Source organism: Mirounga angustirostris, unplaced genomic scaffold (genome assembly GCF_029215605.1).
Source record: "Mirounga angustirostris isolate CCGP_5_RB_7025 unplaced genomic scaffold, mMirAng1.0.hap1 SCAF_5, whole genome shotgun sequence".
Classification (NCBI taxonomy): Eukaryota; Metazoa; Chordata; class Mammalia; order Carnivora; family Phocidae; genus Mirounga; species Mirounga angustirostris.
In genome coordinates, this window is record NW_026991713.1 from 6,872,083 (window position 1) to 7,011,462 (window position 139,380).

The following is a 139,380-nucleotide window of genomic DNA, read 5'->3' on the forward strand; positions in this document are numbered from 1 at the left end:
GTTTTCAAGTTATGGTTAAAAACATAAAATTTACTGTCTTAACCAGTAAGTGCAGTTTAGTAGTGTTAAGTATATTCACGTTGTCGTGCGACGGATCTCCAGAACTTTTCGTCTGCCGATTGGACACCCTGTACCCTTAAAACACCGCCCCCACCTGCCTGCTGCCCCTGGCAAGCTGGATGCGGGGGTCCGCTTTTCCTTTCTGCCCGCAGGAAGGAGTGGGAACTGGGGGGGCTTCCTCCGTGGGCGGGCCCGTGCCTCGGGGAGGGGGCGGGGGCAAGGCAAGGCGAGCGAAATGCCACCCTCGCTGGGTGCCCAGGCCCCCTACCCACTTTCTAGAGCCCCCGCCCAGGACTGCGCTCTGCATCGCGTGGGGGGCCCCGGGCCAGCACTTCCCAGTCCCCGTGTGGCTGGCGTCCCTTCCCGACAGAAAACCCTCCCCTGCGCTGAACACCCCTGACCCGGAGGGCCCCTGGGAGCGCTCACACTTACCCCAGCTTCACCAGAGCAGCTTCACCACCGTAGGGGTGGGGGGAGCAGAGTGTTTCTAAATCAATCTCAGTAACGTGCTGGCCCTTGGAAAAGTTCACTTTCAGTGTAGACGTAACTCCGAGCGTGCGTTTGGAATGGGCCCTGGTGCCGCTCTAGGACTTTGACCTCCTGACGTGACCTGAGATTCCTTCTCCTCGGTGCTTGGGGACCACGAAGCTGCAATTGCCCAGTGATGGCAAAAGGCCACAGGCCTCACGACGGCCGGTTTCCTCACGGCCACCCGGTCCTGGACAGCAGGCCCCTAGGACGGGGAGGCCACTGCCCTTCATGACGCCATTAAGGCGACCACTTGGGGAAGGCGACCAAAATGACCGGCAGATAAAGGCAGTGCTTCCAGGGCCAGCGGGTGACAGCACGCTTGGGCCGTCCTGCCCACTTTGTGCTGCTCTCCGGGACGCTCAGCCGAGGCAGATGAGAGGCCCCAGCGTGCCCTTGGGTCTCGCCCTCCTGGTCTGTTGAGTGGCCTCCAAAGTGGGCTCCCGGCCTCCCGGAAGCCCCGAGACCCCGGTTTCCCACAGTCTAGTCCTCAGCCCGACCTGCAAAGCCCCCCGCACTGCCCCCACACCCACCGTGTACGAGGCCTTGCAGCGGGGCTTTGGCCCTGCCGCCAGGTCACCTTGGCTTGTGGTTCAAGCCAGCCAAGGTCCTCCAAGAAGTGTTCCCGGCACGTCCTGTCCCAGCCTGGGGGCAATGTCCCCATGACCCTGAAGGCGGTCCCCACACTGCTGACCGGGCCTGGCCGCTCTCTGGCTCCCCACGCCTCCTCTGGGCCATGAGCACGTTGGAGCAGGACTCACCATGGTCCTCCCACTGGGTTGCCGTACTTAGCCCAGCACCCAGCACAGGGCACCTCCAGCGTCCGAGTGTGTGTGTGTGTAAGTGGTGTGTGCATGGTCTTGTGGGTGTGTAAATGCCTGTGGTTGTCAGTATGTGAGCACGTAGGTAGTGTCTGTGAATGTGTGAGCGGTTGGTGATTGTGGGGTTCTGTGTGTGGAGTGAACTGGGGTGAAGGGAGGGGACGCTGAGAGCTTCATTTCCACGCTGCCCCCTCCCCCTGCACATGGTCCCTCTGATCACTGCGACCTCCCTACAGCGCTGGGCAAGTGCCAGTAACAAACTCGGGAGGCGAAAACCACTTGGGAGGAGGCAGGTAACGTGATCAGGCACAGATGTGTTCTGGGGCCAAGGCTGTGACCACACTACAGGGTGTGACCCAATATGACGGGTGGGTGGCAGGACCAAGTCCAGTGACCCCTGGCTTTTCCTCGGAGCCTGTAGCAGAGCTGGAGAGTCCGGCTGAAGGGGGGGCTTCATCATCTCTCCCCTACCCCGACCCCACTACCCTGGGTAGGCACCCGGAGAGACCAGGAGGGACAGGACTCTTGGGGTCATCCCTGCACCTGACCTTGCCCGGCCCCTCCCTGCACCTCGGGCAGCACAGTCGCCCTGACATGTTGACTCGGGGCAGAGGGCAAGGGCCGGTCTCGGCTCCCTTTAGAAAGCGGGGCCAGGCTGGATGAGCTCCCCGAGTGTGGTGAGAGCACCCTTTCTGGCTGGTCCTAGGGCCCTGGTGTGGTGAGGGACACCCATGTGCCAGAGGAGGCCAGGGGGCACGGAGGCAGCCATGGGGCTGCTGACTGGGGATACGCTGGGGTGCCTGGCCGGGGCCGTGGCCATCTTCCTGCTCCTGGTGGACCTGATGCACAGGCGCAGATGCTGGGCTGCCCCTGCGGGGCAACCTGCTGCAGATGGACTTCCAGAACACACTCTGCTACTTTGGCCAGGTAACGAAGGTAGGGGGGTGGCAGCAGAGATCCTGGGGACCCCACCTGGCAGCAGACAGCGGCTGGTGGGTGAAGCCACAAGGTTGCGCAAGGAGATGGGCTGAGAAGAGGCAGGTTTGCAGGGCTAACTGCGGGAGGGCCTTTGTGCAGGGCCTGAAGGACACGTTGGGTTTTCCAAACAAAGGTCAGCGAGAGCGAAGGCCCGGAGTGGAGTGCGGACTTGGCAGTGGATTTGAGATCCAGTTGCATAGCACTTAAATTACATGACCTGGGTCCCTTCTGATGACATCAGGAGGAAAGGTCTTGAGAATGGGGGAGGAATCTGGACATGAGCCCCATTTAAATCAGGAAACCGAGGCTGAGATCGGTAGAGTGACAGGTTCAACTCTTTTGCTGCTGTGGGTCTTTGGGCCTCAGTGCTCACCTCTGTGAACTTGAGTTTCTATCACCTGTGGGCTAGGATCCTAACTTGGCCTAGTGACAATTTTGGTGACCTTTGCAAAGTCATAGCTGAGAGGTGTGATCCAGCGCCAGCCCCTCCTCCAGAGAGAATGTGACCCCCACGGTCACGAGGCCGATCTCGCCCTTGCACCCCAGTGCTGCTGGTGGCCCAGGGGTGCCCCAAGCCTAGCGCCAGGAGACTGAGGCCTGCAGCCTGGTGGGCACCCGGCTTGACGAACGCCCTCGACCCTTGGCCTGCAGCTGCGGCGCGGCTTCGGGAACGTGTTCAGCCTGCAGCTGGTCTGGACGCCCGTGGTCGTGCTCAGTGGCCTGGACGCCGTGCGCGAGGCACTGGTGTACCACAGCGAGGACACAGCCCACCGGCCGCCTATGCGGGTCTGTGAGCCCCCGGGTTTCCGGCCGCCCTCCCAAGGCAAGCGGAGGATGGGGGCAGACCGAGGCCTGGCCGGGACTGGGCCAGCAGTGACTCAAGCTCCGGCAGGCCCACGCGGGGGCAGGATCGGGGACGTGCAGTGCAGGGAAGAGGTAGCAAGTTTGGAGGGGCTCCAGGCGGAGGAAGGAGTTGGTGCCAAGTGCCTGAGTGGGACGCGGGAGGATGCGGGCGGGGCCTGCCCAAGACGGGGTGGGCCCAGGGCTCGCGGAGCAGGGACAGGATGTCCAGGGTGGGCGGGAATGAGGAGGACGGAATCCGTGTGGGCGAGGCAGGGGGCGGGCCAGGACTTTCCCTGACTGAGAAGGAGTCAAGGTGGGCAGAGCGGAGTGGGGCCAGCACCTGCCTCCGGCTGGCGAGCCAAGCGGGCAGGCAGAGCGACGTGTGCCCGGCGGGAAGTGGGTGTCACAGTGGGCGCGCTTTACTGGGGGTCGGGAGCAAGGTTGGTATGGGCGGGCAGGGGGCCGGGCCTGTATCGCAGGGGGCGGGACTGTGAACGGGGCAGGGGCGGGGCGGACACGCCAGAGCCCCGCCCCCACGTGTGATTCTGGCGCGCTGCCCGCGCGAGTGGCGCGAGCCGCGGCGCTTCTCCGTGTCCACCCTGCGCAACTTCGGCCCGGGCAAGAAGTCACTGGAGCAGTGGGCGACCGAGGAGGCCTCGGGCCTCTGTGAAGCCTTCGCCGACCATGCTGGTGGGAGTTGCGGCTGAGGGACCCCGGGGACAGGGATGGATGGAGGGGCCCGGGAAGAGGTGATGGAGGCGAGCCTTCAGCCCCGGCGCCCGCGTGGATAAAGCGGTGAGCAACGTGATCTCCGCCCTCACCTACGGGCGCCGCTTCGAGTACGACGACCGGCCCCTTCCTCCAGCTGCTGGAACGACTGCAGGCGGGAGTGGAGGAGGACCAGGGCTTCCTGCGCGAGGTGCGGGGCCGAGGCGCCAAGGAGCCCTGCGAGGCGAGCTCGCCCTAAAATGGGCCTCCCGGAGGAGGGGGTGGGCGGAGGCGCGGGGGAGAAAAGGCCTTCCGAGACGGGAGGCGTGGAGGTGGGGAAATCCCAAACGAGGGAGATGGCAGAGGCGGGCCCGGGGAGCCGGCTAAGGAATCTTAGCACCTCCTTCACTGGAAGCCACCAGAGTCCATGAGATCTAGATTTTAGATTTATCCTTCTGGTCCCCGGGCCAGGAAGGAGGATCAAGGACGAACTTAGGGAGGAACCATGTCAATGGTGGGGACACTCTGGAGGCCGCGGGACCTGACTGATCAAGAGGAACACGCGAGCACAGGAAGGTCCCCCATCTGTGGTCCACGCACATCCTGAACGCCATCCCCATGCTCTTGCGCATCCCGGGACTGGCCAACAAGGTCTTCTCAGCACAGAAGACCCTCATGATCCTAATAGATGAGCTAATACAGGAACACAGGATGACCCGGGACCCAACCCAGCCACCCTGAGACCTGACTGATGCCTTCCTGGATGAGGTGGAAAAGGTGAGGTGTCAGGGACAATGGTTGTGGGTTGAAGGCCCCATGAATCAAGGCCCAGGATGGTGGGGCCCGTATATCAGCCAGTGGTCAGTGATTACTGATGGATGCGGGGGTGGGAGGCCATTTGGGGGCTCCTTCCCTCTGCCCCAGAACTCACCCTCTCTCTCGGCGTGGCCCAGGCCAAGGGGAGCCCCGAGAGCAGCTTCAATGATGAGAACCCGGGCATGGTGACATCTGACCTTTTCGCTGCTGGGATGGTGTCCACCTCAGTCACGCTGACCTGGGCCCTCCTGCTCATGATCCTGCACCCGGACGTGCAGTGTGAGCCCACCCTTGGGGGCCGGGTGGGATGGATGAGGGAGGAGAGGGACAGGCTGGGGCCCCTTGAGCTTGATTTGGCCCCCAGAAGGTCTGAGCAGAGGCTGGGCCCTAACTCGGAGGTAAGAGCTGCCTCCACGTGGGCAAAGCCCCCCACAGGAGTCAGGCAGAGGTCGGAGCCCAGACTCCTGGGTTCTGACCACTGTGGGGATGCCTGTCTGTCCAGGATGTGTCCAACAGGAGATAGATGAGGTGATAGGGCGGGTGCAGGGACCAGAGATGGGGGACCAGACCCACATGCCCTTCACCATGGCCGTGGTCCATGAGGTGCAGCGTTTTGGGGACATCATCCCACTGGGCTTGCTTCATATGACGTCCCGAGACCCTGAAGTGCAGGGCTTCCCCGTCCCCAAGGTAGGTCTGCGGGCCTCCCTCACCCGTGTGCAGCGCCACCTCCGGCCTGGCAGCCCCGGCACGGCTAATGCCCGGGAGGGCCCGGGCCCCCAGTCCGCGTTTCTGCAGGCGCCGGCTACCCCGGGGGCCGCGGGGGGGGCGAGCATCAGCAGGGCCAGCCCTGTCCCTTCAGAGCCCCAGTCCCTGGGGAGGACAAACTGAAATCTGCCACAAGGTGTTGAAGGAGCCCGTGCGCAGGGGTGGGTGGCAGCGTGGGTGCCCATGGGTGGTGAGGCACTCGGCCCCGCCGTGCGGACAGAGGGTGCCGAGAAGCTTCTCGGGCTGAGGTGTCACTTGAATGAGGCCGGGTGTGTGCCAGGCAGAGTGTGCGCCCGTAGACGTTCGGCGGCGGGGGTCTGGGCGTCCTGTAGCCTGGACCCCACTCATGCCAGGCATCTCCTGCCAGGGGACAAGACTTATCACCCACCTATCGTCAGTGCTGAAGGACGAGAAGGTCTGGAAGAAGGCCTTCCGTTTCCACCCCGAGCACTTCCTGGATGCCCAGGGCCGATTCGTCAAGCAGGAGGCCTTCGTGCCCTTCTCCGCAGGTGCCTGGGGTGCCCAACTCACTGGCCCCTCCTGAGGCGCACCCCCGGACCCCCCCACAGGCCGCCGCATCTGCCTCGGGGAGCCCCTGGCCCGCATGGAGCTCTTCCTCTTCTTCACCTGCCTCCTGCAGCGCTTAGCTTCTCCGTGCCTACCGGACAGCCCCGGCCCAGCGACCACAGGGTCTTCTCCTTCCTGGTGACCCGAGCCCCCTCCCAGCTCCGTGCTGTGCCTCGCTAGAGGGAGGAAGCATCCCCCTGCCCCACCAGCTCCTCAGCAGGGGCCTGATGGGCCAGTAAACCAGTTGGGTGGCTCCATCCTGGCTTCTGAGTCCCCTCAGGGCCCCCTGAGCAGCCCCTGCCGTGATGGGGCCTTAGCAGCCTCCCCAGGGCCAGCCCCTACCCCTGCCTGAGCCATCCTTACTTTGCATTTGATCCCATTTGAGAGATGGGGAGACAGCTTACCCCTAGTCACCCACAGGGACCCAGTACTGGCAACTTGGGTTAGTTACAATGTCTGTACTTAGGTCCTGGCTCATGGCAGGAAGAGCTAGAACAAGCTGCTGAGAGCTCTCAGCCGGACCCTGGTGAGGGGGGCAGGCCCCACTCAGCCTGGACACCCACATCTCAGGTCCAACGCCACCCACCCCACCCCACCCCACCCCACGGGCCAGCAGCTCCGCCAGCACCACCAGCTCTTCTGTCCCACTGCATCTACGACTCCCCCAAAGGTGGGGACTTCAGGGATGGCCATGAGGGGATGTGCCAGGTTAACACCCAGGGCTCAGTCCACAGGTGCCAGAACTTTCCCTGGGAAGCCTTTGGCAGTCCAGGAGTGAGCCACCTCCCTAAGTCAGTCACCCCAAGCTAGGTGGGACCCCTTTCCCAGCCCCTCAGGGATGCCTGTGTCCAGGCGCCTGCCTAGAAGTTGCCACTCACAGCCAGGCTAGAGTAGGAGGAGGCCACTCATCAGGGCTCCAACCTAGGGCACAGTCCTCTGAGTGGCTGGGTCAAGCTGGGCTCTAGGAGACTTGACCAGGGGAAGGCAGTGAGACCTGTGGGCCCCAGGTTACCCTCGGGACAGGGGCCAGCCTTGGACCCATGTGACAGTGGAATGGCCAGAGGAGGCGGCGGCCACGTGGAGACTTTGGAGGAGGACACCCTGGCTTTCACCCTTGCTCTGCCGGGATACTGTGTGACCCTGGGCCGGTTCCTCCCTGCCCTGGGCTTCTGTTTCCCCCTCAGCCAGTGAGATGGTTGCACCAGATGGCTGCTGGGGCCGGCGGTCCTGCTCTGACTTCTGGGGCCGTGACCCTGTTAGCCTGGAGCCCTGGCCGAGAGCAGGACCGCTGTCCTCCCCTGTGCCCACGCCCACAATTGGCTGGTTCTGGACTGAGCAGCTGGGCAGCACCCCCTTAGCCAGGTCTTGGACAGACCCCCTGGTGCATTTAAGGAACAGTATGGGGACCAGAGACAGGTCAGAGGCGCCTCACTCCCCCAGGTCTCTTTTGCCAGAGGACACCCCTCCAGCCCAGACCCAAGAGCATCCCTGACAGAGGTCCCACCAGCACCTTCTAAATGCGCTCACAACATGGAGCTCCCCAGCTCTCCGCATTCGGGGAACTCGCTCTGCCCCTCAGCATGGGGTGGGGGGGCCTCTCCAGAGTACCAGCTGCTGTGGCGGGGCTCAGGCGCAGCTTGTCAGGGCAGGGAGTGTGGACGGGGCCCCCCTGAGTTTCGACGAAGCCCCTGAAAGGAAGCAGCTGGGTCTGCAGAAGCAGCAAGTCTCTGGGTTTATTGGCTCTTCGGTCATTCGTGCTTCTGCGTCTTTGGGATGTCAGCGGCTGGGACCCAGTGCAGCCAGAGCTTCCTCAGGAGCCGGGGGACCCAGCCCCCAGGCCTCTCGTCCTTGCTCCCCACCGCAGAGGCCTCTGCAAAGCACAGACAGGCAAGCCCTGCGGGTCCCTTGCAGGGAGGACCCTTCCCCAGGGCGGGGGGGAACAGGCCGGCGCTGACCAAACGCTCGCCTCAAGGGTCTGCCGACCAGGAAGGAAGCAGGAGGCGGCGGAGACATTCGGGGAGGACGGGGCGCCTGGCTACCTGGGCTCCTTCCCCCCGCCCCCCGGCCCAGGGCCCGCGAGAGGCTGCGCCATCCGTAAGCCCCCCAGGGGCGGGCTGTGCTGTCTTACCAGAAGGGTGTACCGCCACCTCCTTTTGGACCTTCGTGTTCTCCTGGGAAGAAAGACGGGGCACGGTGGTGACACACGACAGTCACATTACCCAGACGGGCAGGCGGCGGTGGCGGGCGGGGGAGGCAGGGTCCGGCCCACTCTCCACCCCACAGGGCTCCTTGCGCCACCGGGACAGCAGTTTGGCCCAGTGTCCTTGCGGGTGCCCCATGCCCCCCAACACTGCCCTCCTCCCCCCGCAGTGCTCTGGGGCTTCCCAGTAGCACTGGGAACCCTAGAGGTGCTGGGGATGATCCTCACCTCCCAGCCTGGGGTCCCTGCCGCCTCTTCCTCAGCCACCTCCTTCACAGCGGGGCCGGCGGCTTCCGCCCCTGGGGGCCTCACCTCCCCCTCCTGCTGAGACTGGAGCTCAGTCTCCTCCTTGGGGGCAACACCGCTCAGTCCTCCCGTTGCCTTGGGGGCCATGGCCTGCAGGGAGGGGCGGGAGGGCGGACGTGGGCAGAAAGGCCCGCAGAGCCCTCATCCTCCTGGCCCGTCTCCACACCTGCACTGTGTATCGTTCTTCATTTTCCCAAGGAAGGCCTTCCCTTCTCAGCGAGTTGCAAGTTTCCCGGGGGAGGGAGGGGAAGGGGGGGGCCCTGCCACCATCCCTGGGACTCCCCTGCCACGAGCTGGGCTGTCTCTGCGTCACATGGAGCTCTGACAGAAGCGAGCCTCACTTACCTTGGCTTGCTTCTTCTCGATCTTGACTCTGCGTCTCTACAGAGGGAAATAGAAGTGACTTCCAGCTGGGAGGGGCCGTCCTCTGTACCTGCCCAGGGTGCCCACTCCAGGGGAAGTGGGGTCCCCAGCCCTTACCTACCTGAGTGGTCACAGGGTAGCACTTATCCATTGGCCCCCACACCGGCCTCAAGGTCTCCCCTATGAGCTGCACGACAAGGAGAGAGCGGAGGGAGGGAAGGCTGAGGTGACACACTAATTCACTAATTCACTGTCAGGGCCTGCATACACAGACACCTAAGAACTACCTGTCTTGAGAAAGCTAAAACCTGGCATTTGTGAAACAAGAATAAAACAGAATATGTTGAGAAAACCTCTTAATTCTTGAAAACAAAAATATGATAGAATAATGGGAATGAGAAATCCAATCGAAGTGTAGGAGGTAAAGTTAAAAAAAATTTTTCCCAGAAAGAACAGAGAGAAGAGATCAGGAGCTCCCACAGATAACTCATAGATCTTTCTGAGACAGGGAACAGACAACAGACTGAGGTGGCAGGGAGAGATACCAGATAAATACGGCCCTGTTTTATCAAGACATGATAAGGGACATGAGTTTGCAGAAGAGAAGGAGTCACCAAGTGTCCAGGACAATGGATGATAGAGATTCACCCCAGATTTTGTCATCAGTAAATCTCAAAACACTGAGGACAAGGAACCCAAAAACTTCCAGAAATACAAAGAAAAAATTCTGTTCTAGGAATTCAACTTTCCTCCGACTTTTCTTTGAAAGTCTTTGAAGCCAGAAGACAATGAGGATCTTCAAAATCTATGAGAAAAATATTTCTAGTCTAGAATTCTATACCTACCCAAACTCTTAGTCGAATATGAATTAAGACTGTTTCAGACATGGAATATCTCAAGACTACCCTCGGGAAGCAGAGGTTCCCCTAGAGGTTGTGTTCCATCAAAATAAAGGAGTGACAGGGGCTCCCCAGAGCGACGAGAAAGGGAGGTCCCAGGACAGCTGAGCAGCGAACCTCGAGGACATCCTGTCCATGTGGGGACAGCAGGAGGGAGGGCTCCCTGAGACATGGCTCTGCAAAAACCATCAGATAAAGCACCTAATTTGTCTAAATGTACTGCAAGGAGATTGGTATTTTTTGGCAGAGAGCCTGGGTAAATTAATTGTAGGTAAAGAGAAAGCTAAGAGAAAAGAGGCAAAACCAAAATCACATGCCAATAGTAACCAGGTACACGAGGTGACTCAGCTAAGAATACTGTTCTCAGTTTCCAAATGTAAGCCCTCCACACTGGTCTAACAGAAACTATGACAGACATGCCCCGCATGGCCAAAACCAATGGCCAGCGCAGGAGCCGATGTGGAACCACTGGAAGCTCGCCTTCGCCACTCGGAAAGTCACAGTCTCCGACCAAACTACATGGACGCCGACCACATGACCCACCAGCCCTGCTGCCGGTGGTGACCAAAGGGAAAGGAAAACCTATGTTGACACAAAACTTATACATGAATATTTATAGTGGGATTTTTTTTTTTTAAAGATTTATTTATTTATTTGAGAAAGCGAGAATGAGAGAGAGTAGATGAGAGGGGGGAGGGTTAGAGGGAGAAGCAGCCTCCTTGCCGAGCAGGGAGCCCGACGCGGGACTCGATCCCGGGACTCCAGGATCATGACCTGAGCCGAAGGCCGTCACTTAACCAACTGAGCCACCCAGGCGCCCCTATAGTGGGATTTTTAAAAAAGATTTTATTTATTTATTTTAGAGAGAGAAAAAGCACGAATGGGGGAGGGGCAGAGGGAGAGAGAATCTCAAGCAGACTGCCCACCGATTGCGGAGCCCAGATGCGGGGGCTCCATCCCAGGACCCCGAGATCATGACCTGAGCGGGAACCGAGAGTCAGACGCTTAACCGACTGAGCCATCCAGGCGCCCCACAGCGGCTTTATTTGTAATTGTCCCCCAACCAGAAACACCCAAATATCTCTTAGGTGCTGAGCAGACGAACTGCAGTGCATCCCCACGAAGGACACCTGCTCAGCAAGAAGGAATGAGCTGCTGCTGCGCATGCGCCCAGAGGGGCCTCGGGCGCACCAGACTTGGTGAGAAACCAGACGACAGGCAGGATGTCTCCGCTTACAGGGCAATCTCACAAAGGCCAGACTGTAGGAACAGAAAACTCTTCACTGGATGCCGGGGGTGGGGGAAGGGCTGACTGCACGTGAGTCTGGAGCAATTTTTTGAAGGGATGGAGCTGCTCTGCTTTTGTGGTGGGGGTTACCCGGCTGCCGAAAATGAGCCCACTGCAGTGGAGGGGGACTTAAAGGCCAAAATGATAGAAAAATCAGCAACAATGTTATTTAAAAGATTTTAACGATTGAAAATGTCATTACTCAGAAAACACGGCTGTAACTATACTGGAAGCTGGAGGGAGGTGAAGTGTGTGTCGGAGGGCAGTAAATGGACAGTTGTTCCGAGAGCTAAAACCTCAGCTTCCACCGTAGGAATTCACTGGCTAATGTTTAAATCTGAAAAATCAAGACAAAGCAGGATAAGCTTACTATTTAGAAACATGGAAAAATCAAAGGTTCCAGCTGGAAGGGTCAGAGGCTGGGAAGATTCCCATCCTGGGGTGCGGGGATCGTGGGTGGGGCACAAGGAAGCCATTTGTTGGTTTCAGGTCTTAAAACTTCGAAGCATCAAACTGCGTACATGCCTATCTTTGATGACGATAAAACTTTTTTTTTTTAAGTGGAAATGTGATCAGTTACTTTAAACCACAACAACAGCAACAAAGAAAGGAAGCAAAGTTGGACTCCGTGGTCTCCAAGGCATCTGCCAACATGGGCCCTCTTGGGGGCTTAATGGTCAGCCCCAAAAGGTGTAGCGCATCCTTCTCAGTGCTTCTGGGCTGCAGACAGCCTTGTCTCTATGGGAATCCCCTCTTCCCAACGGCACTGTTCAGAGAGCGGGAGGCCTCCGGAGATCAGGGATGTGGTTCTGTCCTGTCAACGTGGGCAGCCTGGATCCAGTCGCTGTCCGCCTAGGGGCCTGTTTCCCATCTACATAAAGTGCGAGCGGCTGGGCGGCTGTGAGGTTTACTATGACCGAGCAGATAGCACGTAGTCTAGCATGGGGCCCTTGGTGGGGGTCCAGCAGCCACCCAGGGCTGGGAGCAGGGGCTTCTGCCCTAGGCTCTTGGATCTGGGACATCGAGGAGAGTATGCAACCCCAGGCAGGCGTCCTGCTCACCACCGCCTCATCCACATGTGAGCGCTGAACCACATTCCAGAGCTACTCACATGAATGAGGGATCATCTGTTCCTTTTGGTTTGTGGACGCCGTGGCCACAGAGCCCCGAGGTGCTTATACAGCCAGCCCCGGAGGGGTGGAGCCTCTGTTTGGACACTTTGCCAGAAGCACAGCGAACTTCTGCAGAGTCCTCACGTTCGCACACACGCACGCACACACACAGCTGGGTAACAACTGAGGCCGAGGAGCATGACCTCTACTCAGGCTACAGCGAGACCACCCCGGCCTCGAGGCCTGCACAGTGCCTACCTGTGAGGGTCCCTCAGCAATCTCATCGTCAGGGGCTGGCTTCCCCACAGAGCCCTGAAAATAGTAGTACACCACGCCTGCAGGGGGGTGAAGAAAGACTAATTAAAACATTTAAAAACGATACAATTACTTTACAATGTCAGTATTTGCAATGCACCAGAAATCATATCCTTAAACTAAACTGGTAATGAAAGACGTCAGGTATTAAAATTATGAGAGGATACGTAATTTTTCAATTACAGGTGTGCAGGCCAACGTTGAAGATCACTGCTATAGGACATGAGGTTGTGTGGGTTTTGGTTCGTGGGTTTTCGGTGGGGGGGGGGAGGATGGGTTTTCGAATCAAACATGGGTTCAAATCCAGTTCACTAGGAAGGTACCGAGGAAGGAAAGGGACAGAAGGGCAGCCTTGCCTCTGAGCAGCATGGCCAGGCCCTGGGAGCCGGGGGGCAGGCAGCCGGAGAGCGGGGGCCGGGGGGCAGGCAGCCGGAGAGCGGGGCAGCCCCGAAATGAGAACCAGCCCCCCGGCTCCTGCCATGGCCCCAGCGCCCAGGCCCTTACCTGCAAGAATGAAGAGGTGTGCTACATACAGGGGCTTGTAGAGCCTGGAAGGAAAGCGGAGTTGAGGGTAAGGCTGGGGCGTCTCGTGTCCTCACTGCGGGTGGGGACCAGGTTCCTCCCACTCCAAGCCCCAGGACCAACTCTGCCAGCGTGTGTCCCACACTGTGAGTGAATAAATCCCTCAGCTGTACCGGGCTCGCAGGGGCTCCCCACTGTCCGGCGGGCCAGGCTTGGGGCCTCCGCCTACACTGAGCGCCAGACTCGGAGCCTAGAACACACTCCCTTCTCCTTTCCTTTTGCACTTATCTCCCTGGGTCCACCCTGCCTTCCCAGCTGGAAAGCAAGGACCCGGCCGTGGTTGGGCACTCAACGCTGGATCTGCTCTTCCCGCGGGGGTCCTCCAAGGCCCCCCTACTCTGGACTGACAGATCGCACAATCCCGATCAGAAATTGCATCCCCGTGACTCATCCACCTCCTCTGGGACCCCTCCCTTGCCACAAGCAGAGCATCTTGACGCTGCAGGGACGGGGGCTCCCAGGGTGTGCGGGCACGTGCACACACACACGCACTCACACACATGCACGCGCACACACACACAGGCAGTTCCCGCCTGCCAGGACCAGGCCTTGCACCCCAACCCTGAGTCCCAGAGATACTGGAACAGTCAAGGAAAGGGCAGCAGAGAACCCTATTTTCCCTTCCTCTTAGACCCAAGTGGGGGTTCCCCGTCCTGGTCACTCGAGGCACTGTGGCAGGGCCCACCTAAACTTTACCTCTCTCTCTGGCCGCCCAGTCCAAACACCATTTTCAGTCTAAGAAGAAAAGATGGTCAACAGTCAATGCATCAGGCAGGCCCCGGATCCCGTGTTCCTTTACCAGGTGGCTTATGGGGAGTGTGAGGGGCCAGAGGCGGTCGGGGAAAGGCCAGGACCTCCACCCGCAGGGCTCAGCCGGGGCCAAATTTAGGAGGGACTGGGCTACCACTGGGAGCTTGGGAAATGCTCAGGAATTTCTCCCAAGACCTCAGAGTCCCAAACAAAAGCTGGTTTCAATGCCCTCAGAGCTGGAAAGGTAGTTCTCAGAGAATCAGGATGGGGAAAGGGGTTGGGATAGGATTAAGGAAAAAAGTATCACTCTATTGAACGTTTGGTGTAAAATGACCCCAGACGTAGGTGGCTAGTTATTTCAGAAACGCTGTGTAACAGGAAATATTTGAAAGTGTTGGTAGTTTTTAATCATTATTATTATCTCTTGTAATTTAGGGAGTCCTAGGGGAGATCCTTGGCCTCCTCAAAAAGATCCTCTCTATCTGAAATCCCACCAGCATGGTTGAACTCCATACAAACCAAGGCCATGGTAAAGTCAAGGTCTCTGATGTGAGCTGGACCCGGCGTGGCCTGGGGAGCCTCTGCTTCCCAAGGGAGCTCCCTAGTCTCCCCAGGGACAAGTTCAGAATCTCCCTTTAACCCTGCACCCCCACTTTGCCTGCCCCACTCTCAGCAGAGAACTCAGGCGCCCCCAGACGGGAGTTCCTCGACTCTCTGCCGCCAAACCCACCCATTTTCTGCTCCCTCCTCAGGGATGCGGCTGCCCTGCTCTGTGCTCCCTTCCATCTGGTCTCCCCGCCTGGGTGTTTGGGGGCCCCTCACTCACTGGTATATTTAGCCTTTCCTTCCCTTCTGGCTCCTAATCAGCATTTCACACGCACTCATCTCTTCCATTAAAAGAAGGCCTTCTCCCTTGAACCAGACCCCTTCCCCAGTGACCGTTGTAATGGCCCCCTATCCTCCACCCCAGCCCACCAGCTGTCTGCCCTGGGTGTCTTCCCTCCTCTCGGCCTCCGCTCACCCCTCAGCTGCCTCCATCTGTTCCCAGCCCTGCAAACCTCCAACACCTCTCCCACCCAGGTCACCAGTGCGCTCTGAGCCCCCAAACCCCATGGGCCGTTTCCAGGCTTGGCTCACTTCACCTCTCCGCAGGGCCCTGCGTGCCTCCCTTCTCCAGAGCACCTTCTCTGAGAAACCCGCCCGCAATGTATTCACCAGGAAGCTTTTTGGTCTTTTATAACTTGGTGTGAGCAAAGTTATCAGGCTTTTTCTGAGAGGCGGTCTGGAGGAGGAGAGGAGAGTAAATCGTTGTGAGGGCGAGAAGAAGCGGGGGAGAAGGGGAATGCCAGGCAGGAAGGGATGAGGCAAGGGGAAGCGAAGAGCTGTAGAGACAATTTTCACCTGCTTGGGTGCTTTACTGGGGACAGCCTTCGAGCCTGGCTTGCCAAAGCTGCCAACCTCGATGGTGTCAGCGATTTGCAGAGCTCCCTCTGACCGTATCAGAGTCCAGGCAGCGTCCTCCTCGCCCCCCGTCCGGCTCTAGGACCGAGCCTAGAAGGGCACCGGAGCCCAGCTAAGTCTGGGAGCCCAGGGCCCAGCCCCTCCCTTTTTCAAGGAGAGTGGTGTCTGTGTGTGACATCATGTCTCAGGGGGCTTTGTGACAGGACAGCCCCTCCAGCTGTGGCCAGAGCAGTTCGCCAGGTGCCTCAGCAAGGCCTCCCGGCCCCACCAGCCGAGGCAGCGCCTCTGCAGCCATCTCTCTCGTTCCATTCTGTGTCCCCAGTGCTGCTCGAGCACCTTCGGTGTGCTCAGCGACGTGCAAAGTCCTGCAGGGATGCAAAGACATAAAGGTGTGTGAGAATCCGTCTTGTCACATAGCACAATGGGGATATTTTCTGAGACAAAAACAAGAACACAGCTTAACCACTTTTGAGTGTCATCCATCCATTCAACCAGGGTCTGCTGAGCTTCCATTTGGGGCCAGGAGAAATGTTAAAGGGATAGAAAGGCAAACAGGACACAGAGCCTGCCTTTGAGCAGCTTGAAGACATCAAATAGGGGCGCCTGGGTGGCTCAGTTGGTTAAGCGACTGCCTTCAGCTTGGGTCATGGTCCTGGAGTCCCGGGATCGAGTCCCACATCTGGCTCCCGGCTCAGCGGGGGGTCTGCTTCTCTCTCTGACCCTCCCCCCTCTCATGCTCTCTATCTCATTCTCTCTCTCAAATAAATAAATAAAATTTAAAAAAAAAGACATTAAATAGGCATCTTCCGATTCAAGACGATAACCTGCACCCTCCCCAAATTACTATGAATGTAACTAAATAATAATTACAAAACTATGGGGGCATCTGGGTAGCTCAGTCAGTTAGGTGTCTGACTCTTGGTTTCGGCTCAGCTCATAATCTCAGGGTCTTGAGATCAAGCCCTGTGTTGGGCTCTGTGCTCAGCACGGAGTCTGCTCGAAATTCTCCCTCTCCCTCCCCTTCTGCCCTTCTCCAAGGTCGCACACGTACTCTCTCAAAAAAGAAAATCTAAAGAAAAAAAAAATTACAAAAGTATGGATGTTTAAAACTGAGGAATGCTTAGTTTCATATATACATGAAGTATTTACCAAGACAGACCATATTCTCAACCATAAAACAAGCCTCAAAAATTTTTAAATATTACAGTCGTTTCTAGGGGACGCCTGCCTGACTTGGTCAGTAGAGCATTTGAGTCTTGATATCAGGGTTGTGAGTTTGAGCCCCACATTGGGTGAGGAGCCTCCTTAAAAAAAAGTCATTTCAAGTATGTTCTTTGACCACATGGAATTAAATTAGAAATGAGTAACAGAAAGACCCCTGGAAAATCTCCAAATATTTAGAAACTAAACAACATACATTTAAATAACATATGAGTGAAATAAAAAATCTAAAAGAAAGTTAGAAAGTATTTTGAACTGAATGAAAATGAAAAAATATCAAAATGTGTGGGATGCAGTTAAAGCAGTACATAGAGGAAAAAATCACAGCACTAAAAATATCTGTATTAGAAAATAACAAATGTGTCAAATGAATTACCTCACTTTCTACTTTAAGGAACTGGAAATGGAAGAGCAAACAAAGCCCAAAGTAAGCACAAGAATTGAAATAAAAAAGATTAAAGTGAAAATAATCGGGGCGCCTGGGAAGCTCAGTCGTTAAGCGTCTGCCTTCGGCTCAGGTCATGGTCCCAGGGTCTTGGGATTGAGCCCTGAGTCAGCAGGGAGCCTGCTTCTCCCTCTCCCACTTCCCCTGCTTATTTTCCCTCTCTCCCTGTGTCTCTCTCTGTCAAATAAATAAATAAAATCTTTTTAAAAAGAAATCTTAACTTGGGGGCGCCTGGGTGGCTCAGGCGGTTGAGTGTCTGCCTTTGGCTCAGGTCATGATCTCTGGGTCCTGGGATTGAGCCCCATGTCAGGCTCTCTGCTCAGCGGGGAGTCTGCTTCTCCCTCTCCCTCTGTGCTTTCTCGCTCTTGCTCTCTCTCAAGTAAATAAATAAAATCTTAATATATTTAAAGAGAAAATCTTAACTTGAAACTAACAACTTACAAAAAAGATAATACACTGGGGTGCCTGGGTGGCTCAGTCATTAAACATCTGCCTTCGGCTCAGGTCATGATCCCAGGGTCCTGGGATCGAGCCCCGCATGGGGCTCCCTGCTCAGCGGGAAGCCTGCTTCTCCCTCTCCCACTCCCCCTGCTTGTTCCCTCTCTCGCTGTCTCTCTCTCTGTCAAATAAATAAATAAAAATCTTAAAAAAAAAAAAAAGGATAATACACTATACCAAAGGAGTTTATCCTCAGGAATGCAAGGTTTTTTCAACATTCAAAATCAATCAACATAATTCATCATATTAACAAACTAAAAAAGAAAAAGCATATGATTGTCTCAATAGATGCATAAAAAAACATTTGACAAAATCAACATCTGTTCTGAAAAAAAAAAAAAAAAAAAAAAAAAACCTCCCAGCAAACTAGGAGGAGTTTGGAACATCCTCAACCTGACGAAAGACAGCAATGAAAAACTTAGTGCTAACAATACACCCAGTAGTAAAATACTGAACACTTTCCCCCTAAGTTCAGGAATAGGGCAAGGATGTCTGCCTTCGTCCTTTCTACATGGTATACTAGAGGTTTTAGACAATGAACTCAGTCAAAAGACAGAAATAATTGCGCCTTTCACCATTAGTAAACCTGCCATACTCCTGAAAAGGGCAATGATGTCAATAATAAAGCGTAACATCAAACTTCCCCACCCTGACTAATCTAGTCCAACAATCAACCAAACATTTGAAAATCTGATGTCAAACTCTATACTTTGAGTAGCAGATCTCCAGAGTCAGAGCCTTATTACTGCATGATTCAGCATTATATATATATAATATACCAAAAATACATATTTATATGTATATACCAAAAATATATATCTTATAATACTACTTGTGTCCATTTCATAAAAGAGCTATAACATTTTTCTCCATCAATTTCTGTGGCAAATTGCAAATGAGACAAAAGCCTTTCACTTGAAAATATATCATAATGTTGCTCATGGATTAAATAATGTTTTTCAAATTTTGTAATCATAATCAGCCATTATAAAAGATGACCACTCCTTTCAATGAGCTACAAAGCTTAACATACAAAGAAAGAGAATAGGAGAGACAGAGAAAGAGAAGTAAAATCAGCTGGATTGGAAAGGAAGAAGTAAAACTGTCTTTATTTTGCAGAAAACATGATTGTGTATAAAATCCTATGGAATCATACAAAAAGCTACTATAGTTTAGCAAGGATGAAGGATACAAGATCAATATATAAAAATAAATTATATCTGCTGTGAACATAAAACTACCCTAAAAAATAAAGTATATTTAAAAATTTTTAGGGGCGCCTGGGTGGCTCAGTCGTTAAGCGTCTGCCTTCGGCTCAGGTCATGATCCCAGGGTCCTGGGATCGAGCCCCGCATCGGGCTCCCTGCTCAGCGGGAAGCCTGCTTCTCCCTCTCCCACTCCCCCTGCTTGTGTTCCCGCTCTCGCTGTGTCTCTCTCTGTCAAATAAATAAATAAAATCTTAAAAAAAAAATTTTTTTTAAAGTCAGGGACACCTGGGTAGCTCAGTCGGTTAAACGTCTGCCTCTGGCTCAGGTCATGATCCCAGGATCCTGGGATCGAGTCCTGCATCGGGCTCCTTGCTCAGCGGGGAGTCTGATTCTCCCTCTGCCTGCCGCTCCCCCTGCTTGTGCTCTCTCCCTCTCTCTCTGGCAAATAAATAAATAAAATCTTTAAAAATTTAGAAAGTCAATTATATTTCTATATAATAGCAATGAACAATTGGGAATTGAAATATTTTAATACACCATTTTTAATAGCATCAAAAATATGAAATGTGTGGAAAAAAATCTGACAAAAGATGTGTGCAAGATCTGTACGCTAAACACGGCAAAACACTTCTGAGAGAAATTAAAGAAGACCTACATAAGTGAAGAGATATACCACGGTCATGGATCAGAGGATTCAACATTGTTAAAATGTCAACTCCACCCTCAAATTGATCTATAAATTCAGTGTAATTGTAGTAAAAATTCCAGCAAACTTTTTTAGTTGTTAAAACCAATATGCTGGGGGCGCCTGGGTGGCTCAGTTGGTTAAGCAACTGCCTTCGGCTCAGGTCATGATCCTGGAGTCCCGGGATCGAGTCCCGCATCGGGCTCCCTGCTCAGCGGGGGGTCTGCTTCTCCCTCTGACCCTCCTCCCTCTCATGCTCTCTGTCTCTAATTCTCTCTCTCTCAAATAAATAAAATCTTAAAAACAAAACAAAACAAAACAATATGCTGTATCTAAGGTTCATATGGAAATGTGAAGGACCCAAAATAGCCAAACAATTTTGAAAAAAAACTAAGTTGGTCAGCAATCAAGATAATATGAAATTGTTGATGTCAAGAGAGATGGAACAGAAGAGTCCAGAGGCAGAGCCTTATACTGTCAATCGATTTTAGACAAAGGTGTAAATGTAATTCTCTGGAGGAAAGTCTTTTCAGTAAATGGTCCTGGAGAAACTTCATATTCATATGGAGAAAAGTGGACTTTGATTCATATCTCATGCCCAGTACAAAAAATAACTCAAAATTAATCATAGACCTAAATCTAAAACCTGAAACCATAAAATTTCTAGAAGAAAACATAGGAGAAAATCTTTGTGACCACGGATTAAGCAAAGATTTCTCAATATAACACAAAAATCATGATCCATTATAGAAAAAAACTGATATATATATTGGACTTCATCAAAATTTGAATCTTCTAAAGATACTATTGAGAGAGTAGAAAGATAAGCCACAGACTAGGAGAACATATTTGCAAATTCTATATCTAATTAAGAGATCTGTCTAGAATATACAAAGAACTCTCAAACTCAATAATAAGAAAACAAATGATTTTTAAAATGGGCAAAAGATAGGGCACCTGGGTGGCTCAGTCAGTTGGGCGTCTGACTTCGGCTTAGGTCATGATCTTGGGGTCCTGGGATCGAGGCCCCTATTGGGCTTCTGCTTCTCCCTCTGCCCCTCCCCCCTGTTCGTACTCTCTCTCTCACTCTGTCTCTCTCAAATAAATAAATAGAATCTTAAATAAAAAACTAAAATAAAATGGGTAAAAGATTTAAACAGATATTTCACCAAAGAAGATAAACAGATGGTAAATAAGCACATGGAAAGACTCTCAATATCGCTGGTCAGTAGGGAAAGAAAATGCAAATTAAAACCATAAGATATCACTGCATACCTACTAAAGACTGTCTCAAATTAGAAAGACTGACCGTTGATGAGAAATGGAATAACTGAAACTCTCAACCACTGCTGATAAGAATATAAAATGATATGACTAGTTCTGGGAGTTTGGCAGTGTCTTTAAAAATAAAAACATACACCTGCTGTGTTACCTGCCATTCCATTCTAGGTATTTACCTGAGAAAGGAAACGTATTCCACACAATGACATGTACACAAATACTCATAACAACTTTATTTGTAATAGCTCCAAAGTGGAAACAAACCAAATATCCATGAACAGGTGATTAAGTAAACAAAATGCAGCCTATCCATATAATGGAATGTGCTCAGCAATAAAAGGAATGGACCACTGATCCCCATAACAATAAGGATGAATCTCAAGATAGTTTTGCTGAGTGAAAGAAGCCCCAAAAGAAGGATACTTATGGGGCACCTGGGTGGCTCAGTCGTTAAGCGTCTGCCTTCGGCTCAGGTCATGATCCCAGGGTCCTGGGGTCGAGCCCCACATTGGACTCCCTGCTCGGCGGGAAGCCAGCTTCTCCCTCTCCCACTCCCCCTACTTGTGTTCCCTCTCTCACTGTCTCTGTCAAATAAATAAATAAAATCTTTAAAAAAAAACAAAAGAAGGATACATACTGTATGATTCCATTTATAAAAAATTTTACAAAATGCAAATACATTTTCATGACAGAAAGCAGATCAATGGTTGTCTGAGATGGAACTCCAAAGCGGGAGAGATGGGGTGCAGGGATTACAAAGGCACACGAGGAAGCTTTTACGGGTGATAGATATGCTCACTCTCTTAATTGTGATGATGGTTTCACAAGTATATGTTATCAAATACCAATATCAACAGTTTGCTGTATGCCAATTATACATCAATAAAGTTGGTTTTAAAAAGAGTAAAGTGGGACGCCTGGGTGGCTCAGTCGTTAAGCGTCTGCCTTCGGCTCAGGTCATGACCCCAGGGTCCTGGGATCGAGTCCCATGTCGGGCTCCCTGCTCAGTGGGAGGCCTGCTTCTCCCTCTCTCATTCCCCCTGCTTGTGTTCCCTCTCTTGCTGTGTCTCTCTCTGTCAAATAAATAAAGAAAATCTTAATAAATAAATAAATAAATAAATAAATAAATAAATAAATAAAATCTTAAAAAAAAAAAAAGGAAAGAAAGAAAGAAAAGAAAACATTAAGGCAGAGGGGAAAACCAGATTACCTAAAAAGAACAAAGACTCAGAATGGTATCAGAATTGCCACATGCAATACTAACTGCCAGCGGAGAGTGGAGTACCGTTCTACAGAGTTCTGAGGGGAAATGACTGTGACTCAAGAATTCTGTGTGAGCCGAGTCAGCTTTCAGTGTCAGGACAATAGGAAGGTTCTCAGTGGTCCCTGGGCCCAGACACCAGCCTGCCACCTGCACACTGCCTCTCTCTCCTACCTCACACCACAGAGGTAAAAGAATGTAGATCTGAAAATAAATCCATAATAGCACCGGACAACAAAAGGTGATGCCTGGTACACTAGAAGCTATAAGGAATCCCTCAATAATGGAAGGCGGAAGGAGGAGGTTGGCAGAGGACACGAAAGCACTAAATACAGGCAGAGAGCATCGTCGTGAAAGGTGGAAGGTCCCTGGGGGTCTCTGACTGTCCATCAAAGTGATAGGTCTGGGGAGCAGGACAGAACCCAATCAGGAAAACTGGCTGGGGGACTCGTGAAGCAGAAAGGTGACAGACTTCCTCTCTCCCCACCTGTGGCAAGCAGACAAAAACAGAGGTATCAACCACCAGCTGAGAGCAACACATTCGAGGATTCTTGGCCAGAGAAGTGCTGGGTGGCTGGTAACGAACATCCAGCAGGAATGGGGAGCCCCAGCGCCCTAAAGTCTAACCACAAGTAGAGCCTGACGGGCAATGTGCTTTCATGACCCCACATAGACGAATAAATAAAAGCATTCAAGGGCGCCTGGGTGGCTCAGTTGGTTGGGCGACTGCCTTTGGCTCAGGTCATGATCCTGGAGTCCCTGGATCGAGTCCCACATTGGGCTCCCTGCTAACCAGGGAGTCTGCGTCTCCCTCTGACCCTCCCCCCTCTCATGTGGTCTCTCTCTCTCTCTCTCATTCTCTCTCTCAAGTAAATTAAAAAAAAAAGCATTCAAAAAGTCTATCAAAGTATTTTTTTAAAGATTTTATTTATTTGTCAGAGAGAGCAAGTGCACAAGCAGGGGGAGCGGCATGCAGAAAGGGGGAGAGGGAGAAGCAGGCTCCCCGTGGAGCACGGAGCCCAATGCAGGGCTCGATCCCAGGACCCCGAGATCATTACCTAAGCCAAAGGCAGATGCTTAACTAACTGAACCACCCAGGCATCCCTCTCAAAATACTTTTATAAAGAATATGTTTGTGGGGCGCCCGGGTGGCTCAGTCATTAAGCGTCTGCCTTCGGCTCAGGTCATGATCCCAGGGTCCTGGGATCGAACCCCGCATCGGGCTCCCTGCTCAGTTGGAAGCCTGCTTCTCCCTCTTCCACTCCCCCTGTTTGTGTTCCCTCTCTCACTGTGTCTCTCTCTGTCAAATAAATAAATAAAATCTTTAAAAAAAAAAAAAAAGAATATGTTTGCAACCTTGGAGTAGAAGAGATCTTCTTACAAATAAGACACAGGGGGCGGGTGGGGGGGTGCCTGGGTGGCTCATTCGGTTAAATGTCTGCCTTTGGCCCAGGTTATGATCCTGGGGTCCTGGGGTCCAGCCCTACATTGGGCTCCCCTGCTCAGCAGGGAGTCTGCTTCTCTCTCTCTCTCTCCCTCTCAAATAAAATCTTAAAAAAAAAATTAGACACAGGGATGCCTGCGTGGCTCCTCTAACTCTTGATTTCACCTCAGGTCATGATCTCAGGGTCGTGAGATCGAGCCCCGCATTGGGGTCCGAGCTCAGCACGAGTCTGCTTGAGATTCTCTCACTGCCTCTCCATCTGCCCCTCCCCGCCCTCTCAAATAAATAAATAAAATCTTTAAAAAAAATAAATAAGACACAAAATACTTAGACTATATAAATATTTAAACTTCTATATGACAAAGCCATCAACAAAGTTGAAAACAAGAAATGGGGTATTTGCAGTATATGTGGCAAAAATTAATACAGAGACCACAAAAAATACTCCTGCAAATCAACTGGACAATGAAATAGAAAAATGGGCAAAGGATACAAAGAAATAAAAGTGGCCACATGACAAGCAGCTCAATTTCATTAATAATCATGAAAATTTTAAAAAAAGAGAGAGCTATTTTTTCTCCCCTCAAGTTGGCAAAACTGTAAAACTGATAATATTAAATGTTGAAGTGGGTGCAAGGAACCAGTACTTTCAATCACTGAGGAGAGGGCACTTGGCAACACCTATGTAAAATGCACATACCTTTTGCCTCGGCAATTCTACTTCTAGTTATCTGTTCCAGAGAAAACCCTACTCAGGTAGGCTTACATGAGGCATGAATGAAGATGTCCCTTGGTTTTAATAGCACAGAGTTGGAAACCACTAGATCTATGAATAAGGGAACAGCTGAAATATGAAATATGATATATCCACATTACAAATTCTTTCCAGAACTGACATGAATCAGATCTAGAGAAACTGAGAGAATGATCTTGGAGACATTTAGTGAAAAAAGTAAGATGGGTATGGTAGGAGCCATGAATACACAACCTCTCCAAAATTTCAGCCCACAAATTCAAATGTGCAAGAAGTAGTGAAATTGCACACTTCTTTGTTGTTATATATCGTTATATCATTTTAATCTCCGAGCCCTCAACTCAGGTTGGCGGGAAATGAATCCTAAGTCATTCCTGAGGCATCGTTACCACTCACCCCCACCCAGAATTTTACCAGATCCCAGGAGTTTGTGCAGTGCCAAGGCTTACGAGGGCAAGGACTATGTCTCCATCTCCTCTATGTCCTCTGTATTTGGCTCAATGGCTGGCCGCAAACGCCACTCAGGAAATGTCTGGGGAAATGCAGGCCATGGTCACACAGAGGGTAAGGGCCCGAAATCCAGATTCCTGCCCCCTATTCTCCGCTCCTGAGGACTCTGATTTTGGCCCATGCTTTGTGAGATCTCCCTCTCTAGGTGGCAGCCTAAAGTGATAAGGTTATTTTCAGAGCCAGCTTCATAGGCACATAACCTATGCAGTCACATGGGGCCCTGGGCTCAGATGTACCACACCTGGTGTATCTCCCCCTTCCTACTGAGTACTGTCAGAGGAGACCTAGCAGAGAGGCGGGACTTTCACCTTTGACCATGGGTAAAAAGCAACCTCCCTCGCATGGTGTCTGTGGAAGCCACAGGGGAGGAGCAGTAATGAGCACTCGACCCTTACCGACCCGAGAGGTGTAAGAGGAAGATCTGTAGGCAGCCAGAACTACCTCTCCTGCTAATTACTGTGAGGCCCTCCTTAGTGCCAACTAAGGCCGAGTGGGGAACCTGGACTTCTTCCCCAACTTGTAGTAACAAGGAAGCTTCTCCATTTCCCCTGCTGGAGTGGTGTCAAAGGAAGCTACCATTAAAAAAAAAAAAATTAAATAAGCTCCAGGATCTCATAACATAATACCCAAAATGTCCAGGTTTCAATTAAAATATCCCTCATCATATCCAAAACAAGAAACAGCTTAAACTGAACAACAACAAAAAACCCAATCACTAGATGCCAACAGCAAGATGACAAAGGCAGAATTATTTGCAAAGATTTTAAAGCAGCCATCATAAACATGCTTCAACAAGCATTTATGAACATGCCTGAAACAAAATAAAAAAGTCTCAGCAAAGAAACATTAGATAAGGAAGTGTGCCTGGGTGTCTGAGTCGGTTGAGAGCGTCTGCCTTCAGCTCAGGTCAGGATCCCAGGGTCCTGGGATCAAACCCCATGTCAGGGTCCCTGTTCAGCGGGGAGCCTGCTTCTCCCTCTCCCTCTGCCTGCCCCTCCCCCTGCTTGTGCTCTCTCTCTCTCTGTCAAATAAATAAATAAAATCTTAAAAATCTTTTTATTTTGGGGTGCCTGGGTGGCTCAGTCGGTTAAGCGACTGCCTTCGGCTCAGATCATGATCCTGGAGTCCCTGGATCGAGTCCCACATCGGGCTCCCTGCTCGGCAGGGAGTCTGCTTCTCCCTCTGACCTTCCCCCCTCTCGTGTGCTCTCTCTCATTCTCTCTCTCTCAAATAAATAAATAAAATCTTAAAAAAAAATCTTTTTATTTTATTTATTTGAGACAGAGAGAGAACATGAGTGGGGGTAGAGGGGCAGAGGGAGAGGATGAGCGAGAAGCAGACTCCCCACTGAGCATGGAGCCCAAAGTGGGGCTCGATTCCAGGACCCTGGGATCCTGACTTGAGCTGAAGGCGGATGTTTAACTGACAGCCACCTGGGCGCCCCTCAACTGAGTTTTGATAAAGGTGCAAAAGCAATTCAGTGGAGAAAAACTGGCTTTTCAACAAATGGTTCTGGAGTAACTGGACATCCACAGGCAAAAAAAAAAAAAAAAAGAATCTTTATCTAAATCTAACACCTTATACAAAAATTAATTCAAAATGCATCATGTACTTAAATGTAAAACATAAAGCTTTGGGGGAAAAAAATCATAGAAAATCTTCTGAACCTAGGGCTTGGAGAAGTGTTCTTTGATTTGACACCAAAAGCACAATCCGTAAGAGGGAAAAAGTTGATAAGTTGGCTTTCATCAAAATTAAACATCTTTGCTCTGGGAAAGACCCTGTTGAAAAGATGAAAAGACAAGCTACAGAGTGGGAGGAAATATTGGCAAACCACATATCTGACAAAGGACTACTATCTAGACTATATAAAGAACACTTAGAATTCACCAGGTAAACAAACAATCTAATTAGAAAATGAACAAAAGACGTGAAAAAAACATTTCAGTAGAGAGAATATAAGATGGGAAATAAGCATTTAAAAGGATGTTCAACATCACTACCCATAAGGAGAATGCAAATTAAAACAATGAGGTATCCCTACACACATCTGTCAGAGTGGCTAAAATACAAAAGTTACTGCAGCAACGCAGAACAGGATACGGAGGATTGGACCACTTGTACATTGCTAATGGGAGTGTAAAATAGTTCAGTCACTCTGGAAGATAATTCAGTAGTTTCTTTCTTTCTTTTTTTTTTTTTTAAGATTTTATTTATTTATTTGACAGAGAGAGACACAACACAGTGAGAGAGGGAACACATGCAGTGGGAGGGGGAGAGGGAGAAGCAGGCTTCCCGCTGAGCAGGGAGCCTGATGCGGGGCTCGATCCCAGGACCCTGAGATCATGACCCGAGCCGAAGGCGGACGCTTAACGACTGAGCTACCCAGGCACTCCAAAAGTATAACACTCTTGAAATGACAAAATGGAGTCCCTTTATCAGGGACCAAGAAGGGGTTGGGGGAAGGGAAACGTGAGGGATCCTTGTAATGGGAATGTTCTGTATCTTGATTGTATCAATGTCAATATTCTGGTGGTTCTATTGTTACTATTATTTTACAAAATGCTACCATTGGGAAAAGCTGAGTAAAGGGCACACCTGACCTTTCTGTTTTATTTCTTATACATATGAATCTACAATTTACTTTAAAATTTAAGATTTTTTATTTATTTTTGACAGAGAGAGACATAGTGAGAGAGGGAACAAAGCAGGGGGTAGTGGGAGAGGGAGAAGCAGGCTCCCCGCGGAGCAGGGAGCAAGGCAGACGCTTAACGACTGAGCCACCCAGGTGCCCCTCTTGTTATGGTTTTGATTTGCATTTACCTAATGACTAACCATGTTGAGTGTCTTTTCATGTATTTATTGGTCACTGTATATCTTCTTTGGAGAAATAGCTATTCAAATCCTTTGCCCATTAAAAAAAATAGACTTTATTTTTTTGAACAGTTTTAGGTTCACGGCATAATTGAGTGGAATGTACAATGATTTCCCATATACCCTTACCCCTCAACCCCAGACTCCCCTGTTATCAACATCCCCCCCTACCAGAGTAGTGCCTTTGTTACAACTAATGAACCTCCATTGACACACCACTGTCATCCAAAGCCCACAGTTCACATCCGGGTTCACTCTATGGGTTTAACAGATATCAACCATTACAGTATCACAGAGTCTATTCATTCCTTGCTCCCTCCCCCCAGCCCCTAGCAACCAATGATCTTTTTATTGTCTCCACAGTTTTGTCTTTTTCTGTTATGCCATAGAACTAGAAGTATACTGCATACAGCCTTGTCAGATCGGCTTTTTTCACTTAGTAATATCCATTTAACTTTCCTCCATGTCTTTTTTTTTTTTTTTTAAGATGTATTGATTGATTTTAGTGGGGGAGGAGAGGGGAAGAGAGAGGGAGAGTCTTAAACAGACTCCACACTGAGCATAGAGCCCAACTTGGGGCTCCATCCCAGAACCCTGAGATCAAGATTGGAGCCGAAACCAAGAGTGGGCTGCTCAGCCCACTGCACCACCCAGGCTCCCCCCTCCACGTCTTTTCATGGCTTGATAGCTCATATCTTTATTTTTTTTTAAAGATTTTATTTATTTAGGGGCGCCTGGGTGGCTCAGTCGGTTAAGCGACTGCCTTCGGCTCAGGTCATGATCCAGGAGTCCCAGGATCGAGTCCCATGTCGGGCTCCCCACTCGGCGGGGAGTCTGCTTCTCCCTCTGACCCTCTCCCCTCTCATGTGCTCTCTCTCTCTCTCAAATAAATAAATAAAATCTTTAAAAAAAAAAGATTTTTTTTTTTTTAAAGAGCGGGGAGCCCGACATGGGACTCGACCCTGGGACTCCAGGATCATGACCTGAGCCAAAGACAGTCGCTTAACCGACTGAGCCACCCAGGCGCCCGATAGCTCATATCTTTCTAATGCTAAAGAATATTCCATTGTGTGGATATACAAAAGTTTATTTATCCATTCACCTCCTGAAGGACATCTTGGTTGCTTCCAAGTTTTGGCAAATATGAATAAAGCTGTTATAAATATCCGTGTGCAGGTTTTTGGGTGAATAAAAGTTTTCAACTCCTTTGGGTGAAGACTGAGGAAAGTGATTGCTGGATCATATGGGAAGAGCATGTTTAGTTCTGTTAAGAAATTGCCAAACTGACTTCCAAAGTGGCTGATTCTTCATTCTCGCCAGCAATGACAGAGTTCCTGCCACTGAGTTTGTCACCTTTGCTTTTTTTTTTTTTTTTAAACTAGGCTCCATGCCCAACATGGGACTTGGACTCATGACCCTGAGATCAAGAGTCCGATGCTCTACCTACTGAGCCAGCCAGGTGCCCCATCTTTGCTTGTTTTTAAATCGGGCTATTTGTCCTTTTATTACTGAGTTGTAAGAGTCTTTGATGTATTCTAGATACAAATACTTTATGGAATATATGATTTGCAAATATTTTCCCCCAGTTTGTGGGTTGTTTTGGAGGCCATTTTTTTTTTCAATGAAAAGGAACGTTAAGCACTAAATTCATGATAGTGGTTACTCCTGGAGGAGGCAGGAGCGTGTATGGGGTTAGAATTAGACAGATATGATGACGTAGGTGCTGTGAGAGGTAGAGCACAGACTCCAGGGCCAGCTGAGTCTCAAGCCAACCCTGTCAAGTAACTTCGTCTGTGTCTCCGTTTTCTCATCTGTAAAATGGGTCTAACAGTGCTTATCCCACAGGTGTGTTGTGATGCATGTGTTCATATGCCTGGACCCTACACCACCTGTCTCCTGGGGTGCCAACAGAACCTCTCTGATCCATGAGATTAAAGACCAGATAAAATGGCCTAGTGCGCCTAGTGCGCGGCCTGCCCTGCGGTAGCTGTTCTTTCTGCCTTAGCAGCTCGGGGCCGCCCGGGATGGTCAGAGGCAACCTCAGTAGAAAAATGCCAGCAACGGAGGGGATACCCGGGATGGCCGAAGCAAGGCTCCTTGCAGCTCCACATTTCTGGGCTGCTTTTCACAGAGGTCCACAGGTTAGGATGAAACGTTCTTGTCTAAAACGGGGCTGATGATAGAACCTACCTCCCCGGGATGTGGAGAAGCGCCAGGAAGCCAACGGCCAGGAAAGCGCTTTGGCAGCTACACAGCGTTTCCCAAGAGTTGGTGTATTGGGGAAATAAAGAAAAACATGTTGCAGCAGAAAAACCACACAGGGGCCAGGCCAGCGCCAAGGAAGCCCAGGCGCCATGCGGGGCTTCCGCCGCTCCTGGGGACCCGCGGCCCCCGCCCGGGGAAAGCGACCCGCGAAGCTCTGCGAGGCCCGCGCGCCCACGGGCGCAACCAAAGGAGCGCGGCGAGCAGGTGGCCGGCGGGACGCTGGGGGACTCCAGGCAGCTGCTCCGCGGCCAGTCTGGCGCTCGAGCGTCCCCTGGCGGCACGGTTGGGCCACGGTTAGGACCGCCAACGGCTGAGCCGGGGGTTTCCGCACCTGGGCATGCGCAGCTCCCAGCGGCGAGAGGGAGGCCTCCCAGCCATTCAGAGAGCCCCACAGCTATCCTCCCGCCTACCCGTGGCGCTTAGGGGCGTGGCTTTCCGTTTTAGCCAATGACCAAAGACTTTCGTCCTTCGGCCGCCCTAGCGGAAGCTGGTTTGTTTAGCAAGATGGCGGCCAGCGGCCTCCGGCGGGCTGCCGCTGCGGCTCCCACTTCAGTGAAGCCCATTTTTAGTCGGGACATGAACGAAGCCAAGCGGAGGGTGCGCGAGTTGTACCGCGCCTGGTATCGAGAGGTGCCGAACACTGGTGAGAGGCCGCGACGGCCGCGGGGTTCCGGGTGCAGCCGCCCAAGGTCGCAGCCGTCCTGGCCTCCCATTTGTCCCGGGACGAGCTGAGGTCACCGACTTGGGCACAGGCGACTCCGGGTGCTTCAGGGGAGGAGGGTCACCCGAGCACTGGTGGACCCGCCCGGCGGCGGCGCCCGACTCAAACAAGCCGTGCCCTGCAGCCGAACCAAGCTCCTAGGAGCCCTGGGCGCGTTGGCCCTTTTGTCCCCCGCAATTCTTAACGAACCCGTGGGAGGGAGAGTGGGGGCTGTGGGTGACGTGCTCATTTTACAGGTGAGGCATGTGAGGCACCTAGAGGCGAGGTGATACCCCCGAGGCCCGGAGCCAGCCGTAGAGTTCTGAATGTATTTACAGGTGCCCATTAGGTTATATAAACAAAGTGGCTGTAGGACTTGAGCGGTCATCTGTTTCCCACGTCTCCCACAGAAAAACAGACCACCGGAGAAGGGAAGTGACTTCCCCAAGGTCATCCAGTTAAGTCAGTGGTGCCTTTTTCCAGTCCAGGTGAGATGGCCTCCTCCCACGTCCAGTTTCCCAAGCTTGCTGCCTAGCTCTACCTGTCTCTCCTGTTTCTTAGGAACTCATCCCCTCCCCCCAGTGGCCTGCCCCCTACTGACTCACTGTCCGCTGCCTTCACTTAGATGTGCGAGAACCAATCTGTTCACTGGAAGGATTGAAATACAAGGTCCCTGGATGCGGAGATTCTGTTTTCTTATCTTGGCATCCCCCCTCAGCACTGCCCAACGTCTCTGATGAGAGGAAGATTGGGGGGAAATCCCACCTAAACTGCCAAGGACCGTACAGATGTCAGGGGCTGTCGATATTTTGTTGTTTTGTTGACTGATTGTGTTTTAATGTGGACTGTCACTGCGCGTCTCAGAGGGAAGGTGTTTTTATTTTTATTTATTTTTTTAAAGATTTTATTTATTTATTTGACAGACAGCGAGAGAGGGAACACAAGCAGGGGGAGTGGGAGAGGGAGAAGCAGGCTTCCCGCGGAGCAGGGAGCCCGGTGCGATGCGGGGCTCGATCCCAGGACGCTGGGATCATGACCTGAGCCGAAGGCAGACGCTTAACGACTGAGCCACCCGGGCGCCCAGAGGGAAGGTGTTTTTAAAAGTGAGCTAGAGCACCATAGCTGTGGGCTGTCACTTCCCTGCCTGTGTGTGAGAAGCAATAGAATGTGGTAGTTACAGAGACTTGCCTCCAGACCTTGCCCCCTTACTAGCTGTGTGACCTTGAGCAAATTATTTTATCTTGCTATGCCTCCGTTTCCTCATCTGTAAAACGAGCATCATGATAGTATCTTCTTCAGAGAGTAGCCCTTATTAAATAGGTAATATTTCTAAAGTGCTGAGGGTAAGCCCTGGCACTTAATTAGGTACTCATTGAATGTTGGCTGCTACTGTTGTTTTTTTTATTATGATTATTATTAATTATTACTGTTACTTTATTTTTTTTAAGATTTTATATATTTGACAGAGAGAGAGAGAGATAGCAAGAGCAGGAACACAAGCAGGGGGAGCAGGAGAGGGAGAAGCAGGCTCCCCACGGAGCAGGGAGCCCGATGCGGGGCTTGATCCTAGGACCCCGGGATCATGACCTGAGCTGAAGGCAGATGCTTAACGACTGAGCCACCCAGGCGCCCCTAATTATTACTGTTATTTATAGCAGGAGCATCTGTGCAGAATCCAGTTTTTTTGATGTGTGAGAACTGTCTGCTCCACAGTGTCCCTATCCTGAACCTGACTTGTTGAGCGGTTGCTCATGACCAGAACTTAGACCCCGGGATACAAGGGAGGGGGAAACTTAAGTGAACTGCTGGTTCAGGGACTGCAAACTTTCATGCCTTTAGGGGACAAGTGGATAATAGGCATAGGGAAGTGACAGTAGCAAGTGTCTGCATTTGTGTGTTTGGGGCAGGGGAGGGGTGTGTATTCAATTGGAGATGTTTAAAAACAGAACGTTTGCCTAGCAGAATACTGCGATGAGTGCCCAGAACCCTTTCTTGTTGCAGAGAGGAGTAGAAGGTAGGGAACAAGACCCAGATGCAGGAAGAATGGTTTGCGAAGGGTTAAAAAAAAAATCAGTGGCTGAGTTGAGGATAGACCCAGTTATCCACAGTCAGGACCCAGAAGTTTTTAAACTATCCCCTCTCAGGAATTCCCCTCAAATACTGTTTGAGAAGATTATTCCAGAGACAGAAGGGTCCTGAAAGGGGTGGGGGAGAGGAGGTGGGGAGGGTCAAAGGGGTGGCACCTCCCTTATGGGGAGGATTGGTGGTCTGTAGCTGGTTGTCTGTAGGTGGTCAGTTGCTCAGGCCTCTGTCTACACTGGTGTCATGCTGTCTGGCATTGGGACTCCAGCTGAGGAACCAAACCAAGAATTGGGAATAGTAATAGTATTTCTAATAACTAACATTTATTTATTTATTTATTTTTAAAGATTTTATTTATTTGACAGAGAGAGAGAGACAGTGTGAGAGGGAACACAAGCAGGGGGAGTGAGAGAGGGAGAAGCAGGCTTCCCGCGGAGCAGGGAGCCCGATGCGGGGCTCGATCCCAGGACCCTGGGGTCATGACCTGAGCTGAAGGCAGATGCCCAACGACTGAGCCACCCAGGTGCCCCTAATAACTAACATTTATTGAATTGCATACATACGGCCCAGCACTATGCTAAATGCTTCACATTGCCTTATTTGAGGGTGGGTTCTAATTGTGTCCTTGTCTTACAGATAAGAAAACTGAGGCATATAAATGTGTCTCCACACACCATTAGTAAGGAGAGGAGCCAGACTTCAGACCCTGACTATCCGACTGTCATACCTGGCCCTTTGCTCCTGCTCTAGTTTTCCCTGAATCTCCTGGGGCCCAGTTACGCTGCACGTGTATGGCAGCCATTTGCCGGGATGGTGGCTGCCTTGCGTGGGGGCACGGAGACAGAACTGCCTTCCTTCGAATCCCTCCGCTGAAAAAGTATTACATGAGGCTTGCTGGTTACAAAACGGGATTTTCCGTTGAAACTATTCCTTTAATTTCCATTTCACTGGGTATATCTCTTGTACAACAGGGCCGATACGAGATGCCCAGAGATACAAAAGTGAATAAAACAACCCTGCCCTCGGGCTCTATGGTCTAGTCAGGAAGACAGGCATATATCCAGATGGGGAGTAAGGGTTGAGATGTTTAACGTTTATAGTAGCTTTACTGTTTACGAGATGTTGTCACTCGATTTTTGCCATGTTCCTGTAAAGGAATTAGGTCTGAGGTTCTCTTCTTTCCTATTTTTTAGCTGAGGAGGCTATACCCTAGTCAGGGTCATAGTTCATAACGGTGAGGGGACCTTACAGCTGGTTTGACCCCTGACCCCATGCTCTTCTCCAGTACACCGCGCCGCCTTCCCATCTCAGGATCTCCCAGTGCCTGGTACGGATGCTCCCAAAGTGAATGGGAGCAAACAGCTGAGAATATCAGTGTCATCCCTCTTATTGTGTCAGAGCCTTCCTGACTCAGGAAAACCTTGACAGTAATTTTGGAAAAACACACAGAGCCTGTGGGAAAGGCACCTTCATCCAAGAGGGGCACTTTGATACCTTCCTTTTGAGCCTCTTAGATTTTTTCAAAATTGCAATTTAAATATTCAGAATTCAAAGAATAAGCCAAGAAACGGAGTTGAGAAAAAGCAGTTGGAATTAATTTATACCAGGGTTTCTCAACCCATTTGTGCTGGATGATTGTGGGGGCGGTCCTGTGCATTGTAAGATGTTTAACAACATCCCTGGCCTCTATCCACTAGATGCCAGCAGCACTCTCTCCCTAGTTGTGACAACCCCAGATGCCTGCAGACACTGCCAGATGTTCTGGTGGGCAAAGTCCTAGCTGGCTTAAGAACCACTGAGTTAAACCAAAGCAGGTGGTAGCTTAGGCTGTTGCTGTTTCCTTTCCCACAGCCCTTCTCACTGGAGGAGGGGCATGTTCAGAGGGTTGGGGTGGGGGGAGGGAGATGAGGACAAAGCTATGGAATTTGTCTCTCGAGAGACAAGAAGGGCTCCTAACCTGGGAGGATGGGCACTCAGGAATCTGTGAACTGACATTGTAAGCGGAACTTGGCATTTGCGCCTGTGAACATGTTCCTGAGGAGGAGACTCGCACACCCAGCGCCCTGTTGTACAGTTCTGGAAATCGTGAGGAATGGGAGCAAATGGACACCAGCTCCGCTAGTAGATAGAGGGACCTTGCTTTTTTTAAACTCCCAAGGTTGGGCAGGGATCTAATACAAAAATGCAGGAAAGGTAAGCACTGATAGCAGGAGAAGAGTCCTTATATTCATTTCCTTTAAAAAGCACCAGATTGGAAATGAAAAATAACCAACCTGAATTCCAGGCCCACACTTGCCAGGGAGCAATAGTATGACCTCAGGCAAGTACCCACAGCGTGGGAGGCCTCACTCTCCCCAAATGGGAGGATTCTAAATTCCAGGATCCTTGTTAGTTTGCACTTGTTTTTGTGTCTCTTTGTCTTATGGTCCCTTTATTTGCTCTTTTCTAAAATTCCTACTATGAGGGGCACCTGGCGTCTGACTCTTGGTTTCGGCTCAGGTCAAGATCTCGGGGTTGTGGGATCAAGCCCTGGTATAAGGTTTCCCACTCAGTGGGGAGTCTGCTTCCCCTCTCCCTCTGCGCCTCCCCCTGCTCTCTCTCTTTCTAAAATAAAAAATAAAATCCCTACTAGGATACGGACTGTGGTGGGAACCCAGATTTACAGCTTTGACCAATTTTCCGGGGTCTGGTACTCCCACCATGGTTGATTTTAAGCTACCAAAGTGAAGTGAGTGAAGGCAGATTTGGGAAGAGAGGCTCCATGAGAGCCTGCTCCAGCATTCCACTGGATCCTGAGTTCTTTCCAGTGTGAGTGAGTTTCTGTCCTCTGTTAACACTTACCTGTAAAGCTGGGCTGTGGTTTCTCCTGTTAGATTTCTGCTATTGCTTATTCCCTGCTGGGATCAGCACAGCATGGTATTTCCCTCAGCAGAAGCTTTATTTTTCTTTCTTTCTTTTTTTTTTTTAGATGTGATTTTTTTTTTTTTTAAGATTTTATTTATTTATTTGACAGAGAGAGACAGAGCGAGAGAGGGAATACAAGCAGGGGGAGTGGGAGAGGGAGAAGCAGGCTTCCCGCCGAGCAGGGAGCCAGATGCGGGGCTCGATCCCAGGACCTGGAATCATGACCTGAGCCGAAGGCAGATGCTTAACGACTGAGCCACCCAGGCGCCCCAGAAGCTTTATTTTTCTATTGGTCACTAAATGGAGTATAGATAAAGATTCAAACTTTATTGTCGATTCATTCAGTCACTCCATAGCTCTCATGGTGTTCAGACTGGTTCTGATAATTCTGTAGATGAGAATGGACATGTCACAAGAATGGCCAAAACACAGGGCGTCCTCACCAAATGATCACACAGGTCTCCCCAGCCACATGCTCGTTCTAGCCTATGAGCCTTATTTATGCTGTCCCCTCAACCTAATGTGCCCCGTCTTCCTAATCCCGCCTACCACACAAGGCCCTATTCATGCCCTCGTTGTCATCAGCAAGTCCACTGAAGGCTGACTGCCAGAGGATAGGAATGCAAATGACTAAAACCTAATTTACAAAGGACATATATGTGCCTCATCTGAAGTCCTGGGTCCCTAAGGCTGTGCCACTCTTTTAGGCATCTGCTTAGCCAGGGATTGCTGAATATTGTGATTTTATGTTTGCATTTGTGGATGGTTGCCCCTCGGATCGGAATTTGAGAGACTAGGAGTTACATCGTAGACTGCTCCCTCCTTCCCCCGAGTAACCGGACGTGGTCGGAATCGCTGGCTGGACTGAAGCCTGCCTTCCCTGCACACTCCGCAGTCTCCCTCAGCCCTAAGTTTGTGTGCCGCACACGCCTACACCACGTCATTGCTTGTTAACTTCAATCCTGTCATCTTTTGCCAGTTGTTCTACATGATAATAATGCTCACATTTTTGAGAGCTTTTTCCATGCTGGCACTGTTCTAAGCATCTTGTCTCATCTCATGGAATCCTCCCAACAACTCTGGAGTTATGTGCTGTTATCATCCTCCTTTCCCTCAGAAACAAATACAGCCCAGCACAGAGAAGTCCGCAGGATCACATGGGTGATGTGACAGCTGGGATTTAAAGCCAGGTTGTTCCTACTCTTAAACTGTGCTATACTCTTCTTCGAATACGGCGGTCTTGCCTCTTCAAACAAACTGTAAGCTCCTTGAGAGCAGGCGCCACGTCTCACTCCTCCACAGCCTCGAGCACCTAGCTTAGGGTCAGGCTAGTAATATTTGCTGAATGAAATGAATGGGCAACCTGTATGTGTTCAATGACTATCAGTTGACTCAATTTTTGTAAAACAGGTTTTAACCATGTAATTTCTACCCTGAATCATGTCTTTAGTGAACTTGTTCCAGCTAGACATCACCGTGCAGCAAGGACGGGATAAAGTCCGAGAAATGTTTATGAAGAATGCCCACGTCACAGACCCCAGGGTGGTGGATCTTTTGGTCATTAAGGTAACTGACCCTCCCTGACTGACTTAAGAGCAGCCAACTTGTCCAGAGCTTCTCAATTTTGTCTCCCAAGTTTAAAAAGCAACTACTAGGTCAGTAACTTTTGCTTAGTGTTTCAAAGAACCCGTGAACTTAGAGGTTATCACCTGATTAAATATAAGATTGTTAAAAAAAAAAAAAAACCCACCGGGGCTTGCATTTTTATTTTTATTTATTTTTTAAAGATTTTATTATTTGAGAGCGAGTGCGCATGCATGAGCGGGCAGAGGGGCCAACAGAGAGGGAGAAGCAGACTCCCTATGAGCACAGAGCCCAACACGGGGTTCGATTCCAGGATCCTGAGATCATGACCTGAGCCAAAGGCAGACACTTAACTGACTGAGCCACTGCAGTGCCCCAGGGCTTGTATTTTGAAAAAAGACATAAGGAGGAAAGTTTGAAATTCTTCTTGAACCTCATTCCTAGAAGTTACTGCTTCACCAGGTTGCAGCTGGAAGAGGCAGGCTAGTTAGCTGAGTCCTGTGTAAATGGGGTCAAATCCCAGGCCTGACTGTGTTATCTCTGGTCAGTCACATTAGCATCAGTGCGAACTTTAGCTTGGACTAGTACTTACCACAGGAGGAATGTTTAGCAGAAACCAAGTTAAGCCAGTTAGGTTAGGCAGTCATGGGGCAGGGGCCTATTGACCTGGAAATCTCTCCTCTTGGGCTCAGTTAGCTACAGAGTTAAAGAGTATTTGAAAGGCTGCAGAGATTAGTTAGCCCAACCACCTCATTTTCCAGATGCAGAAACTGTGGTACTGACGGAGGATGTTACTTGCCCCAGGTGACTCAATAAGTTGGTGCCAGAGCAGAGAACAGAATCCTGGCCTTCAGTGTCGTGTTCCTTCCCCTCGGCCACTCTGACTGAACACCTCTCTCCTCACTTGTGCAGGGAAAGATGGAACTGGAGGAAACGATTAATGTATGGAAGCAGCGGACACACGTCATGCGGTTCTTCCATGAAACAGAAGCACCGAGGCCAAAGGATTTCCTGTCCAAGTTCTATGTTGGCCATGACCCGTGAATTCACTCAGGGAAAAGGTGCATGTTGATATTTAAATATTTTAGAGCACAAATAAACTCAGTATGTGATGGTCACTTCCTAATAGAATTCCATTGGTGAGCCAATGGGAAGTTCCTCTTCTGCAGTCTGTCTCACTTTTTGCCTGAACAAGTGGGGTCTTTAGTATACACACCACCTGTTCTTTCCCTTTCCTGAAGTGTGGTGTTTCCCGTAAATTAGATTCTCTTTTCTCAGAGCCTTGCATGTCAGTAAACAGGAAGGATGAGGCCATCTGCTCAGAAACTATCGTTCTGGCTATCGGGCTGGATGACTTTGTTGAGAGAGAGAGGGTGGGGAGAGGGTCAGAGGGAGAGAGAGAATCTTAAGCAGGCTGCACGCCCAGCGCAGAGCCCCCCTTGGGGCTCGATCTCCCGACTCTGAGATCACAACCTGAGCCGAAATCAAGAGTTGGATGCTTCACCGACTGAGCCACCCAGGCACCCCAATTTAGCCGTGTTTCTACAGCCCCCAGGATTTGCTTGGTGTCACAGCACAGATTATCCAGAATTAGCCAGGGCTTGCTGTCAGAGATCAGAGCAACACTAGGATGCACAGAAGTACAGCTGCCAAGCTGGGCCGTTCCTCCTGGGTTCTGAAGAGGCCTAGCCTGTCTACCTGCAACAGGCACGTCCTGAATGAAATTAACTTCCTACCCAGTTAGGTACTCTGCTAGGAACACTGTTGTTTAGTGCACACAGAACAGAAATATTTCTACTGTTTGTGCAAACCGGGCTATAGCTCCAGTGACAGGAGAATAAATGTCGACACAGGTTAAAGAACTCATCTCTGCTCTCGATGGTTCTTTCCCCAGACAGTCTAAATGCTGGAGAGAGGGGTTCAGGATCTGTAGGTAGTCACCCTGAGCATTCCCAGATTTTTCTGCACCACCAACCCCTTTACTATCTTTTCATCTAAGGAACCCAAGTGTTGACAGATTCATTCTAATAACGATGTTTCTCCTGGAGTTTTAAACAGTCACAGCTTATGACTGGTAATATGATAACTCGCCAGTGTTCCTCAACACAAAAAAAGCTTGAGGCTTTAGTTATCCTATGCATCTTTACTGAGGGGAAAGTTTCTGTTGGGCTTTTGTAAATAATGGAAATAGGTCCCAGGTGCCTGTAACTGCCTTTGTGGATCCAGGGGGGCCTGGAAATCTTCGGCTGTAAGTCAAAGGCCTGTCCATTCAGCTGCTAGAGAAAGGACTGCAGGGACAAGAAACTGCAGCTGGGGTCACTCCTATTGAGACACTTCAGCCACCACGCAGTCATACAGAGCTGATGTTTATCATGTTTATTCATAAGCTGATTGTGCTCAGTGGACAGCACATTTCTGGGAACCTCCCAGAGCCTGGGGATCCGGGCTATGGTCGCAGATGGTGCAGGAGGCTTCACTGGTGTTGGGAGGCTGAGGGCTTTCCCTGGGCCCTTCTGACAGGGAAGCAGGAGAGGCTGTGAGCATCACCATCATAATTAAGTTAGGGCTGTCTCCTTTCTGTACCTCCTCCGTGTCCTGTAAGAAAGGAAAGCAGCAATGAACTGGGCTCAGAGCAGCCCTTTATCCAAATACCAGAAAGAGCATTCCAGAGAGGTTCTACCAAACAAGGCAGGAGCAAAGCAGTTTGTTTATTCATTCACACATTTAATGAAGAGTCATCGGAGACCAGGCACTGGGGGCCCAAAGGTATAAAAAACATGTTGCTGGGGGGCGCTTGGCTGGCTCAGTTGGTGAACATGCGACTCTTGGTCTTGGGATCGTGATTTCAAGCCCCACGTTGGGTGTAGAGCTTACTTAAAAACAAACAACCATGGGGGCGTCTGGGTGACTCAGTCGTTGAGCGCCTGCCTTCAGCTCAGGTCATGATCCCAGGGTCCTGGGATCAAGCCCCGCATCGCATCGGGCTCCCTGCTCGGCGGGAAGCCTGCTTCTCCCTCTCCCACTCCCTCTGCTTGTGTTCCCTCTCTAGCTCTCTCTCTGTCAAATAAATAAATAAAATCTTTAAAAAAAAAAAACAACCATGTTCCTTGCCAGCAAGAAACTCCTAGTCTAGTAGAATTTGGGGGTGTGCCTGTGTGCTGAAGCACATAATACTGTCACAAGAGGTACTGGTCAGTCAGAGGGCACAGCAGCCACTTTCAAATGGAGGAATGAGGGAAGACTTCATCAAAGACAATGAAGAATTGGTGGAAGTAAGAGTAGTGGGAAACAGGGGCACCTGGGTGGCTCAGATGGTTAAGCGCCTGCCTTCGGCTCAGGTCATGATCTCCAGGTCCTGGGATCAAGCCCTGCATAGGGCTCCCTGCTTGTGCTGTCTGTCTGTCTGTCTCTCAAATGAATAAAAAAAAAAGAGTAGTGAGAAATAATAGCCTTCCAATTGGAAGGAAGAGCCACTGCTTGGGAGTGGTAAGCATGTGGGTAATTCAAGAAATAGTGAATATTGGGGATAGGTGTGCTGTTGGGAATATGGAAGATGAGGCTGGAATAACCGGTGTGACCAGGTCATGGCAAGCCTGAATGTCAGACTCCGGAGCCAGAACTGTCCTTAACCACAACAGAAAGGCAGCCAAGCAGCACGTATTAGAACACCAGAAGCCAACACCAGAAAGCTGAATGGAACAGGCACAGAGTTTGATGACCTTGCTGACCATGGTGAAGACCTGCAGTTTCTAAATTTCAATGTGGAGAATGAAGCTGTTTGGGACGGGTGTGTAAGGCATTAAATTGTTAAGAAAACTTGTGGGTTGAGAGAATAAGGGTACATAAAAGACAAAAAGTCTGGTTAGGATCAACCCAGTTGGAAGAGATCCCATTGAATTTTTTTTTTTAAGATTTTATTTATTTGAGAGAAAGAGCAAGAGCAGGGGGGAAGGGGCAGAGGGAGAGGAAGAAGCAGACTCCCTGTTGAGCAGGGAGCCCGACATGGGGCTCCGGGGCTCCACCTCGACCCTGAGATCCTGACCTGAGCTGAAGGCAGATGCTTAACCGACTGAGCCACCCAGGCGCCCCATCCCAGTGAATTTTTTTTTTTTTTTTAAGGTTTTTAAAAATTTGACAGCACAAGCAGGCAGAGCGGCAGGCAGAGGGAAAGGGAGAAGCAGGCTCTTTGCTGACCAGGGAGCCCGATGCGGGGCTCGATTCCAGGACCCTGGGATCATGACCCGAGCCGAAGGCAGCCGCTTAACCAACTAAGCCACCCAGGTGCCCCATCCCAGTGAATTTTTAAGGCAGTAAGATAGTTTTTCTCATCAACATAGAGCAAAGGCAAAATAAAAACAGCCAAGTGAGTCAACTTATTAAAGGTCTGCACTTCCGTTTCAAGGGACCAGAAACTGCTACCAGGGCAAACTGCATCAGAGTTTATTTTTTTAAAGATTTTATTTATTTATTTGAGAGAGAGAGAATTAAGAGACAGAGAGCATGAGAGGGGGGAGGGTCAGAGGGAGAAGCAGGCTCCCCGCCGAGCAGGGAGCCCGATGCGGGACTCGATCCCGGGACTCCAGGATCACGACCTGAGCCGAAGGCAGTCGCTCAACCAACTGAGCCACCCAGGCGCCCCTGCATCAGAATTTAGATGCCCCACCCCCTTCCTGTTCCTGGTCCACGTAGGAGAAAGGGAAGTCTTACCTGTTAGTCATCGTCGTCGTCATCCTCTGGAACAAAAATGTCATGCTCCTCAAGCAGAGCGGCAAAGTTCTTGCTAATGAGCGTCCCGACATAGAGAAAGGGGATCACAATGGAGAACACACGAAGAAGGCCGAAGGACATCTGCAGAGGGTCAGAGCGGTGGCTGTGAGCTCCAGAGCCAACTCTGGACCACAGAAGGCTTGGCCCCTCAGGGGCACTCCGGTGGACCCCAGACCCGTAATACGCAACTACTTGATTTTGGAAACATTCAGAGCAAGAAAAAAGAAGAGATAAGGTTATTTTATGGTCATCAATGTGGCTACCAGAAAGAAAAGTATAATGCATTCATTCTAGACATCTAAAAATTAGATGTGCATGTACAGTGGAAGCATACTCCATACAGTTCTTTAACAGATTCCCCAGTGCCTGAGAAGTTTAATTTCACCACGTTAAATCTTAAAAACAACCATGTTTTGGAAAAGTGAGCATGTCTTGGGTGCCTGGGTGGCTCAGTTGGTTGGGCGACTGCCTTCGGCTCAGGTCATGATCCTGGAGTCCCGGGATCAAGTCCCGCATCGGGCTCCCTGCTCAGCGGGGAGTCTGCTTCTCCCTCTGACCCTCCCCCCCCATGTGCTCGCTCTCTCTCATTCTCGCTCTCTCAAATAAATAAATAAATCTTCAAAAAAAAAAAGCATGTCTTGGGCACCTGGGTGGCTCAGTTGGTTAAGCGACTGCCTTTGGCTCAGGTCATGATCCTGGAGTCCCGGGATCGAGTCCCACATCGGGCTCCCTCCTCGGCAAGGAGCCTGCTTCTCCCTCTGACCCTCCCCCCTCTCATGTACTCTCTCTCATTCTCGCTCTCTCAAATAAATAAATAAATCTTCAAAAAAAAAAAGCATGTCTTGGGCACCTGGGTGGCTCAGTTGGTTAAGCGACTGCCTTTGGCTCAGGTCATGATCCTGGAGTCCCGGGATCAAGTCCCGCATCGGGCTCCCTGCTCGGCAGGGAGTCTGCTTCTCCCTCTGACCCTCCTCCCTCTCATGCTCTCTGTCTCTCATTCTCTCTGTCTCAAATATATAAAAATTAAAAAAAAATCTTAAAAAAAAAAAAAAAGCATGTCTTTACCATAAAAGATGGCAGATGGACTGGGGCAGTTTCAGTAGAATTTCAACATACCCTCATATTTTCCTACGGAGTTTCAAAAAACTTTTTTCCAGCTATGCCTTTTTATAAGGCAGCTCTTCCCCAGTATGGACCTTGCTGCTTGCCACACAACAATCCTGAACTCACTTGTCTGTGCGAGCCAGCACTGGCCATACTAGCTTTAAGGGAATTTTTGTTTTGTAACTCCCACACAACCCTGGAGTCAAAGAGCAAACTTGTTTGGTGTAAGGGGCTGTTTCCATTTTACTTAGAAAAACCCAAGAGTACTCAGGGCATGCGATGGCATTCAGTGGTGGAAAAAAATAGGACCTGGTTGGGGGTGGGGATGTACCAGCCAGAAACCTGGATTCCAGACCCTAACTCGCTGCTAGCTTCGGAGCCTCACGGCTTCACTGCTTTGGCCCGACTCTTCATTGTAGAAACAGTGATTGTAGTAATTCCCCGCCCACCTCTCAGGACTGCAGATCACGTGAATTACGTACTAGGTCAAAACTCATAAAAATATAAGGTCTGTCCCACGTACCCTTTATTTACAAAGCCCTTTCACAACTCATTATTCCATCCCATCAACTGTGAGGTAGACAAGAACGGAGTGGTTACGGGATCTGTCTACACTGGACGCATAAAGCCGTCTTGTGGCCTGGAGAACTAGGGCACCACGCTCCCCACGATGAACTAGTGCAAAGTGCAGTCCTTCTCGGCTCTCAGCCCCATCCTCTGTCTCCGTGCGCCCAACTCAATACCGGGATCTGACCCATTTCCTCCCACCTGTCAAAATAAGCAGCGCATCACTGCTTAACTTTGTCCTTGATCCGTCTTCCGGTCTAAGGCGGTCGTATGATTGGCCTTTGCTCCTATCAGTCAGCGTCGACCCGCACACACGCCCCATAATGATTGGCCGCGGCCCCTTCGCCCCGCCTCCAGGCAGACACTCACTTTCACCGGTTTGGGCAAAATGGCGCCGCTGCGAGTAACGATGACTGACCTCGACGGTACCAGGCTCCGACCTGAGCCACCCCCTCCGGCGGAGACCTCGCCACCCTTCCTCAAGCTCGGTCCGTTCCGGAAAGCCCCGGATCGGACGGATGCCAAAGCCAGCCGGCGAGCCGCTCCGGACGCCATCTCCCAGCTCCGCCCCTAGCCCGGCACCCGGCCCCTGGGACGCCCTCAGGAAGCGCACCGCCCCAACCCTCGCGAGGCTTTTGGGATCAGACGCGAGGCCCAGCCCGCACACTTGCGCAGTGCGCCTAGTTCCTGTGGCGGTGCGAAAGGGGCGTTTGTCACCCGCATGACGTGCTGACGTCACGAGGGGGGGCCGACGCCGCAGTAGCCGCCTCGTTCAGGGCCTGGCGGGCGGGTCGTCAGGCGGGCGGGTCGTCAGGCGGGCGGGTCGTCAGGCGGGCGGTCCCGGTGGAGCCTTCTTACTTCCGCCATTGTTCCCTCACCGTGGAGCGCCCGGGCTGGGCAGAGCCGGTGATTGTTGAAAAGAGAAGTCACTTTCATCGGCCCTCAAACAGTTGCATTTTTCTTCTTTTATTTTCAGAGCTATTAGTTGTACTACCTGGATGATTTTGTAATTTTTTTTTTAATTTATTTGACAGAGAGAGACACAGCGAGAGAGGGAACACAAGCAGGGGGAGCGGGAGAGGGAGAAGCAGGCTTCCCGCGGAGCAGGGAGCCCGATGCGGGGCTCGATCCCAGGACCCTGGGACCATGACCCGAGCCGAAGGCAGACGCTTAACGACTGAGCCACCCAGGCGCCCCATGATTTTGTGATTTTATTTCTTGCCAAGGTATGCGTTATATATAGGCAAATGAAGGGGGGAGGTGGGGGCTTTCGCCAAAATCGGCCAAGTGATTGTTGAAATAAACGAGGAACCAAAGTGAGTAATAAAAACGTAGTGTTTTAATCATATAAAAAAAAAAACATTGTAACCGTAAAAAAACGATAACAAAAGCCTGTAGTATCTGTGTATAAAACAAGGCGCAGTGGGCTGTGGGCTCGTGCATGGGGCTGGGAAACAAGCCCGCCGGAATGGGCGCCGGACCCTGGTGGCCTCTCGGCGTCCTGGACTTAGGAGGCTGAGTCGAAGCTTCTAGACCTAGTGGGGCCCTGGGCAGTGTACCCAAGGTCCTAATAAGGGCTGGAGAGGCTAAGAAGGGGCAGATTGTGTGCAGGCAGAGGGGGGATGTCTGGACCAGGCTCTGCATCTTCCATCCAGCCGCTGCTGCCACACCCCCAGGGCTCAGGCTAGTCTGGCTGCTGGCTCTCTCCATCCAGCCACTTTGCCTCCCTAAACGATCAATAAAGAAAACACTTGGCACCACTGCTGCTGAGAGTAGCAATGAGAGGGTCTTGGCAGATAAGCACTGACTGACAAGCAGGACGGTGAATGAGTTCCCAGGCCAGGTTCAGGATCAGGAACGGCTCGTTGGGAGTACAGTTAGGAGAGAAGAGTTTATCACACGGTGCTGGGAATCCCGTGTCCAAGCTCCTAGAATGACCGTGACTGAGAACCAAAACAACAACCTGGCTTCCCCAAAGAGCCCCATTGCCTCCCAACTCCTTTAGCTTCCCAAGTGGCAGCTCCAGGAGCTAGCTTCTAAGGACAGAATACAGGAAGGATTTCTGCCACCAGCCCCTCCTGGGGCAATGACCAGCACCATCTATAGACAGGGCAGCGAAGGAGAGAAGCTGGAGGCCCCAACACTTTCTGAGCAGAATCAATCCCTCTGCTGGCTGAAGGCCCTCTCCCTCCAAGGGCCCCACCCAAACTGCAGAGTGGAGTCCTATGCCCCACCACGCAGGAAGAGCTGGGCCCCGGAAACCCCCGGGACAATAAATCTACTTTCTCGGATGATGTCAGTCCCTCGAGCCAACACTTCAGCCAACTGGTATTTAAATGTACACAAGACTCCCGGTGTAGGAAGTTGTGCTTGTAGTCTGGTGTGTAGGTAAAAACGCACGGCAGTCTGTGGCCACGTAATAGTCCCCACTTCCTCCCGTTCCTTAATATCCCCTGAGCGAGGGGCAGTCCAGCACAGCGGTGGGAGACTTGGGTCTGGCTCTGGGGCTGCTAAGCAAGCCCCCTCTCCTCTCTGGGCCTCTGGAAATAAAGGGGCTGGAAGGAATGATTCCTCAGTCCCCTCCAGGCACGGGGGTGGATCTGGAACCTGGAGAAGGTCTAAAAAGCAGGAAGGAAAGAACCCTCTCAAAAAAAGCAACTTTAAACCGAATAAACCTGAAATTCCTGAAAAAGCACTGGCCCTGGAGTCCTGACCAGCAAGATAAGGGCGGAACCCGAAAGGCTGAGGCTCAGGGCCCATCCTGCTTCTCACGTTCTGGCTGGCTCCCCCAGACCCTCTGCCGCCACCTCTGCCTCAGCTCCATGATCTCCTCGCCATACCAGTAGTGCAGGGTAGAGAAGTAGGAGGTCTCAGGGCACGAGGGGCTCTGCCTGCTGCCCAGGAAGTGGCTGGCAGGGCCCTGCCACTCGGCCAAGCCCCGCCCTGCTGGCCTGCTGCACCTTTCTTCAACCAAGTCCATGGGGCTGCAATCCTTGGAGGGGGAGTGACCGTTTTCCAGGCCCGGAGACCGGCGGTCAGGAGCCTGGGGCTTACAGTGGCCACCAGTGGCCTTCCAAGATGAGTGGCGCTGCAAGGCCAGGCTGTGGCGGGCATCACGCAGTTGGCTCTCCAACTCGCGCACCACCAGGCGCATGTAGCCAAAGCTCGCCCTGGACAGGGCCTTCACCCAGGCCTCCTGCGCCGCGGGCCCATCGGCCGCGAGCAGGTGTGGGCGCACACCAGGGGCGTCGAAGCGGATGGCGAAGGCGAACTCCTCAGACACGGGAGCCTCGGCCAGCTCCACTGTGCAGCCCTCCAGCACCACCAGGCTCAGCGGGGCCCGGCTCTCACGACTCTCAAAGGAGAAGAGCAGGTTGCCTTTGAGGACAAACCAGCACCTTCGGCCAGTGCCACTGGGGGTCGGTGGAGCCCCTGGCCCGCCCCAAGTGCGCAGAAAGCCCGTATGGTCGGCCGGGGAGTCGCTTAGTGCATAGTGGGCCACACTCCTCTCGTTCAGCTTCATGGCTCCCATAAGAACTGTGAGGGGAGACGGGTGGCCACAGGTCAGAGAAGAAAGCAGCCTTTCTGCCCCTGTTGGGAAAAGAATGCTGGCTCTGGAGGAGACCTGGGCCCCTGCCCTGAGGCCTCTACTCACTTGCTTTGTGCCCTGAGCTCTCAGTGTCCTCATCTGTGAAATGGGTTGGTGTCCCTGCCTTTCCTCTCAAAGGGTGAGGGGCATGCAAAAAACTGGACAGCAGAGGACTCAGAGAGAAGGATAATGTGACTGTCCCAGACCAGAAGGAAGGGAGGGAGGGGTTTGATACAGCTTTTTAACATCCAAAGAAAAAAGCATCATCTGAGCCAAAATGGACCCCGAACCCATAGAAATCATTGTGCTTAAACCATCCCTTAATCCAGGGGACCCTTAGCTCCAACCCTGAGGCCAAACCTCCAAGGTTTCTGTGACCGTCCTGGGCCCCTGCCAGCCTCTCTCTTCTTCGTTAATGGCACAGTTATCCTTTAGTTAAAAATCTGTAGCCTTCGGGGCCAGATGAAGGCAGGGTGGGGCAGGCCGGCCCCATTCCTCCACTAAGGGCGCTTAGATGGGGATCGCTAAACAAACAAGAGTGTGGTACGAACACAGGGCACGGCTGGGTAGGACCAACCCCAACCACTGAATGTGCATACCCCACGGATCATAAGTGGCACCTAATCCAACTGTCCTGACTCGTGAAAAACGGAGGCCCAGAGCAGCAAAGATGAACTGCCCAAGACTGCATGACCAGTGAGAAGCAGAGCTTGGTCTCCTGATTCCCTCACACCTTCTGGGGGCGAGTCTCGGCAGGGACCCACTTACCAGCAGATTCACAGCAAGAGGGCGAGGGCCTCTTGTCCAGCCACTCGGCTTAGCCCTTTGACTTTGTGGTTCCTAGGGCACCTGCAAAACAATTGTCAAACCCCGTCACTGCATCTTAAAGGATGAGAACTCCTACTCAGTTTTAGAGGCCCAGTTAAACCACTTCCTCCTCCAGGAAGCCTCCCCTGACACCCTGATAATCTCCCTACCCACCCGCCCACCCAGACCAAGCACTTAAGAGCAATTGACAATCACTTTGCTGAGCTCAGTTCCCGATGCCCCAAAAGGCAAGGTCAGAGTTAAGTGTCCTCAGCTTCCTGCTTTTCCCTTTTATTTTATTATTTTTTTAAAAGATTTTTATTTATTTGACAGAGCACAAGCAGAGGGAGAGAGAGGGAGAAGCAGGCTCCCTGTTGAGCAAGGAGCCCCATGTGGGACTCGATCCCAGGGCCCTGGGATCATGACCCTGGCTGAAGGCAGCTGCTTAACGGACTAAGCCACCCAGGCGTCCCACTGCTTTTCCCTTTTAGCACGTCCCACGGGTTATTTGTGGGCCAAAGTCATTTAATCTGCGAGCCTGCCCTGATCGCTGGTGCTCCTGATCACAAGCTGACCCAACCAGCAGCCCCTCACGTCTCTTTTCCTTTCCTTCCCCCCACAGTGATGCCCTTTGTGTTTACAGCACTCTCGCCAGCTCCCCGAATGTCTAGGGCAGGACTCCTCTCGGGAGGGACTCAGCTTGGCTGCCGGTGTGACCTCCAATATCCAGCCCATCAGGAAGAGGACCTCAGAAAGTATTGAAATAACCAAGAATACAACAATGGACAAAGCAACCCGTCCCTCCTGGAGCCTACATTCCACGGGGAGACACACTGTGAGCAGACAAAGATAAATAATAAATGAATGGGGAAATTAAGAAAGAAGTAACGTAAGGACCGGTCACGATAAGGTCTATGGAGAGAAACCCGCCGGGGCCCACGGGGGCGGGGCCGTGCCAGTGGCTGGTCGCGGGAGGCGGGGGGGCTCACTGAGTTCCGCCCTGGCGTCGGCCTCACCCCTGTCTTCCCGGCACCCGGGCGCGGACAGGGGCTCCGGGCCCGAAGGAGCAGTGCCCCCGCCCGGGTCGCGAGCCTGGGGGCGGGCGCGGCCCCCACCCCTCCCAGGGGTGCGGGACACGGACCGCACAGCCCGCGGGGGCCCGTACACCGCGTGTCTGCACATTCTTTTTGTTAGGGGAGCTGGGCGGGCTGGGGCGTGGGCCCCCGTCCCGCCACCGCCCGAAAACAGCGGTCGCCTCACTGGGAGCCCCCGGGCACAGCGGCGGCTGCCGCCTCAGTCTCCGGGTCCGCGCAGTGGGGCTGCCCCGCCACGTCTCCGCGGGCCACGCCTTCCCGGGGCCGCCTCCTCCAGAGCCCGCCGGGCCCGCGCTCGCCGCCGCGCCGCCGGGCGAGCCGACGCCCAGGAGGGCGGCCCGCGGGATGGGCTGAGCCTGCGGCTCGGGGCGATCCCGGCCCCGGACCCCGCGCCTCCGCCAGGGCCGGAACGTGGCCGCGGGCGCCGGGAGACCCCTTCCGGGCGCCTCGAGTTACCCTCCCGCCCCTCCCCTCCGCTCCCGCGGCTCACCGGGCGGTCCGCGAAGCCGCCCCTGGATCCACGCGGGAGGGAAACTGAGGCCCGAGAGGCCCGGACAGAGCTGGTCAGCGGCGGGCGACCTCGAACCCGGGGCCCCACCGCAGGCCGTCCGCGGGCCTCGGGCCCAACCCACCGCCGGGAGAACACGGAGTCCTCCTCTCCCCCTCTCCAGCCCCCTCATCCCGCCCGGCCCACTTTTCCCACAGAGCCAAGCCTGGGACGGCTTCGGCCCGGCGCCTCCTCTGGGCGGGCTCCTATCCAGCCCGCGAGGCCCGGCCGAGCTTCCTGGCGACTCCACCGGCCCCTGAAATTCTCGCATCTCTGTTTCTGGGGGTTATCCTTTTCTGCTTCCGCCACTCCCAGCGGCCTGCCACCCCCCCGCGGCCCCCAGGCTCTGCCTGGAGTCGGTCTGTTTGGAAGGCTGTAAGTGAAGTTTGCAGGAGTGCTCAACCGCACGCCGGACGCTAGGGTTCCGACGGCCCATGGCAGCCGGTGAGGTCGGAGTATCTGCCCACGAACTTGGTGGTTCCCAGCTCAGAGCGCTAGCCTTTCCAGTTGCCTGCGGCCTAGAGTGTTCTTCCTTCTTGCCCCTACCCCTCGGCTCTAACGTCTTAGGGCTCCTTCACATCAATTAGGTCTCAGCTCAAATGTCCCGTCCCTGACCAGGCGAAGGAAAGTAGCCTACCTTCAAGTCTCTATCACGTCCCTGCGTTGCATTTTCATTATAGCACTACCCACTATAGAAACTTCCCTATATTCATGCTTCTATTTCCTGTTATCTGTCTCTTCCACTAAATTTTATTCAGTTAATAATAGAAACCGTAATAAATGTGTTAGAAGGGAATAAGTGGTATGGAAAATATAGGAGGGTCAGGGAGCTTGGGAACTGCTAGAGTAGCGAGGTTGCAATTTCAAATAGGATGGTCAGCGTAGGCCTCACTGAGAAGGTGGCCTTTGAGAAATACTGTAAGGAAATAAGGGAACCAGTCATGCCAAAATCTCTAGGAAGAGCATACCAGGCAGAGGGAAGAGACCTGTTGTGTGTTTGAGGACCTGTAAGGAGGATCGTGTGGCAGGGAGGCAGGGAGGAGGGGGAGAGCGGTAGGAGATGGGGTCAGAATATGTGGGTGGGGCTTTGTAAATCTGTGAGTCTCTAGACTAGGATGAACAGCCATCACAGGGTCTGGAGTGAGGCGTGATCTGAGTTATGTTTTATTTTTTAATTTTATTTATTTTTTTTAGCGAGGGAGAAAGAGCCTTCCAGCAAGCAGGGGCGGGGGGGGGGGAGGCAGAGGGAGAAGGAGAGAGAGAATCTCAAGCAGGCTTCATGCTCAGCAGAAGCCCAACCCTGGGCTCCATCTCACGACCCTCTGAAATCAAGAATGGGAGGCTTAACCTACTGAGCCACCCGGGTGCCCCAACCTGAGCTATGTCTTAAAGGAGTACTCTGGTTGCTGTGGAGAGAACAAATGCAGGTGGAAGCCGATGGGTGACAAGGTTGCTGCAACCAATAATCTAGGCAAGATGTGATGGTTGCTGGGAGAGTAATGGGAGGTGGGTTTTGAAGGTAGAGAGCAACAGGCTTTGCCAAAAGACTGGATGTGGGGAGTGAGGGAAAGGGGTGGCAAAGAGGACTCCAAGGTTTTGGCTTGAGCATATGGAGAGTTGCCATTACCTGAGAAATGGAAGGTCTTCGGTGTTCAGTTTGGGGCCAGTTATGTTTGAGATGCCCAGTGACCATCCAAGTGAAGGTGCAGAGAATAAAGTGTTTGGCACCTACCTAGTAGTTGCTCAATAAATATTTGATGAATGAAAGAGAAGGAATGTGCAGAGTGCGTGCTTGGGCCAGTACAACCGGTGGCTGGCCCAGAGTGTCAGGTAGGGGAGGAGAGTCTCTTGGCTTTGCAAAAACAGTGCCCTACACCTGGTTTGCTCTCCCCCACCCATCTTTGTCGTAATGCCTATTCATCCTCGACTACCGTTTTTTTTTTTTTAAGATTTTATTTATTTATTTGAGAGAGAGAGAATGAGAGAGAGCGAGCACATGAGAGGGGGGAGGGTCAGAGGGAGAAGCAGACTCCCTGCCAAGCAGGGAGCCCGATGTGGGACTCCATTCAGGGACTCCAGGATCATGACCTGAGCCGAAGGCAGTCACTTAACCAACTGAGCCACCCAGGCGCCCTGGACTACCGTTTTTGAGTGGCTTATTTTGGGTCGTGCTTCATGGCATTTCCTCACTTCCTTTTAATAGAGCAGATATTCACGCCATACTATTTACTAAGCGTCTACATTGTGCCGGGCACTACGCTTGCCTTCAGGGACCCCGCAGAGGTGAAAGGACTACCCTCTGCGGGAGCCGTGGTACCCAGGTCACCCAGTTCTTAAACCCGCTCGGCTGGTGCCCGCCGGGGGTGGGCTCAGAGCCGGAGCTCGAAGGGGGCGGGCTTTGGGAGCTTCGGGGGAGGGCTTATTGAGCCCACAGGGGGCGGGACATGACGTTGCTATAGGGATTCTGATAGGTTCCGCCGGGGAAGGCGTGCCGCCGTCAGGCTCCGCCCCCCTGGAACGCAGTGGGCCAATCGGGTTACAGCATTGGTCGGCTGCCTCAGCGGCAGAGGCGGAGGCGGGTGGCGTTCTGTGGGCGTCCGCGGGGTGAGTTCCGTGAGTGGGGCACTCTGGGGGAGGGACCCCGCTCTGGGGCTGCTGGGCTGCGGTCACTGGGGGCCGGGGGCAACCCAGACCCGGTGGGAGTGCGAAGCCTGGTCCCAGCCCGACGCCTCAGTTCTTCCCCGGCGTCCCAGAGGCGACCGCTGCCTTTTTGTGGCCCCGGCCCGGCGGAAGACCGCCCGTGGGCGCTCGGGGTTCCCAGCACTACAGAGAGGGTGGGGTCTAACGTCTAAGACACCTTGTTCAGTATTTCTGAGGCCTCCCCAGGCTCGGGGAAGTGATGGCTGGGGGCCGGGAGTGGTGGGCAATGAGGGCGGCTTCGGGACGGAGTGGGGGGTCCACGCCCAAGGCTGAGGGCGGCGGAGCTAGCGACGCAGTAGTGACCCCAGTGCTTTTCTAACGTTTCATAGCTTCCAAAGTCCAACGTAGAAAGCTGGTAAAAGCAGAGCAGATCCGGTCAGGTCTGAGACGCTGAGTCCAGAGCAATGTTGCTGAAGACAGGTATCTACGCGGGTGGGGGTGGTTTGGGGCGGGTAGGTGACCCGTTGGGGGTAGGGGCTACCTGGAGGAAGGTCCAGCCCTCTGGTGTCTGGGCCTCCTTCCCTGATGTGGGAATGTGGGGAGACATGTTCCTCTCATTCTTGGAGCTGGGCCAGAAAGGAGATCCTCCCCACGTAGGAATCAGTTTCCCTCCAAAGAGGCCTCTTCCTTTCATGTCCTCTCTCCCTCAAAGTGCAGAGGTCCTAGTTTATGTGTTATCAACATGGCAGAGAACAGCCCTGTTAGGTCAGTACAGTAACTTTATCTTATAGATAAGGAAACAGGCCTGAGGGGCAAGGGTTCACCCAGGTGGGCTGGCTAGGTGCAGGTCCAAGCTGGCTGACCCCTTAAGTCCTTCCGAGGCCTCTTGGGGCGGGCCTGTGGTGGAGAGCTCTGGATGGGAGACCCGGAGTCTGACTACCGTGTTCTATCAAGTTCTGTGTATATGGGGGGAGCTGGTCAGGGTATAGAAAGGACGCAACCTCAGGCGTGAGTTTTTACGAATTCCAGCACTGCTGTGGGGACAGCAAGTGGGGACTCAGGCCTCAAGCGCACTGCCCTGCCCCAGGCACCATGAGCCCCCTCCCTAAGATTGCAGGGGCCAGCAGTTGCAGGAAGAGCTAGTTCTACCTTAAGCCCAGGAGTCTGGTTCCCCTAAGGTGAAGGCCAGTGGCCTCTGCAGAGCCGAACAGCATTGGGATGGGGTGGCGTCAGGGCTGGGGCTATGGGAGCTGCTGACAGTCATCCTTCCAACCCCCCTGCAGTGGTCTTGCTGGCCCTGGTGGCCCAGGTGCTGATGCTAGAGAATGGGCTTCTGCAGAAGCCACCCATGGGCTGGCTGGCCTGGGAACGCTTTCGCTGCAACATCAACTGTGACGAGGACCCAAAGAACTGCATCAGGTGAGGAAGGCCCGCCACCTCACAAGCCTTGCTCAAGACCCAGCAGAGTGGGGGCAGAGAGTGGAGGGTCAGCTAGAAAAGAGGGCAGGGTCAGAGCACCCCATTCCAGAGAGAATGCAGCCGGAGGTGACTTTTGGGACATCTGAGACAGCCTGTGACCTGCTTGGGGCCTCTCTGGGGACTGTCAGGCCTGTGGGGCAGGGGCATTATGGTGGACCCAGACCCAGAGGTCACTGAAAGGTAACTGTGAAAGCCAGGCTGGCTCAGTCTTGCAAGCCTGGGGGCCCAGCCACTCCTTTCATTCCACCATGATTATGGTTCTTATAGCCTGGATTCACACTCAGATTATCTGAGAAGTCTGAAAAGCTCTTAAGAAGGGGGTGGGGAGTGACTGAGCTGCCCCATCCCCTGCCTATCACCAGTGAGCGGCTCTTCATGGAGATGGCTGACCACCTGGCACAGGATGGATGGCGGGACCTAGGCTACACATACCTTAACATCGATGACTGCTGGATTGGTGGGCGTGACGCTAAAGGCCGCCTGGTGCCCGACCCCAAGCGCTTCCCCAACGGCATTGCCTTCCTGGCTGACTATGTGAGCCCCACCCCAGCCCTGCCCTTTAGGTGGGGGTCCACACCACACCCCCCCCCCCCCACAGCCACCACTTCATTTAGGGTTCATTTCCACAATCCCTGCTTAAGAACTCACAGTCTGTTGGGGGAAACAGATAAATGAACAGCTCATTTGGGCCCACTGTGGTGGGTAAGAGCCAGGAAAGGCATCTTATCCAGCCTGGGATTTCAGATTCACCAGAGGAGACAATTCTTGAGCTGATACAAGAGAATTGGTATTTGAGGCAGAGGGGATGGCAGAAGCAAGGCCTAGAAGCCAGAAACTGCCAATGGGAGGTGTGTGTTGGGAGTGAGGAGAAGGACCATGGTTAGCAGAGGCCAGGCCGGCAAACTGAGACCCTTTCCTTTGGACAGTGGGGAGCCGTTGATAGTTTTATAATGGGGCCCGGTCAGATGTGCCTGTGAGGTGGCTCCCCGCCTGAGCCTATGGTGTCCTCAACCCTCCACAGGCTCACTCCCTGGGCCTGAAGCTGGGCATCTACGGGGACATGGGCAACTTCACCTGTATGGGCTACCCAGGCACCACGCTAGACAAGGTGATTCAGGACGCTCAAACCTTTGCCGAGTGGAAGGTGGACATGCTGAAGTTGGATGGCTGCTTTTCGACCCCTGAGGAACGGGCCAAGGGTGGGTCCTAGAGCTGGCTGGGGACCATCAGGTAGATGGGGAGGGGCTGCCATGGAAAGCTCACAGGTGCCCACCTGGCTGAACTTGAGCTCCTCTGTCCATATGGCCTCTAGGGGGTAGTATTTCCCAATTCCCCGCACCCAGAGGCTGGGGGGATTCTTGCCTCCCAGGCTTCCGACAGATGGGTTGGCACCATGCCCCACCAAGGAAATGTGTGCAGCTCTGGGTACAGGGGGATGCACCTCCTCTTTTGAGTCTCAGTTTCCTCACATTTGGTGGGAGGTTTGGGCTGAGGCCTCAGATTTCCTCCTGAGCCTCCTCAGTCCTAAGGTGTGGGGGTTGGGCTTCTCCAGGGTACCCCAAGATGGCAGCTGCCCTGAATGCCACAGGCCGCCCCATTGCCTTCTCCTGCAGTTGGCCAGCCTATGAAGGGGGCCTTCCCCCAAAGGTAAGCCATTCTGTGCACCTGCCTGGCAGTGCGCCCCATACCCAAGCTTCCTTGCCTCCTGTGCAGACAGGGCTGCTGTCATCATAGTTGCCCATGTGCTGATTTGTGGGTCTAGGAGAGGGTTATAAGTACCCCGGGGGGGCCTCAGCCAGCCCTGGGTCTAGAGAATAGAGACACTTGTGAGGTGGGCTGAAGGGATGGGCGTCCAAGGCATAGGAACCACATGTCATGGGCTGACATACATCATCCAGCAAGTGGGCAGAATCCTGGTTGTACTGAGTGGGCCAGGAGGTCCAGAAGGCTGGTGAGGCCAGGCAGGTGGGGCTGAGCCTCCCCAGGGGCCCTTCAACACCAAGGATACTAGAAAGGGTGGGATCAGACCAGAGGGAGAGGCTGGCAGATGGTGGGACTCACTGAGAGAATACAGGGGTGGGAGTGCGATGGGGAGGGTTGTGGGTACACCAGTCTGGGCCCATACCCTGGGCTTGGCCCCAGGTGGCATGAGAGGGCAGGGGACGCCTTCCTCATCCTAATCTGGCTCAGGGCCTGTTCTCTCCCCACTCCCCCTCCCCTGCCCTCCGTGTCTCCTGCTGAGGCTCCTCAGCCCCTATGCCCGCTTCCAGGCGGCAGGGCGTGACTCTGGTGCTGGACTCTGCCTTCCCCCAACATCCAGGTGAACTACACTCTGCTGGCAGAAATCTGCAACCTCTGGCGCAACTATGATGACATCCAGGACTCCTGGAGTAGCGTGCTCTCCATCCTGAACTGGTTTGTGGACAACCAGGACATCCTGCAGCCGGTGGCAGGCCCTGGGCACTGGAACGACCCAGACATGGTACCAGCATGGAGGGGGATGGCCACGACAGACCTGCTCCCCACTGCCCTGTGCTGTCTTCCTGGATGCTCACCGCCAGGTTCTAGATCAGTGTCTCTAAAACGTGTCCTTGAACCAGCTGCGTTAGACTCACCATGGGAGCTTGTTTACCCATCAGATCCCAGGGCCCCACCCCCACCTCTTGGATCAGAATGTTCGAAGAGGGCCTTGCAATGCCCATTGTTAACCATCTTCCCAGGCAGTTCTGATGTTTCTTGAAACCTGAGAACTTGGTCTGTAGTGACTCTTGTGTGACATTAGTCCTCTGGAAGGTGAAGATCATGAAAAGTCCACACACTCTTGCCATTCCCTCCCTAGACTGCCCTGCCCTGTGCCCTGGTACCCTCCTGTGGAGCCTCTATGGGCAGAGTGGGCCCCTCGTACCTGCCTCACTCAGAGCCCTGGTGACTTAGATTTTTTTTTGCAATTTATCTTAATGACTTTATAGCTGTCTCTTCATTCCAACAAGCATTTACTACCAGTGATGATTATCACAATTACATTATCGTACATATTATTATTACATAGGCCAGATAGACGCCTGGAGAAACAAATTGGCCTGCTTTGGAGTTTTAGTTCCTGCTCTGCCACTTATCCTTGGGAAAGTGACTTAATTTTTTCTGTGCTGCTTCAGTTTTGTCAATTGGAAAATGAGAATAGTAGCTACCTCATATATGGTTGCTGAGTACTGAAACGGATGATCCTTTAAAATGCTCGGCATAGTTTGGCACACACACGATGATTGTTCAATTGGTATCACTAAGTACGTAACCATGTTGCGTTAACAGTGATTGTTTGTGTCCAGTCTGTGGACTGGTTGCCCTGGGGTCAGGAAGTCCCCCCTTGGTCCTGTCACCTGTGGCTAGGGCAGGTGGATGGCTAGGGGCAGGAGCAGGGACTCTGTCCAGGTCTGGTTACCTACCGCTTCCACTCTGACTGTATTTTTTGACGTTGGTGTTCCAGTTTATAAACGCTTTTGGCAAGGGGATCCCGTTGGATCATCTGAACAACCTGTGATGTGGCCAGAACATATTATCACCCCATATTCTTGGTGAAATAAAAAGCTGAGGTTCACAGGGAGAGTGCTCACTAACCCCAAGGCCACGCCGCTGGGAAATGGTGTTCACAGACCAGGCCCCACAGACTGTCCTCCTCCATCTCCTCTTGCCTTGGCTACATGTGTAGGGTTGGGCCTCGTGCCTACCTCCCTGGAGAGAATAGAGCTGAACGCTCCTCTCTTCTCTGCCCCCAGCTGCTCATAGGGAACTTTGGCCTCAGCTTTGAGCAAGCCCGGGCCCAGATGGCCCTATGGACAGTGCTGGCAGCCCCCCTCTTCATGTCCACCGACCTGCGTACCATCTCTGCCCAGAACATGGACATTCTGCAGAATCCACTCATGATCAAAATCAACCAGGATCCCTTGGGCATCCAGGGACGCAGGATTCTCAAGGTACTGGGGTGTGGGGAGAGGGAAGGCGAGGCCAAGGGACTGGGCTCCCCTGAGAACAAGGCTGCAAGCCTGGAGGTCACAGAGGGCTGGGCCTCTGAAATCTGCTCAGCCCTAACTTCCGGGTTGCATTCAGTCAAGGATTCTACTGGGAGCTGCTCCAGCCATTCCCCCCCTTTGCCAGAGCAGGACAGCTCATGGGATCTGGGGAAGAGACGCATCACCCCACAAATACACACGGGACAGTGGGGCCCCTCGGGTTGGAAGTACAAGACTTCTGCACGCGTCTGTGATGTCTGGCAGAGAACTAGGGCTTCCCTCCTGAGCTTAGGAGTTGTTTGAGCCAAGGAATGCAACTACTACTAGTACGAGACTAGCATTAACTACTGAGAACCTGCTGTGTACTGGGCATTCTGGGTACCTTTTCTCAGAAGGTGAATACTCCTTCCCTGTTTTACAAATGAGGAAACTGAGACTTGAGGAGTCTGAGTAACCCAAGGCCACACAATTAGTAAATGGTACAGTAGAACTTAACTCCAACAGTAGAGCCTCAAAGCTTGCACAGATCCTCACCTCTCTAGTTAAAAGAAATCCACACAACTTAGAGAAGGCACATGCAGAATTGGTGATGCCCAGAGGAAGTGACTAATCCCTACCGGAGGGACTTATGGTGGGACCAGGCCCAGGGACCTTCTGGAAGGTGGGGCTTCACCCTCCTGGCTGCTCAGGGCAGAGTTCATCGCTCTTACTGGACAGTGCCCTCCACTCCAGCGCCAGCAGCTGCCCATGTCTATCCCTCCCCTTATCCTACGAGCTCTCTGGGACAGGACCTCATACAGCATTTGTCTCTGTGTTCTAGCATGGGGCCTGGCACACAGGAGGTGTCAGGGAGCATCTGCTGAGTCAGGCAAGAATAAGTTGGGGTGCTGGAGGGCCGGGGTATCCCCTCAAACTTCTGCATGACATGGAAGTGCGGGCTGGGGAGACCCGGAGCTCAAAGGAGGGCGAGGGTGGGGATTTCAGGGCCTGCCTGAGCAGGGAGGCCAGCCGGTAGCCACGTTCTGTGCCCAGGAGAAATCCCACATTGAAGTGTTCATGCGGCCCCTGGCCAACGAGGCCAGCGCCTTAGTCTTCTTCAGCCGCCGGACAGATATGCCTTATCACTACCACACCTCCCTCGCCCAGCTGAACTTTGACAACTCCAGCACGTATGAGGTGAGTACCCTGCTACCTGCGGGGCTGCGGGTTCCCCTGGGGGCGCTTGCTGGGGGTGGTGCTCCCTCACACGTGGCCTCCCCTCGGCCTTGGACCCTGGGTCCTCTGGCAGGAGCCCAAGGGGCAGCTGCAGGCATGCAGGGCTCTGCTGGTACCCTTCTGTGCACTGGTGTTTTCAAGCTCTGCAAACAGAACTACTCTGTATACTTGAGGCCTGGGCTCTGAGGCTGCGTCCCCTTATTGGTCAGTCCTTGCCAGCACGTTCCTCAGGCTGGCCGTGGGCTGGGGCTTTCGCCACTGCGTGTTTGGGCCACTGCTGGCTTTGCCAGTGGAGAAGTGACGGGAGGTGCAGGGCTCTCACTTCTGCGGGGCACCCCAGAGGCCCACCACAGACAGGCCGAAGTCCAGGCCTTCCAGCCCTCGGAGGGGGGCTCTGTGCAGCTGTTCTTGTAGTGGTTTTGGTGCTGTGTCCTCCCACTGCAGGCCCAGAACGTCTACACGGGTGATGTCATCAGTGGCCTCCACTCTAAAACCAACTTCACAGTGATCATCAACCCCTCAGGGGTGGTGATGTGGTACCTGTATCCCATCAGGAAGCTGGGGACGCCCCAGCACTGAGGAGCTGAGACATGTGACAGGCTGTGGCGGCGCTGCTGAGCCTCCACATGCCGAGGCCAGCAGGCGGGGTTCTCTGATACCCAGGCCCACTCGGTGACCCACGTCAGACCCAAAGTGCAATCTCAGGGCCAGGGTCCATGCCCTGCCCGAGTGTGAACCTTCTTGGAAATTCGTCTTGGGGCGATTTCCCGTGGCATTCCTGGCTTCTACCTTGTCTGCGCGGCCCCACAGATGTTACTGAACAACTCAGCCAGCCCCCTGAGCCCCACAAGCAGGGGGACTGATACCCTCCGACCTTTTTGTTCACTCTGAAACCAGGATTTGGAATTTTTCTTATGATTAGGAGTGGAGATCTGACCTCTTGTCAGGAACTCCCATGGATCGTGTGATTGGCTGACACCACCTAGGTAACCTTGGTTCCGTCAGGTTACCAATAAAGCTGTTCTTTAATCGAGTAGTTGCAGTATGGACCTGGGGCCATGGGCACCTTCAGTGAGGGACTCTGGGTGGCGGCACACAGGGTGCTGGTTTCAAATCTCACCTCGCATGGAAGGTGTGTGGCATCTTCTGGCTCCTCATTTTCCAAAGGGACCCGCAGACTGTACTTCCTAGACCTGCCAGACTTGCCTCTCACCAGGGAGCCATCCTGCTCTGCCCAACACAGTGGTCGTGATGACACAGCGAGCAGAGTAGCAATGTTCCCAGGCCCTTTGTCCTGTGCACGCCTTCCCCACCCCATTCGGACTCTCTCCTCGGCCCTCCTGCCGCAAGAAGACCCTGATCTGCTAAGGATTTTGTGTTATTGCTTCAGGCACCTGTCAGCTCATGTCCCCCTTTCTGACAGGGCTTCATTCGGTGGCGCCCCGGACTGGGGTGCCAGTGAGGGGGTCAGCTAGCTTCTTCCCACAGGGCCACGGCAGCTGGCTCTCTGCCTGGCAGTGCCCCAGCCCCTGCCTCGGCCTCTCTTTTCCTAACCTGGCTTCAGAGGAGGTTCAGATCCCCCAGCTGTGTCCAAAGACAAGTCGAAGGGCTCTTTGTGTCTTAAAATATATTTCCTTCTCCTCCTCCTTGGGAAAGGAAAAGAATGGCAGGTTCTTGACTGCCTTCCTTTGGTTCCTGTTTCCCAAGCCCTATTCATTTCGCTAAGGCCACAGGGCACCTGTGGTCCCTGGTGGCTCTTGTCCCCACTTGGAAAGCTGGCAGCAGAGCAGGCAGGTAGGGTTCCCTTGGGCTTTGAATGTGAGAGCACCCAGTGCCCCAGGCCTTCACTATCCTGCCCTGTGGGAACTCTTCTGGGTAGATCTCCCATGCTCCCTCCCTCAGGGTTTGAGTTCCTTTATAGGAATATGGTATACAGGTCTTACAAGTGCATATTTTACAGTGTCATTTAAGATTACTGGGGCTTCACTGACTGAAGTCTGGGGTCATCAGGGAGTGCTCCCTTTGCCCAGCTGATGTCTTAAGGCTGTGGGTCACTTAGAAGGTCAGAAACCTACCTCCTCCCTTGGAGGCCTCTGCCCTTGGAGGCCTGTCACCTCATGCGTAGCTCCAGCTTTGGATCTTGACCACAGTCCTGTTCAAGCCAGATGGAATGGCCTCAGGTGGGGTACACTTCTTTGGCCAGTCCTAGGAAAGCAATCTTTCCCACCACCCTGGGATGTGGCAGGGATGGTGGCTGAGACCATGGACTTGGGAGTCAGGATTAGGGAGCAGTCCGGACTTGACCTTTATTTGCCTTCCAGACCAAGACACGGTTACGTGTCTTCACTTGTGGTATAACTTGTCCTTTTACCCTGGGGATGCCAGATTGATTCTATCTCTTTAGCCTTCATGCTCTCGATATCACAGCCTGCCTATCATCTAGGCGTTGTTTTACTCCCTTCTACCCAAGGCCAGTTAGGAGCTCAATTATTTTTTACCAGTTCAAGGCATCCTTGTGTGGACCCAAGGGTACACCTCATCTTTTAAGAAACATTTTATTATAGAAATTTTCAAACACAAAATTAAATGGTGAACCTCCATGTACCCATTACCCAGTTCGAACAACCATCAACATGTGCCGATATTTCATAGCTGTCTTCCCACACATAATTTTTGTGAGCTGGAGTATTTGAAAGCAAATCAAAGAAAACTGTAAATACCACTATGTAGCTCTAACAGGTCTTTAAAAATATATGTGACCTTAATACAATTTTCCTGGCCATCAAAATAAAGTTTTTAATAATCTAATAACCATTCTGTGTTCAGTTTTTGCCAACTGTCTCAAAAATATCTTTCTGTAGTTTGTTTGAATCAAAATGCAAGCAAGGAGTCAACAAAAGTGGTCCAGTAATAACCACCAAATGTTCGTTCCCTCCATAAAAGCAATGAAAAACTTGCCACATATTATCAGAATCAACTTTCAGAGAACTCTGGAAATTAATCAAAAGCCTGCAGCAACCCAGAGTGCCTTCAGTTAAGACAGACAGTAGAACCTTGGTAGGAACAGCAAGCTTGGTAATGCGTTAGTTTACCCTAGTACTAGATTTTAAATCAGCTATTTTAAATACATTCCCAGAGCTAAAGAAAACCATGTATAAAGAGCTAAAGGAAAGAATAAGAATGATGTCTCACTATATAGAGAATATCAGTAAAGAGACTAAAATTACAGAAAGAGGGGCGCCTGGGTGGCTCAGTTGGTTAAGCGACTGCCTTCGGCTCAGGTCATGATCCTCGAGTCCCGGGATCGAGTCCCGCATCGGGCTCCCTGCTCGGCAGGGAGTCTACTTCTCCCTCTGACCCTCCTCCCTCTCATGCTCTCTGTCTCTCATTCTCTCTCTCTCAAATAAATAAATTTTAAAAAAATCTTTAAAATTACAGAAAGGAGGGCGCCTGGGTGGCTCAGATGGTTAAGTGTCTGTCTTCGGCTCAGGTCATGATCCCAGGGTCCTGGGATCGAGTCCCGCATCAGGCTCCCTGCTTGGCGGGGAGCCTGCTTCTCCCTCTGCCTCTCTCTCTGTCTCTTATGAATGAATAAATAAAATCTTTAAAAAAAATAAAATAAAAAAAATAAAATTACAGAAAGGAACCAAATGCAAGTTGAAAAGTATAATAACTGAGATTTAAAAAATTAATTTGACACGCCCAGGCAGAAGAAATCGGCAAGCTCAAAGATAGGTCCGTTGAAGTTGACCTGTGTGAGGAACAGCAGAATGAAGAAAGATGAACAGAGGCTCAGAGACCTACAGGACACCATGCAGCACACCAACATACACAGAAGAAGAAAGGGCAGAAAGAATACTTGAAAAAATCATGGCTACAAGTTTCCCCTATTTGGTGACAAAAATGAAGCTACACATCCAAGAAATTCATGAGCTCCAAGTAGGATAAACTCAAAGGGATTCAGCCCTAGACAGAACCCAATCAAACTCTCAAAAGACATAGGGAGAATTCTGAAAGCAAGACAGAAGCAAATCAGCACATACTAGGGAAGATGCTTGAGAAGAATGAAAATGAACATACAATGTACTCCAAACACAAAAACACAACATAGCAAAACATGGAGTGAAAGTAGGGATCAGAGGGAGATCTGTAGCTATAATTTGACAACCCACACAATGGGAGAAAATGTCTGCAATTTACATGCCATAAAAGGGACTTAGGTTAAAAAACATAAGGAACTCTTACAACTCAATAATCAAAAGACAACCCAATTTAAAAATGGGCACAAGATCTGAATAGAAATTTTTCCAAGGAAGATAAGCAAATGGCCAGTGCTCCACATCACTAACCATTAGGGAAATGCAAATAAAAACCACAAGATACCACTTTACACCTAAAAGGATGGCTAGAATAAAAAAGTCGTAATTGTTGATAAGGATGTGGGGAAATTAGAACCCTCATATGCTACTGGTAGAAATGTAAAACTGGTACAGTTCCTGTGGAAAAGGACCTGGCAATTCCTCAGATGATTAAATACAGGGTACTATATGACCTAGAAATTCCGCATCTAAGTATATATATCCAAAAGAAATGAAAACGTATGTCCACACAAAACCGTGCACACAGTTGTTTATAGCAGCATTATTCATAGCAGCTAAGAGGTGGAAACAACCCAAATGTCTACCAGCTCCTGAATGAATAAACAAAATATGGTTAACCATACAATGTAACATTAGTCAGCCACAAAATGGAGTCAAGTACTGACACATGCTGCAACGTGGATGAACCCTGAAAACCTTGTGCTAAGGTTATGTGTCACAAGAAGCTGGTCACAAAAGACCACATATTATATGATTCCATTCCTTTGAAATTCCAGGATAGGGAAATGTGTAGAGACAGAGAGTAGCTCAGTGGTTGCTTAGGGCCGGAGGGGGAGGATGGTGGGATAAGGGATAACAACTAAAGGGCACAAGGCTTCTTTTTGAGGTGATGAAAATGTTCTTGACTTGACTGGAGCAATGGTTGCACATATCTGTGAATATACTAAAACCCATTGAATTGTACACATTAAATGAATGACCTATGGTTATGTGAATTATATCTCAGTAAACCTGTTAAAAAAAACTCACACTAGGGGCGCCTGGCTGGTTCGTCGGTAGAGCCCGCAACTCTTGGTCTCGGGGTTGTAAATTTGAGCCCCATGTTGGCTGTAGAGATTATTTAAAAATAAAAAATTTAAAACAAAAACAACAAAACTCACACCCATATCCATTGCAGTATTAAGCGTAATAGTCAAGACATGTAACCCAAAAGTCCATTGATGGATGAATGGATAAAGAAATGAAGTACATACATACATATTATTTAGCCTTAAAAAAGAAGGACATTCTGTCACATGCTACAACATGGATGAACCTTGAGGATATACTGAGTGAAATAAGCTTGCCACAAAGAGACAGGTACTGTGTGATTCCACTTATGTGAGGTATCTAAAGTAGTCAACTTTGTAGAAGCAAAGTAGAATGGTAGTTGCCAGGGGTTTGGTATGGAGTTTCAGTTTTGCATGAAAAAGTCCCAGAGATCCACTGCACAACAATGTGAATATAGTTAACACTACCGAAATGGACACTTAAAAATGGTTAAGATAGGCTTTATATTATGTTTTTTACCATATTTTAAAAAAGATTTTATTTAATCATTCATGAGAGAGAGAGAAAAAGAGAGAGCACAAGCAGGAGGAGCTTGCCTATTTTTAAATTATGCTTTTTGTCTTTTTAATTTTTTGTTGTTTTTATTATTGAGTTGTAAGTGATCTTTATATATTCCCATAATAGACCCTTATCAGATATAGGATTCGCAAATATATTTTCCCCTTCTGTGTGTTGTCTTTTCACTTTCTTAATAGTGTCCTTTGACACACACAAAAGTTTTCTATTTTGATAAGGTCCAATTTATTTATTTTTTCTTTGGTTGCTTGTGTTTTTAGTGTCGTGTCTTAAGAAACTGTTGTCTAATCGAGAGTCATTAAGATTTACCCTATGTTTTCTTCTAAGTGTTTTATATAGGTCTGTCAACCATTTTGAGTTCATTTTTGTATATGGTGTGAAGTAGAGATCCAAATTCATTTGTGTGGCTAGCTACTTGTCCTAGTACCACTTACTGAAAAGACTATTTTTACTCATTGAATGGTCTTAGTGCCTTTGTCAAAAATCAGTTGGCTATAGATGTATGAGTTTATTTCAGGACTCTATATTTCATTGATCTATGTGTCTATTTTTATTCTAGTACCACAGTTTTTATTAGTGTAGCTTTCTAATAGGTTTTAAAATTGGAAATGTGTGTCTTTAAACTTTGTTCCTTTTTGTTTAAGATTATCTTAGCTATTCTGGGTCCCTTGCTATATGAATTTCAGGATCAGCTATCCATTTCTGTAAAAAGGCCATTGAAATTTTGATAGGGATTGCACTGAATCTGTTAGGACTTTTTTTTTTTTTTTTAAAGATTTTATTTATTTATTTGAGACAGAGAGAATGAGAGAGACAGAGAGCACATGAGAGGGGGGAGGGTCAGAGGGAGGAGCAGACTCCCTTCAGAGCAGGGAGCCCGATGTGGGACTCGATCCCGGGACTCCAGGATCATGACCTGAGCCGAAGGCAGTCGCTTAACCAACTGAGCCACCCAGGCGTCCCAGGACTTTTACAATATTAAATCTTCCAATCCACAAATAGGGAGGTCTTTCCATTTATTTAGGTCTTTCTTTCATCAATGTTTGGATGTTGTATTTTGTCAAATACTTTTTTCTGTATCTATTGAGATGATCATATGATTTTTATCTTTCACTTTGTCAATGTGGTATATCATATTAATTGATTTGCATATGTTGAACCATCCTTACATCCCAGAGATAAATCCTACTTGATCATGGTATGACCCCCCCCTTTTTTTTTCCAAAAGTTTATTTATTTATTTGACAGAGAGAGACACAGCGAGAGAGGGAACACAAGACAAGCAGGGGGAGTGGGGGAGGGAGAAGCAAGCTTTCTGCGGAGCAGGGAGCCCGATATGGGGCTTGATCCCAGGACCCTGGGATGGTGACCTGAGCTGAAGGCAGACGCTTAATGACTGAGCCACCCAGGTGCCCCTAGTATGATCCTTCTAATATGATGTTTGCTAATATTTTGAGAGTTTTGCATCTATATTCATCAGGGATATGGGTCTGTAGTTTTCTTACAGTGTCCTTATCTGTGTTTGCTATCAGGGCAATTCTGGCCTCATAAAATGAGCTTGAGAGACTTCCCTTCTCTTCAGTTTTTTTTGCAAGAGTTTGAAAATGGTTAATATTAATGCTTTAAATGTTTGATAGACTTCAGCAGAGAAACTATCTGGTCCTGAGCCTTTCTGCATTGGGAGATTTTTGATTACTGATTCAATTACTCATTGTGTATCTGTTTAGATTTTCTATTTCTTCATGATTCAGTCTTGTTAGGTTGTATGTTTCTAAGAATTTATCCATTTCTTCTAGATTATCTAATTTGTTGGTGTATAATTGTTTTAGTAGTCTCTTATGCTCTGTTTTTCTGTGGTATTAGGTATGATCTCTGCTCTCTCATTTCTGATTTTGAGTCCTCTCTCTTTTTTTTCCTTTGTCTAGCTAAAGGCTTGTCAATTTTATCTTTTAAAAAACCCAGCTTTTTCATTAATGTTTTCTATTTTTTTTCCTGGCATCTATTTCATTTATTTCTGGTCTAGTCTTTGTTACTTCCTTCTTTCTGCTAGCTTTGGGTTTGGTTTGTTCTTTTTGTTGTTCCTTAAGTGTGAAGTTAGGTTGTTTATTTGAAGTCTTTTTTTTTTTTTTAATGTAGACATTTGTCACTATAAGCTTCCCCATTTTAACACTGCTTTTGCTGTAAGTTTGGTATGTTGTGTTTCTATTTTGTTTCAAGATAATTTTTTATTTCTTCTTCTTTTTAAAGATTTTATCTATATATTTGACAGAGAGAGAGCACAAGCAGGGGGAGCGGCAGGTAGAGGGAGGGGGAGAAGCAGGCTTCCCACTGAGCAGGGAGCCCGATGCAGGGCTCGATCCCAGGACCCTGAGATCACGACCTGAGCTGAAGGCAGATGCTTAACCGACTTAGCCACCCAGGCACCCCGATAATTTTTTCTTTTTTGATTCCTTCTTTGACCCATTGGTTGTACAGGAGTGTGTTAATTCCCACATATTTGTGAATTTTCCAGGTTTCCTCTTGTTACTGACTTCTAGTTTCTTACCAGTGTGTTGGAAAAGATACTTGGTATGATTTAAATCTTAAATTTGCTAAGACTTGTTTTGTGATATATGATCTGTCCTGCAGAGTGTTATGTGTGCACTTCGGAAGAATGTATGTTCTGCTGCTCTTTAATGCGGTGTTCTGCATATATTTGTTGGGTGCATTTGGTCTGTAGTTGAAGTCCAATATTTTCTTATTGATTTTCTGTCTGGATGTTCTACCCATGGTTGAAAGTGTGGTATTGAATTCCCCTACTATAACTGGATCGTTGTATATTTCTCCCTTCAGATGTTAGTATTTACTTAATATAGTTACTCTAATGTTGGGTACATATATGATTGTTATGTCCTCTTGATGAATTGACCTTTTTATCATTATATAATGAACTCCTTTGTCTCTTGTTATAGTTTGTGGTTTAAGGTCTATTTTGTCTAAGTGTGGCTATCCCTGCTGTCTCTTGGTTTCCACTTGTATAGAATATCTTTTTCCATCTCTTCATTTTAAGCTGTGTGTATCCTTAAAGCTGAAGTGAGTCTCTTGTAGGCAACATATAGTTGGATCTTATTTTTTAATCCATTTATATCAAGAGTAATTATTGATAAGTAAGGGCTTACTGATGTCATCTGATTAATTGTTCTCTGGCTGTTTTTTAAAAAGTTCCCTTGTACCTTTCTCTCTCTTTTGCTGTCTTCTTTTGTGAATTGATGATTTTCTGTAGTGTTATGCTTTGAATCCCTTGCCTTTATCTTTTGCGTATCTATTATAGGGTTTTGTTTTGTGGTTACCATGAGGCTTACGTAAAATATCTTATAGATACAGCAGTCTGTTCTGTACTGATAACAACTTTACTTCAACCATATGCAAAACTCTACCCTTTTACTTTCCCTCTTTGTACATTTTTTATGTCAAGTTTATCTCTTTTTATATTGTGGATTCTTTAACAAATGATAGTAGCTATAATTATTTTTAATACCTTTGTCCTTTAACCTTTATACTAGAGTTAAATGGTGAATACACCACCATGTTACAGTATTAGAATATTCTGAATTTGACTATACAGTTGGCCCTTGAACAATGTGGGTTAGAATCGTGCAGGTCCACTTATACATGGAAATTTTTTAGAGTTGACAACAAAAGCCACAAGTCATTTATTTACAACTGCCCCATCCCCACCGTCGTCACAGACTGAATAAAAGGTGACTGGTGCAGGTCATACCTGCTGCTCTCTGGGTATCTGCGGAGGCCCACAGAGGCTGTTGGCAACCACAGGGGGCCCAGGACCAGGCAGGGGTGCAGGGTACCCTGTGTGTGCTGGGAGCTGCAAAGGGAGCCCCGTATCCCACTACCCCTGCCCCTTGAGTGCTCCAGACATGCTTCAGGGCTGTGCCGGGGCAGCCGTGGACCTTGGGCCCCTCCAGGGCGAAGTGTGGACCCCTTCCTGCAGTGGCCTACACCCTCAGAGGTTGATGCACTCACGTGTAGCTTCAACTGCTGATGGCCACAGGCCCGTGGTGTACCTCCAAGCAGATGGGCAGCTTTATTGCATCTCTAGGCCACTGTCATTGCTGTGGGCCATCCTGGTGGCTGCTGCCACTAAGCCAAAACCACCAGGCCATGGAACATCGCCATCCCAGGGTGCCCTACCCAACTGGCCTGGCCCACCTACACGTGGATTTTTTTCAATAAATATACATATGGTACTGTACTTGCTCTTCCTTATGATTTTCTTTCTTTCTTTTTTTTTTTTTTTAAGATTTTATTTATTTGACAGAGAGAGACACAGCAAGAGAGGGAACACAAGCAGGGGGAGTGCGAGAGGGAGAAGCAGGCTCCCCACAGAGCAGGGAGCCCGACGTGGGGCTCGATCCCAGGACCCTGGGATCATGACCTGAGCCGAAGGCAGACGCTTAACGACTGAGCCACCCAGGCGCCCCTCTTTTTTCTTCTTTACAGGTGTGCTACACATTTTGTAACTATCCCACAGTTCTTGGGTATTTTGTTCCATATTTTTCATTCCTTTTTCTCTTTTGTTTAGGAGGTTACTAGTGACATATGTTCAAACTCATGGATTCTTTCCTTGGCCATGTCCAGTTCAGTGATGAACTCACCAGAGGTGTGCTTCATTTCTGTTACAATGTTTTTTTTTTAAATCTTTATTTTTTATTTTTAAGATTTTATTTATTTGCGAGAGAGAGAATGAGAGACAGAGAGCATGAGAGGGAGGAGGGTCAGAGAGAGAAGCAGACTCCCTGCCGAGCAGGGAGCCCGATGCGGGACTCGATCCCGGGACTCCAGGATCATGACCTGAGCCGAAGGCAGTCGCTTAACCAACTGAGCCACCCAGGCGCCCCATCTGTTACAATGTTTTTTTATTTCTAGCATTTCCTTTGATTGTTTCTTAGAGTTTCCATCTCTCTGCTTACATGACCCATCTGTTCTTGAATGTTGTCCACTTTTTCCATTAGAGCCCTTAGCATATTAATGTTTTAAATTTCCAGTCTGATAATTCCAACATCTTTGCCATTTATGAGTCTGATTCTGATGCTTGCTCTGTCCAAGTTGTGTTTTTTTTTGTCTTTTGGTATGATTTGTAGTTTTATGCTGAAAGCCAGACATAATATACTGTGTAAAAAGGGTGGAAGAAAATAGGCCTCAAGCGTGCGGCTTTAGTTTATCTGGTTTGGAGGTAGGCTGTGCTCACTGTTTACTGTAGCTACAGGTTGTTAGAGGTAAATTTCCTCTGGTGTTCTTATTTTTTCTCCCCTCCCACCCGCCCCCCCCCCCCCGTCCTTGTATTTCCCTAGAGACGTCTTTTTTTTTTTTTTTAAGATTTTTATTTATTTATTTGACGCAGAGAGAGAGAGACAGGGAGAGAGGGAACACAAGCAGAGGGAGAGGAAGCAGGAGAAGCAGACTTCCCGACGAGCAGGGATCCCGATGCGGGGCTCGATCCCAGGACCTTGGGATCATGACCTGAGCCGAAGGACTGAGCCACCCAGCTGCCCCCCTAGAGACGTCTTAAATAAGGTCTGAGAGGGCGCCTGGGTGGCTCAGATGGTTAAGCGTCTGCCTTAGGCTCAGGTCATGATCCCAGGGTCCTGGGATCGAGTCCCGCATCGGGCTCCCTGCTCTGCGGGGAGCCTGCTTCTCTCTCTCTCTCTCTCTCTGTCTCTCATGAATAAATAAATAAAGTCTTAAAAAAATAAAAAATAAAAAAAATAAGGTCTGAGATATGCAGTTCTTTCATTTGTAATCCCGTTATTATGCAGGGGCCCTACTGATGTGGTGGTAAGGTGTTGGGGGAAGGGAAGCATTCTATAGTCCTATGATTAGGTATCAGTCTTTTAATGAGCCCATGGGCTTTAACCTTCACAAATGCTTCTCAGTTGCTGCGTTTCCCCCACCCCCTTAGTTAAGGCAGAAAGGCTAAAGGTATTTAGCCTTTAGCTGGCCTTGGGTATTTCCCTTCCCTGGGCCAGTTAGGCTCTGGTTAAGTAGTTTCTCTTGAGGGCAGTCCATGTTAAGGAGAACATAATGCTTTGGATGTATTTTTAAATAGCTACTTTTCTTTTTCTTTTTTTTTTTTTTAAGATTTTATTTATTTATTTGAGAGAGCGAGAATGAGAGAAGAGTACATGAGAGGGGGGAGGGTCAGAGGGAGAAGCAGGCTCCTCGCCGAGCAGGGAGCCCGATGCGGGACTCGATCCCAGGACCCTGGGATCATGACCTGAGCCGAAGGCAGTCACTTAACCAACTGAGCCACCCAGGCACCCTAAAATAGCTACTTTTCTATTCCCCCTGCTGGAAGCACAAAAGGATTTTTCTTCACTCTTTATTGTGGGGGACCTGGCAGGACTCCTGGAGGCAAAACTCACAAAAATGTCAGGCTCCCCCTAAAAGTAGCCCCCTCCCTGAAATTTTTAACTCTCAAGTTTGTCTACACAAAGCTTCCAGCAATTCATCAATTACTGTTAAGTATTCCCACCCTGGTACTAGCTCCACCACTGGGGTTCCTTACCTGAGCTTTTGCTCTTGGTAAGTTGTGATTATCTGTATCCACCTGTCTGTCCAGTTTTGCAGGCAGCACCTGCCCTATGACTTCCATTTTCTCATGGATCTACGAAAAGTAGATGATTTGCAGTTTGTTCACCTTTTTCTTGTGAGGTTGGGAGTTTTGACTTCCAAGCCCCTTACATGTTGGACCAGAAAACCCTTGTCTCCTATTTAGGAATCAATCTATGAAGGAAGCAGGAGGATTTGCAGGCAAGAATATTTGCATAAGGGGACAACTGGTCTCCTTACCAAGACTAGATAGACCATACACCCAGACCAAGGGCCTTCCTGGTTGGGGCATCCAAACAATACAGGCATCCTCTTCTCCAGGAAAGCCTACAAAACAACCTTAGGCTGGCTGGAACCCCTCCCCTGAACCCCGAGCAGGCCTCTATCATTGCACTTTTGTCAGGAATTAAGAGTTTCTCTCTCTCTCTCTCTCTCTCTCATTATCATCAGGTAAAAGCCAGAGGTCTAATGCAAGAATTAGGTCCAAGGGAGAAGCCCAAGCTGGAGTGGAAATATTTCTAAAATAGTTCCCAAACTGAGGTACATCAAAGCCCAAACAGAGGTATGAGGACCAAGGAAAATAAGACCATCAAGCTTAGAGGAGCTCCAGACAACCTCCCCAGGGAGATCACAGAGGGTGGAGTACTTATCTGCTACCATTCTATCTTACGGGTGGGTGGGGTCCAGGGTGGAAACTTGCAAAACATAATAAGACTATCTATTTCCAGATCAGGGCACGTCAGATTCCTCAGAGCACAGGGCTGGTATAAAGCAGCCTCAGTAAGTACTTGACCTGAACTGATCCTTAGGAAGCCCAGACACAATACTGGGCAGCAACATGAACAAGTGGTCAGCCTACAGCTCTCACATCAGTTTGTCTCAGTGCCCCTCTCTATGGAGAGTCAGCGAGCAGGCTTCCCCAACTCAAGCAAGGACTCCATTGAGGGGATTCAGAGACATCAGCACTAAGAACATCCATCTGTCTCGGAAGCAGACAACGAACCATTGAATGAAGACAAGTGCAGAGCCCAGCCAGGAAGCTGAGAGTCCAGGCCTGTCCACGCTGCCTGCAGGGCAGTCCTGAGGAACCAGCACCAGGCAGTACATATCACAGATGCCCTCAGGAACAGAGAGACCAAGGGCACGGCAGAGGTGTTGAAACAGCAAGCAGGCTTTAATGGAGGGTGTACAGCCAGGGTGACCCCAGCCTCTTCGGTTACATTAGCTTCTTTTTTCTCCTCAGGACATAGGCAGGAAGAAGGCCTGTTTTCTAACGAGAACCTAGAAATCAGTCTCCATCCCCAAGCTGTATTACGTGGGCTGGTTCAGATCTCTCTCACTCTGATTGGCTTGCAATCTGTTTTCAAGCATTTTCCTTCCTTGAGAATAGGAGTCTTCTCACATTCATCTATGTCTTGAGTCACCCTGGAATTAAGCTGCCTCTACGCTAGCTGTTTCCTCTGCCTAGAACACCCTTCCACAGATATCTGCATGGCTAGCTCCCTCACCTCCTTTATCCTTCCAGTCTTCACTCAGACATTACCTACTTGACAAGGTTCTGTTACAGTCTGCCCCCTCCGCCAACCCCCTGGCATTCCCAATCTCCCACACTTAGCTCTGTACTTTTCCATAACTCTCATCAACTTCTCTGTCTTTGCTTCTTCTGCAGTTTGAATAGGATATGCCTAGTTATATCATATCACTTATGTACTGATTACATCTTAGTATCACTACAGTGTAAGCTCGGTAAGAGCAGGGACTTTCGTCTGCTCACTGATATCCCAAGTGCACAGAGATGGAACACAAAAGGCATTCAATATGGGCGCTTGGGTGGCTCAGTTGGTTAAGCGACTGCCTTCGGCTCAGGTCATGATCCCGGAGTCCTGGGATCGAGTCCCACATTGGGCTCCCGGCTCAGCAGGGAGCCTGCTTCTCCCTTTGACCCTATCCCCTCTCATGCTGTTTCTCTCTCTCTGTCAAATAAATAAATAAACAAAATCTTAAAAAAAAAAAAAAAAGGCATTCAATAAATGAGTGTGTGTGAATGAGAAGCGAAACCTAGTTCAGATCCTGCCCTGTCACTTACTAGGTAGCTGTGTGCCTTAGGCAATTTGCTTCCCTCTCTGCCCCAGTTTCTCAATCTGTGAGATGGGGGTCCAAGCACTCACCTTGCTAGATTATGCCTGTGAAGTGCCTGGCAGGGTGCTTCGTTAGTTCATAAATGGACATAATTCCTGCCTGTCTCAAACTCTTCACCTCCCGTCTGTTATTCATACTCTTGATTCAGGGGCATTACTAAGGCCACAGATGGCAGGCCTGTGGTGAGGGCATGAGGCCAAGGAAAACTCAAAGATCCCAGGGTTCCCTCTTTCCCCTACCAGCTTAGCTGACTTGAGGGCAGCTAGCCTTGGGCTCTCCAACCCCCACACCCCAGTCACATGGCAGCAGAGGATCTGGAACCAATCTTCTGGCCCTATGAGAAATCTGAGCCCTCTCTGACCTACTGGACCATACTGGACGCCCTCGGACCAGCAGGGATCAAGCCCACAACAAGGAAAGGACTCAGAACTCACCAGGACCTCACAGATGTGCGGAGAGGATCGAGCCACCACATGCAAGGAAACACCTCCTACTGCTTGGCACCTGTGGGATGAAAAGAGGATGATGCTCGGGGGTGGGTTCCTCAGTCAGAGGTTGGGGTAGCAGGCTCTGGAATCAGCCTGAGTTCATGTCCTGCATCCGCCACTCAATAGGTATGGATTCTTGGGTTTCTTAAGGTCTCCCAGCTTTAGTATGTTTAGCTGTAAAATGAAGACATGAATAGTGCTCACCTCACTGGATTGCTACGGGGATGAAGTGAGACATGCTTATGAAGTGCCTTAGTACATTGCCTGGCATCCAACTCCAGTAATGATCATTAATTCACTTTCAAAGGCCTTTCAACACCAGATGAGGTCTATGGGATCACCTTGCCAGCAGTGGCTTTGGCCAATAGGAACCATATAAACCATGGCTGTGGGGTAGGAAGAGGTGAAACATAACCATGCCTTCAGGACTGGTCAACTCAACCAGCCAGAGAAGGGACAGCTTTCTCTAAAATCTGAAATTCTAATCCTCTCTAACAGCCTGCCAAACAAAACTTATCTTGCAAATTATAATCTTCAACTGATGGCTAGAATTTAGTGGTGTATATATGTGTTGTGTGTGTACATCATAAATCAAGAAACACAAATTTTCACATCTTTATTCCCTCAACAAATATTTGCTGGACACCCACTCTGTGCAGCACCTTCTGCTAGGTGTCCCTGCAATGGGATATACAGCCTCTGTTCTCAAGGAGCGCATAGGTCATGGAGGAGATGGGCACGCAAACAATCCCAATAAGTTTGGCACAGTTTTTCACCAGAAACAATATAAGCTCAGCAGAAGGGCAATTATTCTGGAAGGGGAGTTCAGAAAAAGCTTCTCAGAAGAAAGAACTTTTCACCCTGATTTTCAGAGATTCCACCCAGCGTTAGGGAACCCAAAGAGGAAGGCCACTGTATTAATCATATCTTTTATTTTCTGTATTCTGATACTTGGACATCTGGAGACTTGCTACCCCTAAAGGGACTGCCCCTCTCGAGGTTGCCAGTTTCTAAAGATGGTAAACAACCTGCCAGTAAATGTGCCTTTCAAAAGGAAGCAAACCATTCTGGGGCCATTCCCCCACACATCTCTTTTATGAAGCTCTACCTGCTCTAATCATCCCTGGGCCAGGTACTAGACAACCAGGGATAGCCTCTCTGCCCCCGAACCCGCTGAAATTACTCAAACTGTGCAAACCTAAACCTGCTTACCCTGTCTCACCTGTTCCTTCCCATGGAAACCACAATAAAGACTCTGGTCCAGTTTCGCCTCATCCCTGGTGCTTTCCTGTGTGGCGCCCATGGCGTGGCCTGCCCCTGCCTTTGCATCTGTAAGTATAACAAATTATCTTCTCAATGGCAGCTGTCTCCTGATCTGATGGCCTCACCATACCTAGATAGTAATAAAGCCTATATTAAAACAATAACCAGAAATTCTTTTCCCTGGATCCTCCAGAAGAGTGGCAGAGTGAGGCAAACAATTACCTAACAACTAGTTCCCTTTTTGCCCTAAAGCGCTGATCAGTAAGTTCTTAGAAGACAGGGACTATATTTTAAACGACTTTGTCCCCTCTCTACAGCACTAGGAGTAATGGCCCAATAAATGTCCTCAGAGAACTCACAGTTCAGGGCAGAGACAGACATATAAACCAACAGTGACAATTCACTCTGTAAATGCTCTCTAATGGAGTCGTGCACAAAATAGAGTGGGACAGAGGAAGAAATAACATCTGAATTTGGTTGGGAAGTTCAGGAAGGTTTCATAGAGCCTTTGAGTCGAGACTTAGCAGATGAATAGAACTTTGCTAGGCAGCCAAAAGGAGTATAGTATTGCAGTGGGGAGAGGGGTAGGCAGAAAGCATTCTACACACATACATGGTGAAAGAGGAGAGCAAGGCACATTCTGATAACTCCTCTCCAAACCCAGGAGATGAGCATTACCTCTCTCAGAGGTGGAGGATGAAATTGTCCTTGCTTTTTCTTACAGCTCAAAAATCTAGCCCCACTGGCTTTGGCTAGGGCACTCAAAGATTTGTCAAATGACTATTTAGACCTTAAAAGGAATTTAACAACTGTTTTCAATATTAGTAGCTACTTATTAATGCTCAGTTCAATTAAAAAATGTTTTATTTTTTATAATAAATGCTGATTACTAAATATTATACAAGTTTTTTAATATTAGTTACTAAATACATAGCTAGACTAATCAAATGGCTGGTGGAATCTATAGACCCTTTCCCTTAGACAGAATCCCTTCTTCTTGAGCCATTTAAGAATCTTCAAGAGTTTATTCTCCAGCAGTCCATGGTCGAGTGTGCCACACCATCTCCCCTCTCCTAAAGGCACTCCAGGGAAAGGTTAGGATGGATGCCCCATGTTTTACTTTCTACCAGATGGATAAGGAACCTGTGCAGTATGAATTTGGATTGGGTCTTTACATTCTATACATAGTCACACATACATAATTTCAAGCAAGCAGCCAGGCAGTGGGCAAGAAAAGCCAAGTCAACATGAAGGCAAAGGCTCTCTATTATCTTCTGTGGAAACCCAAATCCTGAGATTAGGATTACAATGCGTGCTCAAGAAGTAGAGGGGATGGGGTACTGGAGAATCTGAGAGGTTCGGAAAGGAACTGGAGCCTCTCAAGGAGTAGGGTTTGGGGTCCTGCTCCCCAGTGTTCACAGGTGACATGGTACATGGAGTTGGATCTCTGAAACCCAGCTGCCAGGCCCCACCCAAGATTCCAGGGACATAAGGAAATAACCGAGCTATCAGACTTAAGGAACCGCCAGGACTGGGCAGTGGTTGTTTCAGAAGTAATCTGATGCCTGGAAGGGCCTTCCTGGCATCTTGATGCCGCATAAGATCTGGATACCTTTGCATAATCTCAGAAGTTTGGGGGAGCCCACCAGCAAGGCAGATGGTGGTGGGGATCTTTATAACAGAACTAAATTAAAAGAAAACAAAGACATGCAATATTTCCTGCATATATTAATCTATGGATTGAAAAATCCCACCAACTGTACATTTTCCCCTTGATTCCACAGGACAGTCAAGCCAGGAAGGCTCTGCACCAGCAGGCTGACAAGCATCCACTCATCCAGGAAAAAGAGTATTTAGATGCTTATTTTGTGGATTCACTACCAGATAGTCCAGAGAGAAAAGGCCTTCTTCCTTTCCCTTTGTATTCCTAATAGGAAATGAGGAGACAAAGTACAGAAAGCAAGAGTAGTTTCTGTATTGCAGTTGGGAAAGAGACAGGAAGAAGAAAGAATCCACCAGCTCAGGGAGTGAGTCAGGAAGGAAGCATCCAAAATGTCAGTGGAGGGGCAGGGTGGTTCAGTCCATTAAGCGTCTGCCTTCGGCTCAGGTCATGATCTCAGGATCCTGGGATCGAGCCCTACGTTGGGCTCCTTGCTCAGGGGGAAGTCTGCTTCTCCCTCTACCCCTGCCCCCTCCCAACTTGTGCACTCTCTCTCTTTCTCAGATAAATAAGTAAAATATTTTTAAAAATGTCAGTGGGGAGCTGAATGACCCAGCATCAATGCTTTCAGCACATAACAGGCCTAGCTGAATCCTTGTTGGACTTATGATAGGTGGAGCAAAACCAGATCCCTTTGAATACACAAGACCCAAAACTCTCCTTATACGATGTGCTTCTTTTTTTTTTTTTTAAAGATTTTATTTATTTATTTGAGACAGAGAGCATGAGAGGGAGGAGGGTCAGAGGGAGAAGCAGACTCCCTGCTGAGCAGGGAGCCCGATGCGGGACTCAATCCTGGGACTCCAGGATCATGACCTGAGCCGAAGGCAGTCGCTTAACCAACTGAGCCACCCAGGCGCCCTACGATGTGCTTCTTATAGAAAGAATCTGACTGAGTCTTTTGGGGGAACAGCTGCACCAGGCAGTGGGAGCTAAGAGTAGGTGTGTCACATAGCTCCAAACGGGTCCAAACTGTGGCTCTGCTTGGTCCCATCTGTATATAATCACAACCTTTGATTATAACCTTTGGTTATAATCGGTGAAACAGGTGAACAGGTTCCTTTTGCAGGGGAGAACATGATGGAATTCCACCTTCAGGAGACTTGGACTTACTAACCCTTCTAGGTCACTGAACCTCAGTTCCCTTTGCAGGGGAGAACATCATAGAATTCCACCTTCAGGAGACTTGGACTTACTAATCTTTCTAGGTCACTGAACCTCACTTCAAATCCACCTGGTATAGGAGCACCTGGGTGGCTCAGTCAGTCAAGTATCTGACTCTTGGTTTCAGCTCAGGTCATGATCTCAGGGTCATGAGATCAAGGCTCCCCCCCACCCCCACACCCAAGTTGGGGTCTGCACTCAGCGAGAAGTCTGCTTGAGGATTCTCCCCCTCTGTCCCTCCCCCCACTCACACATGCTCTCTCTCTCAAATAAATAAATCATTTTTTTTAAATCCACCTAGAATGCAGAGCAGAAGACAAAGTCTAGTTGCTACTCTTTTAGAATTCTAATCCCAGAATATGTCTGCCAGACATTAGTTATTTAGACAACTATTCCAGCATAAAAGAGGCCTCACCCCTTGACCCTATTCCCAATTTACCATCACATTCCAGCAGAAACTGAAAAGTTGAATGAGGGGAACCCTATTCCTGCTCTGGTTGGTAGAATCTCTCCCTCTTCCTCTCCTTGTCACTTCTGCCCATGTAGAGAGGTTTAGAAGTGAGAAAAGAAGAGACTCTTAAAAGAAAAAAAAAATCCTTATCACTTTCCTCAAAAAAATTTTTTTTAATATTTTATTTATTTATTCATGAGAGTCAGAGAGAGAGAGAGAGAGACGCAGAGGCAGAGGGGGAAGCAGGCTCCCCGCTGAGCAGAGAACCCGATGCGGAACTCGATCCCAGGACTCTGGGATCATGACCTGAGCCGAAGGCAGACGCTTAACCATCTGAGCCACCCAGGCGCCCTCCTCAAAAATTTTTAAGAGAAAGAGATCTGGAACCTGTGACCCACATTTAAGATCCATATGGTCTAAATTCTCTATCTGGAACCTTTAGAAAAGGGTTAAACCTACGTTTTCCCTATTTACTTCTTCCCTTTGTGACAGTCGTCTGGGCATACCAGCAGTCCCTTGTGCTACTGACATGCCAGCTTCCTATACCCATGACCCTGTGCCAGTAATTTCTAAGCGGAATCTGGAGCTATATTATCATATGCCTTCTTCAAGATCTCCTGCTCTCTACAAACTGGACATGAAGCTCTTTTTCTTGGAAGGGAAAGAAGAATGGTCCTTGACTTGTCTCATTGCTGGGAAGAGTTTTAAGGGCTAGCACATTCCAGACACTTACAGGACTTTAATTCTAATATCCCCTCATTCCAGAAAGTGTTTCCCAAAGTTTGTTCCACTGAGTAAGTCTTTCCAAAACGTTTAGTGAATAAAATAGTCTAAGGTCAAATAATTTTGAAAAAATATGTATATTTTGAAAGTCTCTCCCTCTTGGAGATTTATGTTCATTAGTATATTCAAGGTGCTGAGAAATCATGAAGTAAAGAAATCTGTTCACCTGGCTTTTTCAAATATATATGACTCAATAACCCCCCTTTTCACATAAGACCCATTAACATCCACCACTTCCTTAGGAAAGGCTGTCTTAGCAACATAGGAGCATCTGGTTTCCTAATTGTTACAATGAGGATTAATCAGTAACTCTAACCTCTTTTAAGGAAATAATCCAAGATGGAAAAAAAAAAAAAAAAAACCCTCTATATAAGGGAAGTTAATTGCAATGTTGTCTGTAATAGCAAAAACCTGGAAACAACTAAAATACCTTAAAATAGGGATCAGAAAACACATAATGGTGCAACCCTGTCAGAATGTCATGTAAACACTAACAATGTTTATGAAGAATTCTTTTTTTTTTTTTTTTAATTGAGAGAGACAGAGAGAGAGCATGAGAGAGAGGAGGGTCAGAGAGAGAAGCAGACCCCCTGCTGAGCAGGGAGCCCAATGCGGGACTCGATCCAGGGACTCCAGGATCATGACCTGAGCAGAAGGCAGTCGCTTAACCAACTGAGCCACCCAGGCGCCCTATTTATGAAGAATTCTTAAAAGCCTATGAAACTCATCAAACTATACATTAAGGAGCGCCTGGGTGGCTCAGTCATTAAGTGGCTGCCTTCGGCTCAGGTCATGATCCCCAGGTCCTGGGGTCAAGCCCCATGTAGGGCTCCCTGCTCAGCAGGGAGCCTGCTTCTACCTCTCCCTCTTCCTGCTGCTTCCCCTACTGTGCTCTCTCTCTGTCAAATAAATAAATAAAATCTTTAAAAATATATATATTAAATATATGCAATTTTTAACATATCAATTATACCTCAAAGCTATTTAAAAAAAACCTATGAAAATGTAAAGTGTCAGGTGAAACACTGTATGTACAGCATGTTTTCAGCTACATACAAAATATACATAGAAAAAAATATATGATTTAAATGTCTTCTGGGCCTGGTAATGCTGTGCACTACAGCTTCTGAAACCCTTCTGCTATATATCTAAAAATACTTGATATAATATTTTTAAGACCTCACTTTTAGGTGGCTTGATGAGCCTGAAAGAAAGCAAGAAAAGGCCAATTAAATCAGGAAGTTGGTCAAAATAAGGGGAATAGTGAGCTTTTAAGAGGCTGAAAACCTTGGAATAGTCTAGAACGATAGTTCTCAGCAGGGAAGGCATTGACCCCCAGGGGGCAATTATGAAGTAAGTGGTGGCGTTTCTGGTTATCACAGCTAGAGGCCACCGTTCGTATCTGATAGGTGAAGGATCAAGGATACTAGATATCCTGAAAAGTACAGGATATCTAGTTCCTCACAACAAACAATTGTCCTATACCCCCTCATGACTTTCAAATGAATCTCTGGCCATTGATAAAGGTGAAACATGTGCTTCTAATCATTTAAGCCTAGAGCCTAACCCTGTTTTAAATGATTTTAATATACACAGAACTCTTCAGGAATTCAACCACTGTGTAAATCAAGGGAAAACTAAACTCTTTTATTTGGAAATTTGTCAAGAATTGTTCATTTTGGAAAATGACATTGCCAGCATGGTATTCAAGTTACTAATACAACATACACGGATCAGCTGGCTTTCCTAGTGTTTATAAATTTGGTGAATCTATGTATGGGGGGTGAGCAAGTGATTACTTTGTTGTCTTCTAGTACGGTGGAATTTGAGCATTTATATATTAAAATACTTAAAATTTTACTTCAAACTAGTTTTCTATTATTTCTTTACATTACATTTATGGTATTATATATTGATTTTGTTTGAAATGGTGTGGAATCATACACAGTTGTCTACAAATTTCATTCCAATGATCTAAAGGAGACATTACAAATTATTTGTTATGGGGACATTCAGTCTGATGAGACTGAAATTCACTGTAGTATATAATCCCTACAACTTGCCTTTCTCATTTAACATTAAGACAGAAAATTTTGCACATGTAGCTTAGATGTACCATAGTTTATGTAAATATTTACTATTAGTGAACACATAGGTTATTTCTAATTCTGTGATGTTAGAAACAATGTAATAACAACTTCCTACACACATCTTTGTGCACATGTGCAAGGATTTCTCAGGAATAGATACTGAGAAGTGAAACTGCTAAATCTAGAGTATCTTTTAACCTTTAAAAGGAACTGCCAAATTTCCTTCTAAAAATTAATACCAAGTTACATTCTCACCAATATTGTATTAAATAACCTTTTCCCCACATGTGTTCCTTCTCCAACACATAAGTTTTTCAATCTTTTCAACATTTGTAAATCTTTGGAGATACAATTGTTTCTCATGTTAAGTTGCATTTTCCTAACACTAGTCAAGTTGAATAAACATCTTTTCAAATGTTTCTAAGCCACCCTATTGCCTCAGTTAATTGGGAATTCACATCTTTTGTCCATTTTTTCTTTTTGATTGACCTGTAGGAGAACTTCATATATTCTGACTGTAAATTATTTGTTTAACATACATGTTGGAGATTAACTTTCTCCTATTCTGTTTCCTGTCTTTTCATTTTGGTCATATAGAAGTTTCAAATTTTGATATAGTCAACCTTATCACTGCTTTCCTATATTGTTTCATTGTTTTTGATCTTCTTCTTTTTTGTTTTTTGTTTTTGATCTTTTTTTTTTTAAAGATTTTATTTATTTATTTGACAGAGGGAGACACAGTGAGAGAGGAAACACAAGCAGGGGGAGTGGGAGAGGGAGAAGCAGGCCTCCCGCAGAGCAGGGAGCTCGATGCGGGGCTCGATCCCAGGACCCTAGGATCATGACCTGAGCTGAAGGCAGACGCTTAACGACTGAGCCACCCAGGCGCCCCTGTTTTTGATCTTCTTAAAGAAGGTTTTTCCTACATCCAGATATCATTTTCAATGGCCACATAATATTCCACTGTATGGGTGTACCCTAATTTATGAAATTCTCTCTCACTAATGGAAGTTTAGGTTGGCCCATCCTTTCAATAATATAAGCAATGCTGTGAAAAACAACTAAGTGTTCAACTTGATATTTCTTTTTTTTTTTTAAAGATTTTATTTATTTATTTGACAGAGAGAGACACAGTGAGACAGGGAACACAAGCAGGGGCAGAGGGAGAGGGAGAAGCCGACTTCCCACGGAGCAGGGAGCCCGATGCGGGGCTCGATCCCAGGACCCTGTGATCATGACCTGAGCCGAAGGCAGACGCTTAATGACTGAGCCACCCAGGCACCCCAACTTGATATTTCTAACATATTTTAGCAAACAGCATAATAAATGTTTCTTGAGTGGAGGGGAGGGGAGAAAGGCGGGGAAGCTTTTTCCACCCTCACATGTTAAAAAATGCAGGCCAATGTCAACCAAATTATCAGGGAATTAGCTCTAATTCTACTTCTCCTTTGGCCCATCTAATCAAGAGTTGACTCAGCCTCTAAAGTCTAGGCATGGAAGTAAAGCTTTATCCTCCCGCGAAGACTGCCCTTCCTCAGGGTGCCACACTACCTCAGACACGCCTTTCATCACATACCTGAGTCCGCCTTCTTGTCCTGACCTTGGTTCTTGAGTGCCACTTTGCTTGGTGAGTCTTCAAGGGTTATTTCCTGAAAGATGGTGGCTGGGCCACAGAAGACGAAGCAGCGGGGAGAGAAGGCTCATATCCAGCAGGCTGGGCTGCCATAAATCTGCTAGACCCAGCTCCATTTCCAGCAGGTGGAACTTCATATCCTGGAGGCGGGGCTTCATTTGCAGCAGGTGGGGTTTCATTTGCAGTGGGTGAAGCTTCATTTCCAGCTGGTAGGGGTCCGTATCCTGTTGGGGGGGCTCCATATACCCCAGGTGGGGGTCTGTATCCCACAGGTGGGGACCCATATCCTGCTTGTGGGGGTCCGTATCCCACCTGTGGGCTTCCATACACCCCTGGTGAGAGTCTGTATCCCGCCTGTGAGGGTACGTATCCTGCCTGCAGGTGTCCGTATCCCACTTGTGGGGTTCCGTATCCTGCCTGTGGGGCTCCATAGACAACAAATGGGTATGCTGAGAAGGAAAAAAAAAATCAGTTACGCATTTTTTAGAGTGGACAAGGAGTAGGTAAGAAGGAGGAAGAAGCAAACTGACACAGGAAGAGAATTCAGGCAGAATAATGCTAAAGCCAGATCCTTCAGCCACCACAAGATGAAGGTTTTATCATTTCCTGTTGTGGAGGGGTTCAAATTAACATGAAAATAACCCTACAGTTATATCTCTATATTACTTATAGTTGTGCTCATAGATATAATTTACTTAATTTTGTTTGAGTATGAAGAAAGTAATACATGTTCAATGGGAATATGCATTTGGAAAATAGAGAAAAGATGAACTTTAAAAGTCATCTATAATTCCACTCTCAAAGACAAAAACTTAATATTTTGGTGTATTTCTTTGTAGGAGCTCTGTTAATATTTTTATACAATCACAATCATAACACCCACACATTTTTTTATCTGGCTCTTTTTACTTGACATTGTAAAAAATTTCTTTATATTATTAACATATTTCATACATTAAAAGTTGGACAATATTTTATCACATGGATAGGTGCTACTTAATTTCCCTGCTGTAGGAGAGCATGTTGTTTCCAACTTTCTTTTTTTTAGATTTTATTTATTTATTTATTTGAGAGAGAGAGCACGCTCGAGCTCAAGCACAGGAGGGGGGAGAGGCAGAGGGAGAGGGAGAAAGTCTTAAGCAGACTCCACACTGAGCTCGAAGACGAGGTGGACCCGATTCCAGGACCCTGAGATCACCACCTAACCTGAAACCAAGAGTCTGACACTTAACTGCACCACCCAGGCACCCCGTTTCCAACTTTCTAATTCACATTGCAATAAACCTGGGCTTTATTTATTTTCTTGGCTACATTTCCAAAGTGGTTTAACTGAGTCAATGAATGGACAACTGTCAAGTTATTTTGCTGTAATACATATTTATGTTTCAGCTAACTAGAAAAAACTTTAAAAGAATGGTCTTAAAGATTCTCAAAGAACTAAAGGAAAATGTGGAGGAAGTCAAGAAAATGATGTATGCATCAAACACAAATATCAGTAGAGGTGGAAAACTTAACAAGAAACCAAAAAGAAATTCTGGAGCTGAATAGTACAGTAACTGAAATGAAAAATTCACTAGAGGGATTCAAATTCAGATTTGAGTAGGCAGAAGAATGAATCCGTTAACTTGAAGATAAGACAATGGAAACAGTAGAGGTTGAGGAATAGGGAAAAAAAAAACAACAACAACCCAACCAAACACTGAAGAACAGTGAACTGAGGGACCTGTGGAACACCACCGAGCAGACCAACATACATACTGTGGAAGTCCCAGAAGGAGGAGAAAAAGGGACAGAGCAAATATTTGAAGAAATAATGACTGTAAATTTCCCACATTTGATGAAAACATGAATATAAACATCCAGGAAGCTCAATAAACTTCAAGTAAGATCAACTTATAGAAACACACGCTGAGATACATTCTAATTAAACTTTCAAAAGACAGAGACAAAGGGAGAATCTTGAAAGCAAGAGAGAAGTGAATCATCACATACAAGGTATCCTCAATAAGATAATTAGCAGATTTCTCATCAGAAACTTTAGAGGCCAGAAATAAACTGTCAAACAAGAATCCTCTATTTGGCCAAACTCCTTCAAGAGTGAGGGAGAAATGAAGATGTTCCCAGATAAACAAAAGCTGAAGTTCATTCTTGCAGGGCAAGAAGTGCTTAAGGTAGTCCTGCAGGGTGAAGTGAAAGGACAACAGACAATAATTTAAAGCCATCTTTATAGAACTAAAGATCTCAGTAAAGGTGAATCACTAGACAATTACAAAAGCTAGTATTTTTCTACCAATGGCTTGTAATTCCATTTTTTTTGTTTGTTTTCTACATAATTTAAGAGACTAATGCATTTATTTATTTATTTTAAAGATTTTTATTTATTAAGAAGAGAGAGAGAGCGCATGAAAGTGGGGGAAGGAGCAGAAGGGGAGGGAGGAGGAGGGGGAAAAGAATCTCAAGAAAACTCCAAACTGACCACAGAGCCTGACACAGGGCTCGATCTCACGACCCTGAGATCACAACCTGAGCTGAAACCAAGAGTCAGAGGCTTAACCAACTGAGCCACCCAGGCACCTCTAAGAGATGAATGCATTTAAAAGAATTATTAGATTATATTTTTAGGTACACAACTATAAAGATGTAATTTTGTGACATCAGTTGTGTACAAAACTAAAAGCTGGTAGACATGTAATGTCATGTTTCAAGGAGAACTCAAGAAAGGGCTACATTTTGGGGCCTGTTGACAGCCTGTTAGGAGACCCTTTGTGGCCCACCTGTAGGCTGTGGACCACGTTTGAGAATCACTGTGGACAGGCACAACTGTTAAGGGGCACAGGGCATAAAGCTGGAGTCCTCAGTGAGGATGAAGGGCATGGCACAAGCATGATGGCTATACTTGTGTGAAATGGGAAGGGGGAGGTGGGGAAGAGCACACTTTTTCTGCTCAGGCTATAAGCAGGAAGTGACTGTTTCCGCTAACAGGGTTTCCCAGGTATGCTCCGTATGTGTGTACATTACAATTAAAAGTAAGCCTGAAACTGAAGCCCAGTCACTTGCTGACCTGCCACTGGGCTTCAGTCTAGAAATGAAGTCATGGACTCAACTATTTTCCAATTCCCTAAACTTCTCCTGTTTCTCCTGTAGCAGAGTTGGAGGCAAACTAGTAATGAGTGGATCTTTGAGCCCCTGGCATACTTTTCCACCTCCCAAGAAGAACTTCCCTGCCATTCCTTACCTGGACAAGGCATCTGTTGGGAGCACATCATGCTCCCCTGCCCAGTAACTACATACAGTCCTGGAGTGCTGAACCAGTAATTTACACTTCCAAGTGGAACTCCTCTGGCAGCTGAGAAGACAAGTTTGGCAAAATAAGGACTTCTTAATCCTTTTAAGTCAGATGTACAGTAGCTATCAACCAAATAATTAATTATCAACCATCATCTTACATGTGTGTCCAACAACGCTCCCAGGATACAAGATAAAAAATATACACCTCCCTTGTCCTGAACTGTATGCTTCTTGAGGGCAGAGATTGTGTCTTATTTGTCTGTGCTTATTCAGGGCCTAGCATAGCACTTACCATAAAAAACATTCAGAAAACATTTCCAAGTGAGGATTCTATCAAGTTGGCAAGATACATCCATTAAAGACCAATGTAATGGCAATGTGATACAGAAGAAAGAAAGCATTTCTTGTTATCTTCCTCGGCATCTCTCTTATAAGGACCCTTGTGATGGCATTTGGAGCTGACCTGGATAATCCAGGGTAATCTCCTCATCTCAAGATCCTTAAATTAATTACATCTGCAAAGATTCGTTTTCCAAACAAGGCAACATTCACAGATTCTGAGGACTAGGACATGGATATATCTTTGGGAACCGTTATCAGCCTACCACACTAATTTCTGGCCTATGGCATATGACAGAAGTAATGTACACCACTTCCAGGTCTTCCCTGGTGCAAGCTTCCCTGGTGAAATCTTTACTCTCTTTCCCTCTCTGCTGGCTATCCAGGGGGGCTGTGGAAGCCATGCTTTAAAGATGGCAGAGACCCTAGTACCCTGGGTCCCTAAAGGGCTATGTGGTTCAGAGCCCCCTTTTACCCCTGCTGATTGTCCTTTACATAAGCAGTAATATCTATTGACTTAAGCTATTGATAATTTGGAGTTTATCTGTTTCAGTAGCTAGCATTATCTTAACTAATTCATTATAAATCTAAAGTTGTCCGCTTTACCCCATTATCCTCCTTTTCAATATCCTATTCATATTCTTCCCAGAAGTAATTATTTTATTAATTTATGTTTGCTTATTTCTTCTTTTTTTTTTTTTTAAAGATTTTATTTATTTATTTGACAGAGAGAGAGAGAGCACAAGTAGGCAGAGCAGCAGGCAGAGGGGGAGGGAGAAGAAGGCTACCCGCTGAGCAAGGAGCCCAACGCGGGGTTCCATCCCAGGACCCTGGGATCATGATCTGAACCAAAGGCAGACATTTGATGACTGAGCCATCCAGGCGTCTCTGTTTGCTTATTTCTTATATGACTCTCACTAGACTGTAAGTTTAACAATGGTAGGGACTATGACGCCTTGTTCACTGTTGTGTTCTCAATTATCTCATACAGTGTTTGGCAAACAATAGGTACTCAATATATATTTGGTAAAAACAAGAATCAAAGAGCCCCAACAAGTCAGCTCTGCAGAGGGGAAGGGACTTCTGCAAAGTGTCAAAGAATCAGATCATGAAGCATGATGGGTAGTTAATTCTAAAGGCCTCAAGGAAGCCCATCTCACAAGCCCTGACTCTTACTGGGGGAGTGGGGGTAGGCTCCCACACATAAGCCATGATATAATCAGACCCATAATAGGCCCAGACATTGGGCCAAGTTCACATAAGTTGCCTAAATTCTTCCCAAGTAGCTATGTAACTACTGGGACTCTGTAGCTTTGCAGGCCAAGGAACAGATCTTAATGAGAGCACAAAGAGGATCCCCACACATTGCCTGATTCTTAGTCCATAATCCTAAAAATAAGCCCCCATCAGTACTGTGAGGCCAAAAATAAGAGTAAATTCAAGACTCAGTATGCAGTTATTCTGAGTTCTGCATACATCTGTAGCAAAGAGGAGCTGGACTTCCAAGTGTCCCCTGACTCTGGGTTCCACATAGCTATGCTCTGTCTGCCAGGACACCTTGTTATCCAGTGTCAGGCTTCCAGATGCTGTCTGTTCTTTGGACAACGATGAGCTGTTGGTTGGGTACGGCGTGTGAACTCCTTGGCCTTTATATCTTTGCACTGTATCTTAAAGGTAACAGTAAAAAATTTCTTACTCCTCAATTTCCTAGATATGGCTTTACTGCCACCTGTCTTCTTTAGCATTTCTCTCTTGTTAAGACCACCAACAAACTCAAATTTCCACATGCAATGCACATTTTTCAGTCTTAATTTTATCAAACATCTCTGTAGCAGCTGACAGATGACCACTCAGTAATGCTTGAAACTTTCCTTCCTTGACCTCTGGGATAATAAACTCACTCAATTCTCCTCCTACCTCAGTCAGCCCCTTTGCAATCTTCATTTCGGTCACCCCTCCCTACCCATCCCTGAGATGTTGAGGACCCTTGGAATACCATCCTTAAGTCACTGAATGATCCTATTACTCACATGGCTCCAGAGATGACCTGTGTGCTGAGGATTTCTAAATCAGTCTCTAGATATAGTTCATCTTTGGAGCTCCGAGCTGCACATCCACTGGCCACTAGCATTCCGATGTACCTCACATTTAATAAGATGCAGGAATTAAGAGTATAGGATCAAAAGAATACAACATCACTTAATACAGTATTCCTGCCAAAATGCATGACCTGCATCTGAGCATGAGGAAACAGACAAACCCAAATTAAGGGACATTCTACAAAATAATAAGCCTGTATTCTCTTTAAAATGTCAATGTCAAGAAAGACAAAGAAAGGTTGAGTCCTTATTAAAGGAGACCAAAGATGTAGGACAACTAAATTCAATGTGTAATCTGGGATTAGATCCTTATTGGAAAAAAAAAAAGTGTGCTATTAGAATTAGGAACAGTAATGGCTTAATCATTTGAATTTGAATATAAACCATATATTAAATAATAGCATTGTTTCTATGTTAAATTTTCTGAATTTGGTAAGTAGACTGAGGGTAGATAAGAGAATACCCTTGCTCCTAAATACTTAGGAATGAAGGAAATGATCTTTGTGACTTACTCCCAAATAGTTCAGTAAAAACAAAAGCAAAGGGGCGCCTGGGTGGCTCAGTCATTAAGAGTCTGCCTTCAGCTCAGATCATGATCCCAGGGTCCTGGGATCGAGCCCCGCATCGGGCTCCCTCCTCCGCAGGAAGCCTGCTTCTCCCTCTCCCACTCCCCCTGCTTGTGTTCCTTCTCTGGCTGTGTCTGTCAAATAAATAAATAAAAGCTTAATTTAAAAAGAATAAGATAAAGCAAATGTGGGAAAATGTTAATAATGGGTGAATCTAGACAAATGGTCCATGGGAGTTTGTTGTAATATTCTTGCAACTTTTCCATAGATATGATTATTTTTCAAAATAAAAAGTTCAAAAAAAAGAGCGAGAAGACGTTTAGGGTTCAGATTCTAGCTCCATCACTGTCTATCTGGACAGCCTTGGGAAACTGTATAACCATCACTGCCTCAGTTTCCCCTGTTATCAACTGGGGATAATGATTGTAGCTACATCATAAGTTTTTGTGAGGGTTACAGATATTGACACATGTAAAGGGCTTGGAACACTGCCCACTATATGGTAAGCATTCATTAAATGTTAGTATTATTATATCTAAAATTGAACTCATTTCTTCTCCAACTCAGACTGTCTCTTGTATTCTTAACCATGGTTTATAGCATCATGATCTAGTCAGTCTTCTGAGCTAGAAAATTCATTCCATCCTTCTGTGTCCCCAGCACTTTGTCCATGTCTCTATTATGGCATATTTGCCTATGTCCGTCTCAACTAGATTGTGTTCATCTCAACTAGATTGGAGTTGGGGGTGGAGGCAAGGGAGAAAGAGAAAGAACATTCCAGATGGAGCAAATTTCAGGACACCTGGTGGGCTCAGTCAGTAGAGCATGTGACTCTTGATCCTGGGGTCATGAGTTCAAGCCCCATATTGGGTATAGAGTTTACTTTAAAAATATAAATAAATAAATTAATTAGTTAATTAATTTAAAAAATTACCCATAAAGAACAAATAGCATGAAGGCTCAGAGATGAGAGAACAAGGCACAAAGAAGTCTAGTTAGATTGGAGTACAAAAGGTGAGAGAGTAGGGATATGAAATGAGGCTAGATTAAATAAAAATATATCATTAAGGGATTTATTTATTTTTTTAGTAGGCTCTATGCCCAACATGGGACTTGAACTCACAACCCCTAGATCAAGAGTCACATGCTCTACCGACTGAGCCAGCCAGGTGCCCCATAAAAGGATTACTTGTATTCAAAGTCTGAAAGAGTTATCTGGTATATACGTTAGATCAGTGCTGTAGTGCTTGACAATACCTCTTCCCTCTTCTCATGGAAGATGGGAACTAAACCCAAGAGAAGCAAAGGAAAAGCCAGAGAGGAGAAAAGACAAAAAGGCATGACAGAGGTAGAAGAGCTCAGGCAACTGGGGCTCCCTGACCTGAAAATGAGACTACTCAGTGATATAAGACCAGCATTTAAATGGACAAAAGATTATCAGGTAAAATCAGTCATTCAGGTGTCTGAGTATAAGCTCCTGGTAGATTGCAAACTCCTTTAAGACACGGAGGGACTGAATAATCTTGCTCCCAGCATGTGGTATGGTGCGTGTCCCATAGTAGGGAGGCTCAGGAAATGCCTGCTGAATACATGGGCAGCTACCAACTTCCTGACCACAGAGGCCAAAGTCTTGACCCGGGGGGTGACAGTACTATTTCAATTCCACAGGCCTCAAAACCCCAAGGCATTTAGTATCTTTATTAGCATTGCTCACCAGCAGAGGCAGCTTTCATCATCAGCTGGGCAAATTCGATGGCACCTCCTTTTCTGAAGGCTAATTTAAAAGTAGCCTGTCCATCCCAGCCACCTGGGGGAAGAAATGGCACACTCACTAAGATGCTGGCACCGCTGGCCAGAGAGGACTGCCCCAGACAGAGAGAGAAGCACTACCCAAAGGAGCAGGGCAGCTTTCTTTAAATTCCAGCATGAGCCAAGTCTGAATCTTAAACCTTCTGGAAGCTTTTGAGAAAAAAAAAAACAACAAAACACTTCTGAAGGGGAACACTTACCATCTGGAGCTGCCTGAATGATTCCTTTAATGAAGTTGGAGGTAAAGACTGGTTGTTCGATGGTGCAGTTACTCATTAGATCAAATGGCATCATAAAAGAAAACATGGAGTCATTGACTGTGTGTGAGGTCACGAAGATCACCTAGGAGAAGGAAAGAAATTTCAGAGAAGGAATGCAGTTTGTCCACAGATTGAGACATAGCAGAGCAATTCTAAGGTCAAGGCTGCTTTGACATCCTGGCCTAATTGAGAAACATCACCCATTTTCTTCCATATTCCTCAACATGGAAAATCATAAAAGTGTGAATGTTTTAAAACACTTTGAAAGTCAATGTCTAACCTCTCTCCATTTTAAGGAAAACAAATGTGCAGTTAATCCGATCAAAGTAGAAGTAGAATTACCCGGTATGAAGTGAGAAACAGTGTTCCCTTCTTTGTACCACTGAAGAGACTGGATCCCTCCGGTTGCTGTAGAAAGGAGAGCTCTACATCCTGACACTGAGCCAAGATACTGCAGAAAAGAAAGGGCAGACACAACACAATTTAGAAGTTATATAAAATGACACATATAAAGCTCTTAGCACAGTCCTAGTCCGGAGTAAGCACTCAATAAATGTTAGCTGCTGGTGCTACTGCCATTATTTTATTGAAACAGAAAGAAAATTAAACGATCTTATTCTCTGACTGTTCACTTATTCTTCTCCCTTTTATCACTGGGTTTTTTTTTTTTAAAGATTTATTTATTTATTTTAGAGAGAAAAGTGCACAAGCAGGGGGAGGGGCAGAGGGAGAGGGAGAGGGGAAGCGGACTCCCTGCTGAGTGGGGAGCCCTACATGGGGCTTGATCGCAGGACCCTGAAATCATGACCTGAGCTGAAACCAAGAGTCAGAGGCTTACCTGACTGTGCCACCCAGGCGCCCCAGGTTCTTTTTTTTCTTATAAAATTTACCTTCTTCTTTTTTTTTTTAAATTTATTTGACAGAGAGAGAGACAGCCAGAGAGGGAACACAAGCAGGGGGAGTGGGAAAGGGAGAAGAAGGCTTCCCGCAGAGCAGGGAGCCCGATGTGGGTCTCGATCCCAGGACCCTGGGATCATGACCCGAGCCGAAGGCAGACGCTTAACGACTGAGCCACCCAGGCGCCCCTAAAATTGACCTTCTTCTTAATGTTTACTCATTAATTTCTTTCTTTATGTGCAGGAAGTATTAAGCACTGTGGTAATGGAAATGTTTCCCTAACTCTTACAGAGACGGTAAGGCACACAGAGTGCTCCAGATTCCTCTGGCATGTTGTTCACTCTACCTGTCATGTTCTCCCTCACTATTAACCTGAGAAACTTGGACTCATCCTATTCTCACTCACAGAATCCTATTGGGTTTCTTCTCTTTCTAAGTAATTATTATAATAGATATGTGCTTATTTGTTCAATGTCTTAACTAATGATCATTAAGGACAATGTCTTTCCACTCTAGCCCTAGCAAACAGTGGGTGCTACTAAATATTTATCAAAAGAATGAATGAATGAAAACAGGATTATAGATAATAATGCAAGCAGTAATATGACATACATCACATTAATGGCACAAAAATGTCATAGCAATTTAGTGGAAGGAGATTAGCTTTGGTTGAAGTGATTAAAAATGACTTTACAGAAAGGTTGAAGTGTGAGTTGATTCTTAAGATATGAATAGTGTTTCCGTAGGCAGAGGTGAAGGTAGGGGACAATCCAGATGGGGAACAAACAGCATGAATGGAGGTGCGAGAGCAGCATCAATGGAGGTATGCAGTGGAAAGCAAATTGCACACTTGGGAGCAGCCTACCTGTGTGGATTCATCAAAACAGCACGGGAGTGAGGGGGGCGCGGGGAGAGCAGTGAGATAGAGCTGGAAAGCCATGCTGGAACTAGAGATTGGAGACACCATTTAAAAGGCAAGAAGAAACTGTGAGCTGCAGCTCTTGCAGCAGGCTAGTCACATGATCAAGGAGGTGGTGGTATATCAGAGGCACCACTTTAAGAATCCCTAAGGGGTGCTGTGCTGGCTCAGTCAGTAGAGCATGCAGCTCTTGATCTTGGAGTCATGAGTTCAAGTCCCATGTTGGGTGTGGAGATTACTTAAAAAAAAAAAAAAAGAATCCCTAAAATATTCCTGATGTGCAGTGATAAGAACCGGAACTGGGGTGGTGGTGTGTTGATAAAAAGGGCTTTTTAAGATACAATGAAAATATAGGATGCCAGCGGGCGCCTAGGTGGCTCAGTTGGTTAAGCGACTGCCTTCGGCTCAGGTCATGATCCTGGAGTCCCTGGATCGAGTCCCACATCGGGCTCCTGGCTCGGCGGGAAGCTTGCTTCTGCCTCTGACCCTCCCCCGTCTCATGTGCTCTCTCTCTCTCATTCTCTCTGTCTCAAATAAATAAATAAATAAATAATCTTTAAAAAAAAAAAAGAAAATATAGGATGCCAGCAAAAATGTCAGGAAAAATAGGAACTCCAGGAGTGCCTGTCTGGTGCAGTCGGTTGAGTGTCAGACTCTTGGTTTGGGGTCAGGTTGTGGTCTCAGGGTCTGGGATCATGTCCCGAGTCATGGTCCACACTCAGTGAGGAGTCTGCTTGGGACACTCTCTCCCTTTCCCTCTGCGCCTCCTCTCTCTCTTTCTCTCAAGTAAATAAATAAATCTTAAAACAAATAGGGAACTCCAAAACTCAGTTCCGAACTCTGGAATCTAATCAAAACCTTATAGCAACTAAGAGAATGTTTAATCAAGACAAAATAGTTGAGTCTCAATAAGAGAGCTTTGTGACACTTTAACTTATCCTGGTACCATCCCCCAATCCCCAGTTTGGCAACAGCCTTAAAAATAACCCACATTCCTAGTGTGGTGTCAAGTACCAAAGGGAGCAGAACACACCTTATTCTCAAAGAATTGTGGTTGTTTTAACTTGTCTGGTAGCTCCCTGAGGGGCTGGCTCAAAGGGTATGTGCCTAATTCAGGAACTACCCAGGTGACTACCCAGGGTGCATCTGTCAAAAACAGTTCAAGGTAAATGTATTAGTTGCTGCTATCTGGGGCAAAGGATGACACTTAGTGCAAACAAACAAAGCTGAAAAGTTAGGGAGGAAAGGCTGATGAGATGCTTTAGGGAATAAAGGCTTTGAAAAGCTCTGACCATATTCATGGGAATCTAGAAAGCCACGTGCATATCTGCACAGGGCTGGATTCATGCTCAGAAGAAAACTGAGAAGGCCCAAAACTTTTACCTCTGGTTGACAACGAGGCTCTGCTCAAGCAGGAAGTGAAAGCTAAGACAGAGCTATAAACTGCCTGGCTGAGTGACAAAAACATGCTCCAAACACATAAGTAGACCCCATCTGCAAAAGCGGGAAGTTTTTGTTTTATTTTTGGGGTTTTCGTTTTGTTTTGGTTTTGGTTTTGGGTTTAGATATATGAGGAAATAGTCAAATCACTAGTTGGCTACTAAGTTAACAAGAGACTTCAGTGGCCACACATGACAAAGAGTACAAACTTTACAAAATTTATAATTCAGAAAAGCCATTAAACAAACAATAACTACAACAAGCAGCAACAAAGTACCCTGAGGAAGAGAGAAAATCTGACTTTCAGAGTTGCCAAATTATAATATTCAGAATGTCAAGTTTTCAACAACAAAAAATCACGAGACATGCAAAGAAACAAGTAAGTATAGCCCATATGTTCTTCTGTGAACATTAGACAATCAAATTAATAGAAACTGCCCTGAGGAAGCCCACACATTGGATTAACTAAATAAAGACATTATTTGTTTGTTTGTTTGTTTGTTTTTTAGGTGAACTCCACCCACAACGTGGTGCTCAAACTCCCAACTCCAAGATCAAGAGTCACACGCTCTACTGACTGAACCAGCCAGGCACCCCACTAGATCAAGACTTTAAATAAACTATTTTAAGTATGCTTAAAAAGTTAAAGGAAACCATGTCTAAATAACCAAAGGAGATAATGAGAACAATGTCTCAAAAAGAAGAGAATATCAATAAAGAGACAGAAATAGAAAAATGAACCAAATAGAAATTCTGAAGGTGGAGACTACAATAGGTAAAATGAAAAATTCAATAGTGCTGGGATTAATGGCAGATTTCAGCAGGCAGAGGAAAGAATCAGTGAACTTGAAGATAGGTCAATTAAGAATAACAGTTACTGGGGCGCCTGGGTGGCTCAGTCGTTAGGCGTCTGCCTTCAGCTCAGGTCATGATCTCAGGGTCCTGGGATCGAGCCCCGCATTGGGCTCCCTGCTCAGCAGGAAGCCTGCTTCTCCCTCTCCCACTCCCCTGGCTTGTGCTCCTTCTCTCGCTTTGTCTCTCTCTGTCAAATAAATAAATAAAATCTTAAAAAAAAAAAAAAAGGAATAACAATTACTACCCAAGTAACAAAGAAAAAAGAATGAAGAAAAATGAACAGAGTCTAACAGACCTGTTGGACAAAATCAAGCTTACAACCAAATGCATAATGAGACTGCCAGAAGGAGAGAGGGAAAAGGGGGGCATAAAGAAAATTTGAAGAAATAATGGCCAAAATTGCCTCCAATTTAATGAAAGACACGAATCTACATATCCAAGCTCAACAAACTCCTACTAGGACAAACTCAAAAAGATCCACACCAAGACACATTATAATCAAACTGCTGAAAGCCAAATACAGAGACTCTTAAAAGCAACAAGAGAAAAGAATCACCATGTACAAAGAAACCTCAATAAGACAAATAGCTGACTTCTCATAAAAAACTATGGAGGCAGGGGCACCTGGGTGGCTCAGTCGGTTAAGTGGCTGCCTTTGGCTCAGGTCTGATCCCAGGGCCTTGGGATCAAGCCCCACGTCGGGCTCCCTGCTCAGCATGGAGTCTATTTGCCCCTCTACCTCTGCCCCTCCCCCTGCTTGTGCTCTCTCTCACTCTCTCAAATAAATTTTATTATTTAAAAAAAAATTTTTTTAAGATTTTTATTTACTTATTTGAGAGAGAGAGCAGGAGAGAGAGAGAGAGAGCATGAGTGGGGGGAGGAGTAGAGGGAGAGGAAGAAGCAGACTCCCCGCTGAGCAGGGAGCCTAACACAGGACTCGATCCCAGGACCCTGGGACAATGAGCCAAGCCGAAGGCAGATGCTTAGCTGACTGAGCCACCCAGGCACCCCTCAAATAAATAAAATCTTAAAAAAAAAACCCATAAAACTATGGAGGCAGGAGGTAGTGGGATGATGTATACAAAGTGCTAAAAAGAAAAAAAAATCTGTCAGCCAAAAATTCTGTATCTGGCAAAACCATCCTTCAAAAATTAAGGAGAAATTAAAATATTACCAAGTAAACAAAAACTGAGAGTTCATCACTAATAGGTCTGAACTGTAAGAAATGCCAAAGGAAGTCCTTCAGCCTGAAATAAAAAGACACTAAAGGGGCACCTGGGTGGCTCAGTCAGTTAAGAGTCTAACTCTTGATTTCAGCTCAGGTTATGATCTCAGGGCTGTGAAATCGAGCCCCACATCGGGCTCCATGCTGTGTGTGGAGCCTGATTGGGATTCTCTCTTCCCCTCGCCCTCTGCCCCTCCCCCACCTCTCTCTAAAAAAATTAAAATAAATAAAAATAAAAAGATACAGACAGTAAATCAAACCCATACAAATAAACAGAGAACACTGGTAAAGCTAAATACATAGGTAAATATAAAAGTCAGTATTAATGTACTTTTGGTTTGGAACTCTTCATTTCTTCCTATATGAATTAAAAGTCAATTGCATAAAACAATAATTGTAGATCTATAGTGATGGGTACACAATGTATAAAGATGTAATTTGGGATAATAACAGTATAAAGGGACAGAGCTATATAGGAACCAATTTTTTTTTTTTAAAGATTTTATTTATTTATTTGAAAGAGAGAGACACAGCGAGAGAGGGAACACAAGCAGGGGGAGTGGGAGAGGGAGAAGCAGGCTTCCCGCGGAGCAGGGAGCCCGATGCGGGGCTCGATCCCAGGACCCCGGGATCATGACCTGAGCCGAAGGCAGACGCTTAACCGACTGAGCCACCCAGGCGCCCCAGGAACGAATTTTTTGCATACAATTAAAACTAAATTGGTACTGGGGCACCTGGGTGGCTCAGTCAGTTAAGTGTCTGCCATTGGCTCAGGTCACGATCCCAGGGTCCTGGGGTCAAGCCCTGTGTAGGGCTCCCTGTTCAGTGGGGAATCTGCTTATCCCTTTCCCTCTGCCCACCCCCGCCCCCCCACTCATGCTCTCTCTCTCTCTCTCTCACTTGTTCTCTCTCTCTCTGAAGTAAATAAATAAGATCTTTAAAAAAACTAAATTGGGTGTCGGGGCGCCTGGGTGCCTCAGTTGGTTAAGCGGCTGCCTTTGGCTCAGGTCATGATCCTGGGGTCTTGGGATCAAGCCCCACGTCTGGCTCCCTGCTCAGCAGAGAGCCTGCTTCTCCCTCTCCCTCTGCCTGCTACTCGGCCTACTTGTGCTCTCTCTATATATATCTGTCAAATAAATAAATAAAATATTTAAAAATAAAAAATAATAAAAAAATTAAAAAACTAAATTGGTATTAATTTGAACTAGATTGTTAATTAAGACATTAAATGTCATCTTCAGGACAACCACAAAGAGAATAAGTAAAATATAAACAGTAAAAGAAATGAGGAGGGAATCAAGATAGTATATTAGGAAATGTCTATTAAACACAAAGGAAGGCATTAATGAAGGAATTGAAACATACAGGAAACAAATAGCAAAGGAGCAGAAGTTAAATCCTTCCTTATCAATAATTACATTAAGTGTAAATGAATTAAACTCTCCAATTAAAAGCCAGAGATTAGCAAAATATACATTTTTAAAATATGATTCCCTATACACTGTCTACAAAAGACTTACTTTAGTTCCAAAGACACAAATAGGTTTAAAATGAAAGGATGAAAAAAGATATTCCATCAAACAGTAGCCAAAAAAGAGCTGCAGTGGCTATACTAATATCAAAAAAAAGACTTTAAAACAAAAATTATTATGAGGCAATATTATATCATGATAAAAGGGCCATCATCAAAAAGACATTACAGGGCGCCTGGGTGGCTCAGTCGGTTAAGCGACTGCCTTCGGCTCAGGTCATGATCCTGGAGTCCCGGGATCGAGTCCTGCATCGGGCTCCCTGCTCAGCGGGGAGTCTGATTCTCCCTCTGACCTTCCCCCCTCTCATGCTCTCTGTCTCTCATTCTCTCTGTCTCAAATAAATAAATAAAATCTTAAAAAAAAAAAGACATTACAAATATAAACATGAATGCATCTAATAAAAGTCAAGGACCTTGACATATAAGGACCTTCACCCACAAAGGTAGAATACACATTCTTCTCAAATACACATGAAACATTCTGTAAGACAGACCATATGTTAGGCAACAAAACAAGTTTCACTAAATTTATGAAGACTGCAGTCATATTGAGTATCTTTTCTGACCACAATGGAATGAAATTATAAATAATAACAGAGGGAATCTGACAAACTAACAAATATGTGAAAATTAAACAAAATGCTCTTAACTAATGGGTCAAAAAAGAAATCACAAGTGAAATTAGAAAATAGAATTGAATCACTAGAAATTAGAAACTTTGAGATGAATAAAAATGAAAACACACATACCAAAACTTTTGAGATGTAGCAAAAGTAGTGCTTAAGAAGGAAATTTATAGGTTTTAATGTTTGCAATTTTTTTTTTAAAGATTTTATTTATTTGACAGAGAGAGACAGCCAAAGAGGGAACACAAGCAGGGGGAGTGGGAGAGGGAGAAGCAGACTTCCAGCCAAGCAGGGAGCCTGATGCGGGGCTTGATCCCAGGACCGTGGGACTATGACCCGAGCCAAAGGCAGACGCCTAACGACTGAGCCACCCAAGCGCCCGTTTGCAATTTTTTTAAGAAGAGCAAATCAATAATCTAATTTTCCACACTAGGAAACTAGAAAAACAAGACCAAACAAAACCCAAAGCTAGCAGAAGGAAGGAAATAATAAAGATTATAGTGGACATAAATAAAGACTAGAAACAAAAGAATCACTAAAACCAAAACTTAATCCCTTAAGATCAGCAAAACTGACCAACTTTTACCTAGACTAAGAAAAAAAGAAAGAAAACCCAAATTACTAAAATTTGAAATAAAAGTGGGTATGTTATCAGAGAATTTATAGGAAAAAAAACGATTATGAGCGAATATATGAACAATTATATGCCAACAAATTAGATAATCTATTTGAAACAGATAAATTCCTAGAGACAAAAACCAAAATGGACTAAAGAAGAAAGAAGGGTGGAGGGTTTTGCACATGTCTGTTAGGGCCAATCTGGTCCAATAGTGTTGTTCAGTTCCTCTATTGCTTTATTATCTTCTTTCTGGTTGTACTTTTGATCAGAGATTGTTAGAAGCTAGGTTGAATGAGGAATGAGGAGTGACTGCTTAATAGGTACAGTTTCTTTTGGGGTGATGAAAATGTTCTGAAATTAGACAATGGTGGTGATTGCATGATATTGCGAATATACTAAAAGCCTCTGAATTGTACGTTTTAAAATGGTTAAAATGGCAAATTTTATGTTATATGAATTTTACCTCAGTAAAAAAGCGGGTTTATAATATTAAGTATAAAACCTCAATAAATCAATTAATCAAATTTAAAAGACTGTGAAGAAAGAATCCCCTGAGTTTGGTAATTCATTGGATCTGGGAGACAAAAAAGTCATGAGAAATCAAAGGTGATTTTTACCTCTAAAGAAATAGGGAAGTCAGAAAAAGAAGCTTATTGGGAAGTAGGGACATAAATTTGGCTCTAGACATGTTGAAATATTCAGGAGGTAGGAGTACTCTGCAATTTCATTCTGTCATGCCCTTGGGTCAGCATATAACACATGGGGTTTCTCAATCCTGGCACTGGGTGACTGTTCGGGTTGGATAATTATTTGTTGTTGTGGGCTGTGCTTTGTAGATTGTTTGGCAGCATCCCTTGCCTCTCCCCACCAAATATCAGTAGTAGCCCACCCCCACCCCAAATTGTGAAAACCAAAATGTCTCCTGGGGGGCAAAATCACCCCAGACTGAGAACCACTGTCCTACAAGGATGGCATATTGACTGCAAAATTTCAGTGAAAGTATAGTCCAGTGAAACAAAGAATGAATTTTCACCACGTTGATAAATGTTATAATGTGGAGACAACAAATTTCTAAAAAAGAGGTAAAAACTGCAAATGAAATTTCACAGCACCATTTGGTTAAGGATATCAAATATCCTTATGTCTCCAGCACTAACAAGAACTTCACCAAAAATTCAAGCTCCAATAGTTAATCATCTGAATTTGAGTTAATATCCTTATAATGCATTGAGCTCTAAGTAACTGCTACTAAATATGCAAAGATTTCACATACTTCACATACTTTTTATCTATAATTTGTAAGTAGGTTCCCAGCTAAAGAAATGATTCTGATATATGAACCTTCCAAAACATGAACAATTTTAGATCCAACTATATGCTATCTACAAGAGACTAACTTTATTTTTTACTATTTTTTATTGAAGTATAATTAACATGCAGTGTTGTGTTAATTTCAAGTGTACAATATGGTGATTCAACAATGTTCTTAAGTACACATGGAACATTCTCCATGATAGGTTACATGTTAGGCCACAAAACAAGTCAACAAATTCAAGGAAATTAAAATCATCTGAAGTATTTTTTCTGATTACAATGGAATGAAACTAGAAATCAATAGCATGACGAAAACTGGAAAATCCACAAATATGTGGAAATGAAGCAACACATTTTTATATAACCAATAGGTCAAATAAAAAGTCTCAAGGGAAATTGGAAAATACCTTGAAATGAATAAGAATGAAAACACAACATGCCAAAACTATGGGATGCATCAAAGCACTGTTAAGAGGGAAGTTTCTATCTGTATATGCATACATAAAAGAGAATAAAGATCTCAAGTTAACAACCTAACCTTATACCTCCAGAAACTAAAGAACAAACTAAACCCAAAGCTAGTAGAAGGAAATAAAGATTAGAGCTGACATAAATAAGAGAGAGAATATAAAAGCAACAGAAAAAAAATCAGTGAAACTAAGTTGTCTTTTTTTAAAGATCTGACAAACCCTTGGCTAGATTAACTAATTAAAAAAAGAGAGATGACTCAAATTACCAAAATCAGAAATGAAAGAAAGGACATTACAACGGATGCTGCAAAAATAAAAAGGATTATAAGAGAATATTATGAAAAATTGTATGCCAACATATTGGATAACCTAGAAGAAATGGATAAATTCCCAGGAGCTAATTCATGAATAAATAGAAAGCCTGAACAAACCAATAATAAGTAAAAAGATTGAATCAGTAACCAAGAACTTCCCAGCAAAGAAAAGCCCAGAACCAGAGAGCTACACTGGACAATTCACCAAACATTGAAAGAATACTTAACACTAATCCTCCTGAAAATCTGCCCAAAACTGAAAAGAAGGGAACACTTCCAAGGTCATTCTCTGAGGCCAGCATTACCCTGATGTCAAAGCTAGAAAAAGATACTACAAGACAAGAAAACTACAGATTAACATCTCTGAAAAACACTGAAGCAAAAATCCTCAACAAAATACTAGCAAACTGAATATAACAGTACATTAAGAGGATTATATACCTGACCAACTGGGATTTATTCCTGGAACATAGGATGGTTCAACATATGAATATCAATCAATGTAATAAAAATGGAACTACCATATGATCCAGCAATCTCACTTCTGGGTGTATATCCAAAGGAAATGAAAATAGGATATCAAAGAGATACCTGCACTCCTACATTCACTGCAGCATTATTCACAATATCCAAGATATAGAAACAACCTACGTGTAAGTCAATGGATGAATGGATAAAGAAGATGTGGTATTTATATATATGTATCATTCAATCATAAGAAGGAAATCCTGTCACATGCTACAACATGAATGAACCTTGAGAACACTGTGCTAACTAAAATAACCCGGAGAAAGATAAATACTGTATGATCTCACTTATATGTAGAATCTTAAGAAAAAAAAAGTCAAATGCATAGAAGCAAAAAGTAGAATGGTGGTTACCAGGGACTCAGGGAATGGGGGAAATGGGGAGATGGTGGTCAAAGGGTATAAATTTGTAGTTATGTAGGATGAATAAGTTTAGAGATCCAATGTACTATAGGCATGATGACTACACTTAATGAGTATATTGAAAGGGCGCCTGGATGGCTCAGTCAGTTGGGTTTCCGCCTTCGGCTCAGGTCACGATCCCAGGGTCCTGGGATCAAGCCCCACATCGTGCTCCCTGCTCGGTGGGGAGCCTGCTTCTCCCTCTCCCTCTGCTGCTCCCCTGCTTGTGCTCTCTTGCCCTCTGTCAAATAAATAAGTAAAATCTTTTTTTTTTAAAAGATATATTGAACACGAAATATGCTAAGAGAGTAGATATCAGGCACAGGCATCACGCCAAAAAAATGGTAACTGTGTGAGGAGATGATATGTTAATTAGCTTGACTGTAGAAATCATTTCAGTACATATATGTACATCACATCATCATGTTGTACACCTTAAATATATATATAATTTCTATTTTCTAAAAATAGCTAATATGGTAAATTTCATTTTATGTTTTTTACCGCGCACAAACACAAAATCATGAACAACTTAGTAAAAATTACAAAGAAAATTTATCAAAGACAAATAGCCAACAACCTTAGGAAAAAAATAAATTCACTACCAATAAATTTTTTTCAAGATTCAATTATTCAAATTGGCAGAGATAGCAAAGTTTAACACCAGGTGTTGTCAAGGGTGTGGTGAAATGGCCACTCTGAGTATTGAGAGGAATATAAACTGATATAATTCTATAGGGTGACTTTGCAAAAACATATATTTCTATATACATTTGTATAACTTAAAATATCTTTGAATTTTTATATTTTTTTAAAATACATTTTAATCTTTTTAAAAAAGTCTAGACCCTCTGATTCCACAGTTCCACTTTCAGGAACATATCCCCAAGAACCATTTTGACAGGTGGGCAAAGATAAGTTGTCAAAAGTGTTCACTGAAGCAATGACAAATTACACCCTGAACATCCCGGATAGGGGCTTAAATAAAGATTCATGCATACTGGAATACCAGTTATTAAAAATAATGATGTAGATATTGATACTGGAGAGCATTCCCAATACATTGGTAAGTGAGGAAAACATATTACAAAGCATGGGCGCCTGGGTGGCTCAGTCTTTAAGCGTCTGCCTTCAGCTCGGGTCGTGATCCCAGCGTTCTGGGATCGAGACCCGCACTGGACTCCCTGCTCTGCGGGAAGCCTGCTTCTCCCTCTCCCGCTCCCCCTGCTTGTGTTCCCTCTCTCGCTGTGTCTCTCTCTGTCAAATAAATAAATAAAATCTTAAAAAAAAAAAACAAAACCAAATTACAAAGCAGTCTCGGGTGTGGGGGTATTGCATATATTTCCATGGAGGGAAGTGCAGAAGGATACATACCAAAATGTAAAAAGCACTGGATGTTGGAATTTAATTTTTTTTCTAATTTTTCTACAATAAGCACATATGGTACTATCTGTACAATTTTAGAATATTGGTTGAAAAAAGAAAACTCAGTGTCTTCCCTATTTACCAGTAGAGCCCTATCTGCACAATTATAACTTAGCTGGGGAAAAAAAACAACAACCTCCCCAGAACACAGCTACAGTGTGATGAATTTCTCAAATATGTATTCTGAATAGGCAAAAGAAGTCAAAATACAATCAATCTTCTCCTTCTCAACCTATTTCTTTTTTTTTTTTTTTTTTAAGATTTTATTTATTTATTTGACAGAGAGAGAGATAGCGAGAGCAGGAACACAAGCAGGGGGAGTGGGAGAGGGAGAAACAGGCTTCCTGCCAAGCAGGGAGCCTGATGTGGGACTCGATCCCAGGACCCTGCAATCATGACCTGAGCCGAAGACAGACGCTTAACGACTGAGCCACCCAGGCACCCTCAACCTATTTCTTTAAAGTAGTTTCTATCAATACCAAAAGAACCCAAAACGATCCTATTAAAAAATGGGCAGAGGAACTGAATAGACATTTTTTACAAAGAAGACATACAGATGGCCAACAGACACGTGAAAAGATGCTCAGCATCACTCATCTTCAGGGAAATGCAAATCAAAACCACAGTGAAAGATCACTTCACACCTGTCAGAATGACTAAAATCAAAAAGACAAGAAGTAAGTGTTGGAGAGGATGTGGAGAAACTGTGCACTGTCTGCAGGAATGTAAACTGATGCAGACACTGTGGAAAACAGTATGGAGCTTTCTCAAAAAATTAAAAATAGAGATACCATATAATCCAGTGATTGCACTACTGGGTATTCACCTAAAGAAAATGAAAACACTGATTTGAAAAGATAGATGCACCCCTACGTTTACTGCAGCATTATTTACAGTAGCCAAGATATGGAAGTAACATAAGTGTTCCTCCATAGAAAATTAGATATGGAAGATGTGACACACACACACACACACACACACACAGAGGAATATTATGCAGCCATAAAAAAAGGATGGGATTTGTGCCGTTTGCAACAACATGGATGGACCCAGAAGGTATTACGCTAAGTGGAATAAATCAAACTGAGAAAGACGAATACCATATAATTTCACTCATACATGGAATCTAAAAAACAAAACGAATAAACACACAAAAAGCAAAATAAACACAGATGGTTGCCAGAGGGAACGTCTTGGGGGGTTGGGTAAAATGGGTGAAGGGGAATGGGAGATACAGGCTTCCAGTTTGGGAATGAAAATAAGTCACAGGGATAAAAGGTACAGCATAGGGAACACAGTCAATGATACTGTAATAGCATTGTATGGTGACAGATGGTGACTACACTTATGGTGAGCATAGCATAACTTACAGAGCAGTCCAATCACTATGTTGTACACCTGAAACTAACGTAACATTGTGAATCAACTATGCTCAAATAAAAAAATTAATAAAATAAAAATAAAGAAATATGGTCGTTTCTACACAAGAAGCCAGAGCACTGACAGGGTGGGTCTTCTCTGAGGAGGAGAAGGCAGAGAAGCAGTCCTTTTCCTTTCTGAGCGACAGCTGGAGTTGAGAAGTTCAAACCCCAATCAAAGCTCTCCCACATGCACTGGCCATATGATTTTAAGCAATTTACTTCTGTTTCAGTTTGAGAAATTCCCTGAGAAATAAGGGAAATACTACTGATCCTCATTGTAGATAGAGCAGTGATGAGTATAAAGCTCTTACAAGTGTTTGGCGATGATTAAGCATTCATGAGCACAGAATGGACCCCATCAAGATAGCTCAAAGGGCCACAAAATCGGTGTTTCTGCTACAATTTTTTAAAACATGCTTCATGCCCTGCCTCCAACCCACACACAGAAAAGCAGACAGACAGACCCGAGGCTGAGCGAGAAGATGCCCAGACACCAGATCAGAAGTGGCTTCAGGGCGCAGAGCCACCTGCACCCAGGTCACGGCACTCTAGGCCGGGGACCAGGGAGACCTCGCGGTCCGAGTGGCGGGCCATCATCTCCTACTACAGGGGAACACGGACGGCCTCCACCGCCCGTGGGAATCTGTCAAGAACATTTTCTGGGGGAGGAAGCAGAGAACACAGATCTGGACATCAGCACTCGGTCCTGTCTTAGCGGATCTTTCCGACAAACGCGCAGTCTCCCTGGAACACAGCACGGGGTGTCGATCTCACCGCTACCCGACAGCAAAGGAGCCGGGGGGCCAGTCGGAGCAGAGACGGGAGCCTAAGGAAGAACTGCTGGGGGTACCGCGCAGGAGTCTGGAAAGCTGGAGGGAGGAACCGAGGAGAGGAGCGGCGTGGCGATGAGGCGTGAGGTGGGCAGGGGAGCGAGGGGCGGGCCCCGCCGCCCCGCGCACAGCCACCGCGCGAACCCCGAAGAGCCGCGCAGCCAGCGTCCTCCTCCCTAGGGGTCTGGTCCCCATCTTTACGTAAAGTAAGGGCAGCCATCCCCCCACCCCGTCGGGCGAACAGAAAGCGGGCTTCTGGAGGTTCTGAGGGCGAGGCGAGGCCCCGACGGCGCGGGATCCTCAGAGTGGTCCGCACTCCCGCCTCTTCCGCCTCCGTGTTCCGGGAGCACCGGAGGGGCGCGCCCACCGCTTCCCCCACGCCGGCCGCCGTCACCCCGCGCAGGTCTCGCGCTCCCAACGGCAGCTGCACGCGACCCGGAAGGGCGGCGCGACACCGCACTACTGCCTTTCTTCTGAGGCGACGAGCGCCTCGCACCGCGCACCCGCGCATTCACCTGAGCGAGGCCACGCGCTCCAGCCTCTGCCACCTCTGAGCCCTTAAACGCCCGCCGGGGCACGCGCGCTCCAGAGGCGGGGACGGGGCTCCGCCTGCGGCGCCCGGAAAAGGCGGGAAAGGCTCCGATTGGCCGAGACTTTGCAAGCCGCCCCCCCACCCGTCGGTCTCCTCCCGACTCTGACAGCACCCCTCCCCGCCCCCCGGCTTCCCTTCAGGCACCTTTCGCCAAAAGGGATGATGGCCCCGCGGCGGTTCTCGGTGTGACTCTGATTCACCGCCATCTTTCTCCAGGCCCCCTCCTGCCGCCCCTCCGATGGGAAGGGGCGGGGCCTGCGCCAAGCCGGGGGGCGGGGCTTTGAAGGGAGGGCGGAGATTATGGCGCAAGGACGAGGGTGGGGGGTGAGTGGGCGAAGGGGCTGGTCACGTGAGGGGCGGTGGTCGGAGAACCAGGCAGTGTCCGCGTTGAGATGCCGGTTGAGCGGGAAGGGAGCAGACCCAGGGAACTGACCCTGACCCTGGAGCGCAGAGGTTTGAGTGAGTGGCCTCCTGGATCCACACCTGTCCTCTTGGCTCCTGCGTGGTAGCCCAGGCATGGTTGCTGGGCTGCCCACGGGAATGGACTTAGAAGCAGGATTTTCCTGCGTCCCCCGTGGCCGGGGCAGGAGGCTAATGCCCTTTGGAGAAAGGGTCCAGGATTTCTCTCTTCTCCTAGGGCGAGCAGAACTTCTCCCCACCAGAAAAGCCTGGAATCTGAGCCGGTTTCTTGTGAGCGAGCATTCAGGGAAGGGTGCGAGAGCTGTGTCAGGAGGATCTGTGCCCGCTCCAAGATCGAGAGTGTGTCAACCATCATACCTGCCCTGCCTCCCCCAAACGGTGATTGTGAGGAACCGGTGGGATACATTATATTGGAATCGCTTGAAGACTAAAATGTTGTCCATATTCTTATTTCCTTTAGAATTCACAAAACAGCGCTGAAGGTCTTCAAGCAAAGGGATGGTAACGGCTTCTGGATTACCGTATTTCATCAAGTTTAAGAGGCATCATTTTTAAATGTACCACTAAGGGAAAAAAAGGTGCCAAATAAAGATATGTCATCAGTTGTAAGCTGTTTTATGTTTTTGTTTTTAAGTAATCTCTACAACCAACATAGGGCTTGAACTCATGACCTGGGGATCAAGAGTCGCATGCTCTATGGACTCAGTCAGCCCGAAGGTGATTTTTTTTTTTTAAGATTTTATTTATTTATTTGACACAGAGAGACACACTGAGAGAGGGAACACAAGCAGAGGGAGTGGGAGAGAGAGAAGCAAGCTTCCTGTGGAGCAGGGAGCCCGATGCGGGGCTCGATCCCAGGACCCTGGGATCATGACCCGAGCCAAAGGCAGATGCTTAACGACTGAGCCACCCAGGCGCCCCAGATGTTTTTTTTTTTTAACACAAGACCATTGGAACAAATTAAATACAATAGGAATTGTGTGAAACTGTAGAACAAGCATTGAGATAGAGTCCTCCTCTAGCACTGGTAACTAAGTGTGCAACTTTGGGCAAGACAACTATGCTCTCTAGACTTGTTTCCATATCTGTATGAAAGAATTGGACTAAAAGAACTGTTTTCTCTTAGCTGTAATATTTTAAGTTTGCAGAACTACTCTATCACTCAAATCTTCCCATATCTCTCCATCTCGGTGTGGCATTGCCGCTCTGCTCCTGGTCCGCATCATTTTACCTGAATGACTCCCCACCACTCTTCTATTCCTTGCATTCACCCTACAGAATATTGAGGCCCCAAACATAATTGCATATGGTCATCACATTCAAATTCAGAAAGATAGAGACAAAGCCATGTTATTTGCTGTCTACAGAAGAAATTAGGAACCTCAAAGAGAGGAAGTTTGGTTTAAGTTTGAAAAAGACAAGACACAAGTTAGGGCTTTAGATGTAAATTTTTAACTCTTAAAGTATTCACTGTACAGTAGGCAGGTCTCTAAGCAAGATGGGTCCACTCCTTTCATAGAATTGGGTTTTATGCCTTCTGGAGGAAGGAGGGGAAAGCTAGGAAATTAGTTAAATGAAAATAAACCTTGTGTTCATTGAGGGAGACAGACTATACAGAGCACAGCATCTCTCAAGGTCTAGCATGATAGCTCCATCACTCCTTCTGAATACAAAACTCCGTAGAATAATGACTGAAGTCCAACCTCAAGCCAAATGAAGACAAACTGATCTCATGAAATGTTTTCCATCTATAGTTTTTGTGGCTGCTTCTTACCAAGACGATCCCTGTCTCACCCTCCACCTGCGATGTAATGGCCGATTTGGCCAAGGAGTGAGGAGCACAAATCAGACACAGGCCAGACAGTTCTTGTTCAAACAGCAATGTTTAGTTGTACAACACATAAAGTCTAGCAACATTTACACAACCAGTTTGAGTGTGTTGGCTTGTTTTCAATTGGGAAATTTAACCATAATGTCACCCAAAAGTTGGCTGGGACTGGTAACATTTAAGAAACGGGTCGTTCTTGCATCCCCTAGGCTTGGGCCTCTTGCTCCATCAGGACTTAGTTGTAGATGAATGGCCCACAAGTCACCAGCCTTTGAGAAAATAGTGTCCAGGTGGAGACAGTGGGGGAAGGGGGGAGTGGGGCGGGGGAGGCGGGGAATCCCATACAGACACAATATGTGGGGCAGTGGCAGCCAACATTCGCAAACATTCATGCATCTGATGGGGGGCTTTGCCCTCCACTGGGTATTTTCCACTAGCCTACAGTGACCAACTGTGGCCAGGCTAATTCATTACTCACAGTAGCAGGGTGGAGGTCGGGGCAGGAGTAGTCAGAGTAGGTGGGAAGAGATCCCTCTTATTGCTAAGTGGACAGAAGGGTGCTTTTTTTTCTTCCTAGAGTTCACATCCCATGGGTTTCTGGAGTTTTGTGTCTGTGTTTAGTTCTTTTTTTAAGTTTGAGGGTAAGGAAGTCAATTCCAGAAATGTCTCTTCAGGAAAACCACTCTTTCTAAGCAGCTGCGTTACAGGGTGGGGAGGGCATGAAGCTGAACTCTGGGGCCAGCCACAAATGGCTATTTTTTTTAAAGTGACCCTAGGCCTGGCTCCCCCACATCTGTAGTGACCCATCATTAGAAATAAGCTTTAAGCAATGAAGGAGACACCCTTGTCCCACACTGGGGCTCACACGGCTGACCTCAACAAATCTGACAAGCAGAAAAGTTGCTTTCTTGACCCTTGAAGGAAGCCAAGAGTAGCTCATGCAGATGAATGGACAGGGAGCAATGCCATTTCCCCTTGGAGATGGTTACAAGTAGCTGGTATGGATTTGCAAGGGCAGAAGGAGCTCTTGATGAGTTCTTTCCCCCTGCGGATGGGCTGGGACCGGCTGACACAGACGATGGACGAGGGCCGTGCTGGCGAGAACCCCATTCCACTGGGAGGAGGGGGGTGGTTTGGATACAGGGAGGAAGCAACTGTCCTAAAGAGATAGCTGGGCCCTCCGATCTGCTGAGAGATGAGAGGGGCTGTGGTGGTGGTGGGCTGGGCAAGGACAGCTCTAAAAAGGGCATAGCCCTGCAGCAATAACAGCTGGGAGGAATGGAGGGAGAAGCAGCGCTTGAAATGGCCTTCATTCAGCAGTGGGGCAGGGGGTGGCTGGCACAGGTGGAAGGACAGTGCCCAGGAGGCCTTCTCCCTGCAGGGGGGGTGAGAACGGTTGAGGGTGTGGAGACCAGCGGCTGGCAGCAGACACATAAAACAGCTTCTCCGGGGAGGCTGACATCAAGGTGTAGGGGTGCCAAGCATCATCCTCTACTCCACCTCTCCAACGCCCACCGCCCCCACTAGACCTCCCCTGCCAGTCCTAGTGGCCAGTCCCATGTTTGCACACATGACTGCCCACTGTATACACCAGGGATCCCCCTCCTGTGGAAATGTAGCAACCTCTGGGCTTTAACCCTGATGCTGTTCTATCCCGACAGGTGCTTACCCTGCAATAACTTTGTGGGGGAAGGAGGATGTGTATTGGATTGGTAAAGAGCCTCCAAGAAAGACGGAGACCATAGGTTTTGGGGTCACCCACCTCTTTCCCTGGCCCACCGAGTCTTGGTCTGAAGTCTATGTGTTTTCCTAGCACCTGAGTGATAAGAGACTAGAAATGCTGGGATTTGTCGTGGACCAGTAAAACACCGAGGGCTGGACCAGGAGATGGAACAGGAGGTTGTATGAGGTCATTGTAAATGGTAGCTAGTTGGTGTTTTCCCTTACCTAAGGCTAAACTCTTTCCCCCAGCCCCAAGTTTCAGCCACCTTATAGACTGAAGGAGAAAGAGTAACTTGTTTGTAAAATCTATGCATTAATAAATACAGGGCTGAAGGGGATGGCAAGAAAAGGCTGACTGTATGATTATGGGTATCATTAGCAACATCCACAGGAGTCAGGAGGTGGGAATCGGGGAAAAGCAGAGACAGACAGACAGACATGCACAGTGAGAGAGAACAGAAGTCCAGAGAGGGTCAAGCATGAATGAGAAGCGAGCAGTAGAGAAGACAGCTTGTTCAGGAGGAAGAATCGTGATGGAGAAAAGTGAGGTGGTGTCTACGATTCGCCTCTGAAGCCAAACCACTGAGAAAGGCAAAGGTTGTGTATTGCTCTTAATACATCTTTAGATTTAATTCTTCTAGAACTCAGCGCCCAAAGAAAGGCTGTCTCACTGGACCAGCGCATGTGCTTCTCGAACCAGCTACTGGGAACTGAGTAACTCATCGTGTTTCCTCCTCTGCCTGGGCCCACACGGGTCCACCATGCGCTGCGGAAACTTTCTTTTCTCCTCATCTCTGTGGGTCTGATTTCTCTCGTAATCCCGTAATCCCAGTGTGTACTGTCACGTGCTTTGGCTGTGATTTTATTTTAAGGTGGCCTGAAGTCCTTTTTGGAAGTAGACTGGGCATAAATCCTAAATATGGAAATGTAGCTAAGGTAGATTAGACTCCAAGCAAGTGGAAGAAGTCAGAGAGGGGCAGGATGAAGGAATGAGGGAAGGGGGAGAAGGTGGGAGCAGAGGGGAGTGAGGCAAGGTGCGTGTGGAAAGCAGCAGTCAGCAACCAGGACGGACGGTGACAGGTGGTGGATTTCGGACAGTGGAGACAACACATGCTGAAGGGTGGAGCTCTCTTCTCCACTTCTGGGCACGAACTGTTTCTGCAGGAGCCCAGCTCCAGCCTACTCTGCTCTCCCTTGACCTTCCCTCTCCTAGGAAGTCCTGGCCTTACCCTAGACAGCCAAGCCCCACCACCCCCTCCCCACCAGGTCCAGCTCCAAAGCTGTCCTCAGAGTCTCTGCAGTCCCCATTTGTGGGCAGTTCAGAGATAAGAGTTACCTGTGGCTCACCTGCTCCCCATCATTTTTAAGTGAAACCTCCCCTAAGACCTCTTGAGTGAGGCACACGGCTTTGTTCTGGGACACAAGGAAAGGAGACAGATAATGGACAGCCATGGAGGAACCAAACTTACAAGGGACCTTCCAGGGACGGCAGTGAAAATACCTCACCCCTGCACAGGTACACACACATACGCACACGCACATGCACGCACACTCTCTCTCCCTCTCATACACACACACATACACACACACATGCACACACTGTAGACAAACTCCACAAACACCAGACAGGCCTGTGGGACAGAGTAGAAAGCAAGAAGGTGGTTGGTGGTGGTTTTGGGATGTGTGTGGAAAAGTGGGGATGTGTGATGATACAGAGAAAGGGCCGTCAGGGGTTACTGTCGTGGCTTTCCTCTGTGTCCACGCTCACCGGAGGGAGGCCTCCATTGTCATTGAGCCGCTTGGCCCTGTAGGTCTCGTAGTGGATGTTGTGTGTCACTTCCTTGAGGTCCTGGAGGTGGGTCCTGAAGGACAAAGGGTGAGGAGAGAGAGGGGTGTGATTAGGGGTGGGGAGGAAGAGACGGACCCACATCTGAGGTCAACGCATCACTCCCGCGGCCTGGGCCCAATGACTGGGACCCAGGCCAGAGAGCCAGTAATAATACTTCTTCGGCCCCTTCTGCTTCATGATGGGACCTGGAATGGGGGGCAGAGAGCTTTGTCAGAGAGACCTGGAGATGGAGGAAGTAGATCTGAATGGATGGCCTCCTGACCCCAAATAAACTAACCTGTCCTCTGAGGGAAGGGGTGCATCTCACCTGATGACAAAGTCTCGAAGCAAGGCAAACTCACAGTGGTTGAGGTTTTCCACTGTGAACGAAACAAAACAAAACAGGTGGTCATTTCACTAATGTAGCAACACCCAGCAGGTGCACTTCTGTTCTGGTCACCAAGGCTTACTTCTTGTAAGCCCTCCAGAGGTTTGCTCCTCTGGGCATTTCTGGGCACGGGAACAATGGCATAATACTATTCTAGACTCTGTGAAATAGCAGCTAATCAGGACTACTAGATTTCTCATTTTATAGGAAAGAAAATTAATACACAGGTGGTCTAAAAACTGGCCCAAGGCCTAAGACACAATTCCTATCGTAGAGGAGTTTATAATCTGATTGGAAAACAGTAACACACACAGAATGTAACTATCAAGCCATCTTAGAAAAGGTCACGCACTACACAATGAATCTAATTCAATACAGATTGAATACCTACTATCTGCAAACCACGTGCTAAGCGTTGTGGGAGCAGAAGGTGATTAAGACATGAATGCTCTAGTCCCACAATCTAATGGACAGGACAGACATCCTCATAAATGATTCCAATTCAAGGTGGATGAGAAAATGCCACTAAAAAAAGAAATCGCAACATAGGGTCATCGGCGAATGAGAGACAATATGATCCAATGGGATGAACTTGGTTTGGGAACTGAAATAAATTCAGTTGTAGAATTGAACTTCGGCCCTGAAATCCCAGTTTCAACCACCAACAAGTTGTGTGATCTTGGGCAAGACCCTTCACCTGCCTGAAGCTCGTGGCCCTCGGGGGCTAATGTTCTGAGTACAGGCACGCCTCCCCTGCTCCCCGTAGAGGGTTATCATATTTGAACGAGATCACGGAAGCAATTCTTTGAAACCTTTCAGAACCGGTATTGACCTTCTCGAGGTCACATCCATTCCCAACAAGACGAAAACAGCCACATCCGAACCACCCTCCAGCAGTTTGTCAGATCACGTCCCCTTTCATGTAAAAACCTTTCTCCGGTTTTTCCAGTGCTTTTTAGTCTCTCCACGTTCTCCACTCCTTTGACGCACAAGTCAGGGCCTCCCGGTCAGGTGCTAAATCGCTCTTTCAGCGCTCCCTGTCTCTGAGACTCATCTTCTCAATTAGACTGTAAGCTCCTTACAGCAGGGTCTGGCTGGCTTTCATTTTGTATCTGACATGCCAGGATAGTGCCCTGAACTCTAGATGCTGAATAAGTAAGCATAATTCACCAGCAGCGGCCAGTTCTTCAAGAAGATGCGCTGAATTACCTTCAATGATCCCCCAGGGAGTTTTTCTGCCGAGGACTCGCTTGCCATTCACTTGGTACTCCTTGTCGCTTCCCACTACAGCGAAAGGCATGCTCTCCTGCTAACAAACCACACACACATGCATGTCAGCCTCCTACCATCCAGGCCTCCATGGACAGGACTCCCAACAGTCCTGGGCCCCTGGCCTTGAACTACATACTTCTGCTGCTCATTCAGTGATCCCACTGATGGCAAGGGCAAGGCTTTTGTCTCTTAAAAGGGAGTCTGAAGTCCTGGGTCCAGCCCTGGTCGCACCCCTGCCTGGCTGGTTAACCTCAGTAGGTCGGCTTTCCTTCAACAGGAGAAAGCTTTGTACTTTTTAGAGCACTTTAACACATCAGTTTGGTTTGGAACAACTCTGAGCTAGCTAGGATAGAGCTCTTCAGGTATACCTACCCATGTGACAGCCAAGTGACGGATGCTTTACACTACCTCCCATCAAACCTACTGGCAGAGACCCACGTCCACTGACCTCTCAGACCCCATAGGTCACCTTCTGAGGTTCATAGGCTCCTCTGCTCCACCCCCCACCCTTGGGTTGTATATTCGCCAAGAGCCAGCTCTTTGTTCCCAAATCTATTTGCCTGATGTGTACTTGCTATTGGAGAAACTATTATTTAAGCCAAGGATGTATGACCGTGGAGAATGGTTTCTCTGAAAGTCAAGTTGGGTGTTTCTGAAAGACTTGGGAAAGGTGAGTTGCTCTTGCCCTAAGACCAGACTTATCCTTAAAGAAGAGGCCTTGTCTTTATATGAAAAGAATGCTTAGTGAATGTGATGGATGTGTTTTATTTTAACTTAATAATTTAGTGAAATAATGCTTTAAAAACATTTAAGATTTGTATACATCATTTTTTTTTAACGATTTCTTCACTTCAGTGGACGTTTTCCATTAACTGACCTGTCTCAACTACATTAGATAAAGGGCTTCTGATAGATGATCCACCCTCAACAGAGGAGGTGATTCAAGACCAAAGCAAGTTAATGGCTTGTCCCAGGTCATAGTGGTGAGTAGAAAAGCCCAGACTGAAACTCAGGATTCTGATGTAAAATCCCAGAATTGTCGAAGTTTGGAACTGAGAGCAATCGTAGAAATCACATGAAGCCTTAAGATCCCTGGGAGACGCCCACGGACGGCTGAGAAGACGGTGCTCTGGGCCCATGTCCCTGAGCCAGAGCAGCTCCGTTTTCATGTTTTATATACAAGAGTCCTGTTTGACATTTAATTTTTTTAAAGGGTTCCTCTGGGGGGAAAAAAAGCCTATAAGCCACTCACCTAACCTGACTTCTGCACTTTATAGAGGGGAAACTGAGGCAGAGCTCTGACTAGAGCATAGACATCTTGGACCCCAGCCTGATGCTCTTCCTGCCCAGGCCCTTCCATCAGCCACACCCTGGTTTTTCCAGGCCCTGTGGGGGAAGAAGAGGCTTTTGGGGTAGTCTGCGGATGGACGCGAACCTTGGCTTCCTGGATGCAGGGTTCACGGTCCTGGCCAGGGCCCTACCTCTCCATGTCACTTCTGGTCTGGGTCAGGCAAGGTGGGGCAGACAGTATGAAAGGGGAAAAGCAGGTAGCAAAACGGAAGGGGTACACGATCCACATCCCACTCGTGCTGAGGAGGGCATTAGTGTGCTGAACAGAGCCCCAGGCACCCACCCGGATTTTGTCATTCTCCGTCTTGTCCTCCAAATCCTCATCAAATTCCTTCTGGGGGTAGAACTCAATGCCATTCACTTCGAGCTCCTTTCGAACCTAGGGGCGAGGAAGAGAAGCAAGGTAGCCAAGTGTCAGGATAATGGAGGGGGGGCGTTGTACACGGGTGTGAGCATGTGTGTGTGCTGAAATCAGAGGGATGAATGCAGCCTTTGATAATCCGGTCATCTCTGAACTCTGAGGCCCTGAGCAGCAGGAAGATCCTAATAAATGGGAGCCCCAGTCACACAGCTGCCACAGCCCAGCCTGAGATGAGGAATAGTCTGGGGGTGCAGCTTGCTCATCTCAGGATCCAGAAGCTTAGGATTTAGACAAGCAGAACTACTGAGTATGTGCTCATGCTGCCATGTGTCATATTCCAGGTCTGCCCTCTCTCAAAGCTCGACTTAAGTCTCACCTCCTCCAGGAAGCCATCCAGGAACTCCCTAGTGGTCTACCTGATTGTAAGTTTCTCAAAGGCAGCAAATGTCTTTATACCTCCCTTGCAGGCCCCCACTTCTATTCCGGTGCATCCAGCACAGGGGGGGAGCTTAGAAAAGACACTAATAAAGACTGGAGGGCAGGTGATTAATTAGTCTAGCCCCTCAAGCAATCTAACATTGAGGAGTGTTTTCTCATGCCCAGGGTGATTTATGTATTCAGTGGTCTTCACCAGTAAATTTGGAGGATGGGAAGGAGGCAGCCTGAGGTTGTTAACTTCCCTTCACCATTGGTTGGCAGACACGACCAGCCCAACCTCTTCAATGGTTAAGTGGGAGCTGGGTGGGAAAGGGGGGATATAATAATCAAGGATAGGACACAGCTTGCACCAGAGGAGGGGAAGGAAGGGTGGGGACAGGAAAAGGAAGAGAGGTCTTCTCACCCTTTGCTTGAATTCAGACTTCTCCTCCAGGGTCATGGTGTCAGCCTTAGCAATGACGGGGATGATGTTCACAACTTTGCTGAGGTGCTTCATGAACTCCAGATCGAGAGGTCGCAAGCTGGGACCCAGAGAAGGCAGGGTGTCAGAACCACCTTGCTCTCCCCTGGTCCGCCCTGGCCGCCACGCCAGGGCCACCCTTGGGACGGGAGGACTGGATGGGGAACCTGGCTGAAGCCAAGGGGCTGCTCCGTCTCCTTCCTGATGCGCTCCCAGAGTCTTACCGCCTGTGGAACAGGCTGCGACTCTCTGCCCCCACTCGGACCGCCGTCTCCCCTTCTCTTCAAATCCTGCCCCTCCCGCAGCCCTGCTCAAACTGCTCCTTCAGGACAGCGTTCCTGACGTGGGGCTCTTTTTCTCCTGGGAATAGCCGTGGACTGTTGTCTCAGGCTTTATGTCCCTTTAAGTCCTTGTGTCATGGTTACTCGTGTATCTTATTCTCCGTATGGGGTAGCACTTTTTTTTAAGTAATCTCCTTGACCAACATGGGGCTTGAACTCATGACCCCCCCACCACCCCAATGGAGAGTCGTGTGCCCCAGAACAGCACCTTTTGATGGGCCTTCTCCCAGCCCACACTTGGTCCTGCAGAGGCCCAGCTGGGGGCCCAGGCCCTCCCCATCTGAGGGCCCCGCTCCCTCTAGGCTCTGGGGCTCCCATCTGGCTCTAATTCCCAGTCTGGGCCACTTACTAAGTCAGACTATCTGCTGGCTTGCTCTGACCTTGGGTCCACATTCTAGGGAGGAATAAAGCTAACCTTTTTACTGAGTTCCTAGACCCCACCGTTGAACACCTGCTGAGTACCTGGTTCCTCCAAAATTGGGGGCCCACCTTGCTCATGCCATCCGCTCAAGAACTGAACTCTGGCCCAGCAGTTAGGTGTAGTAATAAGTTATGGAAGGTCGCCTGCTTGCTCACCTAGATCTCTCCATCCCACGCTGGCACTCCCTGTCACGCGACCCCATCAGCCACTCACAACCGACTTCCCTGCACACCTGCTGGTCGCCAGCCTTCATCTCTAGACACGCTGGGCTGCCCACCCATCAAATACCTACAGCTGGGTCCCCTACCCCCCCAAAACACCCACCTGATCCAGTAGCCCTGCCCTTCCCCGTTTCACTCTTGTTGCTGTCCACCGCCCCACCCCAGCTTTGTGCAAAGCAGGTATCTCCTGAATAGACGAGGAGCCCTCTGCGCCCACACACGGACTCCTCTCTGCTGGCACAATTGTGCTAGAACACCAGTGGGCAGCTTGGGGACTGGGCTTGGTCAGCTTTCCTCTCCTGGTAAGAGAGTCAGACTGTCTTGGAGAAAGTGCGGGGGATCACAGGGCCCTGACGACACTGGGGCCCATCCGGGGGCACTGGTTATCCACGACAGAATGGGCACAGGTGACACAAACCAGAGCCAGGCGCAGCCGTGGGGGAGGGACTGGTACGTACGAGTGTCCCGTGGGGGAGATGAAGTAGAGACAACAGTGGACACGAGTGTCGGGGATGCGTTTCTTCCTGGCGATGTTGACCTCCTCCTTCAGGAACTTCTCATACTGTTCATTGATGTACTTCTCAATGGGCTCCCAGCTGGGGGGCGGGGGGACGGGAAGAAAGCAGATGGATGTCCCAGAAAGAAAGGCCTGTGGACCATTCTCCCTCAGGCCCTCATGGATGGCTTTCCTTGTTAAGCGAGACCGAAACTCCCACGGGGACCTAGTCCTCGGAATGGGCCAGAGGAATTGCAGCACCCCACCCCACCCCAGAAAGCAGCACATGCTTTCCCCACCTCCATTCCTCATTAGCTAGGAGGCTCTGAGGAAGTCTCTGCCCCTCTCTGAGTACCAATGGGTTCCTGGAGGGATTAAGGATTACAAAGAACAGATGTACGGTACTTAACATAGCAACAGCATGTAGAAAGTATTCAACATGGCAACAACTCATTATCATCACTATTGTCAATGCTATTGCTACCTTTCTCCTTTAAGGAGCATGCCTATGACCAGAAGAGAGGACAACCAGTCACTTTTCTAAGATTGTTCTAAATTGTGTGGTTTGGCGGCCCTGCCTATGTGCGGCAGACCCCAGCTCCCTCACAGAGGACCACGGTCTCCGTCCCTATGTGGGAGCAAATCCCTGCCTGGAACTTTCCATCTACATCCTTGGCAGGATGCTGATGGCCGCGTTGCTCTGTGAATTCCCAGAGGTGCTCTCCTCGTGGAAATTCCCCTCCGTCCTCTCTTCATGCAGGGTTATGACACTGCCCACAGGCCAAGCTTGGCCACAGCCTTCCCGTCAGCCCAGATTTGTGCCACAGCTCCCCTTGTTCTGTCTGCCCTGCCCTGCTGCCACCTCCAGGCAATCCCACAGCCAAAATTCCCTCTGCACTGGCCCCCTCCTGAGCCTCGTCCCTCGCCTCCTTACAAAGCCCCTGACGCCCATCCTTAAGCACGCCTTCCCACTTAGCCCCTCAGCATGAAGGGCACAGCTGGTTCTCAATATGAATGAATCTGCACCGTGTTCAGCATCTTCAGGGCAGAAATCTCACAGGCAGACATATACCAGTTTTCATTGTTGATCTGGTCTCCAAAGCCCGGGGTGTCGATGACGGTCAGCTTCATTTTGACCCCGCCTTCCTCTATCACTGGGGGGTGAACAGAAAAGGCACCAGGGAAGTCACTTATTGGGCTGATGCCGGCTACCCTGCTGCCTACCAGCCAGGGAGACCCAGGCTCCTTCCTTCCTCGGGACCAATTACTGGAAAAGTCAAGTTCAGGGTCTTCCCACCTCAGCAGCTCGGTTCATGCTGTTCCCTTCACCTAGCATGCCTTCCCTGCTTCTTGCTGCCTGAATCCCACCCGTGCTCTCCCATCCAGCTCAAGCCCCGTTTCTAATCCCCCCTGTCTTTTCTAGACCAAAGAGTTGGCTCTACTCCGTTCTCTTCTGTCTTGAGATTGCTTTTCATTTGTCTCATTCCCCCAGTAGGCCCGTCTCTCCCTCTCTGGCAGAGAGCCTTCTGAACAGTGGCCACTGGAGTCCCTGCCTGGTCCTCACCGTGCCCAATAGCTTTGATCTCCACCGTCTTGGGAATCTTTTCTTCCCGGTTCCAGCTGGAGGCCTTGCGGCTCACCTGGGATTTGAAGAGCGTGTTGACCAGCGTTGACTTGCCCAGTCCGCTCTGACCTGCCGCAAGACAGGAGGAGGATGACACGGTGGGGAAGACCCGTGTCCACCTCCTGAGCCTGCCATCTCTCCCACGAGATTACAGAATTCTAGAGCCTTGATCCAGGCCACTTTACCACTCATGGTGGGTGGGGGGCAGAGGACTGAGTGGGAGAACAAGCAGGTGGGAATGGTTCCCTGCTACCAGAGAGTTGGATTCCACATTCTCTCCTTCCTGGAGCCCCAGGCCTGTTGGGAGAGGGGACAACCTCTGCCTTTGTCTAGTGTAGCAATTTTTTGTTTTGTGCCTGCTGGACTTCAACTTTTAGTCTTTAGTAATACTAAACGGAATGACAGAACTACTTGGCCCTCTGATACTGCCTCAGTGCATCCGAGATTTTCACATCTGCTAGCCAAAATTGCCTTTGAATCCCAGAGCCCTGGGAATCCCATAGCAGAGCTCTCTTTACCCCTAGCTCAAGTGTAGAGATTGACCCCCACCTCACATAAAGTGTGTGCAAGGTCACATAACTAATAAATGCAAGACCGGGGCCTTGAACCCAAGGAACCCCCTGGTTCTGTATCCACTCTATTCTATTGCTACAGTGAGTACCTCATGCAGATAAATGCCCGAGAGGGCACTGAGAGAGGAGGGGGCAGCTGAGCGGACAGGGCCAGTCTCTTACCTCCACTTCCCTCACGAGTGCTCCCTTTTGACCCGTCTTTTTCTTTTTTTGTATTGTATTGTATTTTTTTTTAAGTAGGCTCCACTCCAAACGTGGGACTTGAACTTAGGACCCAGAGATCAAGAGTCACATGCTTTACTGAGCCAGCCGAGCACCCCATTTTGACCTGTTTTACACAGGTCTACAGCATCTACAGAAGATTTCATTCCAAGGAGGAGTTCTGCAACTAAAAGGCACTTGAAAACCACCGGTCCGAGCCGTGCTTCTCAAACTTGTACATGCACGAGGATCGCACAAGCAGGCCCTACAGCTGCTCAATGGCATCAGTGTCACCTGGACCCTTGTAGGAAATGCAGGATCCCAGGCCCTGCCTCAGCCCTATGATTCAGAATCTGCACTTTGACAGGACTCCCAGATGAATCACATGCACAGTAAAGTCAGAAGTTCTGGTCTAGAACATTCCTGTGGTATATTAGTGGGAGGATGAGGGCCTAAGGCTCCAGACCCAACAGTGCTGTCTCCCTGAACACCTGGGACTAGCCGTGTTTGCTCCTCTAGTTTTTTTACTGACAACTGATGGCAAGGGAGGGAACTGGAGGAGACCAGGAATAGCAGATAAGGTGCCTGTCTCATTCCAAATGATCAATCAGTAGTAGCCACCTAGGCCAATATGTTAAAAAGGCTACCCGTGGACTCAGTCCCGAATGCGAGCCATGACTGACCGGCTATGTCTCTCCCGGTGGTGCTGCTGGGGAGAGAAGAAGCCTGCACAGCTTCTACTTGCTGTTCCTGGTCTGGATATTTTCTGAGGTCATTTGCTCACTAAGTACCCTTGAATGCCAAGTGCTGTCCTGGAATTGGAGGTAGAGAGGCAAACAAGACATCACCTTTACCCTCGAGAGGCCATTTAGTGTGAGGAAGACCAAAACACAAGCAGGCGGTTACGATATGTTGCCATAATCGCCGTGAAAGAGGGAACCACAGGGTATTACGGCAGCAAACTGAAGGGAATGTAATCCAGTCTCTCTGGAATCAAGGAGGACTTCTAGGAAGAAGCAACAACTAAGCTGAAACCTGCGGAGAAACTCTGAAAGACCCCTGAGAAGCTGGAATGGGGTTCTAGACAGAGGGAATGGCAGAGTCAAAGTCTCAGAGGCTGAAAAGAGCACAGCGAGTCCAGGAGAACTTACCACTGAGGAGTAGAATGCTATGTGGTTAGTGGTAAGAGGTGAGTGGAGAGAGAGCACCAGGCCAGGCTAGGAATTTAAGCCCTTAAATCTATTGAAGGGTTTTAAGTAGGGTGGGTGACCTGATGAATTCTGCAGGTTGGGAAAATTATTCAGTCACTGGTGAATAATGGTTTGAAACAGAAAGAAGACAGAGGACTGGGAGGGTCAATGCCACTCAGAGTGTGGCCTGGGGCCATGGTCCTTGAACAATTTGCTACTCATTCTTGAGATAAGAAATTTGTACCGGAAAATAAGTTGACCATAACACTAAACACACTATTTAGTTCAGCTGATTTTTTTTTACAGCAAGACTTTCTAGATGATCTAAACTCCAGTCAGCTCCTAATCTTTGAGTAGCACTAAGTCAGGGGGCTGTGGCAATCCAGGTGGGAGCCCTAGCTTAGCTGAGAGTGGTCACAGTGGAGATGGAAAGAAGTGGGCAGACTTCAGAGAGATTTATAAGGGAAAACTGACAGGTCTTGATGGTTGACTGAATTGGGGGATAAGGGAGAAAGAAAGAAGATGCCCAGGTCCCTGTTTCAGCACCTGAGTGAATATCTCACTAATATCAGGCAAAGGTCCCTTCCTGCTTTTACATGCTGTGACCTGGCAACACTAGTTAGTGACCAATCAATGTCCTGCAAATTCTCTTTAAGCTTTCAAGCACTACAGAAGATCAGAAAGAAGACCACCCTCCATCTGATACCAGTGGAGAAAGACACAGATGATTTCCCCACGCCACACACCTAAAAACTGGCTGAGCAGGGCTAAGAGGCTGCCTGTGTCCACCCCACTGGTGTTGGGGCCAGGTTGACCATCCACCCAGAGTTCCCACCCCTGCATTAGCTAGTCTTCAGGAGAGAAGAGAATCAGGCTTTTGTGATCAACATAGTGAAATCTTTCCTCCTGGAAAGAGCTCATCCTAGGGAAGCCAGGGCTGAGGCCCATCCTAGGGAAAGAAACAGGATCCTCAGTTCTGCCCACTAGCATGGTCTCCAGTGACCCCATGGCCTTCCCTACCGACCACCATGATGTTGAAGTCGAAACCAGTCTTCATGGTCTTCTTGCGCATCTGCTCAATGATGGTGTCAATGCCAATGTAGCCCAGCAGGTTTGAGTTGATGCTGACGGGTTTCATGGGCACTGCCGGCTTAGGCCTGGGCTCAGGCACCAGCTCTGACATGGCTGCGTCCGTCCTGGCCTCTGGGAGCCCTGCAAAGCCAAGGTGGGAGAGGTGGGCTGGAGGAAAACAGAAGTCACGTGGAAGCCACAGTACTATTCTCTTGATACAGAATCACATAGAGTTGGGACTAGAAGGGACCTCAGCTGTCATCCAGTATGGGTCCCTCATTTCACAGATGGAGAGACTGAGGCCTGTGGGGGAAGGACTTCCCCAAGACACAGAGCAAGTCAGATGCCAGATCGGGATCAGTGCCCAGCCTCTCCAGCTGCTGGGGTGCTTTCTGGCACACTCACTCCTCCAAAGCACGTCTGTGTGTCTAATCCTGGGACTTCTCCACCTTGGCCCTGTTGAGATTTGGGTCTGGATAATTATTGGAGGGGGGGTCTCCTGTGCACTGTAGGATGTTCAGTGGCCCCCCTGACCTCTCGTTGTGACAACCAAAAATATCTCTAGACAGTGCCCTGGGGGCAGCATAACCCTATGGAGAACCACTGGTCTAGGAGATGTCTGGGGTTATTCTGACCTGAGTCCTGCCTTCTCAAAGAAAGGGCTAAGACCTTTTAGGATACTGGACTTAACATCTATTGACTGTCTGTCACTGACCTCAGTTGCTTTGTTTTTTAGAAGCAAATAGAGCTACCCCCTCACACTGCAGGAGCATCACTCCTGCGCCCAGCCTCAGTGTCCCGTCTTTTCCATGAGCACCACTGCAAAGTAGGGGTGTCTATGCCTTGAGGAGCCCCAGACACCATCCTAGCCATAGTTTTAAATCTGTGGGAGGAATAAGTCTCTCCTTTTGACCAGACCAGTGGGGAGGGGATGAGAAGCAGTCACGTTGGGGCAGCCACTTGCCTAAGATGACATAGTGTGTTCTTGGGATGGGGGGTGGCAAAAGAAAGGGGAGGCTGAGGACAGAGCCCTTCCCTACTAGGTCTGGAAGATCACAGGCATGTTCACACACAAAGGAAATCTGTGCATTTCCTCATGGGGCCAATGTCCCCTGGGGCAGGTTTCAGTATAGAGCAACTCCATTTTCCCATCCATAAAATGGGTGTGTGTGTGGTGAAGTGGAAGGAGCCTGGCCCTGCTACTTGTCAGATGTGGGGACTTGGGCTCACCCCTGTGAGCCTACTTCCTCATCTGTAAACTGGCTAGGGGCACGATTAAGGCTGTGGTAAGCATCACATGAGCTATGATGCCTAGAAGCACCCGGCATACCCCTCACACTTCCAGACCCTCTTGCCCCCACGCCCCTTTCAAGTTCACCAGCTTGTCCAGAGGGCAAATGAAGTGGGGCGTGTGCAAGCGATGCTAATTACACAGCGGAGTTATTGGACTCAACGCTCTCTCGAGGACCCCTTCCAGCTTTGCCATTCTGGAATCCTGTGGTTCCTGCAGAGTCTCAGGCTCCCAGGGAGAATTGATGGAGCAGCAGATGGGCAAGAGGGGGAGGGGACAGGAGCGTCTCCCTCCCCCACCCCCAGACTCAGCCAGGAGTCTGTTCTTGTACCGCTACCACCTGGTCCTGCCACCAGTCCTGGCAAGACTCTCTCTCCCGATGGGAAACTGTTCTTTCCTTGTCACTCCCAGGCACAGCCAAATCGGACGAAGCCTCGGGCCTGACGTGGCTCCCTCCTGCTTCCCAGGAAGCTGTTGCCAGCCAGGCGGCTCCAGGCGGCCCCAAGATTGGCTAGGGGGCCCTGCAGCAGCTGACTCTCACTCACAGCCTGGCCTGCTCCTCCACTCTCTGCACGTGGCTCCCGGGCCCCACTCAGCACACCTGCACCGGGGACCATGCCCCATTTTCCCTGCCCAGCTGCTGCCCCTGCTGGCCCAGGCCACTTCCCTCATGGCTCACAGCCAAGCCTGCTTGTTCTCACAAACCGTGTTGTGAGATAGATCCACGGAGGGGTGGGGGGCGGGGTGTCATATACTATTTTACAGACTCGGAAAGTGAGTCTTGTATTTATTTTCGGGAGATTTTGTTAGTATCCTTATAAAGGGTGTGCCCTCACTATGGCCTGCTCAGCTCTAGCCCGTCGACGACAGCATCCTCAAAGAGCGTTCCCAAAAGACAGATGTTGCTTGCAAGAAGGGGGCTGCCCACCAGATTCCCAGGCAACTTCTAGGACCAGCAAGCACCTCCTCGCACCCATGCACATACTGTGTGGAGCACCGGCTGCCAAGTCAGCTGTCCCAACTCTATGCCAGTTACATGCCAGCCACACGCTAACAGCAACCACCCGTCAGCCATGAGCGCTGCAAACGTGCGGCGGGTCACTACGTCATGACCTCTGCTGGACGACCCTTGCCCACTCCAGCCCCCGGCTGACCCCTACTCCTCCTTCACCATTCAGCTCAAGGCCTACCTCTAGAAAAGCCTCTGCTTTCCTACCTGATATGAGTGCCCCTCTTCTTAGTACCCTGTTCGCATCACGTTCATTTCTTTGCTCCATTCCTTCCAGGACATTTCATGTGCTGCCATATCTCGGGAGCCTACTCCAGCCAACCCGCTAGACTTGATGCCAAAGATACTTTTGGACCCCAAACAAGGTCCTCGCCCCCAAGGTCCACTGTGTGGTGAGGGTGACTGACAAGTACATAAAAATTTCCAGGGCACAGGACGATGCTGCTCTGGAGTGCAATTCCGTAGCTCCATCCCTTGCCCAGACAGCATCCCTATTCCTATCATGCCAACCCCAGACGGGCAGCTGGCCCAGGCTTAACTCCCAGCTGGATGACCCCAGTGAGCCTCAGTTTTCTCCTCAGGAAAATGGGCACGTAAGTACCTACGTTGCTGGGTTGCTGTGAAGGTTATACAAAAGCATGGACATAAATTACCTGGCACTGAACATATGCCCATCCTTCTTCAGGGAAGGGGCCATGTCTCATTGATCTCTGTGCCCCATTGTACCTAGCATAACACAGGCACTCAGCAATGGATGGATGGATGGTAGATGGACAGACGCCTCGCAGGGGGGCAGATGTCAATGAATGGATGGATGGATGGATGGATGGACGGACGGACGCCTCGCACGGAGGCAGATGTCACTTTAGAACCATCACCTTTCTTCTCCCTCACGGGCTGCTCCCTTTGCAGAGCAGCTGACCCCCAGCCAGCAAATGGCTCCCGTGTAGGCCACAGTGAAGGGAGCAGACTCTGTTAAGAGAGACCCTCTCCCTCCCCGCAACAGGGATTGGATGGGGGTTCCCTAAGGGTGGGAAGAGCTAAGGATGAAGGTCACAGCAGGATATAGTTCAAGTGCCATCCTGCCTAGATGGTCCTCTGGGGTCTTCCTAAGCTCCCAGCTCTCTCTAGAGCGGAGGGGGATCTGTCAGCCGCACCCCCTGCCAGGGGCCACCTGCCCCATCAATGCTCTAGGGAGAGGCATTGTCCACCTGACTCAGCTCTGGCTGAGTCCCCCACAGAAACAGCATCCCCCTCCCTGTGCCAAGCAAGGACCCCAGTGCTTTCTTTTACACAGGCAAATGAATGGCTTTGTCTTTGTCTGGCCCAGGGACCCCACCCCTCTGTTGGAAAGGTGGCAGCAGGGGGAGGGGATATTTCCAGAATAGCACCTGCCTCCTTGGCTCAGTGAGGGGTAGGGGTGGGAGGGGTCTCTGCCTCCCTTCCAGCGCTGGAGATCTTCCCCTGCTCCCAGCCCTAGCAGCCTTCAAGACTCCGCCCCCACCCGCAGAGGCAATTCCAGACCACCGCAGCTCCAGCCCCGCTCTCAGAAAACGAATCACAGAAGACATCTCGGTCCTTTCCCACTCACAGTTGCAAAGGGCCCTGGGACACCCCCTTCCCCCATCCCAGTCCTCTGGAGGCCAATGAGTTCCCTTGGAGACCACCAGCTGGTGCCTGTCTCAGTGTGCGCCTGTGTGGGGGGGAAGGGGCCTATGTGTCAGCGCACAGGTCTGGCTGTAGGTGGCCCTGATACCTGTGCGTGGTGTGCATGTGTGTGCGTGTCTTGGTGTGCTCTAGCGTGGGGCTTCCTGCGCGCATCTAGGTCCCTGCTTGTATGTCCGTGGGCCTCTGGGACTCCCCGCGATCCCGTGTGTGCATTTCTCCCGGCACGTATATCTTGGGGTGTGTGCGTGTGTCCGTGCATATGTCACCGCGCGTGGGCTCCTCGGCGCCGCAACCCTCCCTCTGGTAGCACCTCCAGCCGGGCTTTTCGGGGCCGCAGCCTCCTCCCAGCGGGCGCCGGTGGCCCGGCCAGCCGCCCTACCTTTGGACATGAATCCTCCTTTGTCTCTATTCCTCCGGGGAGATGCTCAGGGCGTGGGGCTGCAAGGCTGAGCGGGGCGCGGGCTCCTTCTGGGCAGAGCGGCCCCTGCAGCCGGGCCTCGCCCCTCCGCGCTCTCCGCCCACCCGCCCGGCCCGCGGCCCGGCCGCGCCGCCCCTGCGCCCCGCGCCGCCGCGCCCGCCCGGGACCTCGCTTCGGTTGGCCTGCGCCCTGCCCGCGCGCACAGATGCCGCCGCCGCCGCCGCCGCTGCCACCCGCACCACGTGACCCGCGCGCCTGCCGGCCCCGCCGAGGGCCCCTCCCCCTCCCACGGCGCCCGCGCCCGCACCCGCTCTCCGCCCACCCGCACGCGGGAGCGGGTACCGGGTCCCGGCTGCAGGCGGCCCGGGAGGCGCGCGGGGGCGCTGTGCCTGCAGCTCGGGATGCCGGGCCGGGGGGAGGTGCCCGCATCGCAGTCTCGATCCCTGGCCGCCCCCCCATCCCGCTCCCCGCCTCTTACCCTTCAAGCCGGGGCGGGGCGGGACGGGGGGCGCCGGGGGCCGTTGGCAGCAGCGAGCTGCGGTGCGCGCGCGAGTCACGCGGTGGTGGGGATGTTGCGCGGGCTCAGCGCGCTTCTGCCCGGGCGCGGGTGCCTGCGGAGCCCTGAGTCAGGGGCCCCGGTTCCAGGCCTGGCTTCTGGAGGATGAGCCCTCTGACCTTGAGCTGATCAGGAACTTTCCTGAGCCTCAATTTACCCGTCAGAAAAAAACGTTCATGCGTTCAGTCAACATTAACGGACAGTGCATTGCCAGGCCCTGGGGGCACAGGGGTGGGGATGACCATTCTAGGCCTTGTGGGGGAGACAACTGGACTGTCCTAATGTAGGGGGCTGGGGTATGCATAGGGTACTCGAGTGCTGGGGGGTGGGCATCCTGTGTAGAGAGAGATTTTGGAAGAGTTCATGGGGAAGCTGAGGGCCAAGACGGAAAGGCAAATGGTGGTGGGAGGGAAGAGGGGAAGGACACTCTGTGGACAGGGGCAGCAGAGGTGAGCAGACCCAGAGGGGAGAGCTGCATGGTGCTGGTGGACAACTCACAGCTCCTGATGCAGCAGCAGCAGAGAAAATTCCAGGTGGAAATATAGAGCTAGAGGCTGGAGAAGATCAAAGTCTTGAAAGCTGGGCTAAGGAGCTGGACTTTGAGGGAAGCCAGTGGTGAGTCACCAATGACTGTTAGCAGAAAGTGCCACCATCACATATGTGAGTCCTGTGGCAGCTCAGTGTGGAGGACAGAGAGCCCCCATCCCGGGAGTGGGGGTGGGGGAGGGAGGCTGGGGACTGTTGTGGCATGGCAAGGGCAGAGGGTCGAAGAGGAGGGCACAGCCAGCCAAGTGCTGAGGGGATAGATCAACAGAGTGGAAATAGACTGGTTGGGATGAAAGAGAGTGAAAGATGAGGAAAAGGAAGAAACCCAGGTTTCTCTGAGACCGAATGAACTTCTAGTCCTTATGTTGAGTTATTTATAGTTCTATATAGGACTTCTATACATACAAGTCTCCAACTTACCTTTCAGGACTAAAGGGCCGGGGGTGGGGAACTAAGGAAGAGCAGGTCAGGTGGGGCACCTTTCAAGCAACAGATATCCTCCCCAAAGGCTGAATGTGCATCATTTAGAAGGTCTCAGGTGAGGTCACTACGCATATCTAGAGGAGCACCATAGTGATGGCTGTTGGACAAATCACCACTTACTGACGTGCTGGTCTGTATTTTCATGCAGGTGGTTTGCTTTTAAAGCTGGACCCACCTGTAGATCACCTGATTACTCCAGCTCTTCAGGGACCAAAGAACCAACCACGGAAGATGCTAAAGGAAGGACTCGGCATAATTGCTCATCTACAAGTCACCCCTGGAAACTCTCCTTCTGGTGGCTTCCCTCAACCTCACCTCTGACTGGCAGGTTGGGATCCAACTCAGGGTACATCCCCTGTGCTCTGCCCCTCGATTTTATTCCCTTTTCCCTCAGCACATTCACCTCTGACCTTACAGTCCCACCTCCCTTGCCCAACCTATTCATCTCCAGGCCAATACACCATGGCCCCCCACGGCAGCCCAGTACATCCCCAGCCAGGCTCTTTGCATTTACCTTTGGTTTCTCTGGCTCGGTCCAGCGTGAGGGGCCCTGCGGGCCAGTCTGTGGCAGCATCTGTAAGAGCATGGTCCCACGCTGGGGCTGTGCTTTCGCTTGGCAACAGTGGGTAGGTGGCTGATATAGTCAGGTTAATGACTCTGTCCAGTGTGATCTCCCCCATGGCTATGCCCAGCTTGCTTGTGTCCAAAGCCACAGAATCCGTAGTTCTGTCCAGCTTGGCTGTATTTGCTCTAGCCAAAGCCCTGGCTGTGTCTGTCCTGGATGTGCCCAGCTTGACTGGGTCTGGTACCACCAAATCCACGGCTGTAACCTCTGTGGTCGGACCTGACTTGGCTGGGCCTGCTCTAGCTATGGCTTTGTCTGGCTTGTCTGGCTCTGGGGGTGCCAAATCCATGACCATGCCCAGCTTGCTTGGGCCTGCTGTAGCAAAGTCCATGGCCGTGTCCAGCTTGGTACCTAGAGCAGGCAACTCTATGCCTGTATCCAGTCTGGATGTGCTTGGTGTGGCCGGATGGGCAGTCAAGTTAGGTCTGTTGGTGACCATTGTGGTTGAACGTCTGGCTGTGCCTAGCCTGGCTGTGTCCAGAGGAGCCAAATCCATGGCTGTCACAGGACCCATGGTAGAGGTGGCCCTTTGGAGATGCAGCCGGGGTCTCGGGATACCCCTGGACCGGGGCTTGCCTCTTCCTGGAGAAGCTCTGGTAGTCACATGGGCAGTCCCTGGGACAGGATGCTTCTGACCTACCGAGCCTGGCCCTGCAGGGCCTGGTGATTTCTGGGCTAACCGGGATTGAAACGGTAGGGCCAGGTAGGAACTCACCAGAGGCTTCTCCACTATGGGCATCCTGCTGGGTTTGGACAGACCTGGGGTCCCTGGGCCCTCAGAGTGGACTCTGCTCCCTGATACTGGAGTCACAGATCGTGAGCCTGGGCTGGGCAGCCTACCTCCTCCTTGGGTGGCAGCCTCCTTGCCCGGGGCGGACAGCTCTTCCCAGTGAGAGGGTAGGGGACCCAGGGGCCATGCCTGGCTGTTCTGACGGAGCGTTAAGGAGATGGAGCTGAGCTTCCGGGGCACGGTCTCCTGTGGGGGCACGCTCCGGGCCCTGGCTCCAGGGCCTGATCTGCTGGAAGCCTGTGGGATATGGCTTTGAGGAAAGGCATCCAGACGGATGGTTTTCCTGAGGACAGGGACGAGGGGAGACACCCCTCCAGGGAGCTTCGAGGGGCGGGCAGGGTGCCCCAGCAGGTAGCTGTGGGAAAGGGAGGCTCCAGGGCTGGGGGCGCCATGCTGCTGCCTCTCAAAGTTGTGGTCCATCCAGGTCTTCCGTCTTCCCCTGAGGCAATCAACAGAGAGAAGGGGCCAAGCGGGGGTGAGGTGCTCAGCTTGCATTTCTTTGATTCCTAGTTAATAAAGAGCATGAAAACCTCTTTGCCAAGTAGCAAATTAATTTTTAGTTGTCAGTGTTTGCCAGGGTCTTATAAACCAAGACAGCATTTTAAAATGCAAAATATTTAACTCCTCTGAAATGTTATAGAGTAGTTGTTCATTAAAGCATGATTTATCATTTTAATGTTATGCAGTCAGTAAGGTACAAAATAGTTTTAAAAATTGTTCACTTTATAATTGAAATGGAAAAAAATTGCTAAATATACATATATATAAAGCTTAATTTCTAAATATACTTTTTTTAACAGTAAGAAAACAGAAATATATTGCAAGAAATATATTTATAAGAAAACTTGTAATTGGGCGCCTGGGTGGCTCAGTTGGTTAAGCAACTGCCTTTGGCTCAGGTCATGATCCTGGAGTCTCAGGATTGGGTCCCACATCGGGCTCCCTGCTCAGCGGGGGGTCTGCTTCTCCCTCTGACCCTCTTCCCTCTCTTGCTATCTGTCTCTCATTCTCTCTCTCTCAAATAAATAAATAAAATCTTTTTTAAAAAAAAGAAAACTTGTAATATATCAAGATGTAAAATTGTGGGATCCTCAATGGCTTGAGTTTTATCCTAGTTATCAAAAACACAAATGCTTAGAGGTCAGGGGTGCCTGGCTGGCTCAGTCGGTAGAACATGCAACTCTTGATCTTGGAGTTTCAAGTTCGAGCCCCCCATTAGGCATGAGACTTACTTAGGAAAAAAAAAAAGCACTGCCAGGTCTGAAGGGGCCTTGTTCAAGGACCCCTGCAGGAGGGCAGTGGTTATTGGAAGCCTGTCTGCCTCTGTCTTTTCCAGAAGGTGCCAGAGGGCTCTGGGTTCCCACCCACAGCAGCCCAAATAGGGGTTCAGGCATCCAGGTGGGAGGCCAAGGGATGACCAGTTTGGCTTGGAAACAACGTCTGCCTCTGGGGCTCCTGCCCAGAACCAGGAAAGAGCCCTGGGCTGGCCTGCTGCTGGAGCCAGAATTAGCTGGACCTGAAGGGGCCGAGGTGAAGGGAAGGCTCGGGAAGTGAGGGTCAAGGGCTCGCGATGAACAAGCCACAGTCCCTGCCCCTGGGGACCCTGCCATCTCCAGTGGTGCCAGCCGGCGAAGCAGGTACGGCTAAGCCGGACGTGGGGTTGGCCTCAGAGGAGGATGGCTGGACTAGAGGCTGGGGCAGTTCCCGTAGAAGGCCACAGGTGCAGTGATCAGGCCCAGGCCTGGCCACAGCGATGCTCAACCCTGGAAGATGAGCTGCTCAGATCTGCTGGTGGGAACAGTCACTCCCGTGCCGTGTGATCAGTGGGAAACAGAAGTGGAGGCAAGGACAGGGGCAGGGACACCGCTGAAACTCCGTGGCTGGGGCTGGAGCTGGAGAAGGCTGCTCAGCACAGCGGTAGAAGCAACAGACCACCTGCAGGTGGGGAGAGGCGGGGGTCAAGGGCTCTGGCTGGTAGTGTGTGAGGATGGGCCATCCCCCAAGGTAGGCTCCAAGGCCCCCAGAAGGCCAGCTGGTGCACACTCTGGGCTCCATATGATTTATGCGCTGGGCCGAAGTCGTTCGTGTTGCTTTCAACACCCCAGGCTGGGCAGGCCAGGGCTGGTAGGAAGGGTTCTGACCCTAAAGCCAGGTCCCTAAGGTCTGGAGCAAGGGGTCTTCACAGTGACACCCCAGCCCCTCTCCAGCCACATGTTTGTACCCAAGACTGTGCCAGCCTCCATCACCCCCCACTTAGCACGTCCCTACAGCCCTACTCTCCTGGCCTTATTCACAACCACGATACCTGGGCGAATGCAGGTTTACCCTGGCACCTACCCACAAACATCCACCCTCGGTGTGCACGCCCACACAGAGAGAGCAGGCCTGAGGATAGGATCTCTGAGATACACTTGTTCCCATGTCACCAGACCCCCATCCCCTCACTGAGCCTATATTCCGGTCATCTATCCCTGGGCCTATCCCACCCACTCCCTCCTCCACACACACACACACACACACACACACACATAAATCCCCACCTACCTTGATCAGAGAACAAGAAAAGTCCAGTGCTGCTCAGTCTGGGAAGCCCTCCTCTGTGCCCAGATGGCCACTGTGACTGGCTCAGGGCCTTCTTCCCTCTGGTCCCCTCATGGGCCTCCACTCAGCCTCCAGGCCATCGTCCCCAGGCCTAGGGCCCAGCCCTCTCCTGACCTGTCCCACCAGCTACATCCCCGGCTGGGCCGGGCTCTGGGGCAGGGAGGGGCTGGCTTCTCAGCAGTGGGCGTCCGTGAATGGCTGCTCTGAGCCTCTGGAATCCCGAAGGGCCAGGGGAGGCTCCTAATGGCCAGGCTGGGCTGCCCTGGACTCAAGGCCACCTTGGGGGTGAAGGGGTGCCCTGCCGCCTGCCCTCCCCAAATCTACTCTGTCTCCCACAGACTCTGACCCCTGAGAGATGTCTCCCGTAAGATTAAGGGTACTCCAAATACAGCCACGCTCTGGTGGTCCAGGCACCATCCTCATTTGCCTCTGCATTGCCCCCTCGCCCTGTTTAGCTCTGTGATTCTCAGCCATCTTGTCCACCCACCTAGGTCTTCTAGGGGGCAAGCTGGAGTCCCTGGAAGCTGCTTCAGTGATTCCCTGAGCCCCTCTTCACTCCAGCTGGACCCTGGCCCCAGGTCCTGAGGACGTGAAGATGACCCAGCCCTGAGGCCAGGAGACCCATCCTGTGGGCGGGGTGTCCTCTTCTGCCCCTGTCATTGCAATAGTAATAACAACCGTGCTAATCATAGCTGCCATTTACTGGACACTTACTATATGTCAGACCATTTCGGGGCTGGGAGGGAGCTCTCAGGCTGCTCAGAAGATGGCTACATGAACAGGTCCTTACAGTAATATGGCAGTAACAGTACAGGACATCCTTCGAGCATCCCCCTGAGCCAGGAACTAGGCTAAGCCCACTCTCGGCATCTCCTGTGATCTTCGCCTTGTCACCTGCTTTTGACTGATGAGCGCACTGCAGCCCACACCACGCGGTGTGGTCTGGTCGATTTTCTCGGGGATTGCTCTCCTTAGCGAGTGAGCTTCTGGAGCCGTGCTGGCCAATAGAACATTCTACGATAATGGAAATGTTCTATATCTGTGCCATCCAGTGTGACAGCCACTAGCCACGGGGGGGCTTATTTTCTCTCGGTCCTAGGCCCTGGCAAGCATCAGCCTCATAAGTTTCTGTTAGACTGACTGACTGAATGAATGGATGGATGAGTGATTAATGAAATGATTGAGTGAATGGTGACCGTGTGGACCTCCGACATTCTCCTCTTCAACCATGTTCTCCCTTTTTGACCTTTAAGTTTTCAAACTTGGCTGCGCTCTCCTTACCGGGGCAACACCTGCTGGAAGCCCCCTGGGTGGGGGAGGGGAGCTGTTTGAAGTTCCTCCCCCTTCCCTTCTTGCTCCGAGGACCAGCCCAGTTGGAGGAAGAATACAGGCAGCTGGGGGAGGGGACAGCACGGGTCTGCCCGGACAGATTGGGTAGGGGAGACTTTACTGGTCACCCCCACTGGATTGCTTCATCTCTGAGATGAGGAAGCCCTGAGCAGGAGTCAGGAGTCCTGGATTCTCTCTCCCACTTTGGCAAACGAGTCATTATACAGCTTCTATCAGATCACTTGCCCTTCTGGGCCTCAGTTGCCTTTGCAAATAGGTCCCTGGTGCCTTCACTTGGGCTCTTCTAGCTTAAAGATCTAGATAGAATTCCTCCATCTGGCTCCCCGCCAGGCTGTTAAGGACTTGAGAGTCAGGCATGAGTCTGGTTCATGTCTGTATCCCCCAGGCCCATCTGCCCTGCTCTGTCCTCCAGGGCTGGGGGGCGCCTGGAGGACCCTGCCTGCCCAGTAATCACAGCCTGGGCTCAGCTGCCCTCTAGTGGTCCAAAGTGTCAATGACCTCATGTCTGCACTGCTGTTCTTCCTCCGCAAAGGAACGATCCACAGACCTGCAAGTAGACTCAGAGGACAGACTTTGACCCAAGCAAAAAAATCATTGGGGGTGGCCTCCCAGAGAAGTGGTGCAGGCTCTAGAATCTCCATCTTGGGTTTGTTACAGTTGTCTAATTTTGAGCAGGTCACCAGGTCTCCAAGCTCCAGTTTCTTCACCTGTAAAAATGGGAATTATATCAGTCAGGATGGGTTAAATTATACTGCAATAACAATTCCAAAATCCCAGGGACTTAGAACAACAAAGATTTACTTCTCATTCATTTCTCATGTCCACTGTCGTTTGGATCCACGGAGGCTCTGCTCCGTGTCATCTTCAGTCTGGGACCCAGGCTGATGGAGCGGCCACCATCTGGGGCCCTGCTGGTCATTGGGGCAGAGGGAAGGAGGGAGTGGTGAAGTGTGCACTAGCTATAAAATGCTTTGGCTGGGACTCACTTCTTTTTTTTTTTTTTTTTTAAGCAGGGCCCAACTCAGGGCCCAAACTCATGACCCTGAGATCAAGACCTGAGCTGAGATCAAGAGTCGGACGCTTAACCGCCTGAGCCACCCAGACACCCCCGGCCTGAACTCAATTCTGATCACAGCTCACTGGCAAGAGTTAGTCGCATGGCCCCACCCACACAAGGAGGTAGGGAAGTTAACCCTCCTGGGTGTGAGAGCTGAAGAGCCAGATAGTTGATGAACAGGACTGATGACCCACTTGCGAGGTTGTAGGAATTCAGTGAGAAGTGCAATGAACTCCATCCATGCTAGCCATTAAAACTGTTGCCTTGTCATGCTGGTTCCCTTTTTCTTTGCCCTCATGATTTCCTGTGACTTCTGCCTCAGCTCCACCTGTTTCCAGCTGCAGATAAGAGGGAAACGGACTTGCCAAGACTCACACAATGAACCTATGGCTGGGCATCCAGGTCTCCAAATTCTGAGCCCCTCCTACTGTAGGGGGCGGAGGAGAAGGGGCTTTGCCCACCGAGGTTCTCTAAGAGTGTTGATTGACACTGTGACGGTCTTTTGAGGGAGCCTGAAGCCTCTGCCCTCCTCCCAAAGCGGGTCTCTGGCCTTTCCAAGCTCTTCCTGCCCCGCCAGCGGGGAGAGCCGAGGGGGTGGAACAATGAGAAGCCTGTGCCGCCCCCTGGGGCCAGAGTCCGAACATTGCAACCATTCCTACGCAGGGACCCGGCACATTCCCGCCTCCTGTCCTGTTCTGGACCTGGCCCAGACACACCCACTATATCCTGACAGCTCCCAGATGGTGGGAAAGGAAAGCTCTCGGGACTCCGCAAAACATCCCAAAGCATTTAAAAACCTGCACAACAGTCCCCCCGCCCCCCGGGGCCCCCAGGAAGCCTCTAAGCCTTTCTAAAATCTTAGTATCTAAGCAGATGGGTAGCTCCTGGCAAGACTTCCAAAGAGGGTGCCTGGGTGGCTCAGTTGGTTAAGCGACTGCCTTCGGCTCAGGTCATGATCCTGGAGCCCAGGGATCGAGTCCCACATCAGGCTCCCTGCTCAGCGGGGGGGGGGTGCTTCTCCCTCTGACCTTCTTCCCTCTCGTGCTGTCTCTCATTCTCTCTCCCTCAAATAAATAAATAAAATCTTAAAAAAAAAAAAAAAAGACTTCCAAAGAGACCAGCACATTCATCCAACAAGCGTGCTTTCATGGAGGCCCTGCCCAGTGCCAGGCAGGCTGTGGGCTGAGATGAGGAGATGCCACTGATGCTCTCCACAGACACATAGACAAAATCACGGCACAAGATTAGGGCTGTAATGGGGAAAGCTGCCAGTGAGATCACGGAGGGCTTCCTGGAGGAGGTAGCAACTGAAAAGTCATCAGATTCTCTCCCTGGATCTAAGCCTTATGTGAAAAACCACCTTCTGGTCATTCTCCCCACCGTCACCACCATTCACTGATACTCTAGGCTTCAACCTCACAACACCCCTCACACTTTTCAGAAAGGACTGGGTTCCCCCTAGCCTCCATGGCTCTGCACTTGCTGACTGCCCTTCCCCTTACAGGGAAAACTCTTATTCAGTCTTCAAAACCTAGCTGAGTCGTTATGTCCTCCAGGAAGCTTTCCTTGACAAACCCCCGCCCCAAGAGTCTTTGGTTCTGTTTCCAGTTTCTCGCACAGCTCCTTGCCACAATGACGCTTCTTGTCATCTGTTTACACATCTGTCCCCTCTCCGGTTTGTGAGCTCTTTAGATTCAGCGACTTTATCTTCTTTGTCATTGCATTCTTGGTGCCAGGCCTTGTGCTGGGTAGAACAGTATGCGACATGCTTCCATGGGGTTCGGGAGGTTAGCTGTAGGATGCACAGCATTTATACGGTGCTTACTTCCCAACTAGCTCCTTCGACATTTGCCACAACCCAGGGTGGCAGGCAGGGCAGGAGTGATACGGAAACAACAGGCCGTCTATGGAAAACCTGCCATGAGCTGAGCACCATGCCAGGCACTGGCAGGGGACATTCATCTGGGCTTCAGTCAGCTGTGATTCCCAATGCCTGGCACACAGAAATGTTGGGTGAAATTTGACGTGTGTCTGGGAGCTAAGGAAGCTTGACCAGTTTTCTAGGATTTACTATCGTCATGTCCTGACCCCAGGTTGCTCCCGGTACAGCCCTCTGGCATGCCTTGGCAGATGGAAGAATCTGTCTTCGTGGGCAACGGTCTATTTCTGTAGGCTCTGCCGTCTGAGTCAATCCTCCCCCTTGTCCAAAAAATGCCGAGGATGCAGTCTGTTGTGTTAACGTCCCACTTGAGACATTTCTTTTAGTATCTAGAACCAGAAATTCGTCTTTCACCAAGAGTCAATCTCTCTCCCTTCTATCACATAAGAAGAATAAAATGACCTCTTAGTGTGTTCTCTTTCCCTCTGGCTGCCGGGAAGCTCGGAGACAAATAATAGTATCACAGGGAGGAGTCAGAGTCAGAACATTTCCTTCTCGCCCCCATGTACGTGGCTTCTTTAATTGAAACTTTCCTGTGTTCTTTATGGGAAGAGCAGGCATAAATACGCTTTATGTGAGAAGCCGTGGGAACTGGGAAAGGGTCCAGGTTTAAGCAGAAGGCTGGCGAGAACCCCTTACTCTCTCTGAGCCCCAGGCTCCTCCTCGGCAGCCCCGGGATGAGGAGCTCTGCTGCCTTCCTCCTGCGGAGGCAGCTCTCCCATGAGGAGGACTGGCCACGGCCCAAGCGTCAGGGAGGGTCACGGTCAACTCCCTCCCTGCTGAGGTTATGCGTTTATAACCTTGAACACTTTCACACTTCCAATCCAGTGTGGCCAGAAGTTTTATTTTTAAAGAGGAGCCAGAAAAAGAGATTTCTCATGTGAAAGCTCCTGACTTAGAAATGTTGCCAATTAATTTGCATTTTTTCCCCCAAAACGCTGTGTTGGACAAACCAAACTTGGCTGCAGGCCAGATTTAGCCTGAGGCCCCTGCAGGCTCAGCCAGTCCAGCCGTCCGGGTGGCCTGGGTGGGTTACTTCTCTCCATACTCGTTTCCTCCTCTGTAATATAACGTCCTCAGTCCCGCTATTTTCCTCCCAGCACCGGTTCCCTCCTTTATGCAACTGCCCCTGCCCACACCCTCCTCCTCGGACCATGTGATCAGTAGGCTGTCTCCGCCCCTGGCTCCAGCGGTGGGTACCAGAGCTGCCTGGCAATGGGGCACCCCATGCCCTGAGCCCAGGTGGCCCCAGGGGGGGGGGCAATGGGAGTCCACCCCCGGAGCTTTTGCTGGAACAAGATGCCTGCTCCCCTCTGAAATCAAGGTGCTAAGGGCTGTGGGAGCCTAGGACTGCCAGGGGAACTTGACTACCACGTGGAGAAAGTCTGCCTGGGAATGCAGCCCACACAAAGGAAACCAGGACTGAGGGAGACAGACAGACAGACAGAGAGATGGCAGGTCCTGGTGACATCCTTGAGCACCAGGGTCCAGCCAAGCCTGAGTCTCGACCCGAACCCCTTTATTTCAGCTGATTTCACTTTGGCGTCTTGGGCCAGGGCCAGGCTAGGGTGAGGCCAGAGAGGCCTCGAGGGCACAGAATTGAAGGAGGCACTTGGGTGTGAGCCCGAGGTGCCTCTCTGGCCTCACCCTGGCCTGGCCCTGCAACCCAGGGTATGTAAGACCTGGGTTTGCCCCATGGAGGAAGAGCAGCCCCAGCCCTCCAGGTGAGAGGAAGCAGCTGTCGCCTGCCCTCATTCCTTAAATGGGTCATGTGCCCAAGCGAGCCCTGCTCTGGGGTCAGGAGATCTGGTCCAAATCTCAGCCCACTGCCCCACAGCCTCAGCTAACCCCTAGGACAATGGAATGGTACTTACTTGTGTCCCTGTGTTCTCCCCCTCTCAAGGAGGCAGACTTCTTAAATGGTCACACGGCCACCCAGCTGAAGAATATACTTCCCAGGAGCGCTTGGGTGGCTCAGTCGGTTAAGTATCTGCCTTCGGCTCAGGTCATGATCTCGGGATCCTGGAATCGGGCTCCCTGCTCAGCAGGGAGTCTGCTTCTCCCCCTGCCTCTGCCCCTCCCTCATGCTTGTTCTCTGTCTCTCTTTCTCTCTCT

The 139,380-nt window shown here is 49.1% G+C and overlaps 7 protein-coding genes and 1 long non-coding RNA gene across 20 annotated transcripts; 4 read left to right on the forward strand and 4 right to left on the reverse strand.

Annotated features, from left to right (window-relative positions):
- The first annotated feature begins 982 nt into the window (after nt 1-982).
- LOC123837677 (cytochrome P450 2D15) lies at nt 983-10,487 on the forward strand. The gene is given in 12 exon segments (XM_064590535.1): nt 983-2,271; nt 2,273-2,336; nt 3,039-3,260; nt 3,797-3,926; nt 3,994-4,079; nt 4,081-4,149; nt 4,515-4,715; nt 4,892-5,033; nt 5,257-5,444; nt 5,890-6,031; nt 6,092-6,160; nt 6,163-10,487. Coding segments are annotated over 12 exon segments (1,551 nt in total). The 5' UTR covers nt 983-2,140; the 3' UTR covers nt 6,270-10,487.
- Nucleotides 10,488-30,273: 19,786 nt separating this feature from the next.
- On the forward strand, nt 30,274-38,249 carry NDUFA6 (NADH:ubiquinone oxidoreductase subunit A6). The gene is made up of 3 exons (XM_045872404.3): nt 30,274-30,454; nt 36,948-37,063; nt 37,994-38,249. Exons 1-3 carry the CDS (start codon nt 30,316-30,318, stop codon nt 38,123-38,125), a joined length of 387 nt encoding a protein of 128 aa, XP_045728360.1. The 5' UTR covers nt 30,274-30,315; the 3' UTR covers nt 38,126-38,249.
- A 1,193-nt stretch (nt 38,250-39,442) lies between these two features.
- Nucleotides 39,443-44,186, reverse strand: SMDT1 (single-pass membrane protein with aspartate rich tail 1). The gene is made up of 3 exons (XM_045872405.3): nt 43,889-44,186; nt 41,789-41,929; nt 39,443-39,676 (listed from the first exon to the last, which is right to left on the reverse strand). The coding sequence occupies exons 1-2, from the start codon at nt 44,072-44,074 to the stop codon at nt 41,792-41,794; spliced, it is 324 nt and encodes a 107-aa protein (XP_045728361.1). The 5' UTR covers nt 44,075-44,186; the 3' UTR covers nt 39,443-39,676; nt 41,789-41,791.
- Nucleotides 44,187-44,342: 156 nt separating this feature from the next.
- On the forward strand, nt 44,343-59,930 carry NAGA (alpha-N-acetylgalactosaminidase). Of its 8 annotated transcripts, none has more exons than XM_064590539.1 (13): nt 44,343-44,425; nt 44,554-44,745; nt 48,538-48,750; nt 52,586-52,676; nt 53,480-53,615; nt 54,038-54,209; nt 54,697-54,874; nt 55,228-55,322; nt 55,996-56,157; nt 57,449-57,646; nt 58,503-58,550; nt 58,715-58,858; nt 59,342-59,930. In XM_064590539.1, the coding sequence occupies exons 4-13, from the start codon at nt 52,661-52,663 to the stop codon at nt 59,474-59,476; spliced, it is 1,284 nt and encodes a 427-aa protein (XP_064446609.1). In that variant the 5' UTR covers nt 44,343-44,425; nt 44,554-44,745; nt 48,538-48,750; nt 52,586-52,660; the 3' UTR covers nt 59,477-59,930. The 8 variants fall into 8 exon arrangements, with proteins under 8 accessions (XP_064446609.1, XP_064446606.1, XP_064446607.1 ...); XM_064590538.1 differs by having other exon boundaries at nt 44,355-44,468; XM_064590536.1 differs by having other exon boundaries at nt 44,346-44,745.
- PHETA2 (PH domain containing endocytic trafficking adaptor 2) lies at nt 44,837-50,073 on the reverse strand. Of its 2 annotated transcripts, none has more exons than XM_045872414.3 (3): nt 49,500-50,073; nt 47,877-47,957; nt 44,837-47,110 (listed from the first exon to the last, which is right to left on the reverse strand). In XM_045872414.3, the coding sequence occupies exon 3, from the start codon at nt 47,049-47,051 to the stop codon at nt 46,269-46,271; it is 783 nt and encodes a 260-aa protein (XP_045728370.1). In that variant the 5' UTR covers nt 47,052-47,110; nt 47,877-47,957; nt 49,500-50,073; the 3' UTR covers nt 44,837-46,268. The 2 variants fall into 2 exon arrangements, with proteins under 2 accessions (XP_045728370.1, XP_045728369.1); XM_045872413.3 differs by having other exon boundaries at nt 44,837-47,056; nt 49,500-50,071.
- Nucleotides 59,931-66,475: 6,545 nt separating the features above from the next.
- LOC135364377 (uncharacterized) lies at nt 66,476-73,117 on the forward strand. Its single transcript, XR_010411300.1, has 3 exons — nt 66,476-69,280; nt 71,680-71,871; nt 71,958-73,117. It is a non-coding gene; the product is annotated as an uncharacterized LOC135364377 (long non-coding RNA).
- Nucleotides 73,118-82,736: 9,619 nt separating this feature from the next.
- On the reverse strand, nt 82,737-106,934 carry WBP2NL (WBP2 N-terminal like). The gene is made up of 6 exons (XM_045875984.2): nt 106,873-106,934; nt 91,664-91,772; nt 91,262-91,403; nt 90,967-91,059; nt 86,196-86,306; nt 82,737-83,409 (listed from the first exon to the last, which is right to left on the reverse strand). Exons 1-6 carry the CDS (start codon nt 106,932-106,934, stop codon nt 82,970-82,972), a joined length of 957 nt encoding a protein of 318 aa, XP_045731940.1. The 3' UTR covers nt 82,737-82,969.
- Nucleotides 106,935-109,010: 2,076 nt separating this feature from the next.
- Nucleotides 109,011-130,748, reverse strand: SEPTIN3 (septin 3). Of its 5 annotated transcripts, XM_064590547.1 has the most exons (11): nt 129,418-130,748; nt 122,882-123,073; nt 119,839-119,967; nt 119,347-119,428; nt 118,237-118,374; nt 116,739-116,856; nt 115,820-115,915; nt 114,124-114,223; nt 112,855-112,906; nt 112,467-112,560; nt 109,011-110,351 (listed from the first exon to the last, which is right to left on the reverse strand). In XM_064590547.1, the coding sequence occupies exons 1-11, from the start codon at nt 130,736-130,738 to the stop codon at nt 110,286-110,288; spliced, it is 2,388 nt and encodes a 795-aa protein (XP_064446617.1). In that variant the 5' UTR covers nt 130,739-130,748; the 3' UTR covers nt 109,011-110,285. The 5 variants fall into 5 exon arrangements, with proteins under 5 accessions (XP_064446617.1, XP_064446620.1, XP_064446619.1 ...); XM_064590550.1 differs by lacking the exon at nt 122,882-123,073; XM_064590549.1 differs by lacking the exon at nt 119,839-119,967.
- Between the last annotated feature and the right edge of the window lie 8,632 nt (nt 130,749-139,380).

What these genes read in the sequence shown, in the direction of transcription:
- NDUFA6 (XM_045872404.3), top strand. Translation starts at nt 30,316, where the DNA reads ATGGCGGCCAGCGGCCTCCGGCGGGCTGCCGCTGCGGCTCCCACTTCA. An exon ending in TCGAGAGGTGCCGAACACTG is followed by an intron (nt 30,455 to 36,947) that starts GTGAGAGGCCGC and finishes TCATGTCTTTAG; the next exon opens with TGAACTTGTTCCAGCTAGAC. An exon ending in TGGATCTTTTGGTCATTAAG is followed by an intron (nt 37,064 to 37,993) that starts GTAACTGACCCT and finishes TCACTTGTGCAG; the next exon opens with GGAAAGATGGAACTGGAGGA.
- SMDT1 (XM_045872405.3), bottom strand. Translation starts at nt 44,074, where the DNA reads ATGGCGTCCGGAGCGGCTCGCCGGCTGGCTTTGGCATCCGTCCGATCC. An exon ending in TTTTGCCCAAACCGGTGAAA is followed by an intron (nt 41,930 to 43,888) that starts GTGAGTGTCTGC and finishes GACCCTCTGCAG; the next exon opens with ATGTCCTTCGGCCTTCTTCG.
- PHETA2 (XM_045872414.3), bottom strand. Translation starts at nt 47,051, where the DNA reads ATGGGAGCCATGAAGCTGAACGAGAGGAGTGTGGCCCACTATGCACTA.
- NAGA (XM_064590539.1), top strand. An exon ending in GACCCAAAGAACTGCATCAG is followed by an intron (nt 53,616 to 54,037) that starts GTGAGGAAGGCC and finishes GCCTATCACCAG; the next exon opens with TGAGCGGCTCTTCATGGAGA. An exon ending in GGGAGCATCTGCTGAGTCAG is followed by an intron (nt 58,551 to 58,714) that starts GCAAGAATAAGT and finishes TTCTGTGCCCAG; the next exon opens with GAGAAATCCCACATTGAAGT.
- WBP2NL (XM_045875984.2), bottom strand. Translation starts at nt 106,934, where the DNA reads ATGGCGGTGAATCAGAGTCACACCGAGAACCGCCGCGGGGCCATCATC. An exon ending in ATCATCCCTTTTGGCGAAAG is followed by an intron (nt 91,773 to 106,872) that starts GTGCCTGAAGGG and finishes TCTTTTCTGCAG; the next exon opens with TATCTTGGCTCAGTGTCAGG. An exon ending in CATTCAGGCAGCTCCAGATG is followed by an intron (nt 91,060 to 91,261) that starts GTAAGTGTTCCC and finishes TTCTTCCCCCAG; the next exon opens with GTGGCTGGGATGGACAGGCT.
- SEPTIN3 (XM_064590547.1), bottom strand. Translation starts at nt 130,738, where the DNA reads ATGGACCACAACTTTGAGAGGCAGCAGCATGGCGCCCCCAGCCCTGGA. An exon ending in CAGATCAACAATGAAAACTG is followed by an intron (nt 118,375 to 119,346) that starts GTATATGTCTGC and finishes CCCGCCCCCCAG; the next exon opens with CTGGGAGCCCATTGAGAAGT. An exon ending in AGTCTGAATTCAAGCAAAGG is followed by an intron (nt 115,916 to 116,738) that starts GTGAGAAGACCT and finishes CCTCGCCCCTAG; the next exon opens with GTTCGAAAGGAGCTCGAAGT.